General features: G+C 36.8%; 2 protein-coding genes across 2 annotated transcripts in view; one reads left to right on the plus strand and one right to left on the minus strand.

The window, feature by feature from the left end:
* The window catches only part of LOC131434884 (pyruvate dehydrogenase phosphatase regulatory subunit, mitochondrial), a 12,155-nt gene extending 8,601 nt beyond the window's left edge, over positions 1 to 3,554 (minus strand). Inside the window, exons 1-7 of the mRNA XM_058602122.1 lie at positions 2,902 to 3,554; positions 2,164 to 2,845; positions 2,009 to 2,102; positions 1,269 to 1,824; positions 1,008 to 1,215; positions 681 to 950; positions 421 to 621 (exon numbers count right to left, since the gene is read on the minus strand). Coding sequence (XP_058458105.1) covers positions 421 to 621; positions 681 to 950; positions 1,008 to 1,215; positions 1,269 to 1,824; positions 2,009 to 2,102; positions 2,164 to 2,845; positions 2,902 to 3,461 — 2,571 coding nt within the window. The 5' untranslated portion in view covers positions 3,462 to 3,554. The remainder of the gene's footprint in view (positions 1 to 420; positions 622 to 680; positions 951 to 1,007; positions 1,216 to 1,268; positions 1,825 to 2,008; positions 2,103 to 2,163; positions 2,846 to 2,901) is intronic.
* Positions 3,555 to 18,157: 14,603 nt separating this feature from the next.
* Positions 18,158 to 79,420, plus strand: LOC131434886 (zinc finger protein OZF-like). The gene is made up of 3 exons (XM_058602126.1): positions 18,158 to 18,761; positions 66,836 to 67,139; positions 77,853 to 79,420. Exons 1-3 carry the CDS (start codon positions 18,754 to 18,756, stop codon positions 79,125 to 79,127), a joined length of 1,587 nt encoding a protein of 528 aa, XP_058458109.1. The 5' UTR covers positions 18,158 to 18,753; the 3' UTR covers positions 79,128 to 79,420.
* Positions 79,421 to 125,255: the final 45,835 nt, after the last annotated feature.

Consider the following 125,255-nt stretch of genomic DNA (forward strand, 5'->3'; position numbering starts at 1 on the left):
TCTCTTATTTTTCTCTGAGCTCGTTTGTTGCTAAGTATACAGGCCTCGAAAAAATTTCAAAATTTTAGTTGCCACCCGTTATTCGTGTCTTTCACAAAGGGCAGTTTAATTAACAAAACGAAGTCCCCGGATAGGAGAAAGCTACGGGTTCGAATCCCGTCTTTGTGGCTGTGGTATTAGCCGGTCTTTTTTTAATGTTTTTCTCGTTGGATACTGATAAAAACCCAAAACAATCGCAAGGCGGTTCTATGTCTTAACAAGATTAAAACGAATAGTTGAAAAGTTGTTTTGCTCCACTTGAACAACACAACATACTAATTACGAAATTGCTTTTCTGGCGACTCCTCGTTCACGCATAGTAACCATTTCAAGGGGTTATTTGTCTAACAAACGTATGTTCTTGACTATTAAACGACTAACCTGTTTCTTAAACGTGAACCCATAGGCTGTGGTTGTTGTTTGTCCACAATAGGCGCCGTTCCTGTATATCGGTTCACCGCCCCAACTCCACAGATCTATATCTGGATCGTGATCGTTGATTAACAGCTGTATATACATTCGACGAACCCCTTCGTCCCGTTGTCTTAGCAATGCATCTCTACCAATAAAATGGACGGGTTTCTAGAAACACGAAAAATTGATAATTCTATCATCAAACATCAATAATCATTTTAATTTACATCGAATTTTACACGCCACATTCGGCCGCACTCCAAGGGAGTAGTAAACGTATCCAGATCTTGTCCCCAGAACGCAAAGAACTTTTCAACACGCAATGTTCGCATCGCATAGTATCCACAATGCTTGATTCCGTACTTTTGGCCGGCTTCCATCAGTTTGGTGTACACGTGCAAGGCAAATTCGTTTGGTATATACAAAACATAACCCAACTCACCAGTGTGTGTCAAATTCAGTGCCCGGATACCATTGGCAAGACCCACGTCAAGTTCCTATATTAGAAATATGATGAATTTTCCCGATCGTTGCAAATATCACAAAAAACTCACTTTGCATGTAAAGAAAGGGAAATTCTTTGGCGACAGATCAGTGTCGGTCAATTCCGATAGCATTATTCGAGTGAAAGGACCCATAACGCAGATGGCAGTATACATTGATGTCACATCCGATACACTTACTCTACCCCCTGGAGGTAAATGGCGCTCAATCCAAGCTTTACAACGTGCCTGCTGAACCGTCGGTGCAATCATCATGTAACTAAAAATGGTTCAATAGATAAATAAATGCATTTAGACATGTTTTAGACTTACTGATTTTCAGACAGTCTCGCAAGTGAGCAATCGTTCTCGTAACCGCCATGTCGATTGTGCATCCCGGTATGCACAATAGACCCGACCGGTTGATCAATATCATTTGAGCACAACTCTTGGAGCAAATCTACTACTTCCCGCCTTTTCGACCACATATCAATCTTCGTGAAGGTGCTATAATCACTCAATCCTATTTTCTCTCGACATGCGTCATACTCACTTTGAACATTGTCGAACCAATGTGGCTTACCAAATCCTTTGGTGGTTGCAATTCTAAACTTCGGTATTCCCTTCTCATCCACAGAATCATTTTTATCGAACCAGGCTGGTCGTTCGTAACCCATTACCTGACTAAACACAGCACCGGCTTCTTTCAGAGCAGGAAAAATTGGTGACATACGCAAATTTCGACCCGTACGGAACTCGTGAAATGGATAGTTCAGATCATAATGCAGACCAGGGACCTCGCGTACTCGATCTCGCAGGAATTTTCGATTATTGTGCAAACCAAGAAACCGTGAAATATCCAGCTCGTGTAGATCCACTGTTGAATAGCCTGCAATTTCATATTAAAATCGTTGTTATATCATGGGATTCTCGAAATTCGATTAATGAATTATATTTTTTACACACAGGAAATGTTTCCAATTAGGATTTGTATAATTTGTATTTGTAATGTATACTAACACACCAAACAAGTACAAACACAAAATATTGGTTTGTGGCGTAACACATTTTACCTTGCGTGATTATGTCAGCGATTGCTCTGCCAACTCCAGCAGCAGCAGACATTCCAATAGTTTTCATTCCTGCAGCGACTAAATAATTTTGAATCTAAAACATTATAGCAAAACAATATGATGACAAATGAAAGGCACTCGTACCAACGTCTCACCTCAGGAGCCTCTCCAATAATCCATTTGCAATCCGGCGAAAAAGCTTCGGGACAGTTGGACAACCGTTCAAGCGTCGCGTCCTTCAAGCAGGGAATTCTGTGTAGCAACTCGTCCAACAATGGATGAAAGTGATCCCAGTCGGAAGGAAGCTCTCGTTCAGTCATAGAAACTGGGACATCACCATCTTCATACGCTGGTTTAGCAGTATTTTCGAATCCACCAGCAAGTAAACAGCCGTTATTCTCCCGAAAATATATGTGACCATCAAGATCTCGAACTACCGGAATGCTGGAGTTAAGTTCGTAAATCGGTTTCGTGTGCAAGTAATAATGTTCGGCAGCATGTAGAGGTACTTTCACGTATGGTTCGGACAACTGACCAACTTGACGGGCCCAAAAACCCGCGCAGTTAACAAAATAGACGCACTCAACCGTTCCATTAGTTGTTTCGACTGCCTTCACTCTCCAGTCTTCTTGAACAATTTTTGTGACAGAACATTGTTCCACCACGGTGACACCTTTATTTATTGATTCCTTCACAAGACTTTGGCAAAATGCATTAGGATTACCAATGCCATCATTCGGAATCCAAAGCCCCCCAATCAAATCTTCAGTTTCTATTATCGGACAGAGCTCTTTGCATCGTTCTGGTGAAACAAGCTCACATGGCACATTCCATGCCCTGAAATATCCAGAGCTAGAAAAAGGCAACAGTTTTAAACAGATGTTTTTACTTACACACTCTGTGATTTCATTCGTCTAAACATCGTCATACGATCTCGAGTTCTTGCTAGGTTTAGTGAGCCAGTTTGCTTCCAACCAGTAGGAAGACCTTTCCTATTAAACTCCTTAATTAATTCCAGCGAAGTTTGAGCCAACAGCACTTGTGAATATGATGGTTTAAGCTCACCCAGCAATCCACTGTAATGCCATGGATTACCTTCGCCAATCCGTCCTTTTTCGATCAGCACCGTATGTGGGCCCCATCCGCGATCCGCCAACTGATAAGCTACAGCGGCACCCATTATTCCACCACCGCAAATCACCACCCGAGCATTTTTTGGCGGTGTACTACTGAGGGAATCGAATTTCAGTCCATACTGTTGGCATTCTTCGCCCCAGAGTTCTCCACAGGTTGACTGTTTAGTAGTAGAACACAGCAAACGCGCAATTACATTCTGTCGTCGCTGAATCAGCAGCTCATCACCGTATATTGCACCATTCAGCAAACAAATACCTTTTTTTCGTAAAGTCACATAATAGCTTCGAAAACGAGATTTTTTAATAATTGGAAACATTTTAATTATTTTTCAAAACAAACATTCATTCAATGTTCGTATAATTCGTACCGAATGCAGTCTGAAATTACCGATCAGCTGCAATCTGTCAAACACCGTGCGAAAAAGAGAAACCATACATAAATGAAAAATTTCTAAGGTACACTCGTCAAATACCGCCTATCTCTTCAACATTACAAATTACCCAATAGATTGAACTGTGCAATCAATGAAAATCAAACTAGGTGCCTCTGAACTAATATTCCCAAGACTCACTGCACAAAAAATCTCCAATAGAGAAAGCCGCATAGGTATTTTTTGCTCAATAGATGGCGAAAATAAGTATGTGGTGAATATATACATGATTCAGTGGTGAATATATTCATCGATCAAAAATATGTATTGTTTGGGCATATACTCAGAGCAAATTCAGCGGCTGCAAGATTCATATGGGTGGTTCATAATGTAAATGAAACTGAAACAAACGTATCCCCAGCAATCCGTTTTGGTTTTATTTATTCGACCAGTTCTACTGTCAAATTTAAAACTGGTATACACTGCCGTTCTATTTTTTCTATATTTGAAACACAGATAAAACGCTGCTGGGGCTGCCAGTTTATTTTGTTTTAATTTCTAGATTAAAATTTAAAAACTGACATAAATTGTGCATCTAGAACTAGAACACTCCTGAATATGCCCTCAGGGGAGTGTTCTATTTCTAGATGTATAATTTATAAATAAAAATAAATAAGTAATAAAAAATAGCTGGTTATTCCATCCGCGTGGAGAATGAAATGGAACGACAGCGTATACCAGTAGAAAAGCAGAACTGTTGGAAAAATATAAATCGGCTGGCTAGGGATGTGTTTGTTTCAGTTTCAATTCTATTGCAAATCTCCCATATGAAACTACCAACCGCTGATTTGCGCTGAGTTAAGATAGAGAAATGGAAAAGCATTTAATATAGCACAAATACTTGAACAAAAGAAGTAGAATACTAATTTGTTCAAAAACACTCGAAATATGCAATAAATATACATACATGGTGTATAACCTTAAGTTGTGATTCTTTTAAGGGTGGATAGAGAAGGCGAAAACATGAAAAATATCAAACTAACATGGAGTCGGAACATAACGGTAGTATGGCGCTTGCCTGTATTCAATAAATGGTGAATATCTTTTGACTCCAGACAACCTACAAACATGATCTTGGTGGTAAATAAAAAGTTATAAAATACGAAGCCATTGATGTAATTTGCCTTTGTTTCTCTATTTGGATTAATAGTTTTAAATTTTCAGAAATAGCACGTTAACCAAGGATTTTTTACCGATTTTGAAAAGTTTAAATTTTTAATAGAATTGCTGGAGAGACCAATCTTTGATCGTTTGGCTGTTACATCCGGTTCCGGAGATATATTGGTATAAGTGACGTAGCCGAAAAAAACCTTTTTTAATCCACTTAGTGGTGTAACGATGCCTTTTTCATATCTCTCATATTCTCATATATAAATGTGTGGTATTCTTCGAAATAATTTTCATTAAATTAGAAAAAAACAAAGCAGTTTATCCATAAACTAATATAACCTACTGAGTGAAACAGTACTCAGGTCGGTTAGGCCAGGAAAGCCTAAATTAATTTATTGAACGTTCACTGACAATGTCTACCGATTGAAATAGTTTTGAGGAAAGTTTAAAAAATATTTTACGTTTTTTACTTCGCCGTTTGTAGTGACGTTATAAATATTTAAACAATCTTCACACTGGACCAAAAGACCTATTATTTGTTTATGAAAATCGGTCAAGCCATCGCTGAGTCGGTCAAGCCAAGTGAGTGAGATTCGTTTTAGAATATATGATCACTATTTCCGGTGTTTCCGGAATCGAAGATCGGGAACCAGGATAGTCGAAATCAGCTTGTTTGGTTGTCTATTGATAATGGCTACCGATTGTAGTAGTTTCGATGCAAATTTAGATTTTTTTACGTGTTTTATTTCGTCGCTTTTAGTAAGGGTATCAATTTTTTCACACACGGAACCGCAAGTTGGATTTGGATGAAATTTGGAAGTTTTGTATGGGACCATGAGACCTTTCATTTGAACTTAAGTCAGTTGAAATTGGTCACACAATCTCTGAGAAAAGTGAGGAAGTAATTTGAAATAGGAATTTTTAGATTAACCACTAGCAAATCGTGTCCCAAACGTGCTGAGTTCACAAAAATTCGACAACAGGCGTCCCGTAAACAATTAACGCGCAAGAATGTTCCACAGAAGGATGAAATTAATTTCCCACGGCTCCCATCGAAGAGGGATATTCCAAATTTGCCGCCACTTCCTCGCAGCAATCCAAAAGATTCAGCCGCTGGATCACAAAAAGAATCTTCCTCAAAAATCCCTCCTGGATGGGGCAATAATAAACCACAAGCAAAGGATGACTCTGGTGACTTATTCTCTGCTGAACAACTGATCGTCATTTTTGAAACAATGACAACAAAACTACGAAACAAAACTGAAAATCAACGCCTTAGGCAAATTCATCATCGAATATGCAATATAATGAGTTGGTTGTAGTAAATTGGAATGCTTTCTCACTCAGGAGCAAAACTGCTGAGTTATCCGACTTTCTTCAAGAGAAGAATACCGATATTGCTATTTTAACTGAAACTCATCTTAAACCTGAAATTTATATTTTTATTTCCAATTACAAGATTCACAGGCTCGACAGGACAACTACCAGAGGAGGGGGAGTTGCCATTGCCATTAAACGATCCATTCAGCACAGACTTCTGTCAGCCTTTAAATTGCAACTCATAGAAGCCATCGGAATTGAGATTACAACGACGATGGGACCCATCATCATCATTGCAGCGTACTGCCCCAAACAAACCAATCTTCGAGATGGTACGTGTGCATCATTGAAGCGAGATCTGGCTATGCTCACTCGACGACAGAACAAATTCATCATTGCTGGGGACCTGAACGCACAGCATGAGCTGTGGGGAAACAAATACAGAATCTTCGGTGTTGCTCTCCCGTATGTCTTGCTTCGACAACCATTGCACAGAAAATAATGGGAATTTTTTTTTCATAAATATTTGTTTATTAATCTTATTTTTGTGTATTACATTAACATTTTACAGTACAAGTGTTTTGACCCTTTGGCCTTTCATCTCTGTTGTTCATACGATTCGTTATAAATAATAGGTGTTTTAGTTACTCTTGTTTTACATACTAATGTTTAATCAAAATATTTATTTTAATTATTTATAAAATATCTACCTACTTATAACTATCCCTAACCTAATACGTACAAATTTTGAATTATTTGTATTTCAGAGATTGAAGCAGCAATTCTTCAAATTTCGTGCAGTATTGTTCGAATTTTTGTTCTAGTATATCCAGGGAGGCCATCTCATGTACTTCACTAGTCCTTGTCCAAGGGGGTAGATTTAGAATCATCTTTAAGATCTTACTTTGAATGCGCTGAAGCCTAAGTTTGTGCGTTCGTGCACAGCCCCGCCAAACAGGGACTGCGTATTCAATTGCGGGGTAGATGATTTGTTTATAGACAGCCATCTGATTCTTCAGGCACAGTTTAGATGTTCTACAAATCAGCGGCTACAGAGACCTAATGGGTATGCTGCATTTTTGAACGATTTTATCAACATGTGACCTGAATATCAGATTTCTATCAAAGGTGAGTCCTAGATAGATAACTTTATCGGACCATTGAATGACCTCATCACCGAATCGTATTCGGCATTCGTCTGATGGAACAAGTTTTGGAGATCTTGAATGTGGAAACAAGATGACCAGAGTTTTTGCTGCATTGATCACAATTTTCCAGCTTGTAAAATATTCCGTTAAAGCGTCCAGACCTGTCTGCAGTTTATTCTTCAGAGCATTAATGACACGACCTTTGTAAAGAATGGCAGTATCATCAGCAAATTGTGACAGAACACCACCACCCGGAAGAGGTGGGATGTCTGATTTAAAAATGTTGTATAGGATGGGACCTAGGATACTTCCTTGGGGTACAGTAGCAGGAATAGTAAATCTTTCTGAAAGTGCATTATTCAGAGAAACCTGAAATGCTCTATCTGAAAGATAATTTTTGATCATTTTAATAAGATACATGGGAAAATTATACCGATGCAGTTTAAACACCAGGTCATCGTGCCACACATTATCGAATGCGAATTTAAAGGCTGACAGAAGCCTGTGCTGAATGGATCGTTCAATGGCAATGGCAACTCCCCCTCCTCTGGTAGTTGTCCTGTCGAGCCTGTGAATCCTGTAATTGGATATTGGATAAATTGTATTGAACAATAACATATATATATATATCTATATATATATATATATATATATATATATATATATATATATATATATATATATATATATATATATATATATATATATATATATATATATATATATATATATATATATATATATATATATATATATATATATATATATATATATATATATATATATATATATATATATATATATATATATATATATATATATATATATATATATATAAATCGATGGATATGAATAAATAAATAAATACTCTTGAATACAATATATAATTTAATAATGAATATGTAGTAAATAAATGTAAAAAAATAAATAGAATAAATAATTAAACAAAACCCTACTTTTGACACCAACCTAGGCTATTGAGCAGAACTTAAACGTGACTCAAACATGTAAACACGGAGTAGGAACGCGATTGACGTTTAAATTCTACTCAGACATTTACTGACAATGAAAATAAACAAAAATATACAATATTCGAAGAATATATACAAGCTGGACTCAGTGATCAAAGGAAGTATATTGTGACCAAAGAATAACAGGTCACAACAAAGAGTGATATTCTAATACAGGGTGATTTTTTAAGAGCTTGAGAACTTTTTTAAACAATAAAACGCATAAAATTTGCAAAATCTCATCGGTTCTTTATTTTAAACGTTAGATTGGTACATGACATTTACTTTTTGAAGATAATTTCATTTAAATGTTGACCGCGGCTGCGTCTTAGGTGGTCCATTCGGAAAGTCCAATTTTGGGCAACTTTTTCGAGCATTTCGGCCGGAATAGCCCGAATTTCTTCGGAAATGTTGTCTTCCAAAGCTGGAATAGTTACTGGCTTATTTCTGTAGACTTTAGACTTGACGTAGCCCCACAAAAAATAGTCTAAAGGCGTCAAATCGCATGATCTTGGTGGCCAACTTACCGGTCCATTTCTTGAGATGAATTGTTCTCCGAAGTTTTCCCTCAAAATGGCCATAGAATCGCGAGCTGTGTGGCATGTAGCGCCATCTTGTTGAAACCACATGTCAACCAAGTTCAGTTCTTCCATTTTTGGCAACAAAAAGTTTGTTAGCATCGAACGATAGCGATCGCCATTCACTGTAACGTTGCGTCCAACAGCATCTTTGAAAAAATACGGTCCAGTGATTCCACCAGCGTACAAACCACACCAAACAGTGCATTTTTCGGGATGCATGGGCAGTTCTTGAACGGCTTCTGGTTGCTCTTCACTCCAAATGCGGCAATTTTGCTTATTTACGTAGCCATTCAACCAGAAATGAGCCTCATCGCTGAACAAAATTTGTCGATAAAAAAGCGGACTTTCCGAATGGACCACCTAAGACGCAGCCGCGGTCAACATTTAAATGAAATTATCTTCAAAAAGTAAATGTCATGTACCAATCTAACGTTTAAAATAAAGAACCGATGAGATTTTGCAAATTTTATGCGTTTTATTGTTTAAAAAAGTTCTCAAGCTCTTAAAAAATCACCCTGTATAATCAGTCTTTTTCTAGACTAAGAAATTAATCAGTTTTTTAAGACTAGCCAACCAAAGAATTATTCTTCGAACTTCTTTATTAAGACTACCACAAAATCAGCCTTTATCAAGACTCAACCAAACTAGGAGTCTATTCCAAGACTAAGTTAATTTAATTTCAAATTTCATTCATTTCAAAAATGCCTGCGTTTAACCGGAAAGGCAACAAGCCTAAGGCTAGAAATAATTCAATACGGAATAAATCACAATCCGTTATTCAAAATTTTTCTAATAACATTCACGATCTTATAGAATCTAAATGTAAAAATAAAAGACAACGGACGGACTTCCCTTCCGTTGATTCTATGCCCTCTAACAATATTTACGAGATTCTTCCTGAATCCGATTATAGCGACATAGACGAAAATTCATCTAAAATTCCCAAAATGGACGCTTGTCGTTCTGGAAAAAAAAACAACAATCTATGCCTTTTAAATCGGAATGCTCGATCTTTAAAATCGAGTGAAGATGAATTTTATAATTTTCTCAAAGTTCACAAAATTCATATTGCCATTGTGACAGAAACTTTTCTAAAACCAAATGTCAAATTGAAAAGTAATCCACATTATGTGGTTCATCGATTTGACAGTTTTTTTTTGGAATGGGTGGTGGAGTTGCCATTTTTGCCCAACGGCAAATTAAACATCGAATATTACCTTCTTTCAATACTAAAGTTATTGAAAGCTTGGGAATCGAAGTTGAAACCATTCATGGAATTTATTTCATCGCTGGAGCATATTTGCCATTTCAATGCACCGGCGAGCAATTAAATTTCTTTAAAGGCGATTTGCAAAAACTTACAAGATATCGAAATTTTTCGTAATAGGGGACTTAAATGCTAAGCATGTCCAGTGGAATTGTAGGCAAAATAACAGTAATGGTAAAATACTTCATAATCAACTCTCAGCTGGTTACTTCACAGTTCTTCATCCCAGTAATCCGACTTGTTTCTCTTCCGTGAAAAACCCGTCTACAATTGATCTGGTTCTAACAAATCAAAGTCACATTTGTAGTGAACCAATTACACATGCTGACTTAGATTCAGATCATCTTCCTGTAACATTCAGACTTTCCAACGAAGCTTTAATTAATCCAATTAGGTCTATATTCAGCTATCATAGAGCTAATTGGTTGGATTACAGATCTCACATTGAAAATCCTGTGGATCATGAAACTATTTTAGAAAATTCTGCGGACATCGACACAGCAATAGGTAATTTTAATCATTTCATTATCGAAGCTAGAAGTCTTTCAGTTCCCAAAGCTCAAACTAAATTAAATCTCCTATCGTCGATGACAATCTTCAACTGCTAATTCGGTTGAAGAATGTTCTTCGACGACAATATCAACGTTCTCGTGATCCTGTTATGAAAAACATAGTTAAGGATTTACAAAAAGAAATTAAACATAGATTTACTATTTTGTGAAATGAAAAAAACAAATGCGAAAAAGCTCAAAAACTTGCTCAGCAGTTCGAGAGTGTCCACAATTTTAATTTGAACGTTGTGAGTCCTATTGACCAGTTGATGAATTGTGTTCAATGGTGTCAGATGGATAGTACTGGTCATTGCGGGCGCGATGAATCATTGAAAAATTTGTGCTGTAGAAGCGCTAAGATCAAACTAGGAGATTTTCCCTGCATTTTTCTTTTTACTGATTTAGGTAAAGCTAAGCACATAGAATAAGTGGTGATTAGATATCAATGTTCAAGATGATTACCATAATGAATTGAGGCTGCCATTTTATATTTCATATTCTGTGAAGAATGTTCAAACTGGTAAGATCAATATCAAATTAAAATTTAAGGGTCGTCTCTTCAGGCAATTAATAATTCCGCAGTTCCTGAAAATATCCGCTTTATTAGAAGTCTGAAGTACGCGTGGTACTTTTTGGCAACTTGAACGTACAGAACAAGTTCTGAGAAAAGTTTCTCGCTGCTTAGAAGCTGTATAAGTAACTGCTTCAAAGTTTGTTCAGTCGGGTGAAAATTTACGTATGAGTAATTCCTTAAATCGTACTGTTCAGAATGCAAATTTTTTTTTACGAAAAACTCTTCAACATTGTGTTAGGTTTAGCAGTATTTATGATGAGTTGGAGCCTCTTTGGGCCACTTTTACTGGAGAATTTTCGAAGTTTTTTCCACCTATTTTTTTTAACTAAAACCACATACTTGTACAATACTTCTACTTCACGTGTAATAACAACAAATTTTCTTTCTATATTAAGGTAACACCTAATTTTCACACTACTTTTGGAGGAGTAAAAACAACAACAAACCGTTCCAGCAAATTGAACGATTATTTCGTACAGTATGCCGTTCAACACACGATTATCGACCAACAAAATATAATTGCGTGTTGAGTGGGAATTCTTCTGTCTGAAAACATAAGTTCGAACAAAAAATTTTTTGGCGAGACGAAGTTCGACGGGTCAGCAAGTTATTAATAAAACCGTTTGGTGCCAAACGAGCTGAGTTGTGCAAAAATTTCACTGAGCCTATTTGATTCTCGTGTTTCTTAATTTCGAATCACTTGTTCAATTAAGTAAAGGCGCCAAATGAACAGCATACAGGTTTCCATTTTCCGATATATAACTTTCGGTTCAATACCGTGAAGTCAAATTATAAAACGACTATAAGAAAAGAAAGTGATTAACGTTTTTTTATGATTCGTTGTTTTCCTAATATTCCAGAAATGTGAATCTTGATAGATATAATTATTGCTTTCACAATGCACTGAGACAACAAAATCAGCACACCTCAGCTGCCAGTTCAAATTAAGACCGTTAACTCAAACACCAAAACTGTTCGGTTCTCTATTTTTTGGAACGATTCCATTCATATTAGAAGGATGTTTTCTGTTTTTTTTTCGGCTTAAACTGTTTTAAAGTGCGAAGTGTACGTGTGCACCTGAATTGAGGAAAAATGTTGAGATCGAATAAAAAACAATTGTCAGATGATTCATTGTTACAGAACATTCTACCATTCTACTTCACTAATCTCGAGCAATCATTAGGGTCGTTCGACCATTCTAATTTAAGAGTATTAGCAATAATTTCCATCCAAAGATAATTTTTGAGCTGTGAGAAGTTCACCGGGACAGCTCCAGGTGCAGAAAAAAGAGGAACAAGTGCAGAAGGTAAGTTCAGGAAAAAATAAAGAAGGTACAGGAAGAAGTGCAGAAAGTACAAAACCAAGTACAGAAATGAGGGAAACATGTACAGGAAGTACTGGCACAATTGCAGAGAGTGCAGAAAAAGATACAGAATGTGCAGATGATACAGATATAGGTAAGTGCAGAAGTTATAGGTATAGAATGTACAGGAACAAACACAGAAAGTACAGGAAAAAATACACAAATTACAGAAACAAGCGCACAAAGAACAAAATAAAGTGCAGACAATAGAGGAAGTACAGAAAAAAGTTAAAAGTTCAAAAGTTAGTCGCAAATGTTGTCGAGACAACAATTTTGAATGGCAAATTAGAAGAAAAAAAAAGTTTTCATTCCACGCATTCCAATGATGCTCACTGCTATGCCATTTCAGTTTGAACGTCATTTTCTCATCCGTTTAACTTTTCTATTACCGTCAATAATCGTTATGAGTCTGTAGCGTGAATTTAGAGTTTTTTATGGTAAAATGTACGCTGCCTGTTTGCGTTTCGGCAAACCATCGGTTTTATATATTTTGTCCTGTTGTTCGCGATATAACATAAAAAGGTTGGGGCCACTATCATAGAGCATTATAATGATATTTTTCTTCAATAATCATTAAAATTGATAAGTAGTTTTGATTTTCTACATCTAATCTTATATTAACTTGCGCTACGAAGTGTGCAGGGGTCCGTTAGTTTCTAATAATGCTCCTAATATTTCGCACTTTAGCGAATCTGAAAAATTCTCGAACTCCACTGTAAACTTGCTGGCTGCTTTGGACTCTGTTGAGGATTCCTCTCTGCCTTATTGGTTTGTTGACTGTCGAAAGCGAGTTCAATTTCATTTAGAAAAACCTGTTTTAATCCATGCATTTTTTATCCAAATTTTAAACACATCTCCCTCCGTTGTTCTAGATCCGGAAGTGAGATCAAGAAGGTCAAAAGATATTTCTATAAACGTTGACACAAACGTTGGTTTGTGAAAATCGACTCAACTGTTTATGGGAAAATGAAAAGAGTTCCGTTGTTGAGCTTCCGAACACTATTTCTGGTTCTTACGAAACCCCCAAACTCTCCCCCCTTGCACTCGGGCCTGCCCAAAATGAATGTATTTGGTCATCAACTAACCATACCTGCCTAATTGAAGAACTATACGGCTATTTGAATGTATTAGGCTTGATTTTCCCGTATCATGCATGAAAACAGGCGAGTGAAAATGAAATTTGTATACAGCCTGCAATTCCTGAACCGGAAATCGTATCCAAATGAAATTCAGTAGGGTTATTTAGGGTTGTGAGACCTTTCATTTGAACCCAAGGTGTTGTTAATTGGATGTGCGGTCTCTGAGAAAATCGAGTGCATTTTACCCCATAACTCCGGAAGTTAGATTAAGATTATATTCAATAGCAAGCTATGAAACTTTAAGGTCTTTAATTTAAATCTAAGTTTAAGAAAATCGATTGAGAGATTTCTGACAAAATCTCTTGCTCGTTTTCTTCATTTTTTGCACATTTTACCTCATTACTCCCGGACCGGAAGTTTGATTCGTGATAAAATTCTATGTACTATGTGAACACATATCACAGGGACCCCTAACCGGAAGTTCGATCTGAGTATAATTTAAATATAATTTAAAGAGACCCTTCGTTTGAATCTAAGTTTGTGAAAATCGGTCTAGCCATCTACGAGAAAAACGAGTGCACTTCTTTGATACATACACACACAGACATTTTACGTGCTCAACGAATTGTGTCGAATGGTCGGCAGGGGCGGCAAAGGCTTATCACGCCGCTTGCGCTTGGAGTACAACGGCATCAGGAAAATTTAATCTCGGCATTTATGGTGCCAGTATGTGCTGACTGCCAGCATTTAATAAGAACAGGAGCAGAGACCCTTCCTTCCCTTGCTTCCTTCGAAAATTGTCGAAACCCCCAACGCTGCATTTAATCCTATCTTGGAAGAATTGAGAGATGAAGTCAAATCAATGTCGTATATCGTCGCTAAAGACGTGAAAAACACTCAGTCTAAAACTCTAGCTGAAGAATTGGAAGCAAACAAATCACTAAAACCAATAGGAAAAAAGACACTTGCAACGCTAAACCTTCACCAGAAGAAAAAGCTGACTTGGAACTCACCTCAGGCTGGCGCTTCATCGGCAGCAAAAAAATATGGAAATGCGACTGGAGTGAGTATGACAAGAAACAGCGCATTCGACGGCTGCAAGAAAAGGCAAACCTCAGACGGAAACATCGGAAGCGGAAACAACAAAATAATACAAAATTCAATAACAACAACAACAACATACGAAGTAAAAACAACAACAACTACTACAACAGCAAACACGACAACAACAACAACAACGGGCACTCCAACAGCAATTTCAATACAAATAGTAACAATACCTGTCACAACAATAACAATAATATGTCATTACAATATACCTTACCCTTGGACAAAGACCTACTAGCAGCTGCACGGGTTCAATTCTCCGGGAATCCAGGTGCAGATATTGCCTCAAAATTCATAAATTTTCAAAAAGGTGAAACCATCAACCCTTACAAAGGAACAAGAAGTATTCAAAACAAGACTACTCCGGTCTTAGGAAGTAATGACATCAAAGCTGCACCATCCACTAACTATGTGAACACATATCACAGAACATAAATACATCTGCAATATCACAGGACATGAGTACAGACAGCCAACTCGAAACTGATCCAATGCGTCCTCCAATTGTACGTCTTACTTCACAATCTGCAAATGGCGACGAACGCTTCTTAAAAGCAAGGCTTCGTGACCCGAAAATAATGCACGTCGTCCGTCTGTATTTGTCATACATGGAAAATCAACAACCTACAGTATGCATTGAGGGTATAACACCAACTAGTATAAAAATGCTATTAGCATCAGAAGGCCTTCCAGCAACACCTCCTACGAATCTACGAATTTTCGGAAATAACGACGCCCTTTGACGAAGGAATAGACACAGAAATTTGTAATGTAAGTATTCCAGAATTCTCAAAAACTTCTTCGCTTCACAGACAAAATGTGACTGAAATTTTGGTCTATTTGCAAAATTTCAACCGCATGAAAAGCCCGGCCAAAATGAAAGAAATTCATCAAAATTTAATAACCTCCTCTTTCGACGTAATCCTTGGAACTGAAAGCAGCTGGGATGAAAGTGCTAGAAGCGAAGAAGTATTTGGAAATAATTTTAACGTATTCCGGCACGACCGAAATTTATCTCTCTGTCAGAAAAAATCTGGAGGTGGAGTCCTCATAGCCATAAACTCTTGCTTTACTTCTGAAGAAATTATTACTCCTAAATATAAAGAATTTGAGCATGTATGGGCCAAAGTCTCAATATTGGGAGAAGAACATATTTACTGCTCTGTCTACTTCCCACCCGAAAACGCGAACAAATTCTCTTTTGAATTATTCTTTCAATCTTTAGACACAATTATTTCTAATATGGAACTTTGAAGCAAAGCTTCATATTTTTGGCGACTTCAATCAATGTAATGCGGACTTCATTTCTGACATTGAAAATGAAACAATCTTACCAAATACAAATAATTTGTATTTGATCTTACTTCCAGTCGTAGGAGAAAACGAAACATTGCACTACTTTTTTGACAAAATTTCTAATTTTGGCCTACATCAAGTAAACGCCGTAAAAAATCTACAAAACGCATATTTAGACCTTCTTTTCACAAATTGCACAGAAGACTTTTGTGTGAATGCATCAAACCTGCCATTATGGAAAAATGAAGCATTTCACACCGCAATTGAATATTCATTATTTACACACAATGCATCCCTTCCCTACGACTTGGAATATGAAGAAGTGCCGGAATACAATAAAATTGACTTTGAAGAAGGCAAGTGTAGACTAAGTATAATAAATTGGCGGAACATACTAAGTACAGAAGGAAATGTCGACGTCGAAGTAAACAAATTCTATTACATTATAAACATTAGCCGAAACATTGCCTATGAAAAGAAGAAGAAAAAATCATAACAGCAAATTACCTGTATGGTTCAATTCACAACTAAAACATTTGAAAAATAGGAAACAAGAAGCACACAAAACTTACAAACAAGAAAAAGTATTTCTGTACGAATGGAATATTGCGTCATTTGAGAAGTTAAGTACACAGATAAAAATATTTTGTGAATTTACATCTATTTATATACACATATTTAGAGCAGGCAAATAAACACAAAGTTACTTAACAATTCTGTATGTTTCAATATAATAGAACCAAGCGTCAATTGAAGCATACAGTTCTATTAATTGAATAATCAATGCAATCCAGTTTATTTTTGCATCGTTATTGGTTTTCAATCAAACTTTCGATTCAACCCATGTCTATTCCATGTTACTATTGTTTTACGTGTCATGTAAATTTCCTTATTTCTTTCTGTGTAGTTATGAAATGTATCGTGTGTAGAATTATGTCACCTGTAAAATTCAAAAAAAAATTCGGTGTAGTTCAATTTTGAAGTAATCTGTAATTCGTTTAAAATTACATTAAATAATTTGTTGACTCTTGTTTAAGTTTGATAGTATGAAAATAACTAAGGAGCTGTCTGATATTAACTAGAAATTAATAATTTACTAAATGGTTTACAGCTTCATAAATCCTACCCTCTTGTTTGGATGTATGTGTTATTTGTTATTTGGATGTGGATTTGAATATAAAAATTATTGATTATTTATGTAAAAAAGTAAAACAATCAAGCGAGAAAGCAAAGCCACGATCCTTTTTCCGATACGGAATTTGACCATCTCTTTCAACAGATTAAACAGCCGATTAAGCAGCAGTGTACAGGATAATTGCATGGTTAGTTGAATAGTTTGAAAATTTGGATCGCTGATCAACTTTTTCAAAATTCCACAACTTCCAATTCAAAATTAAATTGACGTATTATGTGAAACTGTAACAACGAGGTAGTTAAATCACTGAATGTAAAAATATAAGACCAAAGCTCTACCTAATAGTTTTTAAACACCGTCATGCTCTCAACATCCTTCACAATGTTCGTGACGGTATGTAATGCATCAATTCAATAAAGCAGTGGAATGCAAATGACCTGTGCACCATCTTTCACTAACCAACGGAGAAGGGTCAGCATATTCAATCGTGAAAGTAAGTTTTTCCTCCCCTTCGTATTTACACAATTTTGATTGGCTGAAAAGCAACAAAACACGTTTACCAAAAAACGAACAGTTGATTGGCTCTTCTATATGTTCTTACTGCTATCGATGCTACAAACACTATCAAACCAATTCAACCTGTTGCGTATCATCTGGATGTTTGCTTTTCATACTGCTGTTCGGTTGAATTACCGTAATGAATAAGTGAGTATTTATTTTCAACTCAGATGCACAATTATCCAGAAAACATTCATCTTATCTAATTAATATCTTGCATGTAGATAAATTTATTGCCTACGTTAGTTTACATTTCCATTTGCAATGTTTTTTTGCAATGTTTTTTTCCGCTTGTCAGAATGCCGGTAGTTGAACGAAAACGTAAACAAAGCTCAAACACATGCGCAGTTTCTCCCCACCCATAAAGAAGGCACTGCCTTGAATCGCACACATTCACAGGAATCGGATATGGCACAGGCTCGCGTGTGCTGCATGGCCAATGAATGAGGATTGTACCTTTTTCATTCTTCCGTCGACCGTTGCGACACTAGCACGCGTTTTTCGGCGGGCTCAGTAAAAAAGTGAGTTTGTGAGAATAGTTATTGTGCTTCAATGAATCTATCGGTAGTTGCATAATTGAACCGTTTTAGACATACTATATCGGTGAATAATCAATTTCGTGCTAAGTCTACGCCAATTGTGGGTGTTATATACCAAAGAAAAAGCATAATCCCTACTCATTCATATTCAGCTCGCTGTGCGGACGACGTGATGGTATTACAAATTGGATGAAATGTCTATTATATAGGTGTGCAATATAAAAATAATATAAACGAGCAAGTGTATATACCGGGTCTGTTGGCCAAATTCATGATGGAAGCTCATACAGGGGCGTGATTTAATTCGAACTACCATTATCGTACCCTAGAAGACCGAACATAGCCGACTGTGGGCGGCAATAGGTTGAACAGCAAAAGATCCTCCCGGTTTAAAGGTCGAACAAGCAACAGACGGATTTTCAACAAAGCGCGGCCTCAGTAACCTGTGATCAACGATTTTCAGTTTAGGTCGTGCGTATCGGAAAAAAATATTGTATTGCCTGCAATCGTGCGAAGTCGTCGTTACTTTGAACGTGAACCATGAACACGTAAGTTTTTAATAATGTCCATCGATTGTTGGCGGATAGCGTTACCCGTGAAGGTGGTACCTGTGATACTGAGTTTTCCTAGTTAGTATCAAATGTGGATTAGTGCAACCTTATTTAGAAAACACGCTGAAGTATTTTTAAATGTAAAAATCGAAAAAAAACGACGGACACGGATTTTTTAATACAATTTTATTCCAAAACACCTTTATCGCAAAAGCCAGACGTTGATTGGAAAAATTTAAGCCGGTTATTTCGACAAACAAAAAACATTTTTATCTGGTTTTGAAATCAAATTTTTTGAGCCATCTGTCACTGCGGACCAAGCATGGTTTGCTTGTCTGTTTGTAACTTTGATTACATAAACCAGATGAAAGTCATTTGTTTCGGAAGAACCGAATAAGTTTCCATCCGGTTTTCGCATCCAAAGCTTTTATCCTGCTGTTGCAAATAAAAACCGTAAATGTAGTTGCACATTACTTAAATGTTAATGTACAAAAAGTACTGATCTTGGTAAATTAAATTATCATTTTTCAACTACGATTTTACGATTAGGAAAACATCAGGTCAAGAACTTGGTAAAACCAAAGGTAGGTGCGAATTGGGACCGACTATACTTCAATTACTCGAAGATGATTGCATCAATTTTCCCAAATTTGATTCATTGAAAAGGTTTATATGCATTGTTAGTTGGTGATCAATCAAACTCTTTTCGATTGAATAGTTCCCGTATACCGCTTCGAAGCGCCAAAAGTAACGATCAAAAGGTATCTAGGAGATCTATGGTCACATGAACTGTCATCAAATTTCATCTGCTTTCAATCTCCGAAATTACAGGGTAATTAGTGTTCACAACTAATAAACCGTCGTATGTGTGGCTTCGCCAAAAAGAAGCAAAATTTCCAGAACTGACCGAAAGTTTCCTCAACTTTGCAGGTTTTATTAGTTAATGACTAAACAATTTCCCTTCGGCTTTAATGGAATTTTTAGGTGAAACTATGCAAAATGTGTTAAATAAGTTGGTGTTCATCTTCGATGACAATAATTTTATAAATAGATTCTACAGCAGTTTGTTTTAGGCGGTTTTTTGCACAGGAATTTTTCGCACGGTTTTGTCTTTATCTATAGAAACGTAAAAGAATTGCTGAAAACCCAACTTTCGAACAGAGCCTCAGAGACTCATAGTGTTATATAGTATTCGACTCAGCTCGACGAAATCGGAAAATGTCTGTATGTGTATGCACCTTTCAACGATTTTTTCCGAGTCCAATTTTCTCGAAGATGGCAGAACCGATTTCAACAAATCTGTCTGACTGTAATTTCTGGTTCTGGATATATAATGGTATAAGTGGCCAACAAAACGCGCTTTTTCTCTACGCTCAATTTTCTCGGATATTGCTAATAAGTGACGTAAACGCAAAAACTCGTTACCACTGAATTTTTTTTTCAATATAAATCAACCAATTTCAATTTCTTTAGGCTCGCTTGAGAATAAAATTGGGCTGTTGGTCGATTTCGAAAATCATATAGCTGACACTTCAAATTTCGGAGATATAATCGTACAAATGACGTAATCGACACGTTATTTTGTTATCTATCTGTATAATTATTTCAGACCTACGATTACGTTCAAATGTTTCATTACTAATATGCTTGGTCGAATCAATCTTAATAAAAAGGCAAAATATATTTTAATGAGACTGTTTCGTTAAAAGAGAAAGGCATTATCGCACTACTAGGTAGATTAAGAATAGCTTTTTAAAGGAAAAATGGTCATGACCTCACCAAGCTATAATCACTAACGGATTTGTATGAAAATAAAAAAAACTTTACGATTGTTTTATTCGAAACAACACGAGTTTGTTCGCAAGAATTCTCGAAATAACACGGATTTATTTCTGCATCGTTTGTGACTTTAATTTGGCATGATTTATAGTCCATATGTAAAAACAGAGATGGGTGCACTGCCTAATCATATATAAGAATATAAAGAATGTTGAGACATCCCAGAGTTTGATCTCTTTCCGCTGTTGAAACTTGAGAATTGGAGAATTTTAAATGTTTTATTATACATAAAGTACTTAACGAAATTTATTATTGAAGCCTTTAAAATTCAATTGAAAAGGATCGAAGCAATTTAATATAGGGGCAAGAATATTCTAATTCGAAATGATAAAAAAGCGTATCATCTCACTGTTATGTTATGTCGATGTCGACTATTTCAATTTGTTTTGTTCAAAAGTCATTGAAAATATACCAGTGGCGATTGTTAACAATGTGGCATTTTGGTAATGGAAATACATGTTGAATGTGAATAATAGGTTCAAGCTATTTCAATCAAAATAGTTACCTTCGAGAGCTATGCATTTTTTCATCCCTCCACCAACTCACGAATACCACGTCGGGAGGACTACTCATGTTTTCAAGCTATTCAATCGTGAAGCCATTGTTCCACACCTTCATGACATATAATGTGTTTCTTAGCAAGTGCGTGAGATGTCGATGAAAGCAAATGATAGTCGGAAGGGGCCGAATCTGGAGAGCCTGGAGTGTGGGGCAAAAGTTCCCTTTAGAGTTACCGAAAGATGAGTTTGATCGATTTCGCTGTCTGAGTGTTTTTCGTGCAATGCTTAGTGAAGTTTCATCATCAGATTGTAAATTGGGATGAATTTTGAGATGCTCATGTTATAGCCAAAAACTACTAATTCATGTGTGCAATGACAACTCTTGATATAATAATTATCAACTCGCACACCTGCTATACTAAGTTAAAAATATTTTATCATGAAAACGCATAGAAATAAAATAAAGATGCGGAACTTGATCTTCTTTTCGAAGAGAATTCGTAGTCGATTCATCAGTATACCGTTACTAGCTCTACGATCCTAAGGATATCAGAAATCCTCGAACATACGACAAAACCTTCGAGCATATCACAACGCGACCAACTCCTAATACTCCGATCCATCCACCAGAGGCAAATCCGAACGAATACAATGCTCAAAATATGCCAGAACTCATGTAAAAAAATTTTTTTCTGTGTTATCTCATCAAACCAAAGACGAAACGTATATCACCAAATTCATCAGTCGTTCTTGAGATTGTACGAAAGGAAAAATGTTATTATTAGTTATCAAATTCAAAAAGATTAACAATTGCCGATTTATATTCTGATCTTCCTGGTCCGAATTTAGTATCTTATGATTACATAAAGCTTGCTTCATTTAGAATTGGAACAAACTTTTGCTCATATTGTGGCGCTCCTGGTGGACGGATTTGAAAGTTCTTGGCGTCCACGAGTCGGGAATTTTGTCAGCTTCACGTATGATTTTTGACATTCCGCAAATCGACTGTACTTTGTAAACAATCAACATGAAAGCCGAAAGAAGGGAAAAAATTGTGCACAGTTCTCTGAAGGACGATGAAACCTATGTCAAGGCTGACTTCGGGCAAATCCCAGGTCAAAAATTTTACTTGGGAACGGCTCGGGGGGAAAAAAAGAAAATTCATGATTTGACAAGGCATTTGCAGCTGTGCCAAAAAAACGAAAGTTTTCGTTACAAATAAGACAATGACATCGGAACTATACCAAAAAAAGTGTCTCCAAAAACGAATTTTGCCATTCATTCGATCCCACGACCATTCCGTAATGTTTTGGCCAGATTTTCCAAGCTGTCATTACAGCAAAGTCGTTCAAGAATGGTATGCATAGAAAGGGGTCCAGTTTGTTCCGAAAAACCTTAACCCACCCAACTACCCCCAGTTCCGTCCTATTGAGGAATACTGGGCAATCATGAAGAGGTGACTCAAGGCAAAGGGAAAGGTTGTCAAAGACATCAATCAGATGACGACCTGGTGGAATAAGATAGCTAAAACGATGGACGAAGAATGTGTGCGCCGCCTAATGAGCCGTGTTACAGGAAAAAAATCGAGAATTCTTTCGAAACCGTGACGAATAATTTTATCCGTATTTTCTCTTAAAAGTATGAAGACAACGCTACATTTGTATAAAAAAATGATCTTGAATTCAATAATAAATAACTGAAATACAGGCAATTGTCTTTGTTCCAATTCTATCTGAAGCAAGCTTTACGATTAGTCTGGCACAACATGAAAAATACTCTCGTATCTTCAAAGTTAAAAGTATTGCAAATGCACTAAAGAAACAAAATGGCAACTTCTGCACGACACAAGCTAGGAAAAATGGGTGTTCTTTGCGGTGATGGCTCAGTCAGTCAGCGTTAGTTCAATAATGTTTGTTTTGTTCAATCGTTTCGACTCAAAATGCACCACACACTGAACGGCCAACGGAGGTCTTTGTAGACCACTGATATTATTGATCGAAGTGTACTATCTGTATATATCAGACAAACTCAACGTATCGCATACAACTTCTGAAAACTACTTTTTTTTAATATGGGTGCATAATATGTTTCAATTTCTGTATTTCAATTGAATTATCTATATTTGAAGTAAATTGAAACTGGCAATAAAAAATGAATGGTTTAAAAAAAACATGAAGCCTAAATGATCGCAATATAGATGAATTGTTAAAAATCACATCAAAGACCGACAATCATCGAAGAAAGATAGAAAACATTACCTCGATGAAATTATAAAAGGTATCGCCGAACCAACATCTCGCAAATGAACTATCCTCAACTTACTAAATTAGACATAAAAACTTGAAGCAAGAATCCTACCCTGGTGATTTGCAAAGATGTTGTTTTCCCTAATGACAACGCTAAACCACACACATCTCATCAACAATTTGTAAATTTGGATTGAGAAATTATACCACATTCAACGTATGGAACCAACCTGGAAAGTTCATTTGGTTCGTCTTATTCAGGATTATTCCAACGGTAACGCGATTAATCCAGATGAAAGTTTTTAAAATTGCTTTAATAAGGATTTTTCCTATAAAAAGCATCAGCATTTATATTCGGCCGTTTGGCAAAAAACATTTGAGTATAGAACAAGTTTGAAGAAAATAAAAGCTTTAAGCAATAACTCTGAAAGATTTTAAAGCATGTAGATTAAATAGTTTTTTTATTGCGATCATTTTTATGAGTCTCATTTTATCGAATACAGAATCTAACATTCTGCCAAAGGGAGGGCGATTGTACCATCATAGATTATTAGATCATTATCATTCCTGCAACCTACCTGGGTTCAATTCCCAACTCTAAATTAATACGTTTAGCTCATTCAAACACACGTTGTGCCTGTTTACAGACACAGTGCAATTAAAATCTACGATATCTCTTCATTTAAAAAACCCACTATGTAGTGCTTAAAGAAAATTTTTTTTTCTTGAAGAGAGCATTCAAAATAGGTCATTTAAACCTTTGGTATTAAAATAATGCCAATTATTTTGATAAATTGCTCTGGAACAATACACTTTCGTACCTTGATCAAAACAGATGTGCGACTGGAAACAGTGCGGTGAAATTTCATTTTCAATCGAATCAGTATAAGATAAAAATGAAATTTACGGTCACTGACTGTCAGTAAATTCCTTTCTCACTATTTTCATTTTTGTTGCCATACTCAAGTGAAGTTCCAAGAATTCATAGTCAATTCAATAATCGTACCTAGTCATTTGAAGTTTTGCTTGCTCAGTTTCAAGTGCCAAATAGTCTAGCTTCTTCATTGTCTTCACTGTTGGTAGTGGGTAAGTTCGAATGAATAGTTATGAACATCAACTCAAAATTAGAAATTCTCTCCGGCCAGAATTAAAAATAGAGGGTGGCGGTTCACACCAGCAAGTTAAAATCGATAATTTTCAACTATTTGAAATGTAATGAGATGTGCTCCAAAGTATTAGAAATGAAAACTGAAAGAGGAAACAATTATCTTTTAAAATTTTGTAATTGATATGTTAGCTATCATGACCGGTTTGCTTTTTTATCTCACACTATTGAAAAAGATATTTTGTTACTTCAAGAGATCAACTGACGGTGGTTAAACTGAGCTTTGAATGGAAGAGAAACAAATGAAGAACTAAAAGCGGCCCGTTCGGCACGACAGCAAAGGTTGGGTGTTAGAGTGTAAAGTTTACTGCAGTATCGTCAGTCAAAGAACAAAAAATCACATGTCGCACGGCCATGATCAATTGATATTGACTTCAGAAAAAGCAGTAGGAAAAACCGGGGCGGAAATGGCTACTTTTGGTCTTGCGTAAAAAAGTAATGCGGAAATGATATTTTCACTCGGAATGTTTTATACAGTTCGAAGCCTACAGTTTTCAGTTACAAATCACTATACGGGCTCAATCTGGCTCGAAGTGCTCCAACCTCGAAATCGAAAATCTAAAAATGGGTGGGTGAAAATGACCAGTCACATTTTGACGCAGGAAACAATTAGACAATATCAATAATAATGTGTAAATGAAATTCTATTTACTGTTTTGTACATGAAAAATCTTATGCCGATGTCCCTGTCGTATTGTGGCGTGTTGTACGTGTCGCAAATTTGGCTGGACTACTATGCCGTGTTGAACGCTGTATTTTTGCTGACCTAACGGTTTTTTTTGGACACTCTGCCGGTGTTTTTGACCATCAGTATTTTTGCTTTTTTTCTGCTATATTTTTCTTATTCATTGCTAATGAAGATGTCCAAAATTCGGTACTAAGTTTCATTCAGCCACTGTTGAATGTTTTTCTCTCTGGTGCCTTTCAGCGAATTATTCGCAAAAAAACTCATAATAATTTGTACTCACATCGAATGTTCTTCAAAAACGTTTGGAAACGTATAATCGGTAATTTTACTTTAGAAGAAAAAATCGACACCTTCGCACTAACCGACTACTTAGGCTCAACTGAGTGGCAAGCATGTCAAATAAACATAAGCCAATTGTAGTTAATGCTTACCCGATGAGATGTAACATTTAGTGTTCGGATTATTGTGAGTGATCATTTTTGCCCCGATCTCCCCTATTCGAGCTTCAGTAAGCGAAATTTAAACCTGGCTAAAGGAAGAAAATGCACCTTGACATAAACATGCGTTGAGCATATCATACCCGTGTATTTCTTAGTGGCCCTTATTACCGGTGTCACTACACGGTGAAAACCAAGTGAAGTGACTGTGACCCTTATTATGGGTATCACTTCACGGTGGAAATCAAGTGAAGTGAATGTATGCCCTTATTACGAAAGTCGCTTCTGTGACAAAAGTAATTACTTGAATGAACTGGATGTCATTATGAACATCAAGCCTCCAACATTTTGTTGAAAAAATTAGTTTTTTCCACCACAGTGATCACTTCACTATGCTATGATACTGGTAATAGGTAAAATCAAGTGAAATGACATGTGAGTGAAGTGAATGTGAAAGTGGAGTGAGAACGGTAATAAGGGCCAGTATATTGATGTCAATTGTTGTGTTCATGAACTTTCCCCCGAGCCTTAGGACATAGCTTTTTTCCAAAACACGTGGTGCAGTTCGGTAAGGTTATTTCCATTATGATGGAAGTGTGGAGTAACATTTTCCCTGAAGTACGGAGTAGTTTTCAACAACTAAGTAAATAAGAACTGTCCAGATGCATACATACGTCTTTTCTTTTTGACTTAGTTTTTGAAAACGAAACAATCCAAATTCATTAAATTACTAATCGCATAAGAGAACCCCATGCCAATACTGCAAAACGTGTAACAACTGTTGTAGGTCTTGCGAGAAATCTGACAAAAGATCGCCTGCATTCAAGAATACAAGGATTTCTATATCTAAGCAACCCCAGCACATTTTAGACGACGGTAAAATACTTACGCTTCTACGACTAACCAGGACTTCAACAATCCTAAAAATATTCAAGATGAAAATAATACGGGAAATGTTATAACGAAGCTTCCAACTGCAAAAAACATCGAATTCAGCAACAGCCATGGTGAACTAATGGACGACGGCTCGATCGGTAAACCAATCCTATCAAAGAGACTTTATTCATAGAATAGATATGGATTGAACCCTCCCGACGAACAGCGCAAGGTTCAGTGTCTCCCTTTACAAGTGTGTAAAGTGCACCCAACTGTTTGTTCCAGATTTCAATGTTACAGCTTAGGCTCCATCATTTGCGACCGCTCTTGCTACTTCGGTATTGACTGGGATCAGCTGAAATGGCAAAAAGAATCGATAGACGATCGAATATATGATTTGCACTTCTACCTTCAAAGTAAAAAATCAGGTAATTATATCCTGTAAAAAGTTACCTAGGAATGTTAGTCCGACACTTCAAGTTACTAGAGGTCGCATATACTAATGTGGACTCAAGTGTAACTGGTAGAGGGTTGAGTGGATCGCACAAATGACACCAATATAACTTTTAGAATTAAATTGACTTCGGCAATAGAAATGACCATATATTATCGGTGAAAACTGTTTAAAATAAGTAAACGATTAGTAACCTGTAAAACCAATAAAGCGTACATTTAATACAAAATGTATTTGTTTTAAACTAGAGCCTGAGTGTTTTAAACAAACATTGGTTCCTTTAAAAAAATATATTGAATCAAACCAGAATTTTCATTGTTGTTATATCAAAAACAAAATTCTTTGGAATTATTATTATAGTTTGTCATGAAATGCGTGGATATCTTTTGAGCATCTATCGTCTTGCCATTCAGATATTCACTTCCCACGCCCTTTCCGGTCCAAATCCAACCGAACTTGTTCGTAAAACAAAAATTATATTGATTTGTCTTGATTAGGGGGATACGCAGTGAACAGCATTGACATACTGCAGCAGACGGTTGAAAATGCAACGCAGCCAGCGAATGCAGTGTAGAAGACCGGTCTTCATCACTCGAATCGAATGAGTATTCGAACTTGTCCATGCAGACCTTCTGCCGTGCCGCATTTGCCGCAGTTCCAACATCCGCATATGATGCGAAGAACAAAACCCATATGGGATGAACGGTTTGTTATTTTTGCAATGCGAATTAGAGGGTTCGAATCCAATAATAGTGACATAATGATTTCCGATGTCCAGAATGGTTTGATAGAGGTTGTAGCAACATTTCAAGAGTTGTTTTTTTAACAATCTCGTAGAATTTCCAATATCTTTTTTTAATTTAACGGTCTTTATTTATGGTCTAGCAACTTAACTGTACGTTGTTAACTGCACTGTACGTTTGATCTAATCGACTTCAAATATCAGTGCTCGTGTTTAATGTTTGTTAGGAGTGGCTAAATCCAATCACACTAATACCATTTACTTCTAGAGCCACTACTAAAAATCTGACGTAATCCTTCACTTCTGATACAGAATCCTCCACTCAGTTCTGAAAACACAAATCTTTTTTATTGCGACCACAACAAAGGGGTGGACTTCGGCTTCCACAATGCTCTCAGTCTCCCGAAAGTGACCATTTCTAAATCATGTGTACCAGATTAGGGCTCTACAAGCATATGTTTTCCCCGAGGGGAGGCATTTTAAGTTATTAAATTGCGGATTAAACTCATAAATAATTTTAAGCATGTATTTGCTGCCAAAAACCACGAGGGTGAAAGGGTGATGTATGTGGGATTACTTCGGTCGAACGCTTCCAATGTTGTGGATCTAGTTATGTTTGATAGCATGTGTGTTTTATGTCTGATCACTCTTGCCAGATTGGTGTCTACTAAGAAAATTTAGACATCCGATAAGCATTACGAAATAGTTGGGGCCATTTCATCTCAACTTTCAGGAAATTCCAGTTCGACCAAACAACTTTCAGCACTAAATCGCGAACCCCAATCAACCCATTTTCTTGTAAGTTGGACATGTGGTAATTTCAATTATCATCCGTTTAATTTCAATTGTTAATATATTCAGCAAGCTTCCAGACACAGTAGCCCGCGCAGGGCTCCAGCCACACCATCGCAGGCGGCGTCGGCGGCAAAAATACAATCATCAAATAAATCACCGCGGACCAGTTTTTGCGCTAACCGCGAAACCGCTGTCGTTTGCTCTTATCATGTTCCACCTTTTTGATCTGTATATTTTTTTTCTTCTCTGTTGTCGCTTCTTTCCTGCATCGGCTGATGGCTCCGTTTTTTTTTCATATCAATCACACATGCCGGTACTGGCGCAGCTTGCCGGGATCGGTATGGTAACACAAAAGTCTGCCAGCATCACCAACAGAACAGTTGGTTTACAGATTGCTTTACGGTACCTACTTCAGTGTTCCAGAGTGGAATTTGCCATAAGCGAGTGAAGCTGCCCAATTTCTTGCGGTCACAATGGCCATTCCATGTAATTTCATAATTATTTTGCACAAAAACCTGGCTCGCGTTCGTCAACGCTGGAATATTTCTCCTCACGAAATTATTCGCACACTGGGCTAGAATGATCAGTGTTTGTATTTGATCTATAACTGCCTGTGTCTAAAACAAAATATAAAATCATTCATTTTCAATATTTTTATATTTCGTCTTTGAATCATCAGTGCAGAACAGTTCAAATTGAACTGACCAATGCTAAACTCGGCAGTTCAATTTGAACCGCTAAGCAGACGTAAAATTTCTACTACATATTTGCAGAACACTTTGTTATTTTGCAACGGAGTGAAATGTTTTTACTGAAGTGCCGAAAGACAAAGGTGTTTTCGGTAATACCTATCCAACAAGCCATAGATTGTTAAAATCCGTCCATTTTTAACGGAGATATCGACATTTTTGTGTAAGCGACTTTTTTCCCAGTAGAAGTTTTGAGCGCTGTCTGGCAAAGAAAACACGATGTTTTATACTGTTACATACATTTGTTTTTAAGTACCCAAAAGACTGTGTACAGCATGATATTTCGCCTCGGAACGATTTTAGCACGGTTCGTTTTTGGCAACATAATCGTTCGAATATGCCATATGTAAACCAGATGATGGCAGAATTTTCGAGTTGAAAGCAATTCCATTATTATATTGATTTAAAATACATACAGCAATAAATGCTGGAAGAACATAACAGCCATATACCGTTCGAATCAGTTCGTCGAGATCAGCAAATGCGTGTGTGACAAATGATTTCACTCATTTTTTTCGGAGATGACTCAACCGTTTTCTACAAACTCAGATTTATATGAAAAGTCGTATACTCCCAAACAAGGTTCCTGAATTATGTCTGGTTCCGACCTCTAGTTCCGGAACTACAGGATGATATGTGAAACGAAATTAAAACTGTTTAACTCATTTTTCTCGTAGATGGCTGAACCGATCTACGATTCAAATTAAATCTAAGATTCAAATGAAAAGTTTTAAGATTCTATAAAACATCTTGTTTTTCAGTCAGATCCAACTTCCGGTTTCGGAGATACAGGGTGATTAGTGTAAAAATGTCTATTTCACATAAATTAATCAGGTTTATCGGGTTAGCAGATTTGGATAGCCGATGACCTAATAAACTTATTTCAGATTTAGTGATATTCTGTTTTCGTTTCGGAAGACACCCAAAAATTTAATTCGCACTTCGATTTCTCAAAAATGTCTACATTGATTTTCAAACATTTTGAAACAAATGTAAACTATACAGCTACTCAGGAGAATTTGTCTGACTTTTATCCAATTCTGACTTCCGATTCTGGAATTGTAGGATGATAAATTTTTAAAATTTAAAGCGATATAGAAGATGACAATTCCGAAAAGCTTTAAAGTTGGACTCAAAACTATTGCAATTTATTCGTCATATGGCCATACGAATCGGTTTGGGTTATGCTGGTTCCTGAATACCGGCTCTGGAAGTACCTTACATTACCTTAAACTCTAAAGTGGAAATTACTTCTACATACCATGGAATGTTTAATCGATTGTTACAATTTTAGATTCAAATTCGATCCGATTTGCACTTTCGACATTGCAAAGTAATGAGTGATTAAAATCTCAAGTTGGACTCAAAACGATTGCAAATTATACGTCATATTAATTTATGGTCATACGAATCGTTTTCGGTTATGCTCGTTCTTGAGTACTGGTTCTGATAGTACCGTGACTAACCGTAAGCTCTAAAATGGAATTTATTTCGACATGTCATGGAAGGTTCAATCGATTATTACACGTTTAGATTAAAATTCGATCCGATTTGCAGTTTCGACATCACAGGGTAATGAGTGAATAGAACTTTAAATTGCCGCTTGAATATCATTAAAATAATGTCATGCGAACTAAAACACCGAAGAATATTCATGCAAAAAACACATGTGGATGATAAAAAAAGGTATCATCTCACTGCTAGGTGGATTAAGCACGTTTTTTTTAATTTAAAAAGGCTATGACTGTGAAAATTTAATTTTGGAACCGAAGCCCGGAAGGCCTAGTTCGTCAAATTCTCAAAATGTCTGGATATGTGTATGTGTGTTTGTAACATTTTTGTGCACTCACTTTTCTCGGAGATGGCCAAACCGATTTTCACAAACTTGCACTTCAATGAAAGGTCTTGTAGTCCCATAGAATTCAATCCTGAATATCACTTGAATATGACTTCCGGCTCCGGAATTACAGAATTACTTATAAAACAAAAAAAAAACCTGGCGAACCTTCGAAGCTCCAGGCAATGACGACGCGGCAGCGGTTGAATAAGATGTTTAACTCGATTTTCCTTGCGAATCGCGACATGACGGTGGTGATGGACAACGATCTCACCCTGGACGGCAAACGACTGGCACGGCACTTCGTATTTTACTTCCCCCAGGAAGGAAGTGAGCTACGAGGTGAAGTTCATTTCACACACCAAGTTTCCCAAAAAGATGCTGCTGTGGCTGACAATCAACGAGGAGGAGATGTGAAAGCCGCTCTCATATCTGCCGGAAGTTGCGTCGTTCATCAATAAATACCATAAGGGTGAAGACGCGGTGTTTTGGACGACAAGTTTTTTTAATTAGGATCCAAACTATTCCAATTTCAAATTCTCCAAGTTTCGCCTTCGACTCATCAGTGCTTAAAGCAGTTCAAATTGAGCTGTCATCTCCGACTAGCAGTTCAATTTAAACCGCTAAGCAGGCGCACAGTTTACACTAATTATGTAACACTCTCAAAATATGGCAACAAAGTTCAATATTATTTCTGAAATCTCAGATGTAAACAAATGACCACCGACTACTGCGGTCACCACATAATGTGAACATTTAGTTTTTATTTATTGTCTCGATTATAGAGGTTCTAACCTTTAGATCATTCGTTTCTTTCCGACCAGAAAAACTTTCTGACCCTATGTGCGGGAATTGGTTGGGAATCGAGCCTAGGCGGGATGAGTGAAAGGCATCGACTTACCCATCACGCTATACCCGTACATTTTAGGTTTTTTAGTTTGTACAAAAAGCACTTATTTATTATCCATTTCTTTACGTTTGAATTGAACTACTAGGCGAAGATGTCAGTTCAATTTTAGCTGTCTTAAACACTGATGAGCCGAAGGCGAAACGTGGGGAAATAGAAATAAAATTTTGTAAAAACCAAAAATGTTTCAAATTGTAAGCCATAATCGTTGCTGGCCATACGAACCAACTTCGGCAAAACCGGCCCTCGGAGTACGGTTTCGGAAGTACCATAAATTAAGGTCACGGTTCTGAATATACCGGATCCCGGTTTTGGTGGTCAAAAACTAAAAAAAAAGGAACTAATTTCGATTTCTCATGGATTGGTGAACCGCAAACTTAGTACTGAATCAAATGTATCAAGGTCCTATATGTTTCTTTAGTTTTCTAACGCATCCGACTTCCGATTCCAGAATTATAATGTAAAGAATTTGAAAAACTTTAAGCCTTCATATTAATAAAGGATGTAAAATACCCAAAAATATGCTTTCATTCAAAATTATAGGATTGGCTATTTTGTGGCACTACTAAGATTCTTGTCTATTTAGATACTGGAAATAGAAGTCGAAAAAACTGCAATTGAGCGTCCATCAATTTCTAATTTTACCGGCAATGATACCGGTACCATTTCGTTACACTACTAGGAGGATTAGAACAGGTTTTCATTCTGTTGTTGTTCAAGGGGAGTTTCTTTTGTTAGACAGGATTTTTGCTCCCTAATTTCGAGCGTAGATTAAAAAAAACTATGGATTTCCTAATCTTGAAACTTTTTTATGTTAATGCTCTTTATTAGACACTGCTACAGTGTTTATTTTATATAAAGTATCGCATCACTCCTGAGATATGATTACTTAAAGTGGGACGTGTGTTTCAAAATTCAAAATTCAAAATTAAATAGTTAAGAATATGGGTGTTTGTGAATTCTATTGATAATTACCAGGAGTGGCAAATTCAATGAAATATTGGGGCACATATCAGGTGTACAACTTTGCTTCCGCCGTTTCTTTTTCCAAAATTCAAAGCTTCATTGCGAAAACGTGCTTACAGATGTATTATTCAAAGTATTGTCTGTCGCAAGCGACAACTTTCTCCCATCTTTCCGGCAATTTTCGGATCCGGCTCGAAAAAAGGAATCCTCTTTTGACGCTATCCATGAAGCAATCCATTTTTCCAACTCTTCGAAGGATTGAAAATATTGATCTGCTAGGCCGTGTGCCAGCGAACGGAATAGGTGGAAGTCAGAAGGGGCGATATCTGGGGAATACGTCGGGTGGGGCAAGACTTCTCATTTCAGCGTGTCCAGGTACTTTTTGACCACTTTTGCGACGTGAGGCCGAGCATTGTCGTGTTGAAGGATGACTTTGTCATGTCGCTCTTGATATTGTGGCCGCTTTTCTTTTAGCGCGCTAAGGCGCATCAGTTGCGTTCGGTAGCGATCTCCTGTGATGGTTTCACCCGGTTTAAAGAGCTCGTAGTAAATCACACCGAGCTGATTCCCCATGATTTTCTGCGTTTAGGATTATTGTATCGAACCACTGGTTACGAATCAATGTAAAAACCCCTTACGATTTTGTCTTTGAAGCAGTTGCTCACATACAAATAGACGGCGCTCGATGTCCCTCGGTTTCGACTCGTACGGCACCCAGTTTCCTTTTTTCTGAATCATACCCAGGGCCTTGAGACGTTTTGAAATGGCTTGCTGACTCACTCCCAACGATTCGGCAAGCTATTCTTGGGTTTGGCACGAATCTTCATCAAGCAATGCTTCTAGTTGTTCATCTTTGAAGGTTTTGTCTCTTCCACCACCATGTTTGTCTTAGACATCGAAATCACCATTTTCAAAACGTTGAAACCACTCCCGACACGTTCTTTTAATCAGAGCAGCATCACCGAAAGTTTCTGAGAGCATTCGATGCGCTTCAGCTGCATTTTTTCGAATTGTAACAGAAAAGTAAAACTTCCCGCAAATGGCGAGAATTGGGCACATAAACAGACATTTTCGAGCGTGAATAATACGAAAACAAGAACAACTATCACTGAAACGGCGATGACAATTCGTTAGGAACTGTACTCACTCACTTTAAAGGCATTATCATCTATGACCAGCCTCAGCCGGTACAGCCACCTATCGGAAAACGGCGGAAGCAAAGTTGTACACCGGATAGAATTATTACTACAAATCATTAAACTTTGCAATATATTAAACCTCTTTATAAAGGAAACGGAGAGGTTAGAGCAAATAAAAAGCAACCAAGTAAGCAAGATTAGTTTCTCTTCCGAATGTTTTGACACGATCACAAACATTTTCCTTACTATTCCAGTAATAACCAACATTAAGAAGTGGTAAAGTAAATTGTTTTAAAATTGTAGTAACTTAGCTAAGAAATATTACAGAGACGAACTACGAGTATAGCAGAAAAAATGTTATATCATAAGATATTTCTAGCAAATTTTCAAATAATTATTCCAGTTACCAAAATATTGGGAGGCTATGGCCACTCCAATAATTTTTTTAGAGGGGCAAAAAGTGCTTTGCCCCTCATAGTTACCGTGACTGATATAAATCTTTCAAATTTGCAGCAATAACATTATTTTCTAAAGAACCTTGTGTTGATTCATTTTTTTTCGCATTCTTGCTACAATAGAACTCTAATATAATAGAAACTATTATTTCATATAACATGTCTCGTCCTATCATGAAAGCGCCTACACGATTGAATTCGGTTTTCGGAAAAGACAGTTTTTCCAATATTCATAATCCACGCTACCAGTGCTTTTCAATGAAAAACACCAACACTAAGATCTAATAAGAAATGAAAGACGAGACAGGTATAAAAATTAATAAACTTTATCAATTATTGGTTGAAATATTAAACTACTAGGAAGATTATATCTCTGCTATCAATTTCCCAAAGGACTCCATAAAAAATAAGTTACCTTAAAATTTACTGATGAACGAAAATCGTAGGGAAAGTTTATCGGTAGGATGAATGAACTTAATCGAAAGCTTATCAAAAGTGCTTCAATGAATCGGAAACTTATCAAAAGTGCTTCAAAATTTGCTATCGAATTTAGAAACATTTCCTATAACATGATAAATCTTACAACAGTGTTTCTACACTGTGCCCTCCATCCACCGCTATCAACAGTGCTGCATCAGAAAAAGTTACGTAAAAAGAAACCTGCATTCATTTCACTAATTTATTTTTAAAATATAGTTTTTGTTGTCGTTTAATTTCCAATTCTGCACATTTTTCCTCCTTTCTTCCTTATTCCGTTGTGATTGTGTGATCAAGGGAATGCGAAATTCTTGCTCCTGTACTCTGGCCTCCGCAATGCGTATTTTACCAAAACATATTTTGTCCAAACCGGCTGTTCAGGTTGAACTGACATCATATCGATCTGTTAGTCCAGAGCGGTCGATCGATCGTTTGCGTCTTGTTGACTGATTTTATGAAATCAATTATATTGCACCGAACTGCTCTGACTGCGAATAATGTCCAAGAGAATGTTATACACGTCGAAACATGGTCACCTGTGACATATTCTGATGACAAAAGCAAACATTTTGCATGAAATTTAAAAAAACCAATGTAATAGAAAATTACATTTAGAATAGAAACGGACTCTGAATTTCATGGGCATGGCGTTCAAAAAGATTCACCACTCTTTTTTTATCAACCAAAAATAACTAAAAAAACGTCGATAGAAAAATGAACTTACGTTTACCCTCATCAGCTATTAGCACTGGTTCATAACAATAAAATTTAAATTTGCATGACCAAATTGCTCGCCATCGTTGTGTTCCAGATGTCGCAATGCAGACTAAAAAAGGACGATTCCGGAAAATTTCCCCTCGTCCTTTTTCCGGTTCATCGGGAAACTCAAAGGTGACTACAGTGTTTTCTAAATGTATTTCCAATAAATCTGCATTAGCGTCATTTCGAAGCAATAAGAAGGAATTTTCAAGCACTTGACTTTGGAAGGAAGCGTAGAAAAGAGTACGGCCGCTTAGTGCTTACAAGAAAGAAGGCAAAATACATTTTTCCATTCTCTGCCAATAAATTTAAATAGAAATTTACATAAAGCAATAAATGCGTTTGACTACTGACTGAAGAAAAATTCCTATGCAAACGATTCTTTTTTATTATTGAAGCTCTCGGCGGGTAAGTGGCTGTAAACGAAGTCAAGTGCGTGTATTCCAATATACAAAGCAAAGAGAGCTAGAGAGAGACAGAGAGCACTATGGGCGGAAATCCTATCTATCGAGTAGCATTCGGAGAACTTTATGCTTTGTGAGGCGATCCCCGGTTGGCCAAGCAGAATGGAGCTACTCCGTTGCTAGACGTCGATACGTGACAGCACGTTTTAACTAACATCAGCTCCAAAACATGAATTCTACATACACACATGAACAGGATCCAATACCCACCACAGTGTACATGATGAAAAAGAGAAAGCATGCGTATTCGTTTTTATGATTATTATGCTCCACCCGTCATCGAGCTGCCGCATTTACGCCCAGACCCACCCCATTTTTGACTGCGGCGGAGAAGATGAGTCGCGGCGAGCATGATGTGAATACCAAAGCAGTAACTGATCGATCGCGGTCGTCACGCTTCGGCTTTGTGTCCGCTAGATTGCTTTCTGCGATGTCTTCGTGAAGCTCTGTGGAATCGAAAAAAAACTTTGAATCAAAGTCAGGTGCTTAACTCATGTGGCGTCATGTGAATAGTGCTACTTGAATAAATATTTTTTTAAAATTGGTGTTGAGCGCACTGACGCCTTGTTGGTGTTCGTGAAAAAAAAAATATATCCGTCGAAGTGATATTAAATACAATTTAAACCTTTGCGGTAAAATTCTTAGAAACTTTAGTTTACTAGAATTGTAATTAATTATTATTTATGCTTTACCATTCTTTAGACTTTTAGTTAGCTTGACAAATGATGTTTATCCTTACTGTACTTTGTGAAAAAACTGTAAACCCTTATCTTTCTCATATTCAAAGTATTCGCATATAAGATAAAACATTACACGCATATAAACAATAACTGTGAATTTTATAGGGGACTCAATCCCACATACGATGCAATTCATAAAGACCTAACTTGTCAAATGACGGGAAAATGCATTTGTAATGTCTTTATATTACATTAGAATCAAATTTTACTGGTTCCAAATGTAATTTGCATTTGGCAAGCAACTGCGTCTGTAAGGATTTAAATGCACCATTTAGCAGCCAAGCAGATGTGAGCTTCTGTTGCTCAGTCTATTAAGGGCTGAGGGCAGCACCGTAAAGTGGTAGGTTTTTTGCTATTTTCCCGTTTCAAATTAAATTTTCTTGGAAACGGTGCAGAATATAGAAAACGCACCTGACAATATCTTCAAAATTTAGTTGAGAATATTCTGTGAAATTTTCAGAATGATTCATTGAGTTTAGCGGTCGAGGTGTATTTTTTTCTGACTGAAGAACTGCTGAAAATTGGAACACTCGGAAATGCATACCTCTACTTGTTCATCGAAAATCTCGGCTTTGAAGGCTTGTATCATAAATCTACCGTGACAAAGTCTAGATAATTCAACCTCGGGGTGTGGTTCGATTCCAAATGCACGTGGGGAGGACACATTAGGTATCTGATAACGAAATGCCAACAAAGAGTAAATTTTCTTCGAACAATAACAGGATCTTGGTGGGGTTCTCATCCGCAAGATCTAATAAAATTGTATCAAACAACGATACTTTCAGTGATGGAATATGGATGCGTTTGTTTTCGTTCCGCTGCAAACTCTCATTTTATCAAACTTGAGCGAATTCAGTACCGTTGTTTGCGAATTGCCTTAGGCTGCATGCACTCGACACATACAATGAGTCTTGAAGTTCTGGCGGGAGTTCTTCCATTAAAAGATCGATTTTGGGAGCTTTCATCACGCCTGCTAATAAGATGTGAGGTGCTGAATCCCATGGTAATTAATAATTTCGAACGACTAGTCGAGCTTCGATCTCAAACAAAATTTATGACAGTATATTTTAACCATATGTCACAGGAAATCAACCCTTCAAGATATATTCCTATCCGTGTCAGCCTCCTAAATTTTCCTGACTCAACTTTATTTTTCGACACATCCATGCAGCGTGAAGTGCGTGGAATCCCGGATCATCTACGCTCGACGGAAATCCCAAAAATATTTTCAAGTAAGTTCAGGCATATTGACTCTGAGAAAATGTTTTACACGGACGGATCGCGAATTGAAGAAGCGACAGGGTTTGGTATGTTCAACAATAATGTTTCGGCCTCATTTAGGCTTCAAGAACCTGCATCTGTTTATATAGCAGAGCTAGCAGCAGTTCATTATAGTTTGAGTGTAATCGTCACATTATCTCCAAACCATTATTTCCTCTTCACAGATAGTCTGAGTGCAATTGAAGCCATTCGCTCAATCGCTGCTGGCAAAAATGAACCGTTTTTCTTGGGTAAAATAAAACAGTGTCTGAACGACATATTGAATAATAATTATCTAATCACTATAGTCTGGGTCCCGGCTCATTGCTCCATTCCAGGCAATGAAAGAGCCGATAATTTAGCCAAACGTGATGCTATTGAGGGTGAAATTTATGAGCGACCGATTGCTTTCAACGAATTCTATAGTTCGTCTCGCAAAAGAACACTTGCCAGCTGGCAAGCATCTTGGGATAGAGATGATCTGGGTCGGTGGATGCACTCAATTATTCCGAAAATATCGACAAAGGCATGGTTCAGGGGACTGGATGTGAGTAGGGATTTCATTCGTGTGATGTCCAGACTCATGTCCAATCACTACACGTTAGATGCACATCTCCTTCGAATTGGGCTCTCCGAGACTAATCATTGTGCTTGCGGAGAAGGTTATCGGGATATTGATCATGTCGTTTGGACATGCGTGGAGTATCGTGATGTCAGATCTCAACTAATAAATTCTTTGCGTACCCAAGGTAAACTATCCAATATCCCAGTTCGAGACATTCTTGCTTGTCGTGACCTTTCATACATGAAACTTATTTATCATTTCATAAAGAAAATTGGAGTTTCAATTTAATAAAGGCCCCTTTTAAGACTTAGTTCTGATCCCAGCTGCGTCCATGAGTTCAACCAATAGCTAAATTAGAATAAAAATTATGTAATGATACAAACAAACTCGAAACAGTTTATAAAATTATCAACAAAATGTCTGAAAATAACAGCTTATTTTATAATTTATAGAAGTTAATCGTTTGGTTCAAATAATATCTCCGAGTAGATTTCATAATTAATGACGAGTTACCTAAGATGATATTTAAGCTATAAGAGAATATGTTTTAATAAATTCAAAACGTTGTGACTATGTTAGAATTAAATTAGGATAAGAATATTATGTAAAAGTGATGCTACGGCGAAGAAAAACTTATGTAAACTGCCTAAAGAAATAAACGTATTTATGGAAAAAAAAAGTCTAGATAATTTAGTTTAGATGCGATTAGTACATAAAAACATATATGTTATCGCGATCTTAATAAAGTCTTGTATTTTTCTATGAAACAAAGTCAGTTTCAATGCATCCGCCATTTTTTTTCGCTTTGGTTTCCTGATAGCATTCTGAAAAAGGAGAGAGAAATAAAATTGGCTCGACAAGGCTGCCAAACACACAGACATTCAATCTTTGTGAAAGTTGAATATTTTTTCATTGTTCATTGGAATCCATGTAATGTCCAACTCATACGATAGATTAATGTGATAAAACTTCTCATCAAAATAATAAAATGTATGCTGGCAACCCGGTACAGTTTGCTCATATACGAGAGAGTACAAGAGAAATACGATGCGCAAAGGGAATTGAGCGAGCCACGTTGTCGATTTAAAACTCAACACGTGACCCTCTGCCCTCAGACCTTAACGGACGTACTTTGTGATCGGCTCAAATCACATTTTTTAATGGTAGTGCTTGCCGATTTGCAGAAGAGATCACAAATTGCAGGTGAGTTGGGGATCCTTTTTCTTTGCTTAGTTCATCATCGTAGTGCCAGGAACTTTTTCGGTTTATTAAGAGACTACCCAGTATTCGCTGTTGAGATACGAATAGTATAAACTGAGATGCAGTGAAGGATATTTGATCAACTTTTTCAAACGGATCGCTTAAAGACTGTACCAGAATGTATGAACGCACTCCAGAGCCGCGTAATATATGATAACCAATCAATGTTTATCCTTGTGTCCGTTTGTTCACACTTTTTTTTTCGTCACTTGTGTAGCCGTTTATTTGTTTCCATCGCTTTGTTTCAAGATGCGTGTACTTTCAGCATTTCAGCAGAACAACGTCGAAGTATTGTGCGCAAATAGTACACATAGCCTGGACTGTCACTGAGAAAGATGAAAGGAGTAAGTGATAAATCTGTGCGAAGAGCGATCAGGAAGTCTGATGGAAATAACAGGATAAACCGAAAACAGGTCTGAAAATGATCCTGCTAACCCACGTTTGGCTCAATGTATCCTAACGGCATTCAAGCAGAGTTATTGATGCGGAATGTGGCCAAGTTCGGTCCTGATTTCAAAAGTAAAGGGTGATTGTTTAAGAGCTTGAGAACTTTTTTAAACAATAAAACGCATAAAATTTGCAAAATCTCATCGGTTCTTTATTTTAAACGTTAGATTGGTACATGACATTTACTTTTTGAAGATAATTTCATTTAAATGTTGACCGCGGCTGCGTCTTAGGTGGTCCATTCGGAAAATCCGCTTTTTTATCGACAAATTTTGTTCAGCGATGAGGCTCATTTCTGGTTGAATGGCTACGTAAATAAGCAAAATTGCCGCATTTGGAGTGAAGAGCAACCAGAAGCCGTTCAAGAACTGCCCATGCATCCCGAAAATTATCTTAAAAAGTAAATGTCATGTACCAATCTAACGTTCAAAATAAAGAACCGATGAGATTTTACAAATTTTATGCGTTTTATTGTTTAAAAAAGTTCTCAAGCTCTTAAAAAATCACCCTGTAGTACAATGTTATGCTTGCTGGGAATTCAAACTGTGTAATCAGGGTGCAATAAAGGCAAGTATTGAACCAGTTTGAGGCATCGATTAAAATCGAAAACTTTCACAAGAAAACTGTAGTATGACAAGCTATTTTTAGCCGCGGGCAGAATTCGCAACCCTTCATCACAACAGCTTCGATTCGCATCGGAATGTAGATCAACAAATGTTCACAAAAACGACTTCCAGCCATGACTCGATGCCACAAGGATCTTATGTACCCAGACCAGATCTTGCGTTTCGCCATAACGCGAAATGTTATCTTATTTGTTATTCATAAATACGTTTATTCCATAGGCAATATAAATAAGTTTTTCTTCGCCTTATCTAAACACTGTTTTTTATCAAGCGAGTTGCTATTATAAATTACATTAAATGAAATACATTTATTTTGTACATGATCTTATAACTATTTCAGGTTTGTTTGTATCAGTTCATCACTTGTATTTAATATAAGATAGCTGGCTATTGGTTGAACTCATTGAAGAGAAAACAGTCTAACATAAAATAAAATTTAAATTGGAACTCCAATGGACTTAATGAAATAATAAAAAAGTTTCAAGTAAGGAACGTCACGACAAGCAAGAATGTCGCGAACTGGGACATTGGATAGTCTACCTTGGGTACGCAAGGAATTTATTAGTTGAGATCTGACATCACGATACTCCACGCATGTCCAAACAACATGGTCAATATCGCGGTAACCTTCGCCGCAAGCACAATGATTAGTCTCGGAAAGTCCAATTCGAAGGAGATGTGCATCTAACGTGTAGTGATTGGACATGAGTCTGGACATCACACGAATGAAATCTCTACTCACATCCAGTCCCCTGAACCATGCCTTTGTCGATATTTTAGGAATAATTGAGTGCACCCACCGACCCAGATCATTTTTATCCCAAGAAGCTTGCCAGCTGGCAAGTGTTCTTTGGCGAGACGCGCAATAGAATTCGTTGAAAGCAATCGGTCTCTCATAAATTTCACCCTCAATAGCACCACGTTTGGCTGAAATATCGGCTCTTTCATTGCCTGGAATGGAGCAATGAGCCGGGACCGAAACTATTGTGATTTGATAATTATTATTCAAAATGACGTTCAGGCACTCTTTCATTTTGCCCAAGAAAAAAGGTTCATTTTTGCCAGCAGCGTTTGAGCGCATGGCTTCAATTGCACTCAGACTATCTGTGAAAAGAAAATAATGGTTTGGAGATGATGTGACGGTTACACTCAAACTATAATGAACTGCTGCTAACTCTGCTATATAAACAGATGCAGGTTCTTGAAGCCTAAATGAAACCGAAGCATTATTGTTGAATATGCTAAACCCAGTAGCCTCTTCAATTCGTGATCCGTCCGTGTAAAATATTTTCCCAGAGTCAATATGCCTGAACTTACTTGTAAATAGAATGTTGAACTTACTTGTAACGGTAGAATGTTATATCGCCAATAAAAGTTACTTCGACTTCAAAAGACTTGAGAGCACAAATGCGACCAATTAAAAAGTTTTGGTCGCATTTATTCCCTCCGAAACTTACTAAAATCAATCAAGTGTTTTTCGATATCTGGTTTCGATTCCAGAATCCAGAGAAAAAATTCTGTATTTGTCCGCCTAGTGGTGTAATGGTGCCTTTCTCATATCACTTATATTATCGGGTATACTATAAAATAAAAAAAAGTTTGTTTGCGCATCAAACAACATGACCTATAAACTGAACTGTATCTCTACAAATTCTTAAATCGGTTAAGTCATTTCTGAAAAATGAAATGAATTTTACTATCACATGTATTTCCGAAACCGGTATTCGGGGGCTTTATAATCGGTGAACATTTCATCACCATGTAATTCCGGAACCAAAATACGGAAAATTTGAAAGAGTTTTTTTTAGAACCATAAGGCCTTTATATTGCATTTGAATCTCAGTTTATGAGAGATCGGAGTGAGCTTCGGAATCGGAAAATGAGGACCATTATAGCCAAAATCGGTTCAGCTATTTACTAACCTGGCAAACGAATTGAAATAGTTTTTAGCGCAGCTCCAAATGACGGTTCGATATTTTCTACTTTCATTACCACCTAATCTTAGATCCAGATAATATTTAGTATTTAAAGTACTTCATGTGAATCTACGTTTCATTTGAATTTACGTTTGTGAAAACTGTACCATCTCTGAGAAATTTAATTGTGAGTAAGAATATATGGTCACCTGTTAGCAAGATCTGCAAACTAAATCAATGTATGAACAATTTAAAGGAAATTATAGCTTTTTACATGATTACCTATGAAAAAAAAACTGTTCATATCCAAGGATGGCTTTTATCGTATCAAAGAACGCTCACTAACAACTCTTCACACGATTCAATCAGTGCCATCAAAGAGAGACATATCATCGCAGCAACAAAAACCGGCATAGTTCATTTAACATAGAATAGACACTAGTGCGAGAGCGAATTTCTCTCGATGACCTGTCTGAGAATCGAAGGTTAGCTCGCTGCTGTAGGGATTCTCTCTGAAGCAACAAACGGTCGCTTATTCTCGTTTCGAGATCCGATTATGTATGGGCAGTGGATAATTGCGATGGAATCATTTTACTATTGCCGCTTATTCCAACTATGTGCATATATCCTTTGTATAAGTTGTGTCTATGAAAATGTATGTGAATGCTCCACACAAGAGTTTTGAAATAATGCAACCTAGTATGGGAATCATCAAGTCGAATCATCGATTCGATTTTCTGCGATAATTGTCAACTTGCGATTCTCTCTTGGTAAATTCCACACAGCACCAATCATTATCAGACTGTAAAAGGGCTGTGAAATACTCAAAGTATGAAGTGGAGAGAAGAAATGTAGAAAAATTCTCTCGCGGTTCATGAATTGAGAGACTCGAGTTCTTGTAGCATATTCTACCGGATTGAAAATGATGTGTACAATATAGAGAAATATCGAGCAGCTTCTGTCAAATTTTATCGGTGTAATTATGCCTTTCTCTTATTACTCATACATCTCAGGAATGCAGCTCAAATATATTACCAAGATATTCTTAAAAAACTCAATGAGAAACAGGAAAGATGATTCGGGTGTAAACTAGCATCATTTACAAATCAAAATAGTTTTGAGCCAAAATTAGACGTATTTCTCCGTTGTTTGCAGCAACGAGTTGAAAATTTAAACACACTTCACCATCTAGTTCCGAAATATCTTTTATCTGGGCCTAAACTTGTGGAAATCGGTTGTGCCATCGCAGAGAAAAAGAAATAGATTAGAATAGTTTTGAACCAAACTTAAAAGAATTTTTACCTTTTTTTTGTACCGTCGCTCTATGCGATGTCTTGATATTTCAAGATATTAAATTCGATGAAAACGGTTGAGCCAAGTCGAAGAAAAGTGAGTGGATTCTATTTTGAAGTTTTGGACAACTATTTCTAGTACTTCCGAAACCGGATTCCGTCGGATAGAGTTTGTGTGGTCATCAACTTGCTGGACCTGTAAATTGAAGTATTTTCTAATATTTTTGGAGAAATTAGCTCATATTCACTTAGTCTTCTATAAAAACGAACTATTGAATTTACAGTTTTTACCCGTCATCCTGTAATTTTGGAACCGGAAGTCAGATCTACATTAAACTAAAAATAACTCTATCGAGCAGGACTACTCTTCAGTAGATCTTGAATTTGATAAAATCAGTTCAGTCATCTCGATCAAAAGTGAGTGAGTATTATATGCAATTTTGAGCACATTTATTTTTGTAATTGCGAATCCGGTGGTTAGATCCATACGAAATTTAAAAACTTTCCCTGGATAAACACTGCCTTTTTTCTCTGAGAAAAAGTGCACAGAATGGTTATATACATACAAACACACAAACATACACATTAATAATGACTTTTTGCATTTTCGACGAACTAATTTGAATATTTGCGCCATAACATCAGTATTGCTGAGTTGTAGAACTATTTTTCTGCGGTATTGATTTTTAGAGCCGAAGCTAATATTTTCTATCAAATTATATCGCGAACTGTTGATTGAAAATCAAATAATAAGCAAAATAACATGGCGACTGTACTAATGAGAAGATTATTGGTACAATAACCATGCTAGTTTTGTTTTAGACGAATGTTCATTTTGGTGACTTGAGGCGACGTGTGTATTTTTACGCTCTCTACCATTTGTAATTTCAGAACCGGAAATCATATTCGGAATCTAAGTTTGCAAAAATCGGTCATATCTAACAAATTCACATGAGTTCCTTTTTAAAGCATTTGGATACTATTTCCGGTGCTTGTAAAACCTGTGAACAAATGGAATAATTCGAATATTTTTTGGTTACCCATGGTTTACGTCTTGCTAGAATATGAAAATATGGTTTATATGTATGATATAGGTGAAGTTCTGTTTTTCTGAGAGTCTTCTATTGAGGTGATATATTGTATTGTAACTTATTGTGAAATCGTATGAATCGTTTATAATTTGCAGTTTAAATTGAATTGATGTAATTTTCATAAATAGAGTTACTCAGTCATTTCTGGATACAGAAGTGATATAAATTTAGAAGGTATTTCGCTATGATAATCATAGGAGTTCATCGGACATTTTTTTCAATCAAATTTTATTCAATACATTGGAGTTTTGTCATTAAGCATTGAGTAATGACAACACCATGCACAGTGCAGCCCTCAGACAAAAGACTGTAACTGTAACACCCAATCGCATGTTTAAGCTTTCGAAATCCACCCACCACCAGCCTGAAGATTTTATTACAATTCCATCCGCACTCAAGGAGAGGGCAGCGGTCATTTCACCTACAGCGCTCAAATCTACACACATGGTCATTTCGGTTCGCACTATCGACGGATTATCATCTAATGAATTATTTATTTCACTTATTCCGACATAACGAACAAAAGGTCTCGATCAATTCCACACAATTTTCATCAAATCAATAGGCTTTTGGGAAAACATTTGTATTCAGCACAATTTCCTTGCAATCAGTTGAGCTCCGGTCTGCATTAATTCAGTTTTCAGTTCGATCCAAGTCACCCTTCTGGAGCTATTTCAAAAGTCCAGAATTCACCCGAGTAGACTTAGACCTTACAATTCACTGGGATTGAAATGTCTCCAGCCGGGGGCGACAAGCAGTCTGCAAGTCAGCTCGAAGCATAGTCCGAGCTTCGAGACACTCGAGATGCTATGCTCAACGCAGAAGAAGTGAAGACGTATATCAGAGAGATCACACAGCTGTAATCGGGACCGACATCATGGGGGAAGCGAAACACAAACTCGAAATGGTTTAACCCCTCTTGAACACTTGTCGAGCAGGATCTCGAGTGCGGCCTGTGTTTATTAGCACAACAGTTTATGATTTCCCCCAAAATGTTTTCTTCGTTTTTAGATGCAGGAAAAAAGTAACAAAACATGTTCTGAAGGGGTGATCGGAATGAAAACATCTTCTGCCGTCGGAAGTGGAGGGTAAAAAAAGAAATAGCGATAGTCCCAATCCCAACAATTTTTCATATACGATAAACATCTATATGTAAAATACGAAAGGCGTATGTCACACGTGCCTCCGGTTTGCTAAAGCCACAAAAGCACAAGTGTCCTAGTGGGTGTTTTACATATGAGCATATCGACAATCGAAATCCCAGACATTAGTTGCCGGCAGTAATAATAATAATGATAATAATAACAATAATAATGGAAAGGTGACGCTTGTTGAACATCCCTTAGGCTGAGCGGATCTCATATTTCGATTGTGCCATTCCTCTGCCGGTCTTTTGCATGTTCGATTGAATCGTGATGCCGATCAGTAAAAGCAATAATCGTCCACTCTGGGGTCAACCAGCGGAAACGGTAATCTATTTTTATCACTTCCAATCAACTTCAACATCACCGGTCGATTAACTCTCTAATGAGGGTCAATTGTTTCCAGGACAACCTATGCAACGGAATGTGTACAAATGGGGACGTTCCGGTAGTTGACCGATCCGTTTTGTAACAGAGTAAAGCGAAAGAATTTTAACCAACCTCTAGTGGAAATAATATTGCAAACTAGAATCGTATTGAATTTAGTTTTGAATATATTTTTTTTAATATGTTCATATTCATTAAAAACAAATCAATTAAAATTGTCAAATACTTGAGGGTTATCTAATATATAGAAAGTTTACCCGTTTTCCACCAGGCATGACAGGAGTTCGACTGAGCGTCTTTAGTTGAGTTGTTTTATTTTCAATTTTCATTGTAGGTTTTGTGGTCATTCATCTCTCGTATAGGAAAAACTTTAAGATTTACGTTGCAGAACAGGGAATCGAACCCAGATAAGGTTACTTAAAAGGGGATCATCTTACTCATCTCATCACACCTACCTTCTAGAGTTGGTATTCTGTACAGCAGACGGTAAGATGTATTTCGGAAGGATGAACAAGCACAAATCTTTGAAAGTGCGATGGCACGAAATTAGCATTTTGATTGAATTACCATTTCGAAAGGTTGGAGATATTTACCCTTCCTGAACTGAAAATTTGATGGTATGGTGATTCACCTATATAAGCTAGGTACAATACAAATTACCTTGAAAAGAGATTCAAAATTAACCCGTTCCAAGTATACGTGTGAACATCTTAGGATTAACGATGTTACAATCAGGAGTTTCAATAAAAAAATAGAGTGACACAGAAAAACATAAAAATAGTTTACACAACATGAAAATTAGTGGTTAAATCGAAAATTTAACTGAAATCTATCATCCATGTAAAGCCAAAGAAGAATGCAATGATATTACAATCTTTAAGACTGTAGATTTAAGTTATTGCTTAGTTATACTTTCCAAATATATTGAAATATGAAGAATTGTGAAGCAACTTGAAATTCTATTCCTTGCCCCAAATATGTGCATAAAAGAGATGTAAATTTACAAAACATTTTACCTAAGAAGACCTTTCCAAATTAAAATGTTCTCTTAAAATATTCTGAAGCTGCTTCTCATACTTTTCTACATACACTACTCTTGTTTTTCCATAAAAAAGAATGAAGGGATAGGGTAAAGGCTTGCTTTTGTGGAATTTGGCCTTTTTCGGAATCATTCAATGGCTAGTACAACGATTCTACTGGCACTAAGAATCCTTCCAGGTCGGGGCTCGAATATATGACTTATAAGGCCAGCGCCCTATACATTGAACCGCCAACCAGTGATGGCATTTCACCAGAGTAATACACGCTGGTGTAAGATTCTTGTCTACACAGGGGATGCAAGAAGCGAACTTCACACAAAAAGGAAAGCGCACTTCTTCTCATTGTCGAATAGACAGAATTTGAGTGTGCGCTTGTGATTAAAGCAGCTGGCGTGAGTGAAACACATTCTCTTCGCATGAATCACTCTCACCTAAATACACCCAAGTGACCACTGGTGCGTACTAGTGCGCGAACATTTCTGTGATTTAATTTTTAAAATTTATAAAAGATAGCGATGGCCTTGCTATGACAATGTTGCGCTTTTGCTGAATATCCGTGCCCCACGCTTCTCTTATGCGAACCGTACACCAGGCGTGCACATTTCGGAGAAAATATCTACATCCACCTCGGAGAATTTCAGAGCTCTTTTCTAGCAATTTGGTGTGATCCAGTGCTAGAGTTGAAAGAAAATGAACACTCGCTCTCATGATGCGTGCACACTTCATATAACAGAGGTGTATATGTGTGAAAGAGAAGAGCTCTCGTTGATGTTGTCAGTACGAGGGGAGAACTTATACTTGCTCTTCGTCACACAGAGGAGATGGACATGTCTGCCGCCAACCCGGGCGAATGAATAGGAACAAAAGTGAGGCGTTCGTGTATGTGTGTATAACCTATCCCGAGCTCCACTGTATGGCAGCAGAAAAAAGATGCTTCCATGTGTTTTGTTTATCCATGTCAATAACTTTAGTGGAGGCCTCAGAGGGATGTGAACTCCGAATTCCGATGATACCGAGCAAATAGTGTTCCGAGATCGCCGTTCCATCTATCAGCCCAGCCTCAGCGCAATGTTTGCTTTAAATGGATTCCAACATTACAGAAAGACATTCAATGCCTTGCAAATATCAAGCAATTGATGCGTGTTTAGTTTATACTCTTTAAGTTTGTATAAACAATTGATATTTTCCGATCTTACCAATGCTCTTATTTGCATCCAATATTTTATTTCTTATCAATCGTATCAAAACCTTCAACCTTTGGAACCAGCCAATTACACCATTTTGACATAGTATGACATTTCACATATATGAATATTTTTCCTGTAGGAATATTTTTGCAATAGGACGACAAACCGAAATAGTTGAGCTACATACAAACCTATTCGCACCCTCTCATTCTACTACTAACGCAGAAGGCGATAACACCCAGTCGACACTGTTCTATTGACCAAATGTCATCATAGACACAGGTAGTAGGCATGAGATAGAATATTTTTGAGCACTCATCTCATCTTTTGACGATCTGCAACATATCAAAATGTTTATCGGATTTTTTTTTAATTTTCTGGGAATAAGTAAACCCATATGCGCTTTTTTCAGTGTTCATTTATTCAACATTCTCTCCTGGGCTAAACGTTCTCAAATTGGACTTAACGCTACTTATCAAATCTTTCGCAGCACTTGCGCTATCTTTTTTTTACACATTTTCATCTTGCTAAAAATGCTTTTTTGACTAGTTTCTATTCTCAGATAAGAAAAACTAGCTTGCTGGAAAGCCAATTGAATCGAGTGACAAAGCTAAGGAGAAATTTTGATTTCTATGTCAAACTGGGGACTTTTTAACTGACGTTTTATTCGGCCGGTCGTTAGGTACGACTTGCCGAATTAGTCGCACCCACAGATAGCCTGGCACACCAAGTACTTCTTAGCTAATTTGTCGACCTTCTTCTTCCTACTACCAATCAGAAACATACAAGCGAAAATTATTAACATAAAAGTACGGGTGTGTAATGTCCGAGACATTACTGGATGTCGTGAATACGAATAAAACTGACACTCTTTCTTTATACAGGGTGATTTTTTAAGAGCTTGAGAACTTTTTTAAACAATAAAACGCATAAAATTTGCAAAATCTCATCGGTTCTTTATTTTAAACGTTAGATTGGTACATGACATTTACTTTTTGAAGATAATTTCATTTAAATGTTGACCGCGGCTGCGTCTTAGGTGGTCCATTCGGAAAATCCGCTTTTTTATCGACAAATTTTGTTCAGCGATGAGGCTCATTTCTGGTTGAATGGCTACGTAAATAAGCAAAATTGCCGCATTTGGAGTGAAGAGCAACCAGAAGCCGTTCAAGAACTGCCCATGCATCCCGAAAAATGCACTGTTTGGTGTGGTTTGTACGCTGGTGGAATCATTGGACCGTATTTTTTCAAAGATGCTGTTGGACGCAACGTTACAGTGAATGGCGATCGCTATCGTTCGATGCTAACAAACTTTTTGTTGCCAAAAATGGAAGAACTGAACTTGGTTGACATGTGGTTTCAACAAGATGGCGCTACATGCCACACAGCTCGCGATTCTATGGCCATTTTGAGGGAAAACTTCGGAGAACAATTCATCTCAAGAAATGGACCGGTAAGTTGGCCACCAAGATCATGCGATTTGACGCCTTTAGACTATTTTTTGTGGGGCTACGTCAAGTCTAAAGTCTACAGAAATAAGCCAGTAACTATTCCAGCTTTGGAAGACAACATTTCCGAAGAAATTCGGGCTATTCCGGCCGAAATGCTCGAAAAAGTTGCCCAAAATTGGACTTTCCGAATGGACCACCTAAGACGCAGCCGCGGTCAACATTTAAATGAAATTATCTTCAAAAAGTAAATGTCATGTACCAATCTAACGTTTAAAATAAAGAACCGATGAGATTTTGCAAATTTTATGCGTTTTATTGTTTAAAAAAGTTCTCAAGCTCTTAAAAAATCACCCTTTACTTCCGAGTAACTAGAATTTGAAACGATACACCTAAACTAAAGTTCAGATTAGTTACATTAAACATTCTAACATACAATTCAATATTACTAAATAACTAGTATAGTTCTTTATAAACGAAACAATCTTTATAGTTCTTTAAATAACATTTGAAGCCATTAGAACGGCTGATTTTGCATAATGTTCCCTATTTTTGTCCATTTTTCGTTGTATTTTGCTCCAATGCAAACGACCAGCAGCAGGATGATGCAATCTATCTTCTTTGAAGGGAAACTGGCTCTGCAACCTCAGCGCTTGAGGCTTTATACCATGCAAAAGGTTTGCACCGACTGCCTCTCCCGACGATCGAAGTCCAACCACGACCTGAGCGTTTCAAGCTTTATACTTGGTTTGTTTTTACTAATGTTGGTGGGTGAACCTTACCTCGACATCCAGTTCAGTCTGAAGCACTCAATCAAAGTTTACCTTTTATACTCGTCTAGTAGATAATCGGAACTGATATGTGCTTGACTACCTCAAAACCGTCGTCCGGGTGTGAAAAATGCAAGCAAGCATGATGAGTTGTCCTCATTATTACCACAAGTTTTAGAAAATTAGGTTTTACACTTATTTATGGTTATCTCACGCTGTTGAAACTTTTATCACAAATTCCTGATCATATTTCCGATAGCTTGCAGAAAAAATTATTTTGTTGGGTTAAGTAAATCAAGAGATATTCGCGATAAAGTTCGGCCCATTCTTGTACAGGATAAATTTTGAAAAGGCGCCTTATAGTAAAGTAAGTCGTATTCACGACAAAAAAGAACACCGGGGTTCTGCTCGGCGTCAATTTTAATGGCTCTCTTCATGGGCTGCTGTACGAACCTACGAATTGACTTATGACTTTTGGACACGTCTCGGATCGGATTGCACTTGAAATGATTCCTCACCTTCCATGCGTGTGATTGCATTTCATCGCTTTTCTGCCACTGCCAGATCGCTGCTGGGTCGTTTGGGTCTCCTTGAACAATTTTATCACTAACGAGTCACAGCCGAATTGTCGATTCACAACAAGTTTGTTGGCGGAAGCACTTCTTGCTTGAAAGCCATCTAAATAATTACTTGACAGATATTCATGAAATTTCTCGCATTCAAACATTACACTGTAAACTATTTGTACTCTTAATTTTAATATTTTTTTCGGCGAAAATTTTTAAAACTTGGTTATCAAGCAGAGAACCAGAAATAAAACAATTAGAGGAATAAGTAATTTTAATTTATATCCTTCATTTCTACCCTGCTTGAACCTAATTGTGGTTGTTCGCCGGGAAGGAACGAGTAATATTTTTAACAGTGTCTAAAATGTATTGATTTGATATTTATGAAGATAGACATAGGAGTTTAATTTTGTGTAAAATCAAAATTTAAGAATTAAAGTGTATAAAATATTTATATTACAATCATAGATGAGAAAGGTTTTGACGAGTTTTGTATTCAATTAGGTTTTTCGCTTCAAACGCTTCAAGGAGACTACGCCACGTCAGATAAGGAAATAACGCCACAATTTGTCGATAATCAGCTGTTGGAAAATTAAAAAAAAACAGAGCCTGAACATACGCAGTCGTCGTAATATTGAAATGAGGGCCTATAGGAGCGACCAAAAGAACGTTACTGGCCGCTGCAGAGGTTTGAACACTTTTGAGTGACACGTGAATTAGGAATCCTGTTTCTTTACACTGTTCGTTAACGTAGTACTACACACTTCGAAAACTACACTGTGATTTTACATTAGGTTAGGTCACCTGTAAAATTGTAAATCACCGACTTGTACGAAGGGCGCATGAACTATTTTAATTTTTTTACGTTTCAGCTTCATCTAATCAGCGCGTCATAGATCATTTTAAACTAGAAGTGCTCTTAGCAATTGAGCATGACCTGCTATCCAGACGTAAAAGTGGCTCAATTTCAACGAAGCGCTATGTCAGTTCCGACATCACGAACGAAACAGTACTATTTGTTACGAGAAATGACACTGATTTGTTGTTATAATGAGCATTTTAGATTGTTGCCGGGATGTATTACCTTGTTTTTTATTCTTCACAGAACTACGCTAGAGAAACAGTTTTTAATAGAATTGACTATTTCAAACAGATAAATGTGGATAGAATCAATGCTCATCACATGCTTGGCCATTATTTCATAATACTTATTTCCACATATATTTTGCAATTCGATTCACTTTACTATTAACCGCAAAAACCCTTCCACTTTTAAAGCGCCCCGACCAAATTGTACCATAATGGACATATGTTCCCTCGTGGCGAACCACAAAATCTCGCATTTTTAACAATTGTTCACCCCACGTCATTCTACACCGTATTCTCAACGAAGTGACACAATAATAAAATTAGAAACCCAAAACTTTTTAATCTTTCCACACTCGTAAAACGCTTCGCGCACAAATTTCACATCATATTTTCATCGGCTTTGTATTCCCCCTACAGGTCATACCGGCTCTGGCACAGACTCGGAGGGCGGTGGGGTGTGTAATTTGATGGCTGTCAATTTTCCCTGCTTCATTCTGGGAACGTTTATTTCGCTTCCTCCAGCCTGTCAGTGTGCGAAAAACTTATTTTCATAAATACCCTATTTGTGTAATACTACGGTTTAATTACGTAATTATAGCCAACATGACTTTTCGCTGTCGTCGCGCAAATTGAGCGCATAGTCGATGTACCATGGGCGGCTGGGGAGAATTGTTAGCAAAATAATTAAAAGGAGAGTTGTTGGAAGATTTACCGATCTAATTGGCTTGACACACTCGTCAATAACTTAGGAAATGTCTCGGATGATTATGTGAGGTAAATACAAATCGAGGATAGTTACATAAAATTTTCATACCTTAACAAAAATTCATTTTATATTGTAACCCAAGCTAGAGAAAATGACAGTTCCGATAAACGTACCCTTGATTGTAAAACCATATGGTACCTATTCAAATACCATAGAATATTAATATATGTGCAAAGTTATTCTATGCTTATCAAACCAGCAGTGCAAGGCCAACAAGTGCTATTTCCCCATCGGCAAACCGTGAAAAGAGACAATATCAAACGGGAATGGGCATGAAACTTATTCTTTCGTTGTGGCATACATAAACCTTTCCTCTCTCAATGTGGAGATGACGGAATTTTCTTGAAACAGAAATAATTGATGAGTTTTCCTACAGGCCAAAGCAAAAGTCAACCATATATTCCCGACAATATGTATCTGAAACGTGATTTGAATGAATTTTGCACGCCCGACTCGAGATAACCCGTAGTGATAAATGAAGTTTCATGTGCTATCGGTCAATTTCTCCCTTTTTTCGAAGCAGACTGCCTGGTGAGTTTATTTAGATTTGTTGTACCGAAAGTATTGACCATTTCTCTTCCGTCAATTTTCTATGTATTCAATTTCACGGTATGACTAGGCAATTCATAGTATTTTACAGTCATTTGATATCAAGCTTTCGATTATTGCAGTTCAAACTCGTTGAGTTGATTTTCAGGAGGCGATAAATAAAATCCGAAGCAAAACGCGAACACTGGTTTGTGTCAAAATGTGGACGTTTTTTATGGAATTATTATTTAAAAATTTATGATTTTTTGAATATAACATATGATTTCTGTATATTGCAATGATGGTCTGGTTAATGCTTTCAAATGATAATTTCATGCTGTATCCAGTGATTATTGTGTGACATTTCGATTAAGTGGAAAATAAAATTATTATTGCGTCTCCAAATAGAATTGTCTGTGCGGGGTTAAACCAGAAAAAAATGTGGTTCTCTACCGGACACAGAATTTTCTACTTGAAATTCCTAACGGATTCTTGAAATATACCTATATAATGAAATCTATATTTCCATTCATTATCTATACATCCATCACTTATTAAAACTAGATTTACTATAAATTTATCAACAGTTTGAGTTTTAGTCTTTGATAAGACGTAGAGCTGCCTTGAGCCAGTTTCAAATATGATCAGTATCTTACGAGGAAAACAGATTGGAGAATTGACATGCGAATGCAATTAAGTTATGAAAACCGCGAAAATGTTACCACAGTGATGGGACTCGAACCCGTAGTTAACTCCTAACCAGACAAATTGTTTTACCAATTAAACTACCCTGCATATGAAAACACATGGAAAGATAGTCTAATTGATTAGAACAACCATCTTGCTTTCTCGATTAGTAGAACTATCTTTCTATCTTGATTTATTTTTGATATTTTCTGCGGTTAATTTCTGGAAATACTCTGTTGAACATAGTAATAATGTCACTTATTTTTCTTAGAATTGCAGAACCAATTTTCTCATACGTAGATTAAAAAAGAAAGTCTTGTTATTTCACTGAATCCAGAAATCTATAGTATTGAATATACAAAACTTCATTCACAACTACGTGAACAACAAAACTAAAAAAAGTTTAAATTCAAAACTATAATCACAAAACCTCTTTCAAGCTAAAAGCCTGTTAGTAGGCAAAGGAGTTCAGTTCGAAAAAGTCGTTTACCGTTTCTCGATTCTGGAATCATCACTAGGAGTGATCAAAAGATTGAAATGGAACTCATATCGCGTTTAAAAAGATGGCTGAATCCACTTGAATTTTTGAAAATGAGGAAAAATGTTTTAGCTTTGTTTTTTGCATGCCGTCCACTTCCAGTTCTTACAATTTTATCTTATCCGAAAAGGTAACTAGGGTCCACTTCTCTGCGGCGTCGATGATATTCTTGTGCAAGCTCTTTTTTTTAAGAGTCGTCCACTGAATATTGGGGACATAAAATAGACCGAGGGAGCTAAATTCTGCGAATAAGATGGATAATGAAGTAATTGGAGTGACTGTTTAATAGTGTAAAAAAATTGATTTTGAGTTTCAACTGCTCTAATAGCTGTTGATGGGATTTCGTTTTTCAAGGTTCTTCACGGAAAGCATGCCATGAAATTCCCAAAAATCGACGCCTTTACAACCAATAGTGGATCCAGGATTCATCAACAGTTACCAATCGATGCTAAAACTCGACCCGATTCCGCATCCGAATAGCCAAACACGCATCCGAAGTACGTATGCATTCATAGTTTTTGGTGCGTAGTCAGCTTGCACGGCACCCAGTATAGTTTTTTTTCATCTGCAGAATTTTGAGGCGCATGCAATCAGTACTAATACTAGCTCACGCATGTATTTTTTTATATTTGTCCAGCGTAATCGCATCGAAGAGCTTACCACTGTCGGAAAATTCTCGAAACCGATATTTCTCAGTGTTTCCAGGTGGTAAATCGTAATAATCGATTTCAGTGAGCAAAGATACAACAGATTGTTTGCTGTACTATAGTTATTTCTTTGTATAAATTTCATCATGTTTTAAATTAATTCAGTATACATAGGTACAAGTCGGTATGAAAAATCTATCCGTACTCCTACCCACTGAACTGAACTGAACTTGAACTGACTAAACTTGATTAGATAAGGTAAATTTTATCAAAAGTATTTATTTAAATAACTCATGATCTTCTCAAATCTATCGAATTCACAGTTTATTATGAACAACAAATTGCTGTAATTTCAACTAAATTGTTTATAAATAATTAATAAGTTTGCTTGTAAAGTGAAAGATGGCTTCGCGATTTTCACTGCTTATCTATTACCTCACATCCTGCTGTCATCGCTGATTTTCTGACAACTGACTACTGTAGAGCTAACATACGGTGTAATCTAAAAGCGCACAAGTCCCTTAATGTTTATTCCACTATTCTTTAGTTTCCTTAACCGATTTGCATCTTAAAACATAATGTTTTACGAAACAACGAAAACTAAAATTTTCAATCACATTCATTTTCACTCCACTTGTCAACCTAAGCTGATGACGGCAAAGTCTTTAAACACACATCGAATACAGTTACGGGTGCTCTCCTTCTCGCAGTCTGAAATTTAGAAAAGTATCATTTCAAAGTATCAGTATTGTAACATATTTTCTCAATTTCATCTGAATTTATTAGCAATAATTTTGAAGAAAAAAATACATCAAGACCTAATAATATGTTTTACATCTGAAAACATTCCTCCCCTCGTTTTTGTTATCCTACCCCACTTAAGAGCAGTATTGTACGCATTTTTGAACGGCTTTTAATAATGTCTCAACAGCAGAAGCGTGAAGGTGATAAAAATAAGATTTTTTTTTTCGTTTCATATCGGCTGATAATACTTCAGAAGGAGAAAAAATGCGCGTCTCTTGTACCACTTAACAGCCGCCGCCAACTGTTCCGATTTAGTCTTGCTTCGTTTTTCAATGCGGCTTCTATTGGTGTCGTCTCCCTTTTTGGGCTGCTGCCCGAAAACATAGAAACAGCGACCTTCTCGTACTTCACGCAACAGCAGTGACTGACGAATGCCCGGGAGGATAGGGAAAATCTGTCCACCCCTCAGCTACCACCACAAAACCAGGTCGATAGGTGCGGTGCAACAAGTCACATTAAATTGGATTTATTCTACTCGCACGTTGAACTCGGTCAGATTCCACGCCCGGCAGCAGTCGGAAACTCTATTGAATTTATTTTAAATATTTAATACCACCTTTGATCGGGTCCTGCGGGAAACGCGTGGGCCGCCGATGAGGAAATTCAACATATTGTACGGAGGGTGTGCATAGAAATTTCCTCACGCGCAAAACAGAGAGAAGTAAATTTTTCGTAAATATCTACAAATTCCCGCAGTTTGGTATCCGAACATCTGCAATATTATTTATGTACACTCGGGATTATTTTCTTGCTATACAGTTTTACAATCCGTTCGACGCTTCAAACCTCCCATCGAATACTAAAATTAGCTATGAAATACAAACTTTCACGTTTTGATGGTATATTGAAGGCTTTACAATTTACTATTTCTAATCTTATTTAATTTCCAGTTTTTTGTTTGAATATTTTTTGTCACTTTTGACAGGTTTAGCACCGTGTCCAACTGATTCACGCATTTCTCTAGATTTCCATGCCAAAAAAGCAATAAATCCATCATGCGGCAAACGATTGACGCCGTGATTGTTTGGATTTTTCATAAATTTGCCATTTTTCTGTCGTTTGATTCTCGGGAGAACCATTCATCTTCTCCTCCGCGCACAGCCAAATTCTGCGAACGCAAAAAAGAAGTGCTATACCCTGCTCGACAATTCGCAGACAATACCCATGGGGGAAACTCACCTCCTTAATGCTGCTTACCTTTGCAGCATCTTGAGCTCGAATAACAACAACAACAAAAAAATACTGAAAACGATAACCCCAACGAAATTCAAACCAAGGAAACCGACTGACTTTCGGAAACCTAATCCGGTGGTGTTGTTATTTTGTTGAAAGTGAGAAGTGTATCAGTGAGGGCACGTTTTACTTCCCTCATAATCGTCCTATAAAAAGATTACCGAGTAATGCCGTTTTATTGTGCGTCGGCCTTCAGTCGCATCATCGCACAGCTTCTAAATCTTGTATGAACATCAAAAGTTACTATCGTCTTTGGCTGGCATGAAAAGCATGGAAGGTGTTTTGGGTTATGGTTCATGTCGCGCCCGGGAGTGACATTTTGAGTGCTGGTAATGTGTCTTACCCTATTTTCCGAGCGTATCATTTCAATAAAAGGCATTTATTCTGTTTCTGTCTGACTGTGATCATCGATTGATTATTGGATTATCGATAGCGAGGGAAGAGACGATGAAAAAATGTTCTGTATGATCACTCAGGGTATCGTTTTTCATAATGACTGTTTCAAAAACTTTCTGGTAATCTGTTGAATGGTGATCCAATAAATTCTTGTCCAAGTAGCAACTAGTTCTAATACGACAAAGTCCAAGTTATGTTGCAACAATAGCACGAACATATTTTGTATGTTACACTGGTTACAGAAACGTTTTTCCATAACATAATTAGTAACGAAACAGTTTTTTAAGTTTCCAAGCACAACACCGTTTTGTCACATTGATCTAACTATTATGTATTAGTTATCGTTATCTAATTCAAGTATATATTTGATCATAGTAGCTATGCATTTAGCTACTAGTTGAAAACAAGTTGATTTGATGTTGCGAGACCATTATGAACACGTAGGCGAATGTAAAAATTTGTATTGTGAATTGATTTAGCGGTAACATAGATATAACTAGATTGTAACATTCAGTTTAACACCAATTATTGATTGCGGTAACGTAATGGTAACGAAATTGCAATACAAACACATTTTTGTTATAGTCCAGTGATGAAAAGATAGTTTGAATGTTGCAAAAGTGTAATGGCGTCGCAGGAAGTGTGCGGAACATAAATATAACAAGAATAAGCATGTTCTATGAAAAAAACGATAAGTTATAAAATATCCTTTTTACTTCGCTGCACTACCTTAAAACCGAAGAGATCATAAGTCATAAGCAAAGTCTTGGCATTACATTCCTTTTTTTGGAATTTGGCCTCTCTGTTTCAACAGACTTTGCAGCCGATTCTTAGTGTACAGAATCATTGCATGGCTAGTACTATGGATCCTACTGACACTAAGAACCCTTCCAGGTCGGGGCTCGAACATAGGACAACTGGCTTGTAAGACCAGCGTCCTATGCATTGAACCGCCAACCCGGGACAATCAATCATAAGTCATAACAGATGTTAATTTAGCCTGGATCAATAATTTTCTAGCATTCAGAAGGTTTGTTGATTTATTAAATTGTTTTTATTATCACTATAAACAAAGTTTATTTTAAGCGCGTTGAAAAACATTTGACTAGAATTGAAGTTCGCTCGACAGTTTGAAGTTTGTTGTAAAATTTGTGCATCGTATCAATTTGTAATTTCAAATAACACGCTTATTTCTATCTTGATTAGAAAAGAGTTTTGTTCAAAGGATAGTTCAAGGGAGGAAGACTGGAGAGGGGGGGGGGGATATATTAACCCCAAAATTCCCACCTGCACACATGCTAAAATAAGAAAAATCAACTATTTATTTTTTTCAAATTTGATATTTTTCCTTGATTGTCAAATAGTTACTTTATAGAATGCCGAGATTTGAGCCAAATTGATCAACGGGATCATATGTAACACATGTAACGGTCGATAAGTTTTGTTGTACAGTAACTGTTACAATCAATCAAAACCCGATTCTGTTATGGATATTCAAGAAACAGGTTAGTGGTTAGCTTCCTGCCAGTTGTTGGGTTCGTGTGTGTAGTTAAAGGTCCAAAAATGATGGCTAAGCTGTTTGTGGTGTTTGTGTCTACTTTTATGAAAAACATTATCTTCCGATAGAGTTTCAACTGACTTCCCAAAAAATTGCTGAAGTAATCAGGAAGGAAGTCTTTAGTAACAGTTTCATGTTAATATAGCTGCCAGATTTTGCCTATAAGCGCGCTAGGTTGAATATAGTGAGTGCATGTTTTTGTTGTATTGGTTTCTAAATTATTACAATTTTAGCTTATAGTTACGTTCTGGTAGATGGCAAGGTAACTTTTTGCTTTTGAAATATTTTGAATTTTTAGAGGATCTGGAAACTCGAATGATGGCAATACGGCTCGGAAACTTTTGTGGAATTCCAACATCGTTACGGAAGTTACTGTATTGAATAGAGAACTTATTGATAAGTGCCACGTAATACTTCAGTGTTTACGCGTCAGGTTATAATATTAGAAAAGATGCGTTCCAAATCTTTGCGATTAACACTGCCAGACTGCTAGTACAAGAGTATTCATGGTTTAATATGCCTCCAAGTTTTCACAAAACATTGGTTCATGGTTGAGATGTGATTGATAACGCTTTAATATCCGTTGGTGAATTATCTGAAGAGGCTGCTGAATCAAATAACAAAAACATTATAGATTTTAGACGGAGCTACACTAGAAAAAGTCGAAGAATAGCAACAAACACAGATTACCTTCATACACTATTACTGAATTCAGATCCTTTGATTAGCGACATTAGAAAAATTCCTCGCCAGAAAATATCATCTCTTCTAGACTCCGTTAAGTCTCTCCTTTATGTATAAACTTCAATTAAGTATCATTATCGAAAAAATAATCTATTTCAGTGATATAAATGTGTAACAACTTACAAACCATTAGTTTTTGTCAACGAAATCAAAAGGAAAAAAGCACTTTTTCACCTTTTTTTTTATTCATACTGACATATGTCCTTAATGGAGAAACAGTGAACAATTGCGAAAATCAAAGATATTTGATTATGCTTAACATAATACAAACCATTATCTTTAGTGGAAATAATTATTTATTGACAAAATCTATTTATGGCCGCCCTTCCATAGGGCCTGAACCACTGTGCAGTTGTTCTAAAGACTGTCCCAGAAAGTATGGACTCACTTTGATTTCTCTGTAAATAATTCACAAGTGTTAGATATTCAAATTTTATTCGATATACTTATAATATTAGACTACAACAACAGAATATTATTCTCAACATTTGCTACTTAGCCATTGTAGACTAACTGGCGCACCTTCTTGCGAACGTTCCTCATTAAATTCCGTACAGACTTCTTGGCGACAAGTTTTGACACTTTTTTCCAATCTTTTTCAAACTGTTGAATGGTTTCGGCTGCCGAGACATGTTTCCTAAGATGTGCCTTCGTTAATGCCCAAAATTCCTCAATTGGTCGAAGTTGTGGGCAATTTGGTGGATTTATGTCTTTTTGGACGAAAGTGACATTTTTGGTAGTATACCATTCTACCGTTGATTTCGAGTAGTGGCAAGAAGCAAGATCTGGCCAGAAGACAACAGGATCCTTGTGACTTCGAATCATGGATAAAAGTCGTTTTGTAAACATTCCTTGATGTATATTTCGCTGTTCATTGAAGCAGTGGTGATGAAGCGTTTCGAAATCTTACCGCAGCTACAAATTGCTTGCCAGACCAAATTTTTCGACTTCAATCGATGTCGCGGACTGGTTTAACACTTGCCCTTCTCGCACCGTAGAATATTGTGGTCCCGGCAAGGATTTGTAATCGAGTTTCTGCTTCTTATAGGTTCGAAGATTCAACTTCGAAGACTTCGAAGTGCTCACTTTTTTGCCACATCCCGAACTGAAACCTCCTTCTTTTGCTCGAACGCCTTCAGTATACGTTTATCCAACTGAGGGTTAGCAGGACCTTTTTTTCGACCCGTTTTCAGTTTATCCTCAAAGGTGTTTAGTCCTCACCGAACTTCCTGATTGCATTTCGCGCGGCTTTTTCACTTACTCCTTCTATTTTTGCTATATTTCACAGTAACAGTCCGCGTTCTGTGCACCATTTGTACACAATTTTTCGACGTTTTTCTGCTGAAAGTCCACGCATTTCGAAACAAACTAATGAAAACGAATAAACAACTGCACAAGTGGTTAGAGAAGAGGACAACAGGACGCAGCCATAAAAATTGACAGATTCTGGACCATTGCGAAATGGCAGCGGTTTTTGGTTGCGTCCATACTTTCTGGAACAGTCTTTAGTCTCAAATAAAATACAGATGAATAAACTGCATCAGAATCAGATAAGGGAAATACTTATAATATTATTCTATTCTGAATGCCAGAATATCAAATAACAGTAAAATTCGTCTTCCATAAACGTTTTATTCTTGCTTTGATATTACAATGACAGAATTGTGTATTTTGTTGATATTTTCTCATGCCGATTTTGTTATGACTTCTGATATTTAAAATATTATTTCAAACTAAATAATGTTAAGTTTTACCATTGAAATGTTTGGTTTTAATTACAAAATTTGCTATTGGCTTGCAAATTATTTCTACCCGGGTGACGATACTTATTCTTATATCAAGTTAATGTGTATGAGAAAATACAATTAACTCTTTGCTTAATTGCACTTAGTTTCAAACCATTTTTAGTGTCTTGCGGATCATAACACTATCATTTATGGCTCTTAGAGCTGTCGATTTGTATATGTATTATCTCCGTTGTGTTCATTCTTTGATGAATTTTCCGCACATGTTAGAAGCAAAGGCCGCACTGCGAACGGAGCGACCAAAGAACATAATAAATCAAAAGTTCGTAAGAGCGGTTCTAGCGGCTACAAAAATACTTACGTATAGAGGTTTTAAGGTTGGCTACTACATTTCAGATTATCATTTTTCATTTTTCGGGCTCATTTAATGTATTTTTTCTGGTACTCGCACGCAAACGACCAGCAGCGCAATAATGTAATCGCGGGATACATTCCAGGCTCTCAAAAAGTGGTATTTTCTACGAGATCGATATGCTGTACGCTGGCTTAATTTGCATTCGTTGGGTGCGAATTTCGGACAGCGCAAAGTGCACAACCTATCAAATTATACCAGATTTGAACTAAACTGATGATTTTTACCTTCGATTTTCAAGACAAGTAATATTAATTGTTCTTTGGATAACATTTACAGCCATTAGAACGGCCAGTTTTTTTGTAATGTTCTTCATCGTTGTCCACTTTTCGTTTTCTTTTTCTCCAATGCAAACGACCACCAGCAACATGACGCAATCGCATTTCGAATGAAACTGGCATTTCGAACGAACCGCAACACATCTACTCAGGTTGCGATCGATTTTAAACTGAACCAGTTTTGGTTAAGGGCTTTTTTTCTACGTGATTTCGTTTATAGCTTTTTCACAAACGGCCGGTCCCAACGGGCACAAAAATAGCAACAAATATATTTTTGTTCAGTTTTTGCAATGACTGAGCGGAAACATATATTGGAGAAGCCAAATGAATGAAAAACTAACAGAAAAGATGAATTTTTGAAAAAAGATACGCTCAGAGACAGGACTCGAACCTGCGTTCTTATGCATTCCGAATCTTGTTTTAATCACTCTAAAACGCCAAACAGACACAATAGCGCGTACATCGAACATGGTCTACATCCTGGCCGTCACCCGACCGATACCTTATATCCAAACATCTTCTCTGTCCATCAAACACTAGTCTTCTCGCTTTATACCTATTTCTCCGATCAAGCATTGAGTAGGAGAGTGTATTTATAATCGCTTGTCACCTTTTTTAATGGTGCCAGTCGCTGGCTGGACATCGATGACACCGAATTGATGGCACAGCAATTTAAGTTACATTGAAAGCTAGTTTTCATGTAATATCCAATGGACTTTCTTTTCACTGTACTACCAGCGAAGCCCTTGATGTGTTGCTACGTTGAGTCGCCAAAGTACGAATGAATTTTTTTTCTTTCTCGCGAATTTTCACCGCACTAACACGATACAACGTACTCACTCGTAGAGAGTTATATCGGAAGTGGTGAATGTACTTGAATTTAGTAAACTCTGCCATTATGGAAATCAATATTCTTAGCACATTTATGGCTCTAATGACTTTTTGTTCAATCAAGTTGGCCTGAATGTTATATCTACTTAGTCAGTGTTTTATTTACATTACTGGTACATAAATGTACAATCCATGTACATACTTCCAACAAACATCACAGCACTTTTCATACCTATTCGTTGTAAATATGACACACTAATATGGAAATTTGGCAAAGTCCTGAAAAATCTTCCAATACACTGGCAATGCAAGGGGAACAAAAAAAAAGGAAACGTCAGCTCCCGCATTCAAAATTGATTTAGCATGATTTGCATGTGAAAAATGGTTCCTCCCTTTCACCAATTGTGAAGGAGACATTTCACCCGTCGTTCTTCAAAGGGAAAGTCGAAAAACTCAACCGGGACCTGTTTTGCATCCCAAATTGCACCTCCGCGTACCAGATGGAAAATTTATGGGTACATCTTTTTCAAATAAAACAAGCAAAATTTATGCCATCATGTTGTACCGGGTGACTAAAGTGCGCAGTGCCTTTACCTACAAGATGATTACAGTGTTTATTATAATTGCTTGAGTTGTGTATTTTACAGTTTATCCTGTTGTGTCGCGAGGGAGCAATTTTTTCGCGTATTTGTACTTTGTTATTTATGAAGTGCTGGGGCTCCTTAAGTTAACCACGTTCTTACTAGTAATTCAGAAGCGCACTTTGGAAAATATCTTTGCAGTCATCCTAATGCATGAAACAAACAAAAGGGATAACAGTTTTCTTAAAACAAAACAGTAGAATTTTTATTGCCTTTGTTAAATCGAATTTACATTTTATGACCTTTACAGGAGAGAAGAAATTAAAAATCAAGAATTCCTCACACTGGTACTTCATGTTTCCTTAATTAATGGAAGGCTGGACTCTTAACACCAACCAAAGAAGAATGCCTTTAATTTAAAAAACAAATGGCACTGTGACAAGGAAAAAAAAAGTTCCGTAATTCTCTAATAAGAAGGCAGATCCAGCCTACGAAAACGACAAATTATTGGATTTGTACCCTCCGTTATATCACCAAATGCTGGCGAACGAGCAAGTGCAAAAAATCGCACCCTTTTACCCAAGGGATGTCTCGATACTCGGCAGAACAGTCGAAGAAAAAAAATTAAGATGAAAAATTCCTCCATAATTCAAGAGGCCAGCAAGTGAACATAGTGTTGTAACGTACCGCCAGGAATGTAATATCGACAGCAGTAAATTATGTATCATTCTTGTCCCATTTGCTCAATGCCACTAACCTCCCCTCGATGTCGAACCATAAATCATCATTCAGGAACGATGAGGGAATTTCCTCTAAACCGGCCGATCCTTGGGGTGGATTGATTCGATATCTATTTCGGGTGGCACAAATTTGGGATGTTAATTATGATGGCTGACAGAAGGCCAATTTGTACCAACAAAGTTATTGAGGTTGATTGTTGCTCCTCACCACAAACATTGAAAATTAGTCCAACAAATTTAAAGTTTTAGAACGTTTGAGAACCGCATTCGGCTAATAAATTTTGTGCTAGTATTTTTTGTTTTGTTTTTTTTTTTAAGATAACGAGAACTAATTCTATTTTCATTTAACGGGATCACATAAGATAATACAACATATGTTACTAAAAATCGCTTATTCAAAGTATCTCACGGTGAAAGACCATGATGGTTAAAATCGGGGTCAATACAAACTCTATAACATAACATAGTTCAAAGTGGGAAAAATAGGTTTTGAGAGGATCAACATTTTATTTCCGAATTTTTTGATTTATTGTGCTAGCTAATGCTAAAACATGGTATTATTACATGAAATATCGGTAATACACCTTTGCTATTTCAATATTTCAACAAATGTAATTATTGAAATTTGTACTGAATGGGATGGCATGCGGTTACTTTGCATATGGGACAGACATGAGTTGATATTTTTCACATTGTACTGATCAAACCCTCAAATTTGATTGCAATTTTTGAGAATATATTGGGGATAGATTTCATTTCTCGAGCTAACTTAAAATCGCCTATGACTGATATGCGAGTATGGACAGAGTAACTCTGGGGGATCTAGCCTTCTTTTTGTTTGTAATTTTCAAGTCCTGAACGATTGAATCGAAAGAACTTTCAGCAATAACAAAAAGTCTTCGGACTGGTGAAAATTGAGGGGAATGAAAAGTAAAATGTCTTCACAAATGCATTCGGTACGAACGCACCATTCTTAGTTCTACTACCCAATATCAAAGCGTGCAAAATTACTTTAATTTTCCCCTACCTAAACTTAGTAATAAAGCAATATTGCGTCCATGAGCCAAAATAAATGACAAAATTATACGATTATTCCTACCTCGGGAGAGTTACCGCCGGTCCACTGCTCAGTTAGCCAATGTCCTAAATCCGGAACCGAGTCTAAAGTCACCGAAATGATATTAAATGTATCCTTAAATGGTTTCTGATGGTCATTTATATGTGTCATATTTCATAATTTTTTCCTCCCTTTTCTCAAACAGCCTGTACCTCGTGTACGTGCCACATACGGTCGAGTATACACCTGCTGTCCAGTTTTCTACGCTCGAGTATGCCACGGTGGAAATCGTTAACGACATCCGCAGTTCTATGGGCGATGACGATCCTGTTGCGCCCGTCGATCCCATCGATGGGAATGCGGTCCAACAGCTGAAATTGGCGAAGAGAAGGCACCGAATGAATACTTGCTTGAGTAAACCGACACTTGCAGATTGTGGAGAAAGTCGTGTGGATTTGATGATGGCCCAGAACTGGCTTGTCAAAGATAGTTTCATCACCACTGTTGAGGTAAGCTATATTTAGATAAGTGATCAAAAATAATTACCATGAGATCTTTGGTTTTTCAAAAGCTCACTCTTATTTAATTATTATCAACGATTTACTCAGCTATGAAAAAATATTTTATCAAAATTTAATTTTGAAATATCTAGTTGAACGAGTTGACATTCAAAAATAAAAAATTGTTTTAATCCACTTAGAGGTGTAATCATGTCTTTCTCATATTAATCATTTTTTATAAATATTACTAAGGGATTCGAAAAGTAATTGAATCATGAATAAAAGAGAGCTAGGGCATAACCGTGCATAACTTTTATAAAATGTAATCTGTTATGAGCTAAATTTAGAAGGCGTATTCCATTATTTGCATCGCCACACCAAAAACTGGAAAAAGACGGTCATAAGTCTTTACTGACTTTCAATGATTTTTAAGAGCTAACATGTCTTCGAAGAAGTTTTACAAGATTATAAAACGCTTCTTTTGAAAGTGGCACCTTAATTTTGGTTAAGGGGATAGTACCAATTTCGAATATAAATATTTTTTTCCGCAAAAAAATTGTTTTTTTTTATTTCGTTTTGAAGAAAAAAACATTTGAAGTACTTTTGCTGAAGATATAAATAATGTAAATAAATTATTTTTTGAGATATATTCGCTTTATTTAAAAAAAACAGTTCTTTTGGATTTATCTACGTAGAATCTACCTAATTACCTAAGTATCTACTACAAAGTTTTAGATAACATTAAAATGAGTAGAAATATGAGAAAAAATACTTTTCACAACCTAATCAATCAATTAGGTAATCAATGTTACCTAATAAATCATTACAATAGGTCACTTAGTCGCATTGCATTCGATCAATCAGTATTAGTCACGCTATCGTTCGAGTTTTCTGAGTCGCTAATTTCTTGCTCTGTATTTTCTTATTCTGTTGTAAGTTCTATCATATCAATTGCTTCCAGTGACAATTCCTTTCCAGCTTTCAAATTAATATAGTGTTTAACAAGATAATAATGTATATAGATTTTTACTATACATGCTATGCATGTATGCAAATATATGAAAGATATTTCTATCCGATTTTCGAGGAGAAGTGAAACCAGCGACTACCAGTCTGGACACGCGTAAACACGCATAAACAAGATCATGCTTGCACGCGCAACTTAAGCAAATTGTTGCGATTTTTATTTTGTTTGCTTTTTGACAATTAACAATATCAGAAAAAATCTAAGTGGAACTTGATGCAATTTGTTTAGGTCTTTTCAAAGGTAGTTTTAATTATTGAAAATCCTAAAAATTATCAAAAGTTCAACATATTTATATAAGGGAAAATGTTTTCTAAACAAAATATGATAAAGTATTGTAAAAGCACAAACCTTTACGAAGAGATTCCATGTTTAAATGTGTAAATAGATTGAGTTATCGCGAAGCAACACAATTTTTCAGACGAGATGTTGATCGTGCGACGCTCACTGCAAAAGTGAGTTACAGAAATAGCAGACGCGTGACGCCCTCCGTTTATTAACCATTTATGGTTTCAGCACGAATAATACTTAAGATATTCTCATTGGAAAAACAATTGGATTAGGCCATAATTCAATAACTAAAACTAACTAAACTGAAAAAAAGTTTCATCGAGTTCCACTTAGATTTAGATTTAGATAATATTGGGCATATCTATTTTCTATAAATTTTGTAAAAATCAGCTGCATAAAGTTGCATATTTCGCTTCGGTGCAAGGTTTTATCACAGACTTACAGACAGGACACTAAAATTAGATTCTTCAATTATTTTAACGGTCATTTCGAATATTCCTTTAGTTGGGACAGTACATGCATATGTCATGATGTCGCCACGTTACGCTATCAAAAACATCCTGTCTGTCATCTAGACTGTGTTTATTTTTTTTTTCATTTACCAACAGAGTTGCCTTTTATACACAATTACCTGTAATGTATTGATTCGTATACGTCCATGCGAATTTCATGCAGGATACAGATTTAATACATATTGCCAAAACTATATACATAATTGTGCGAACCAGTTTTGTTACAATATTTACTTGCTTCTGGTCCACCGCCACTTAATTTCGGATGAAAATTACCAATACAATAAAAAATAATCTAGATGAGCAACGTTGAGAAAAATAAATGGTTACCTTCCAACATCACTAAAAAAGTTAAATATATTGTCAACGTAATTTTCAAATATTATGATGAAATCAGGCATCCCTGCTAGCAGCTGATCGGTGTTGACAAACGAGGGGAAACCAACTAGTAAAATAACTTTCACATAACACAAGGGGTGTACCGATAGTAAATAGTTCGCGCAGTACAATATAGGTGGAACTAGTGCACCACGAAAAATTATTTTTATAAAAATTTGCTCATACAGTCATGTCTGTTAGTCTGTGGTTTTATAATAGGTAGAAAAAAGGTTAAATGTTGTATAACTTTGCCAAAAAAGAACAAACCTATGCACTACCTTCAACAAAAATATGGAATTTTTTATTTTCTACAATTATTCCAAACAAAGTATGCATAACAAAATAACTCGAAACAAGTTATGAATAAAAAACTGATTTTAAGGGGGTAGACATAAAAACGCTTTGTATATCCGAAACGGTGCGACCTAGACTTTTGGTATACATATTTGACAAAGTAAATTATTTTTAACAGTTCTAAAATTTTGTAGAAGAAAAAAATTTTCTATCCCTTCAGAAATAAAAGTTTTGGTTATATTTTTTGTCAAAATAGCCCAAGAACTTCTTCGTTTGGTACCAGATGACAATGCAATTATTTATTTTGCACACAAAAGTGTTGATACTATTAGCGATGTATAGGTGAATTCGCCTCTAGTTGACAGAAAATTTATTTTATAATTTGATTATAAAACATGACATGCAAATCAAAAACTTGTGTGTAGCTATAAGCTATGGAATAATACAATGATATTAACACTTCAAATCTGTAATAGATCTGAGACTAGTGAAATTCCAGTGTCTTTTGACCATTATTTCCGATGATGCTAGTAATCGAGGATCAGTCGACGAGAGTTAGTTTGTGCATCAACTAGCAATTCATTTGAATTCGATCAATTTACTTCTAAGGTGTATGCTCATCTTTATATCGTTTCTTTTAAGACACATTATGTAATTCCTGACCCGAATGAAAATCCTGTTCGATTGAATCTAATTTTCTGAAAAAACTCAAATCAGTCTACTATAAGAAAACTGAGTGACATTATTTTCATATTGTAACACATATGAATCAACAATATTAGAAGATTTCTACGAATTGTATTTTGATCTGCTTGCCAAACCAATTCTGCGAATACTCATAACATCATATTCTACAATATAAAATAAAAATCAAAAACTCTTTTACAAAAGTTAAACTATTCTGGGTAAATGAGTTGAAAAAATAAAACACTTCTTAATTTCAAAAATTTAAATTCGCCGAAAAATTTATTCATGAATTAAAATTATCAAATTTCCGATTTTTTAAATACAAAACATACTTAATCCACCTACCAGTGAATGATACCTTTTTTATCGATCCACATGTTTTCTGCATCAGCAATAGATTGTCTCTCGAAAATTGTTACTAGAAAGACTTGTCATTCATTTGAATAAATGTACATATTTTCTTAAATATATATGAATGATATGAAATTTAGTTTTTCAGTGATTATAGTTACAATCTATTTAGTTAGAATCTAATTAGTTATAGAAATGCATTGGCTATCACTTTGAATTCGAAGCAAATTCCGAATTTCCCATTTTGGGATAATACGTCGCAGTCGAACAGTCGAATGTGATAAAAACAAATTGAGCTAAAATACTGTGGCAAAGAGTACTATACTCAAACTTTCAATCACTCAGAAACGATTGTATTGAAAATTGTGTCTATTTTTGGTTCCAAATGTAACCTCATCGACCTTCGTTCAAAATCCCAACTATTGGGATATGGCGAAAAATTTGACATCTCCTTGATTAGTTAACGGATTCTTACAATTTACGACTCGTTTGATTTATATCACGATAAAGTATCTAAATTTGGAATTTGAATTTTTTAGTCTTCAAGGTCAATTGTGACAGACATTGTCAAGCAACTACAATTTCTGATATAAAAGTTTGTATAATTCGGAAAGTAATCAGATCCAAAAACAAAATCAATAGCGTATATACTTTCTGGAAGACCTTCCATTTTCAACTAGTTTGGTCAAAATCGGTGCTCCTGCTCTGGTCTACAACTTCTTCGAAGACATGAATTTTCTATCACTTTAACCTCACTTTGAATTTTATCAAGAGAAAGGGACAATTCCAATCGAAAATTCTTCTGAAGGCATTTAGGCTCAAAAATCGACCTCTGAATCGCAAACAAAAAACCTGTTTTGGTGTAATTTGGACCACTGTGTACCGCACGGAGAACCCTTCGATCATAAAATTGCGATATCGCAGTTTTTGTTTTTGGCGATAGTTGATTTAACTAGTTTCTTTTTGATTCAACCAATATGGTTTTTGATTTGCATATATTCAAGTAGTTGAAAAATATGTTGTTTTGAATGCTGTCAAATGCCAAAGACAGTTGAAAGCAAAACAATAATTGCAATGCAAAATCAACAACTTTTTTAGTTGAAATCTGTTCGCGTCGCTTCAAAATGTCAATGAAAACAACATCGATGGTTACAGCGTTCGGTGAAATTGTGTTCATTCGATTTGAGAAATTTATGATAACAAGTGTTTATCTAACAGCGGTGTTGTGATAAAGTTAGCCTTGTTTAAGATGAAGAAGATTTGGTGACAAATTAGAAATTGTAATGAATGATCATCTCGTAATCTTTCAGGTATGCGCAAAAATTTTAAGCTTCAAATTCGATCATTGATTCACTTTCAGCAGACTGTTTTACTTCCAGCTGTTTGATACCGATGATGATGCTCATGCATTAGCAATAAAACGCTTTTTGACATGAATTTAATTTATGAAAGTAACAGGAGCGAAGGGTTTCAAACACACAGAACGCGCTGCGATTGAATGGCGCGTTTGAATTGCCGTCGCAAAATTCCAATTCCCAGCGGTTGATGCACCCAAGCTCATATAAATTGACTAAAATTTTCGCAAATCAATAACATTGTTCGAATGAATTCAACTATTTGCAATGTCTAAAACAAATAAAACCGATTTATTTTTCAACTAACAGAATTTTGTTTCAATAACAACACCAGTTATTTCAACTAAAATATTTGTTGAAATTGAAAGGTATGTGTCCTCACTAATTGACAGCATTTTTTTTTTCAAACAGTTAAATTAGTTGTTTCAACCATCGTTTCTGCTAATCGAAAAACAAAAATGACAGTTTAGTTGAAACAACAATCGATTAGTTGTACCAAATTTTAACCAATCGAATTCAGAAAATCAACTAATATTCTGGTTGAAATGGGATCGCGGGTGGTTCCGTGCGGAATAGGGGAAAAACTCGCTTGCACAAAAATATCGATATCTCCGTTAAACTTGGACGGATTTTAACAATCTACGGCTTGTTGGATAACTATTACCATGTAGAATTAAAGTTCCAAAACATATTTTGTTTCAAGGCCAATTGTGACAGATATTACTAAAAACTGTAATTTTACATAAAAGTTTGGATAACTCGGAAAGTAATCATAAAATCTTTTTTTTTTCCCTTTATAGGCTGCTCTGGCCGAGGGGGGTTGTTATAACGATCCACACTTTCCATACCAGACGAACTAGGCTATGGTGCCCAAATGAACACTAGTAACGAAGGAGGAAATCCTCCAGCATGTAACCCAAGCGACAGATTCCTTTTCGGTTATCAATTTGCAATGAAAGATACGAATATCTTCTATTGCAAGTTCACCAGAGAATTTGTCACTTGGGCAGGAAGTATGTGCTTCACCCTGTAACCAGTCAATCATTGAGTCGTGCGTCTGTATCGTATTGGTATTTTGTCATCCTACCAGCTGCTTCTGTGTCTTAAATGTCCTCGTCGATGAAGCTTTGCAAAATTTCGCACTGTATCCGCTTCGGTCTTAGCCCTGCTTTCCTATATAGTCTTTTATGTCTGAAGCGGTACAAACGATTATTACTTTAAAGTTCCTAAATCAATGTAGATATGTTTGGTCTACTAACACTATCCATTCTCATCTGCTCTGATTATTTCTATCTTTGTCGAAGTTACGTTACATTACCTTTTCCCATTGCATCGCTTTTTTGACTATGCTGACTATGAAACCTGTTAATATCTCAATGTGATAATTTATCAAGAATAAAGAAATAATAATAATTACTATAACAATAATAATTTCAATAAGAAATAATTTGGTGTACTATTGCAGCGAATATACAGTGATCATCTCCAGGTATTTTTTAATTAACATTACTCCTCATAATAATAATAATAATAATAATAATAATAATAATAATAATAATAAAAATGATTAAAAAAAAGTGTTGCACTCACCTTTCTCCTTCATCACACCACTACTTACCAAGAGTTAGGTTGTTACCTAACATATTCATCCTTCATCACTATCGTGGTACATTCTGGGGGTTTTCCTTCTCACATCTTCCTGGCCTTGAATCCTCGATGATAATCCTCTGCTTCATCAATCTCATTTAATTTATTTTTTCATGATGCACATAGAATAAAATAAAATCAGATGTTAGTGCTTTCGTTAAATTATAAAATGTAAGGGTGCGCATTTAACACTAGATTGCCCATGAAAGTCACAATATGTAAACAATGGAAGGATTGCTTAGAATTTTGTGATCTTTATTTAACTCTTAATTTAACGTTATAAGCAGTCAGGCACTCTGCACTAGCTTTTAGTTAGTCTGTCAGTGACTTTCTTTCTTTCAATCATTTTGACTGCTTTTGATCAATTTAGGTCTATACTAAGTTTTGGGCCTTCTAGTGTTGAGCACGCATCCAGGAAACAAAAACTACTACATGTATTTCGTGAAGAAATACTAGGTGTGACTGTATGAAATGGTCCACGTGAACCGTTCTCTTCCAGAAACACAGATCTCACACTCTTAGTCAGAAGGTGACATCTGTGTCCAAGTTGGAGAAATCTAAGTACATTCAAACCTTTTCCGATTTGAGAGTGTATTTACACCTGATCAATCAGTTTCGCCGTCATTGCAATTTGTAAACATTACCGATACCGAACCGGATCGGAAAGGTTTGAAAGTTCCTAAACGGTTCATAAGATGTCAATTTACTCCTATTCCTGATAACACTAGTCCTCCTTTTCGAATTAAATTCACCAAGTTCAGGACGAATATGATATATTAACATTAATCCCAACTGGATCAAGATAATTCAAATTGGTGACCAAATCCAGGCATAAGAATGCTCGAAACCACCTAATGACCTATTGTCAATTTCAAGCACTATTATTCCTGTCCACTCCGTGATCGATCCAGACAACATAATAATTTTCATTTTTTACATTTATAAGCGAACGATAGATCTCGGTATGGGCCGACTTTGTCAATACGCGAAGTGTAAATTGACTCCCACCCCCATCCGCCAAGCGGGGGTACGCACCCTGTAGCTCATCATCCAAAGCCCAGGGGAAAGTAATCATAAAATCTTGAAACAAAAACTATAGCATAAATTGGAACTTGAAAGACATTTTATTTGCAACTACTTTAGTCAAAATCGATCCAGTCAGCTCTGAAAAAACACGCCTGGTAATTACGCACACATATACAGACATATATACATACACACACATACATTTGCTCGTCGAGTTGTATCGATTGTTATTAAGATATCTATGTCCGGTGAAATATAAGCGACGAAAAATTCGGTGACCAATATAGTTCGTGATAAAAACAAAAAAAATGTAAGAGCGATTAACACGTGGCATCAGGCGACTATCACCGACATGGAACGGTTACGGAACAACAACATTAATTGTAAACAATTCATATGAAGGGACACTACGTCAAGTTCACGTAACATTTTAACGTCAGGTACGTGAGTAATATTCGGCTAAAAAGATTATTAAACTAATCTTGTCGACCGAAGTTGATTATTCGTCTGAATCGTGTTTAATGTAGGTGTTTCCTGATGAGAACAAAGCAATCTCATTTGTATCAAGATTTTATGATTACTTTCCGAGTTATCCAACATTTAATGTAAAATTACAGCTTTTAGTAATATCTGTCACAATTGGCCTTGAAACAAAATATGTTTTGGAACTTTAATTCTACATGGTAACAGTTATCCAACAAGCCGTAGATTGTTAAAATCCGTCCAATTTTAACGGAGATATCGATATTTTTGTGCGACTTTTTCACTATTCCGGTACACAGTGGTCCAAATTGTTTGCGATTCAGAGGATGATTTTTGAGCCTAAATGCCTTCAGAAGAATTTTCGATTGGAAGCAACTTTTTTATGCAACTCCAACACATGGACTTGAATGACTATACTGTATTGTTGTTTAATTCAACTAGGAGATTTAAACTAATAATAGAAAACAAAACGTAGAGCATTTCTTTCCGAAATATTAACATGTTTAACATATGTTTCCTGTTATTTAGATAATATAAGTCATTACGTTGCGTGAACCATTTTCTATTCAATTCACTGTTACTATCGATGCCATATTAGAAAATATTCGAAAAAATTCATTTTGAGATTTTTCAGGTTCAATGAAACATTAGTGTCATCAAAATCGTCTGTTATTTTCACTGAAATTGGTTCACACGTTAATTCAAAGGCGCTTGAAAATTTCGGGCATACGAACACATGTTTCACCATAAAAAAGCAGTTCGTTGCCGATTTTTCATTTACAATAACACAAAAGATCAACTCTACAATATGTAGTATTATAATTTTTCATGGGCAGATTATTCTACAAGATCCATGTTTGTGTTAAGAGCAGTTGTATTGAAAATCAAATGTGAAACTTATTCATAAGAAATTAAGATAGTAATGTTTTTGTAAACGTCATTCCATTTCTTGCTTACATTACGTAGTAGTTTTCACGAGTTTTGCAAATTTTTTCCGCTCATTTTATTACTGCCTGAATTTTTGTATCAGTAGCCTAATTGTTGTGAATAAATATAAACAACAGCTACTAGAGTAGTAATTTAAACAAACTTGATGAATTGCACAGCCAGAAGAAAAATACAGAACAGCAACTTAACATGCTACTTGGGTAATTAATGCACAAGCAATCCTTTGGTTTCTTTCAAAAATCGAAAAAAAACACTTATAATAATAATAGAATACCACGGGAGCGGGTCATATCGCCGAAAGCCATTTCGCCGAAAGTCGTTTCGCCGAATTCCATTTCGCCGAAAGTCGTTTCGCCGAAAGGATAATTTTGCCGAAAGGGTAATTTTGCCGTAAGGATAATTTTGCCGAAAGGGTAATTTTGCCGTAAGGGTCATATCTCCTGCATGTTATGTCTCCTGTATAACTGATGTGGCGCAGCCACATAACCGAAGCCAAGACGCCAGCTGAGTCGGCCGTCGACCCGCCGTCGGAAGCGGCGGCCTCTTGCATACAAACCTGTAACCGCCCCGTTTGCCCGGTCTACTAAAAGCTAGGTTTCTTTGCTTTAGTAAGGGTCCGAACGAGCGGTAGCGAGGTCGGACAGCACATGAACTAAAACGATGTGGCGTAGCCGCATTAGTTTTTTTTCATTTTCACTTAATAAACGGAAAATACCACTTACTTTTTCCTGGTAGATACACCTATGCAACTGCTTTGATGCTTACTAGCTAGTAGTCAAAAAGTTTTCTTGGTAACTACTTTCTGAGGTTCATGAATCAATCTTTATTCAAAAGTACAAGAATCAATCATTATTCAAGAAGTACAATGATAAGTTAACAAAACGGGCGTTAACGCTATCATCTTTCGTTTGTCTTTAATTTAAATCAATTCTAATTACGATTTCAAGACGATTTCAGTACTCGGCGAAATGACCCTTTCCGCGAAATGGCTTTCGGCGAAACGGCATTCGGCGAAATGGCATTCGGCGAAGTGACCCATTCGGCGAAATGTCATTCGGCGAAATAACCCTTTCGGCGAAAAAACCCTTTCGGCGAAATGACTTTCGGCGAAACGGCTTTCGGCGAAATGACCCTGATCCGAATACCACGGTGTTATATATATATATATATATATATATATATATATATATATATATATATATATATATATATATATATATATATATATATATATATATATATATATATATATATATATATATATATATATATATATATATATATATATATATATATATATATATATATATATATATATATATATATATATATATATATATATATATATATATATATATATATATATATATATATATATATATATATATATATATATATAGGTTTATCTAATCGTTGTCGCTCGGAAACTGCCAAGAAGTTGTAGGCAATCTATTGGGCACACTTAAAAAAATGTGCTCTGAATGCTGAATCAATTGTGAAAATTGTCAGGATACTAACCAATAAAAATGATTTAATGATTTAAAAGATTTGCTGAAAATATTCTTTCTTTATAAAAACATGTGATTATCATGCAATGAGAAACGTTGCATTTGATGTTCAACTCGTGAGTGGTTGAAAGTACACAAAGACTCAATTCGCACTTCGGTGTATTTCTAATTCTCTTGCATTTCAACTAATCCCATTTTTTGTTGTGTTTCGATTTCAGACGGCCGCTTCTCACCAGAACATAGAACTGCCACTACATAATTTATATCCACCGCTCGAGTCCTTCTGTTCGGAGCGCATGTCAAAAATCAACCCGGATACGATAATAGAAGACTCTATCTCGAGTATCGATGAAGGAATAGGACTCAGCGCAACGGATGATTCCGGCGACGATCAAAGTCTTCCCGATAACAACAACAACAACAAGAGTGACACTCACAATGACAATAGCGATTACCATGGCCACGTGGTAGTCGATTACAACGACAATGACGACGACGAGGAGGAGGAAGAAACGGGCACCGTTGGAAGGGACATTAATTCATCGCTTATCAAGAACAAGAAAAAGCGGAAGGCTAGCTGCCATAAATCATACAAATGCGAAATCTGTGAGGAGCTGTTTTCGAAGAAAAAACTGCTCCGGGAGCATCTCGTTCTGCAACATCCGGGGCAGAACTCGAACCGGTGTCACATCTGCGGTAAGACGTTCAAGCTCCGGTCCAATTTACGGCAGCATTCGAGAATCCACACTGGCGAGCGTCCGTTCCGATGCGACATCTGTGGGAAAACTTTCGTACAGGGAAGCGCGTTGACCGTACACAAAGAGCTCCACAAGGACAAAAAAGAGTACAAATGTGATGTGTGTAAAAAAGACTTCAAGTCAAAGTTTGCGTTCAAAAAGCACGAAAAAGTGCACAAAGGACTGAGGCCGTTTATCTGTGATGTATGTGGGAAATCGTTTACCCAATCGTGCAATCTTAAAGCTCACCTCCAACTCCACAGTGGAAATCATGCCTTCAAATGTTCCACCTGTTTCAAAACATTTCGTTTCAAATCGCACTACGAGGACCATTTAATGACTCACACTAAGGACAAACAGTATTCTTGTGCGAAATGCGGACGCAATTTTGCCTATAAAAACTCCTACCAGCGTCATATGCAACACATTCATCGAGACGAGGCTCAGCATCAGTGTAATATTTGTAGTAAAACTTTTGTTAAACTAAGCCACCTAACGTTCCACAAAAAGTCCCACCGCAAGGGTAGCTCGTTAATATGTGAAATTTGCGGTTTGTTGTTCGGGAAGGAAAGTGCTCTAGCAAATCACAACCAAACCGTGCATCGGAACGTGGAGTTGAGGCCCTTTAAATGTGTCATATGTAGCAAATCCTTCGAGGAGGAATACGAACTGACAACACACTTCAAACTGCACGAAGCCGACGACTGTCCCTTCCAGTGCGGGATGTGTGGAATTTTGAACCTTAGTCAGGCATAATTAGCAAAGGGATACAGTTTTACACGCGCCCTCGTACTTTATGCATTCCTAGATAAGCAAAAGGAAAAGTGTTGTGATATGTATAATAAATATATAGGACTCTTGTGTTATACACCATTTAGATTAGGATAAGATTAGTTTTAATTATGCGTTCCCGAAAAGATCCCCAAGCAGCGAATCTCTATTGAAAGGAAACACAAGACAAAGAGTTGGAAAATTCAGCTCTTGCGAGGCAATAATTTCATAAATTTAAATTACAATAAAAACCATATTAGTCATATCTGGAACCCGTACCTTTGCTCTGGTTTAGTTTAATTTAATAAAAGCCTGCTGCTTCCGAAATCCTCTTGTGAGATTAGAAATATCATGCTGTCCCTTTGCACTTTGTAACAGCCAGCCCGACAGCAGCGTCTGTGGCAAAGGGAGGGAAACAATGCTAAGAAAACTGGAAAACCGTCTATTGCCATTTCGGCCCATAGAAATGCTTTTTGTCGTCTTGGCAGCAACGACGGTTGGTACATTTGATCTTTACAGTTTCTCATATATGCGTGGAGAGCACGCGTCGTAAGTCATAAAATGGTAATGACGCTTCGTCCGTGTGGGTAAGTAGAACGCAGGGGGCGAACAATGCGTCGGGTCTTTAATGACCTAAACCTTACCTTCTTGCGGAGCCTAATAGAATAATTGCCGAATATGGGTATCAAGGGAATACCAGGCCGACCTGTTTACTGAGTAAGACATTCGTGCAAAGAAAATGACAAAAATGACCAAATGTCTGGGAAATGAGATACCGTGTCATCGTTAATTATTTCCAATGCGACAGGTTGGACCAGAAAATGACAAACGTTTCCCATGATATTAGACTTAGTAATTTCTTTCTGAACATAATTTATGTACATACTGCCTATGATCCATAACTTCCTAATGATTCTGTAGCTTCCTCATATTCTGAGCAACGCACTCACAATTGTAAAAAGTATACATTTAGCGAATCTGTAACTGTGATACAACGGTATATGTAATATCAGATATTTCTCAGCGTACGTAGTACCATATCCAAATTGCTGAAGTGACCTTGTAGTAACTTATAGTTAGGTTTTATAGATTAAGAGTTAACCATGAATGCTTACAACTTACTTATTTCGTTAGAATAAATATGAAACCGATTTCTTATAGACGAAGAATAGCCACCAGGTCTAGTTGTGAATTGAAAATGATTTTCACTAAAGCTTAGCATATGACTTGGTAAAAGTATAATAGCGAAGCATTTAAGAAAAGCCGGGTTTAATTCACCTAAATTTGTATTGATACCTTTCTTTTATCACGTTTGTTCGCATGTGTAACACAATGGTATTCTTCAAAATACTTTGACTCTTGAAAGAAAACGGAAAATGTGTGATCATCACTAGCATAACCTATGAATTGAAACGAATTGAAAATTTAAACACAATTTCCTGTCATTTCGAATATGAATGTTATGTCGGATGCGGATAAAATTCAACTGCAGCCTCTGAAACCTTAAAAGCTTCTGCTATCTCCAAGGCTGCCGAGAAGGGGGGGGAAGGTTCAGGAGGGAATACAAGGAGGATTTATTTTCATGTATAGGAACCTGTCATAAAGCAACTCCCGGGCCCGTATTTTCATCGGTTACACTATTTCTAAACAAAATGAAAGAGTTCTATTTTGGAGTGTTTGACCTCTATTTTCGGCGCTTCCGTAAACAGAATCCGGGGACCGGGATAACCGGAGTCGGTTCTGTGACTAGCTACTAACATAACCAACGACTTGAAAAAAAATCTTGCTCGATTTTTGAAAAATTGTACGTTTTTGCATCGCCGCTCCAAGCAACGGTTTGAAATTTAAAACACTTATCATCTTGTAATTCCAGAACCGGTAGTCGCATTCGGACAAAATTTAGGCAATATGCATGAGATATCCTTTCAATTGAGCGCCTAAGTTTGAGAAAGTCGGTTAAGCCATCTCCGAGAAAAGCGACTGAGTTTCATTTTGGAGTTCTGATTAATATTTCCAGTACCTCCGCAACTGGAATCCAGTTACCGGTATTACCAAAGTCGGCTTCTTTGACCATCAACTAATATGATCAATAAATTAGAGCTGTTTTGAGCCCAATTTAGAAGATTTCTTACGGTTTTACATCTTAGTCTTCAACGACTGGTCAACATTATTGGACACCCTTCAAGCATTTGGTATGGAATCATAAAACCTTTCACTTTAATCGAAATTTGTGAAAATTGGTTCACACTTTTTCGAAAAAATTAGGTGAATTCCTTGTAGTGGATTTTTACCTTTACTTCCGGTACTTTCTACACCGGAATCCGAAGACCGGTACATCCGTCGTGAGATTTTGTGGTCATCAACTTACAATACCATTGAAATAGAGGCATTTATTACATATTTTTGAGCAATTATATCATCTTTAAATCTTCTTATATTGAAGAAAACTATGGGATTTGTAGTTTCATTCACTCGTAACCCTGATTTTCCGCAACCAAATGTCAGATCGATGTACAGGGTGATTTTTTAAGAGCTTGAGAACTTTTTTAAACAATAAAACGCATAAAATTTGCAAAATCTCATCGGTTCTTTATTTTAAACGTTAGATTGGTACATGACATTTACTTTTTGAAGATAATTTCATTTAAATGTTGACCGCGGCTGCGTCTTAGGTGGTCCATTCGGAAAATCCGCTTTTTTATCGACAAATTTTGTTCAGCGATGAGGCTCATTTCTGGTTGAATGGCTACGTAAATAAGCAAAATTGCCGCATTTGGAGTGAAGAGCAACCAGAAGCCATTCAAGAACTGCCCATGCATCCCGAAAAATGCACTGTTTGGTGTGGTTTGTACGCTGGTGGAATCATTGGACCGTATTTTTTCAAAGATGCTGTTGGACGCAACGTTACAGTGAATGGCGATCGCTATCGTTCGATGCTAACAAACTTTTTGTTGCCAAAAATGGAAGAACTGAACTTGGTTGACATGTGGTTTCAACAAGATGGCGCTACATGCCACACAGCTCGCGATTCTATGGCCATTTTGAGGGAAAACTTCGGAGAACAATTCATCTCAAAAAATGGACCGGTAAGTTGGCCACCAAGATCATGCGATTTGACGCCTTTAGACTATTTTTTGTGGGGCTACGTCAAGTCTAAAGTCTACAGAAATAAGCCAGTAACTATTCCAGCTTTGGAAGACAACATTTCCGAAGAAATTCGGGCTATTCCGGCCGAAATGCTCGAAAAAGTTGCCCAAAATTGGACTTTCCGAATGGACCACCTAAGACGCAGCCGCGGTCAACATTTAAATGAAATTATCTTCAAAAAGTAAATGTCATGTACCAATCTAACGTTTAAAATAAAGAACCGATGAGATTTTGCAAATTTTATGCGTTTTATTGTTTAAAAAAGTTCTCAAGCTCTTAAAAAATCACCCTATATAATTCAAAGTACTTTTATGGACCAACAGTTAAACAAAGTTTGTGAACATAGATTCAGCCATTTCCTAGAAAAGTAGATGGATATATTTTCCATTTCTTCGCGTTTCGCCTTCGGCTCGGCAGTGCTTAAAGCAATTCAAACTGAACTGCCATCTCGTGCCTAGCAGTTCAATTTAAACCGCTAAGCAGACGCAAAGTTTGCACTATTTATGCAACCTTCAAACAATATTGCACAAGTGCTATATTATTTCTGACGTCTCAGGCGTAAACGAGTGACGACTTATTACTGGCCGTCGCAGAATGTGAACATTTAGGGGTTTTGTTGGTTTGTGCAAAAAGCACATATTTTGTTTCTATTTCTTCGCATTTCGCCTTCGGCTCGTCAGTGCTTAAAGAAATTCAAATTATATATTTTGCAAATTTTGAGCATTTTTAATTGCAATTCCGGAACCGGAAGTCAAATAAAAAATATGGAACAATTAGGTCTTTCTTGAGATCAAGTTTGTGAAAATCGGTAAAACTATCTCGGAGAAAAGTGAGGGCATAGTTTTGTCATATCATACGATGTACTGATTCGAATGGTATATAAAATTCGACATTACGGGCTTCGTTTCAAAAGCCGGCTTCCCCAGTGATTGTATAGTATAGTAGTTCGAGTTTAGTCTCCAAGACGTTTTTTTTGCCAATTTTACTTAGAATATGGTAATTATTTACCTTTCCCGAATCAGTTTTTCGTTGGGTGAAGCGGAGCTGATGCTACTTTCCGGACATAAAAAAATTGAAACATATCTGGCAAGTTTGGCTAAGTTTTAAATTTTTTTTTAATTAATAATGAGACTACGAGAACTTTAAACACAAACCTCTCACTGTCGTAGTTGCTTAGACACCAAATTTGATAAGCAATTAATTGCGAAATACTTCACAAGAGCGCTTTGAAAAGTGTTCGAAATAACTCAATTGCCTAAAAATCCAACATTCTCTATCATCAGGTTTAAGGGATCATCATGGAGCATTATTTCGATATTTAAAATATTTATTCAAGCACATTAACACTATCTGACAGATTCACTAAGCAAAGACTTGGCATTACATTCCTTTTGTGGAATTTGGCTTTTCTGTTTCAACAGACTTCTCAGCCGATTCTTATGTCGTTTTTCATTGATTCCACTCTCTCGGTGCCAGTGTTTTGCCCTGACAGCCGATCAATGAAACGGTTTTGTAAAGTTTGGTTTGCACGCTTGCTGCTCGGAAAAGAAAAAGGGGTTCAAAATAGTTGCCCCGAAAGTGCACTTTTTTCGTGCGGTGCAAATCAATGAAACACAGTGCACCTATTTTGATTGCCCGACTGCACGAAAAGTGTACGAATCGAGCAAAACACTTCACGAGTGTTCTCAATGAAAAACGACATTAGTGAACAAAATCATTGCATGGCTAGTACTATGGATCCTACTGACACTTAGAATCCTTACAGGTAGGGACTCGAACATACACATTGTAAGACCAGCACCCTTTGCATTGAACCGCCCACCCGGGACAATTGACTAGCAATACAATTTTCACTACTTCATCATTTTTGAGTTCCGCATTATTTAAATGCAAAGATTTTCTAGACTCTCAATGTTTAAACCATTTTATCTATTGTAAGCAAATTAATCAGTTTACAAAGCGCCCCTGGTGAAGCAGCTTCCTAACTGTATTTCAAATGGCCCTCAATAGTGGTACTAAGCTACCTAAACAAATAGTGGTACTAAGCTATCTAACACCTAAACAAACCCTGTTAATTAGTACCTATACAAGTTTACTGGAGATTGTATGATGTCATTCAACTCATGAAATTTTTTAAATAAAAGTCTACTTTTGTTTTTTTTTATTCAATAATATAATATAATAATATAATTTTAAGGCACACTGCTTGAGCTCTAAGATGCCAAGGGTATTTTCTAATCTTAATCAACGACTAATTTAAAACTAGAATAATATCATAAGGTAATATCGTATCGGGGTCACGGATTCTCGAAAGTCTCTCTCTCAGCTGGTGATCGGCACTGGCCGGTGAATTGAATATAGCATGAGAGTCTTCCACACGGAGAACCCGCAGATCACAAAATTACAATATTGCAATTGTTGTTTCACGCCCTGGTTGATTCAACTAAAATTATGTTGATTTAACTAACATATCTGTTGATTTTGTCATAACCATTCAAGTAACCGAAATTGTTGTATTCAAATGCTGTCACTTGGCGGAGAACGAAGACAGCAAAACGCAGAACAAAAAACCTCTTCATTTCACCAGAAGCGTTTCATATTGAAAATTTTCAATGGTAAATGAACGTCATTTATGTTAGTTACGTAGTGGTCGTTATATGTAAGTAAATACATAATAAGTGAAATGTGAAAACTTTCTAATGCTGTTAGAGTGATGAAGTAAAATTCTTATTTGCGAACAATCCATGATAAGTATCAAGTAATCATTTACAGTCCCAAGTGAAAGGTTCGAGATAAGAAGCTAGTTCGTCATGGGTTCGAATCCAAACAAAATTAATAATTTATTAAGATTGGATCGATGAAAATAAACAATATAAACCTATTTTAATCCACCTAGTAATGTAATGATACCTTTCTCAAATCAATTAAACTCTCATATATAATATTGTGGTACTCTTCAAAATAATTTTCTTCGATTCCTGAGGGGTAGCCGGAATCGGTTGATATGTCCGTTTAATGATAATGACAACCGATTGAAGTAGTTTTGAGGCCACTTTAGAAATTTTATTACGTCTTTTGTTTTCACTGCTTTAAGTGACGTTATACCAGTTTTAACACACTTCACCCTACCGGAAGTCGGATCCGGATGAAATTCAGGAATTCCGTGACCTTTCATTTGACCTTTCAAGTTCTGTTCCGATTGATTTAAAAACTTCAAAAACCTGTTCTAATTCACCTACTGGTGCTGTAATGGCTTTCTCATATAACTCATGTTTTCATTAACATTACTAAGGGATTCATCAAAGAAACTTTTCTTTGAATATTGAATAAGAAAAAAAGTTATTTTGCGCATATTTTTCGAATACTATTTTCGGTACTTCCGAAACCAGGAGTTGGGTACCGGCATAGATGGAATCGGTTCGTTTGGTCAGCAACTAGCATTTTTACATTGTTTGCATTATCGCTCTATATGTCAGGTTGCAATTCCATACACACTAAGGAGTGTATCGAAAATAAGCTACGCACAAATTTTTCTTTCAAATTATGATAAAAACGATATTTTATTCAAACTAAAAATTGATCCTTTATTGTACGAGGTTAAACTTGAGCATAAAGAAAACCAGATGAAATTTAAGTTATTCCTTCACGAGTTTTCGAACTTTTGATCGAACGCTTTTCATCAAGTTCCGGACAAGTATTGCATCTTTTTTGGACGATTGAGCCCAAATTTTTGTGAACTCCTGCATGTTCCCAGTTGCCTTATTAGTCTTCTTGAAGATGGCCCAGTAACGTTCGATGGGTCGAAGATGAGGGCAATTTGGTGGGTTGATATTTTTTTCAACGAAATTTATACTGTTTTCCGCAAGCCAATTGAGAGTGGTTTTGGCATAGTGAGCCGACGCCAAATCCAGCCAAAACAGTGGAGGTGTACTATGCTTCTTATATAAAGACAGCAATCTCTTCTGGAGACACTCAGATCGATAGATTTCTGCATTTATAGTTCTTGTAGTGTAAAAAATGGTTGACTTTAAACCACAGGAACATAATGCTTGCCATACCAGTACCTTTCGACCGAGTTTCTCCACTTGAATCGACCTGTCCGCATCGCTCACATCCTCCCCAATGACGACAGTAAAGTATTGTGGACCTGGAAGGGTTTTTGAGTCCTCTTTTAAATAAGTCTCATCGTCCATTAAAACGCATGCATCCGGACTCTGCAGAAGACAGAGATTTTTTGCTTCTTGTAGGTCATTAGGTGATTTCGCTTCTTGATACGGTGGACCATTCCGAAACTCGTTCCTGCTGTTTTGGCAAAATCACGTATTGACAGTGATTTGTTCTTCATGATTAGAGATACAACTTTCTGGTCCAGTTTCGGGTTGGAAGAACCGGGTTTTCTGCCTCTTTCTGGTAGCTCATCCTAAGAATAATGTTCCCCAAAATTATTAATTATGTTTTTAACACTGGCATGATGAATTCCAAAGCGCTTCGCCAATTTTCGCATAGTAATACCCTTCTCACTTAGCCATGTGTCCAGAACTTTAATTTCCACTTCCTTTTCAATACGCGACATTTTGAAAACGCAGAATTTCAACCGCACAAACAAGTAAAGAACCGAAAGCTGACAGCCAAAAGCACAGCATGCTGCGATCTGAGCATAAAAAACCATCACAAATACATGCGTACAACACAAATGTATGTGGATAGCTTATTTTCGATACACTCTTTACGCTTTATTTCTGGAACCGGGAGCCGGATCTGGATAAAATTGTACATCAATTTATGGGAACATAATACTTTTCGTTTAAATCTGAGTTTGTGAAGATCGGTTTAGCCGTTTCTGAGAAATTGGAGTGATATCCGATTAAGAGCACAAGAGCACTTTTCCAATACTTCCAGAATCAGGAAAGACCATACCTGCATAATTGAAGAATTATACGGCTATCCACGCTCCTGAAAATAAAATGTTTATACTTATCAAGTGGTAGTGTTATATGGAGTTGTAAGACCTTTCATTTGATCTTAAGTTTGGGAAAATCGGTTCAACCATCTCCAAGAAAATCGAGTGCACATTTGTGTTACATACACACATACATGCACACACATACACACACAGTGATTGCATAGCCTTTTTATTTAAGAAAGGCAAAAATATATTTTTTCGAATATATTAGACCCTGTGCTTCCCCTAGTAAAACAGATTGTTTCGTTCGATTTTATAGACAATAAACTTTAAATACGTTTTTGACTTTCTAATATAAAAAGGTTATGCAATCACTGTGAAAACCGACATTTTAACCGAGGCCCGGAGGGCCGAATGTCATATACCATTCGACTCAGCTCGACGAACTGAGCAAATGTCTGTGTGTGTTTGTGTGTGTCTGTATGTGTTGATTCAAATGAAAGGTCTCTTGGTCCCATAGGATGCTACTGAATTTTTCCCGGATCGGACTTCCGGTTCGGGAGTAACGGGGTGAAATATGCAGAAATATGAATAAAAAGTGCACTCGATTTTCTCAGAGACCTCTCAACCGATTTTATTCAACTAAGATTTAAATGAAAGGCCTTGTAGTTTCATAGGTTGCTATTGAATTTCATCTGGATCCGACTCCCGGTTCGGGAGTTATGAGGTAAAATGTGCAAAATGAACTAAAAGCGTGCAATAAACTCAAATGAAAGGTCTTACAACCCCATATATACCTTCCAAATCCGACTTCCGGTTCCGGAGTTATAGGGCAAAGTGTATTAAATATTGTACACCGTCACTTAAACCGGCGAAACAAAATGCGAAAAAAAAATTGGAATTGAACTAAAAACTACACAAATTGATAGCCATTATCAGTAGGCAGCTAAACAAACCGATTCTGGCTATCCAGGTTCCCGGTTTTCGATTAATGACCGGAGATAATTGGCATATGCTCAAAAATGGATCTCACTCACTTTTCTCACAGTTGCAAAACCGATATTTCCAATCTTAGGGTCAAACGAAAGGTCTTGTGGCCCTACCAAAAATTACTGTATATTTTCGGATTCAATAAAAATTGTTTAGAGAACTATGGCAAAATTGTATGAAAATTTCAAAATTTGAATAAAAACTAGTAGAGTTTGTACGTCATGTTAGCTGGTGGCCGTACGAACCGACTTAAATTATACCGATTCTAGGGTTCCGGTGCTGGAAGTACATATAATAGTGGCCCCATTTCATTTTCTTTAATTTTATTCTAGTTAATGCACAAACAATTCCTTGTTTTTTTTTTTTCAAAATTCGAAGAGAAACATTTTGAATAATATACAGCTACAAAATGACGTTTGACTTCTGATAATCTTGCGCTGAGATACAGTGGACACCGCAAATCATGATTTCGTCATAGAATATACTTCTTCACTGACTTATATCTCAATATTTTTCCACGAAAAATCACAATAATGTTCGAATGATGCTTTGTATTATGCAAAACCTTTGAACTAAATTGGTATCCTTCAATTAACGCTAAGTTTTGCAATTAAATTATATTGAAACGTACAGAATTGTAACGTAACTTCAAGTTTGATTGCGTGTTCCAAATATGTGCACGAAAATAAATGTAAATTCAATAAATATTTTGAATTGTTAAAAGAAAATGTTTGATTTATATATGAACTCTTTAATGTGATGCGCATATCATATCGAATATCAAATAACATCAGTGCTAAAATGGACATGGTATTACGGATGTGACCATTTCTAGATGAATAAAAGTATTTTGTAAGTTTCCTTGTTGTTTTTCATACTGGAGCAGGAATTTAAATATAAAGCAGTAGTTTATTTTTCAATACACTTTAATTTTGCTTCTAACAACAAAAATAGCGTCAAACAAAAACACAGTCTTAATCATTAAAAATCTATGCGTAGCGAATTAATTTTACATCGTATTCAAATTTAGATTCAACTAATGTCTTATATCACTATTGATTTACGTGTTGGGTAAATTTCATAATATTTTTTTCTGTACATTGCTTCAAAAAAGCGAACATACAATTCTAGTCCATTTTCGTAAGAAGGAGAAAGTACAAAAAGTCTGAAAACAAAAGCTACAGTCTATGAATGAGTCATTCATAAAAACAAAGTCTAACAGAGTAGATTTAATTCGGCTTCTCATTATTTATGCACAATAAAGGAAACCAGCACACTTTTCAAAATATACGACCGTTTCGTGACAGTGTCATCGCTTCTCCGAATTACACGGTACCTTATCTCGATGAGTATCAGTTTCCCGGTATAACACCAGGTATCCACCGTTAAGCCAAACCAGAGGGCATATCTTGATCTCTAGACCGCTATAACAGTGCTTCGCCAGTGAGACCGAAATTGGTTTAGCTACTGGAAAAATGATTATTGTACCACTAGGTTAAAATTAATGATTAAATCATAAACAATTGAGAACAAAACATGGCAGAAAAATCAACTAAACAAGTTTATTACTCTCGAGCAATTTGTCATACCTGTCTTCAGTTTGCCCATATAAGATACTTCATAAATAAAACTGAAAAAGAATGGAACAAAGTGAAGCAAAAAAAATACAGGAAACCAGCTTTCTACCGAAATCCCAACCAAATCATAAAAATGTCAAAATATGATGAAAATGTAATGATAGCAAGGCACGAGAGAGAACATCGGCATAAAAAACGCCAGAAGTCAGTAATTCATTGCGCACTGGATTTGTTTTATTGTCACTCGCAGTGGATGGCCTACTGCACCGCAATGGAAGCGGGATTTAGAGACGATTTATTGTGTTCTCTCGTGTGTAATCAAGCAATCATAAAGATTTCCCGAAACATTTGATATGTGGAAAAAAAACTTACAAGGATTAATTGAAATGCAGTAGGATGCCGATTTAATTGCGATGAAAGATCGATTACGCAGATTTTATTAATTAAAGAATGATTATAGAATCTTCCGCTACTTAGTAAAAACGTTCTGCAACAACTTGCGGGCATCGATTGGAATTGTATTGCTAATTTTATACAAATATATGAGAGATACTTCTGAAGAATCCTGGTTCAACCTTCAAAGCTCTGTCTGAAGCTCTTACGCGGTTAACGCTTTTGAAATAATTATATTTATCGAATAATTATTGAAACGATCAATTATCTTCATTGATACCGTTTTCGTTTTCGAACCTAGACGCGGGCTACTCTGACTCCGAGTAAAACGAACACGTGGTACGCGCCCTAAACAACAACTCATGAAAAAAAAAAGAAAAAATAAACGAACTTGCATGGATGCGTGGTGCGACCCGAGAAAAATTTCAGAGCGAAACTACGCGATTGGAGTCCGATCTAGAGCGACCTCAGGTTGCTAAAACAAACATATCAAACGTTGTTTGGGCGACTCTGGGTCAGCTTTCGGGCTGCTCTGATCAATAAACGAAAACGGTATGAGTTTACATCTAGTGTCACTTAAAGGAATAATATAAAATAAAATCAGCATTATTGTTGCTATCATGTGAACGTTGAGTAGATGCATGAAAAGAAATTCCAAATCGCTAATTGTTGATGGTAACCTGATTGTTATTCTGTATAACCTCCGAGATAGCTCAATTAGCTAGTGATACATTTATATTTGTTCGTAAACTCAGCAAATTAATCATTGCATGAAGTAAAGTAATTATTATTCCAGTAGATTCACTGTGAACCCGTCCTTTCAAACAAAAAGGGGAAATGCTTCAACCGTGCAAGAGGGTAACTCTCATCGTTGTGACAAACAGCAGCTCAAAATGGGAGTGATGAAAAATGTCACCGCTATTAGCTCTTTGTTCACCAACTTGCGTGATGACAGCTCTTTGTAAACCAAATTAAATTTAATTCACACAAATTTTCACCCAGAAAATCTAATTTAGGCTAGGCCTATGAACGAAGAGGGTCGAAAGCCGAGAAGTAAAACTTACCGAGACAATCAAATTCAAATTGGTTATACGATACCGGATGCGTTTGAATATGTTAAGTAAGCGTGAGTTTGCTTGTTCAATGATAATCCAATCAATATATTTTGGAACTAATAAAACTGTTCCATGTTCAAATGCTTCCTGCTAAGCAAATGCTACCCATTTTTTGTAGTTTTGAAGATGTGGTCACTTTTGGTCATAACAAAATTCGGGTATTATTGCTTCATCCACTCAGGTTCATCTGCTCTTCCACTTTCACGCTTCTCTACAATGTCATAAAGATTATCGATTCCATTCGTTTCGATAGCTTTTCTTTTGGCCGATCTGCAGAACGAGCTGGCAAACCCCGCACACTGTAGTTCGCTAGCACTTCTGCTCCATTTCGATACATCATACCCGGTATCAGCATTTATGGGTCGTTTTATTTACCTTTGGGAATTTTCTCTGGGCTCATATTAATCCCAAAGTTATTCCAACCGGATGACCAGCACCGTCTTCGGGGCCAGTTGCCAAATCCCCAGCGTTGCAGAATAGGGCAATAGCTAACCGAGGGCCATGCAGTAAGCGAACAAGGGGAAATATTTTCCTTTTTCCTCACTTATATCTCACATCAACTCAAACGTCAACCCGGCGAAACCATCCGCCAAACACAACGTACTCCGTCGGTTTCACGGACCGACGGAGAAGTGGCTGAATTAGAGCATGGTCAATTTATTTGTTTACCATTCAACCGTATGCCGAATTACCTACCGAATACTGATGTTGATTCTTGAGCCTCTCCTGCCGTTTTTATTGTTATTACTATTGTTGCACGTTTTTAGTTCGGGGAAAAAAAACAAGATAGTGATTCATTCGTCTAGTAGGGCTTCGGGGATTTTGTTCTATTCATGGATTGTAAACTTTGATAAATTAAACCTTTAAATTCATGCAAAACAGTGGTTAATCCTAATTTACCAAAATACACTCAAGTATTTTTATTACACACCAAATAAAAAAAACGTATAAAACCCGCATATCTAGAAAAATTCGCATAAAACACCGCATAACTTTGTAAATTCGCAAAAAGTACCTAAAAAATAAGGAAAAAAGTTTTTTTGTCAAATACCTTAAAAATACATGAATCTGGTAATATCTCAAACACCACATTTTTTTAAATTTCGAGAAATTTTTTAACTTCCGGAATTGATTTTTATGCTAAATGTTTCAGAAATACATGAAAAGTCGAGATCTAGGGTTATCTCGAAAAAATCAAGAAATTTTACAGTATTTGTTTAGCATCAAAATTAGTTATTATGTCTTATTTCGTTATTGAAGATTTGTTCCAATTTCATTAAGGAGCAAGACTCTTTGCAAGCGTACGAGTAATGTCAGCAATGTGTGCGTAAAAACAAATTCCGGAGCTTCTTTTCCTGATTTTGATCAATAAAGCTTCCATATGGTTGAAAAATAAACCAATCGGATAATTTTGCTTAAGATTGCAATTCAAGAAAAGCGAAAATCTTTGTCTAAAACTCTTCCGCTTCTCTTAAAACTGCTCGAGAAAATTTTTTTTCTGTTTCAGCTTACTACCACTAACACATTTGATTAGCAACAAACACATTCCTATATAAATTTCCTATTGCAGCAATTATTGCGATATAAAGATTTACGTACCTTCTATTCTGAATCAATAAGTCCCGAGACTAAAGCAGAGATGGCGCTCGTAGTAAACCAATAACCACGTCTTTCTAGAGTACTAACCTTTGCTTGAAACGGGTCAAAATTTTAAGTCGATCCGACCAGAAACAGCAGAGTTATCGAGGTTGGAGTAAAGTCGTTTTGTAGTTTGTTTAAAAAATGGAAAAAACCGAGTTTCGTGTTTTGATAAAACATTGTTTTTTAATGGGTAAAAACACCGTGCAAGCGAAACAATGGATTGAAAAATATTATCCGGACTCTTGTCCATCAAAAGCAACGATTTGTCGGTGGTTCGCCGAGTTTAAACGTGGTCGTACCGACACAAATGACGCGGAACGCTCGGGTAGACCTGTGGAAGCCGTTACACCGGAAAATGTGAGTGGAGTGACAAAAATTATAATGAAAGATCGTAAAGTGAAGCCCCGTGAGATTGCTGAAATGACACAGATATCATATGGAAGTGTATTTACTATCCTTCATGAAAAATTGAGCATGAAAAAGGTTTTTTCCAAGTGGGTGCCGCGATTGCTTTCGATGGAACAAAAACAGCAACGAGTCGATGATTCAGAAAGCAGTTTATCGAAGAAAAAAAGAAAAAAAACGTTGGAACCATTGTAAAGATTACCATTGTAAAGACGCTTTCGAATTGTTTTCAGAACTACCGTTCAAATAAATAAATTTAAATGTTTTGCATAATACAAAGCATAATTCGAACAACATTTTCAGCAGTTCGTAGAAAAATGTTGAGAAATAAGTCGGTAAAGAAGTATTTTCGAGGACGCGTTTTAAAAATCATGATTTGCGGTGTCCACTGTACCTCATCGCACAAATTTCAGAAGACAAAAAACAAAGCTACATTGTTGTAGTTTATGTTTATCTAGACCCCTACTTTTTATTGGACAATTTTTTTTTTTTATTTTCTCTATTCTATGGCAAGTTCATTGGATTCCCCAACGGTACGTTCCATAATGTCTAGCTAAAACAGCGTTTCTGCTCTCATTCAATTATGTAGCACCTCAAAATGTAATGCGATCTTTGGAATACTGAAACGTCAGATTCTTTGGGATACTGTAACGTCGAATCTTTGGATTACTAAAACTTCGAACGTCGGTGATTAATTGATTCTCATAAGAAATCTACTCTTCATCGGATTTAGCCTTCCACGTAATATTACTGAACATAACAACCAATGGAATATGAACCACTAACGTTATCGAACCTACAACAAGCTCTCCAAAGAAACCCAATTGTTTTGAGCGAGAATACAAATTACAAGAGTACTGAATTACTGGATTAGGGCACACCCGATTCATTTGAAATCTCGTAAGATATTCTGGTATATTATTTTGCGCATAGCTTATGACTTTTTTCCAGGCCTTCCGAATGCTCATGCGTGCACAAATGCGACAGCGAGAGCGCACCGAAAATGTGTGTGTCGCATATATATCCTGTGAGCGTGAGCGCCGACTAAAAGAGCAAACCAAAAGCGTGTACGAGACGCGTAGCGAGCACATAGAAACTGCTGCTTGAAATTTCAGAGCACGCATTTTCTTCTGCGCGCGACTCGTGCGCTTTGGTCTCACGAGACAGCACACAAGATTTTTTATGAGCGCAGCTTGTGTTCGTGCGACTTGTGTCCTATCCTGAAGGAAGAGATGAAGAGGATGAAAATAACTTACAAGCCGCTCGTAGATCGCATGAAACGAGCGCGCCGCGCTATCTCATGCGACGAGAGCGCTTGAGCCTCGTTCTTGGCAGAATGCGATGAGACTATACAACGAAGCGTGCATCAGTTTCTGGAGCGGTACGTAAATGTGCCAAAGAGTTCTCTTGAGAGCGGCAAAAGTACATCGCATGCGCGTGGTTGTCTTATGAGAATGAGAATAAATTTGTCTCAGCGCAAAATTAAGAGCGCGCGTGCATAAGGCCTGTTTTTTTCTATAGAAAGGTATTAGAATTGCTGGAAACCCCGACTATCGAACAGAGCCTCGGAGACCCATAGTGTTATATACCAATCGACTCAGATCGGAAAATGTCTGTGTGGGTATGCATGTGTATGTATCTTTTTTTACAAGGAAAAATGCAATTTACGCACGGAGTGTGGGGCTCTCCACAGGACTACCCAACTGTTAATTGGAACTACCCACTAAAACACCGTGGATCTCCAACCCTACCTCCCCGGCACCACCGTTAGGTATTACTTCAGGGTGGAAGGCTATTGGTGCTCACAGCACCCTCCCCAGATTTATGCAGAATGGGAATCAGCATCCTGCTCTCGGGGGATCGACCAGTTGGATGACGAGGTCGGTCCAGTGATGCCGGTTGGAGGGTAAATCCAATGATTTCGGTTGGAGCGTGACTTCCGGTTCACTGGCACTCAGACGATCCTAACGGTACCACACGGCGATCTACTCATCTAATCCTCGACAAAGGATCTAGACTACTCCGACGAAGAGTTTTTCCGACACCGAATCCTCTGTTACACCACACGGGACACCCGAAGGAGTGCCGAGGTCGGTCCGGCGATTCCGGTTGGAGCATGGCTTCCAGTTCGCTGGCGCCTCGACGACTCGAATCGGTGTTGTGGCGACTACTCGACTAGCCCCCGCCGAAGCATCTAGCCTACACCGACGGAGAGTTCCCCGACGAAGGAGGCTCTCCCGAAACCGACGCTTTCGATGCCCGTCAACGCCCGACCGAGAGGATGCCTGGATCGATCCAGTGATTCCGGTTGGAGGATAGCTTCCGGTTCACTGGCGCCCCGACGATCCTAACAGTTTTACTTATTACTCGTCTAGTCCCCGACGAAGGATCTAGACTACTCCGACGAAGAGCTCCCCGGCGAAGGAGGTTCTCCCGGACCGACGTTTATTCGCTGATCCCTTTTGAGCGTACTACGGTTGCACGCGACCAGCGGTCGCGGCTGCCTGTTGTTGCTCCGCACCCCATTTCCGCTGCAATATGCCCGCAATTTGGGATGCCGCGGTCTACACTGCGTTCCAGTTCTCTACGCAGTGGCACATTCTCTGAATCAGGTTCTCCGGTGTGGTGTCAACGCCACATGCCTCCAGTAGCTTACTCCTTTGAGCCGCGAAACGGGAACATGCGAACAAGACGTGTTCTGCCGTCTCGATCTCGTCTGGGCAGCCAGGACATACAGGGTATTTGGAGGTACCATCTGAAGCACCCGTGGCCTGTGAAGAATTGCATCAGGCCGAAGTTCACTTCTCCGTGAGGTCTATCTAACCAACTCGAAACTCTAGGTATGAGCCGATGTGTCCACCTACCCTTGGTTGAGCTGTCCCACTCTCGTTGCCATCTGCGTAGAGAAGCGGCTTTGGAGGCCCTACGGGCGTTCCTGTCTCCTCGCATGCTGTAGTACTCCGCGTCTTCATTCACTAACAGACCGATAGGCATCATACTTGTAACAACGCAGACCGCATCCCTCGATACAGTGCGGTATGCACTGATCACGCGAAGACCCATCAGTCCATGCGTACTCTCCAGCATCTGTGCGTTGCGTTCCACATTAAGTGCCGACGCCCATACCGGGCTGCCGTACCTGAGGATCGAAACTGCCACTCCTCCCAGTAACCTACGTTTACTGAACGCACAGGCGAGCTGTTGGCCATCATTCGTGAGAGCTCCGCGATCGCTATTGATGCGACGTGTTTAACGTGCTTACTGAAGCTGATTTGTCGTCAAGCATCACACCCAATTGCTTCAGTGATCTCTTGGAGGGAATCACACAATCTCCGGCATGTACCAACGTGTGTATGATATGGGTAGAGTGCTGCCCGGCGGTTAATGTTTGAAAATTTTCGGTCTTGAAATATCACCATAGGGGTGATCTAAAGTATCATCTGAAAATTTTTGCCTTTCTCATATAGAAAGGTTATGCAATCACTGTGAAAACCGACTTTTTAACCGAGGCCCAGAAATCCGAGTGTCATATACCATTTGACTTAGTTGTGTGTGTACAGGGTCCGCCATCTAACTTTTTTTTTTGAACTAGCGGTTTTTTCGACATCGGTAACCTTAATGTCACTTCGGATTTGACAGAAACTTAGTTTTATCCTTCCGCTGAACGAAAATGGTTGTGTATACGCTTGAGGAACGCGTAAAAATAGTGCAGTTTTACTTTGATGAAGACGCCGATTTTTGCCAAAAAATCATTTTCTCGGATGAGGCACATTTTCATCCTGGTGGGTATGTTAATAAGCAAAATTGTCGCATCTGGGGGACGAAAAACCCGCACGTTATCATAGAAAAGCCGATACATCCTCAGAGAGTGACGGTTTGGTGCGAATTTTGGTCTGGCGATTCGTATGGCCATAAATTAATAAGACTAAAAAATTGCGTCTTTGCTTCGCTATCGGATTCTATGACTATTCCCATAAAACAAAAAAATCAAAAAGCTGTACTTTGAAAAAAAAAAAACGCTTTTCTTTTAATGCCAAAGTGTGACTTTTTATTATCCTCAACGTAAGCGAAAATTCATTTAACTTTTATTTGGCACCTCTGCATCTTTAGTCGTAAGTAAAATACGCTGGGTCATTGGACATAGGGCGGACAGTCTGAGAGATCATAAAACCAGCAGAGAGCATCACGTGACTATCCCTCCGCGTAATGTTGCAAAACCCGCAGCATAGACGCTGATTTGGATAGACCGGTCATTGGGTTTCATTATTGGATCTGGATTGATTCCATTTTTATTGTTTTTCCGAGCAAAGTTTTTCCATTACAACTTTGAAATTATCCCGTTGTTAATCATTACTTCAAAGATACTCGCAGTGCGTGATATAATTTATTCATTACAGGTAATTTATTCGATTATTCAGTGGTTTTCGACATCTCATTTGGCAATGTAAGGTGTTTTATGGCTACGAACGTTGAATAGCGGAACATAAACGGGGATTTGAAAAGTTTAAAAAAACTTTTAACGCATGGATACTTCTGTATTTTTTTCTGTTAGCGCCGTACTTCATTCGGTTCGTTTAATGAAAACAAAAACATCCTTCGAAAAAACTACCATTCTTTGCTTTACTCGTCTGATTGAAATCTCCGATTTTTATCTTCAAGCATTCACGCATGCATTATTAATAAAGAAATTTATGTTTACTTTCTTTTTTTATGTGAAACGGTAGACGGCAATTGATATACAGCTTGACAAGAAGTTTATAAGATAAGCATCAGCAGTTTTAGTTTTCCTGTTTCTTACTACCTGTATGAGGTTTCTTGTTCGCTACATACTCACCATCAGATTATTTGTCTCATATTGTTGTATTTCGATCTGAAATGTGTTTATTTTGCTGCCCCTGTCCTTTTGAGTTTTTCTCGCCTTCGCCCTTATCACTGTTAGGTCAGTTTACTGTAAGGCGTTGATGTTGATGGCTTAGGAAAGAAGGAAAAGGTGACGGAAGTTGATTTTACCGTTTGTTTCCAGGCACAAGTCGAGAAAAACTTTGATCAAATCAATTCAATCTTGAGAGGCGATGAAATTATTGGTCTCCAAGGAATACACTCTATTGAAAGGTACAATGCCATATTCTATTTGTCGTTGCTGGTCAGTAAAAACTTGCTATTGGTTATTTATACTGAAAGGAAGAACAATTCAATCTTGAATCAGGTACGAATGAGAATTTCTTCAATTTAAGCATTAATTCTTAGCATTATGGTATCAAATTCCATTCATACGCGTGTTTCAGTTGATTTAAGAAATCATTCTAATGAAATATGCGTGACATGAAGCTTTCGCGGCATTTCGCTGAATTACCCTTTTCAGGATTCGCAACAGCACTGTACAGTGAATCAACCGTTTTATGGGGTTTTTGTTTCACCGGTTTAAGTGACGGTGTGCAATATTGAACACACTTTACTCTATAACTCCGGAACCAGAAGTCGGATCCATATGAAATTCAATAGCAACCTATGAGACTACAAGGCCTTCAATTTAAATCTTATCCGAAGAAAATCAATTTTCATCCGGCAATCGAGTGCACTTTTTCTTTATTTATTTGCACATTTTACCCCGTTACACACACAAAGGCAAAACGTTAAAATAATAGTCTTGATAACCTTGATAATTATTTTTTTGATTGTATAATTTTTCTTGCTAATTGATATTTCTAAAATAAATCTGCTAAGTGACATAGCTGTTTAATATGAACAGTTACGCACTCCTCAGTCGAAGACGAAAATTTCATAATAGTCGTTCACGTTAATTATAAACATCCTTAAAGGTATATTTACATTTCACCAAAAAAATTATTCTTAATACTGACACTATTTAAAAAATAACTGAGCGTTTGTGGTTTCTATGATATTTTTTTCATTGTTGAATGAAACCGTGTGAGTAAAATTCATTTTAATATCGAAACAGAAAAGTTAAATTCGATGCTACTGCTACTGTTACGGCACGTACCGAAGGAAAAACCTAACAATTTCAACCTGTCCCAATACGAAACGGTTCCTACACTTACCCGACTTGACTGCATGATTGCGATTCCTCGACGATTGGTTAGTACGTGATGCGTCTGGTTGCATATCCCACATCATTCCATTGGATACGATTGTAAAAAGATCCGCCTAGTGGCACAAATACTACGAAAAAAAGTTTTTTGCACGCTGTTGTAACGGTCCAGTTTCAACACCTACCAGGATTGTGGCCTTTCATTCACACAAACACCCACACAAACTGATTCCTTACCAAATCATAGTGTCTTTCTGAAAACTCCCCGACTCAGGCCGAGAGAAGCCATACGTACGTGCCGTCATATTTCGTATTTCTACGTGATTTGGATGAGTAAAAATTTACCCGAAACTACGCTTGAATTCAAACGATCCAGAACAATGCGAAAATGTGGAATGGCAAAACGACGTATTGATTTTTTAGCACAGATGTTCGATTCGTAAATAGAAAATTCCATTGAATAATTCTGTTTCACTAACGAAAACTAAAAAAGAAAAAGCTTTCAATATTTCATTTAACTGTCGTAACCTATACTTTTCATATCTGAACATAATAATATAAAAAGCTACTGAAATAAGAAAGTAAGATTGAAGTCACCGACTCTATAATCAAATTGAGCTTTTGTGGTGTCCTGTGTCTTCTCAGCTCCGTTGTAGGCAAAACAGGCAAGATTTGTTTGAATATGAAGAATGTTTTAAAACAGATTCCATATTTTCTAAACAAAATTTTAATATATATATATATATATATATATATATATATATATATATATATATATATATATATATATATATATATATATATATATATATATATATATATATATATATATATATATATATATATATATATATATATATATACATATATATATATATATATATATATATATATATATATATATATATATATATATATATATATATATATATATATATATATATATATATATATATATATATATATATATATATATATATATATAATTCGGAGTTTCTAGCGTGGATGTGAAACTTGCCATATTGCACTGATTGTCATCAATAAGTTATCGTTATTCGATTCATCAAACATACAGTTGATCGAAGCTATACTTTTTAGCTACAAGTTGAAAATAAGTTTATTTTGAGTAAAAAATCACTGCGTACATTTAGACGTATATGCAAATCGATTACTAAAATTAGATTGGATCTTCAAGTAAGTTTCAATGTATTTACCAAAATAATGATTTCATTAGAGATGGTTGCTTGTGACGGTTAGTTTCCGGTTGCTCAGCTCAAACGTATTTATTGCCAACGGTCAAATTCTCTTGTGATTTTTTCGGTGCAGTTTTCTTGTTGTTTTAAAGTAAAACCACGTCTATCTTCACTATACTGATCTGATGCATTTCCAAAAAATTTACAATGCGAAAGTTTTCGATAATTGTTTTGCTAATTAAAGCAAATCGGTGTAAGTTTGTTTTCAAAATTACATTTATTACTTGGACATTCTTTGAATAGTGAACAAAGTGGATTAAAGTCAAAAATCTACCGAATCTATCAATACACTCCCTCACATCGACATCGGGTCACAGCGACTTTTTATAGTTGTGTCCATCGTCATTAAAAAATTACTTCACCAAATGTTTTCAAATTTGGTACACACATTCTACTTATCAAATACTCAACCCAAACATTTTTTTTTTTGCTACTTTGGGAAGGTTTTACAGCTATAAAATACACAATCACAAAAAAATTCTAAAATATAAAAATGTAAATAAAAGTGTAGGGTTCTGAGAAAAAACTTTTCTAAAATGGTTGGTAAGAACGAGGTCAAATTCAGTGCCAAAATAAGACGCGCAAAGTTCCAGTTGCATGAATTGATCGAACCATCGCACAAAGCATATCGTGCAAAACTGACACATAGAAATACGGAATATTTTCAGTGGTTGAGTGCAGTGGGCTTACGACATGTTTTGTTCGCTAGTAAAACAGACGTCTACTATGTATGCTTATAAACCATGAGTATTTTTAATTGATAAATATGAGGGAGACACATTTGTGCATGTTGTTCAAGACGGTTAAATTAGGCATTCAATTTATGACCAAAATGCTCTTATAATAGATTTTCTCACCGATTGAGAAATTATGCATTCTTTGTTACAGATCAAAACCTTTGGCATGATGACAATACTTCATCTACCTGATTTCAACTATGTATTATTTAAAAAAATAACTTAATAATAGTTATGAATAATTTTTGTCCACGTTTGGCGAGTGGATATTAATCATTTATATTTTGTTAAATTCGGTTTGTGAATATTCATTCAAATCGCTATACAATTTGTATTTTCGAGACTAGTGTGACTATTATGTTATTGTCATATTGATTCCCAACTTAGATTTAGTAATCCTAGATGACTAAAACGTTATAATGATGCAAGTGACGAATGAACTAGTACGTGCGATTATCGATTCGGATATGTGGAAAAAACCTGCCAGTTTTATTCGTATTCACGTCATTCAGTTATGTTTTACCCTTGGGGCAAAGCGGCGTAGAGAGTGTAATCAGTGCAGTTAAATTTCATTTTCGAATAAAATTACTTGATGAAAAATAAATTTTTGGCCGTTCACTATCAGTATATTTCAAATCAATTCAATAATAAAAACAATTATATAAATATATTGACTTTTGTTGTCAAACTCAAATGATTTTTTTGTGTTCGAAAGGTGACGTTTATGCGGAGGTTTTAGGCTATATTAAATAAGAAAAATCCTTCGGGAAAGTAGAGAAAAACTAGAAAATTGGTTCGTTTGGAATTGGAAATTTTCGGAAATTTTCCACTCAATGCATGCTAGATCTCCGATGATTGTTTGGCGTGTATGGAGTTTTGGAATGCTAGCTATGCACAGTGAATCGACAAAAACGTGAACTTAATTCTCTAGCTGCTAAACCGTTGATCCGATATACATAGTTCCTTTGGAGAACTCATTCACAAAAATATACCTCGTGATTTGATCACAATAAAAAATGTGCAAAGCCTACTACGATAAAAGTTCATTTCAACAACTTTTTTCTCTTAAGAGATAGAAAATTGAGGTCTTCTACAAAGTTTTAGAACTTCTAACGAGAAAAAACTTTGCCGAAGAAGCTATAGGTCTAACGCAAAAAGTTTCGGATATATGAAGCAATTTTGTTTGAAATCACTTAAAATCAATTTTTTGTGCATAACTTTTTTCACAATTATTTTCAGTGTCTACTATGTTCGAGACAATTACTAAAACCGTAAAATTACACATTTTTGTTGAAGAATGTGTACGGTTTGGCCTTTTCTTTAAAAAGTTATTTAACATTTAAACTTTTATATGCACTAACTTTAACTATCAATAGTTAGCAGGGTCGCAGTCCAAAAGGCACATACATATACTTTTTGGAAAGCCTAAATCAAGTCATATAAAGTTACGAAGTGTGTAGCGTGGCCCTTTTAAATTGTATGAATGAGACAACAAAATATAGAGTGCGTTTTTGACTATTTTCTTAGCAAAAACATTTGCTAAAACGACTATTTTTGGTTTATTAAAAGGAGCTTCGTAGGAAATGTTCAAAAATTGGAATCGGTCGTTAGTGTAGCTTTGGTGCAATGGTGTAATGATTGAATATAATTTCATGATGCATTCTTGTATGCAATTGAACAAACTAAAGAAGCATGTTAACGTGCTCATTAAATTTCGAAAAGTTTTACTTATTCTTTTAATAGAATATTCCTTATCCGTTCTTTTAATTCCAATTCAATTCATTTCAAGGATGATATCTCACACCATTACCAGTACGCCTAAAAAAATACGTTCTAATGAATTAAAACATACACTGAAAAAAATAATGAAATTCACACGATTTCTAAATAAATAGTACTATAAAATGAACATCAGTTGAATAAAAAATTCGATTCAAAACCATCCTCGATGTAAAACTAAATTGGAATACATTAATTTCAATGAATATGACCGTTTATTTATATTGACGATTGGTTTTACTTTTAAAGTATATTGAAAAATGAAGCACATTGAAATAACTTTATATTAAATTACCTGCTCCAAATATGCACTGTTGGTGTTGGTGAGAGCAGCGCTGAATATTATTTTTAAGATCACAAAAGAGTTAGTTAATAATACAAATGCTGGAGCATTTGGTCGATGATAATATTAACACATGGATGTTTTTGCCTATAGGTAACTTATCGGTCGATACCACAAATAACACGTGATATGAAGATAAACAATTTCATTAATGTACGTTTTTCCTAAGAAAATGGTCAAAAAAGCGCTCTATATTTTGTTGTCTCATTCACACAATTTAAAAGGGCCACGCTACACACTTCGTAACTTTATATTACTTGATTTAAGCATTCCAAAAAGTATATGTATGTGCCTTTTGGTCTGCGACCCTGCTTCCTATTGGTAGTTAAAGTTAGTGCATATAAAAGTTTAAATGTTAAATAACTTTTTAAGGAAAAGGCCAAACCGTGCCCAGTCTTCAACAAAAATGTGTAATTTTACGTTTTTAGTAATTGTCTCGAACATAGTAGACACTAAAATAATTGTGAAAAAAGTTATGCACAAAAAATTGATTTTAAGTGATTTCAAACAAAATTGCTTCATATATCCGAAACTTTTTGCGTTAGACCTATAGCTTCTTCGGCAAAGTTTTTTCTCGTTAGAGGTTCTAAAACTTTGTAGAAGACATCAATTTTCTATCTCTTAAGGGAAAAAAGTTGTTGAAATGAACTTTTATCGTAGTAGGCTTTGTACATTTTTTATTGTAATCAAATCACGAGGTATATTTTTGTGAATGAGTTCTCCAAAGAAACTATGTATATCGGATCAACGGTTTAGCAGCTAGAGAATTAAGTTCACGGTTTTGTCGATTCAAACCACTGTGCTATGTAACTGTAAAACAAAATATCAATACTAGATTATTTATAAAATCGTTTGGCGCCAAACGAGCTGCAGAAATTTCACTGAGCCTACTTGATTCACGTGTTTCTTTATTTCGAATCACATGTTCAATTAAGTAAGGGCGCCAAATGAACAGCATACAGGTTTCCATTTTCCGATGAACTCAATGCCGTGAAGTCAAATTATAGAACGACTATAAGCAAAGAAATTGATTAACGTTTTTTTATGATTCATTGTTTCCTAATATTCCAGAAATGTGAATCTTGATAGATATAATTATTGCTTTAACAATGCACTGAGACAACAGGATCAGCACACCTCAGCTGCCACTTCAACTTAAGACCGTTAATTCAAACACCAAAACTGTTCGGATCTCTACTTTTTGGAACAATTCCATTCGAATTAGAAAGACGTTTTCTGTTTTTTTCGGCCTAAATTTTTCATAAGCATTTCCCATGCTATACCTTTGAAGGATTTTTTGGACGAGATATTGTGTAAATGTTTTTCGAAACGACCATCAAATTTCGTCAATTGCAAGTTTGAGTCCAAACGTCTTCAATTGGCCCAAACGCGATTCGAATTATGTCAACCCAGGGTAATTCGAAATTGTAAATTATTTGCAACCCGTTTGCATCATATTATTAAATTACATCGATGGAACCGAGATTTGGGAGCTTTGTTTTACCTATTCGAATGATTCATTCTCTTGCTCATAAACTGTCAAACTGATTTTGGTTGTATTTTGCTTAGATCATTTGGGACTTTTAAGAGCAGAAAAAACTGCTTTAAAGTGCGAGATCGAATAAAAAACAATTGTCAGATGATTCATTTTTACAGAACACTCTACCATTCTACTTCACTAATCTCGAGCAATCATGAGGGTCGTTCGATCATTCTAATTTAAGGGTATTAGCAATAATTTCCATCCAAAAATAATTTTTGAGTTGTGAGAAGTTCAACGGGACAGCTCCAGGTGCAGAAATAAGAGGAACTAGTACAGAAGGAAAAAATAAAGCAGGTACAAGAACAAGTGCAGAAAGTACAAAACCAAGTACAGAAATGAGGGAAACATGTACAGGAAGTACAGGCACAATTGCAGAGAGTGCAGAAAAAGATACAGAATGTGCAGATGATACAGATATAGGTAAGTGCAGAAGTTACAGGTATAGAATGTACAGGAACAAATTCTGAAACAAGCACAGAAAGTACAGGAAAAAAACACAAATTATAGAAACAAGCACACAAAGTACAAAATAAAGTGCGGACAATGTAGGAACAAGTACAAGAAAAAGTTTAAAGTTCAAAAGTTAATCGCAAATGCTGTCGAGGCAACAATTTTGAATGGCAAATTAGAATAAGAAAAAGTTTTCATTCCACGCATTCCAATGATGCCCACTGATATGACATTTCAATTTGAACGTCATTTTCGCATCCGTTTAATTTTTCCGTTACCGTCAATAATCATTAGGGTTTTTAGCGTGGGCAGTCGTTATGAATCTGTAGCGTGAATTTAGAGTTTTTTTAGATGGTAAATTGTACGCTGCCTGTTCACGTTTCGGCAAACCATCGATTTTATATATTTTGTCCTGTTGTCCACGATATAAAAATGTTGGGGCCACTCTCATAGAGCATTATAATGATATTTTTTTCAATAATGATGAAAATTGATCAGTAGTTTGATTTTCCACATCTAATCTATTATTATTGCGCTACGAAGTGTGCAAGAGTCCGCTAGTATCCATATAATAAATGAATTATATGACTATGTATTGAAACAATAAATTATCCAAAATTAAATTTTTACACTATTTTAATACTTACTTACTTTTACTCTTTCAGTCGTAGATCACGCGGGTCTTTGCTGTATACAGGAGGCGTCTCCATTTAACTCGATTCATGGCTGTTCACCGCCAGCCTCGGTAGCTGCAAAGGGTCCGCAGGTCGTACTCAATTTGATCGATCCATCTTGCCCGCTGCGCGCCTCTTCTTCTTATTCCGGTCGGATCACTATCAAGGATTATTTTAACCAGTTTGTTCTCCGACATTCTAACAACATGCCTGGCCCCGTAACCGCCCGACCTTGGCTTTTTGGACGAGGGTTGGTCCTCCCAGCAACTCGTGCAGTTCATGGTTCATTCGCCTTCTCCACGTACCGTCTTCCATCCGCACTCCACCAAATATAGTTCGCAACACCTTCCGTTCAAAAACACCCAGTGCGCGTTGATCCTCCACAAGCATTGTCCAGGACTCGTGCCCGTAAAGGATAACCGGTCTAATAAGCGTTTTATAGATAGTTAACTTCGTGCGACGTCAAATTTTGCTCGATCGAAGCATCCTGCGCAGTCCAAAGTAAGCACGATTTCCTCTGAATTTCTCTGCTGGTGTCATTATCGGCAGTCACCAGTAAGCCCAAGTACACGAACTCGTCGACCATTTCGATTTCATCACCGCCAATCAGAACTCGTTATGGGTGGCTGACATTATCTTCTCTCGAACCCCTGCCTTTCATGTACTACAAAACTATTTTAACATTAATTATAAATTCGCATATGCTCAAAATCAATAAATAGAACCTGCCCATATGGTAGCCATTTGTAGTTTTTTTACCCTAAACAAACTCGTATGCCATCCAAAGTATCAAGTTCTCAGAGCCTGTTTAAAAATATCGCGAAAATGTTTTTTAATGACTATCTAATGCAAATCTCTTTTTGACTTTAATGGTTCTTACAAATCTTTTAATGCAACCGACATTTCAAATTGCTCTCTGTGCAAAAGGTAGAAAGCGTTCAAAAAATAATTCTTCCTGGAAGCAATAAGCGGCAAACCATTAAACTTGTCCCGTCGCCGCATCGATTGTTTGTCGTTTCTCTAGCGGGTGAAGGTACAAAGGTGAGACACGCGCTGAGGCTTATTTTGAATAGATTAAACAATTTGGGTATTTGTAATCAGATTATCTAGACTCCTTGACGGTGGCACCCAAACGAAAGACACTTCTTGTAATAATGAACTTGTGCTCAAATCTTATTATCTTTGCTATTCATCTTGTTTTCCCCTCCTGGATTCTGCATGTTGTTGGAAAAACACCTCCCATTCCACTGGAAAATCGGAAATGAGTATGCAAATTTTAAATTTCCTTCCTTATGGCAAGGATTTTCTTTCGATTTTTGATCAAGCTAAGGATTTATGAATACATTTCCATCGATTTCGGCATCTTCGCATTTAGGTTTCGGTTGTTTTACTTAGCTTATGTTCCTTTACATCGCATCTTTGGGAAAATGTCATATCGTATGTGATTGTGAAATGCTCGTGCTGATTAAGTTTTTCCGAAAAGTCACTACAGAAGATCAAGTCCTCCAGCATTTAAATTTGCATTTATGTTCAAGATAATCCAAACAATGTTCAGCTCCATTTTCGCGAATGACACTCATCTATACATTATCATTGACGTGAGCGTACGTATCCTTATGGCTCCGCAGTAAATGATTGAATCTACTTCGGTTGGTTGGATGTAATACCGTGACGGAGAAAGAAAACAAAATTTAAATATTTGATCAGAGCCATGCGACCTTCGACATGAAGACTTTTAAGATGATTAGGGGGTTTTGACTTCCAGTGCAGTGTTCATGTAGGTTTACTCTCCCTAGTGATTCCCCCTTTTCTACCATCACATTGTCGTCAATGCTCTGGTGGTGGCACTTTTAATAAGCATCTATTTATGGACGCTACCAGTTATTGTGAACCCCTAATTTGGGATTCTGAGCTGATTTCGATTTCTAATCATCTGTTATTGTTGAGTTCTGTTACTGTTTCCGGACACGGTTCACCGACTATTCCGTGCTATCAGTGCGGGATTCTGCTATATTCGAACCATGATGTTGACATTTCAATCAAAGTTTGGCTTGCGTACCGTGTCATTACCAATCAGGAAAACTTTATCGAATGATTGATCCTCGTCTGTTGGGGAAGATGATTACGGTTGCACATTGGTTCTACTAGTTGATGATATTCTATGAATGTAATTAGTTGAAGTTGCTATTTCTTTACGTTTCGCCTTAGACCAGTCAGTGCAGAGCAGTTCAATTTGAATTGCTTGAGCTTGAGCGACCACCACTGGTTGCTACTCCGTTACTGATCGGGATTAGCTGAAATTGTACAGGGAGTGTCTAGATGATCCGACCTGGGACTGGTAAATCATCCTTCAATGTACATCTTCTGGTAATCCCAGAATGCATTGATCAGTACCGGCGCCGGCCAGGCCTACGTTCGGATCGTCTATGGAATGAGAAGGGATGTTTGTCCAACACTTGTTGTTACTAGAGGCCGTATATACTACTGCGCACTCGACAAGTGTCACGGGAGAAGGATATTTGTTAGTAAAAATTTCAGTATAGGGATTATTCGCGAGCGACTCAGTATGTTCCGGTTTCAAGATGCTCGGATGCAACACTAAACTCACTGATTTTCCGAGTGAACATTTCAACAATATCCTATATTGAAGTCCCGGGAAGTCACAGGTGATTCACAGCTCTTATTCGAGGAAACTGAAGAAAAATTTTCAATACTATCGCGTAAAGAATAAAACTTTATAAATGAAATTACGTGATACAAAATAAACGAGTGAATAGGATTTAGACAAAATAGTTGATTCATTGCATTGACATATTCTAAACAGTTTTTATAAAATCATTTCAAATCACCACATAAAGGTCAACAGATTTCACGCGCGTCTTGATTCTTTATTGTTTCCGCTTTATTATTTTAATTATTTATTACAAGTTGTAATTAGTTATATTGGTTGGTCTGGGCAGCCGGCTACCAAAAAAAGTATTAATTTATTGTTTGAAATATTAATAAAAAGTATTTTTTACTATGTATTCAATATACCGATATATGTTATCTTTGTTATTAACTTTGTAATATCAACGGATTTGTGCAATAGTTGATTTTTATTATTCCAAATAAAACTTTTCTCCGAAGCTAGGCGAAAATTGATAGGTTGAATGAAGAGATAATTTAGTAAAATAGAGTAATCAGAAGTGAAACGTTGAAAATATCGGATAACTGAAAGGAAAAAGAAACTTCTGCAATTGTCGCCTTTTACAATATGGAGGCAGGAACACAGTGGATCTAATCTTGGTTCATTTTTTTCGCCGGATTCCACACGGTATCTAGGCTGGTACTGTCCGGAGAGAGGTACTATAAATTTCCTAGTGGACCCCAGCCCCTATTGTAAACTTATTTGTAATGTGTAATAATCCAAAAGAAACTTATATACTAACTTGCTAACTAATACAAAAAGCGAAACGATTCGACTGGAGATTGCATCGATTTTTGTCGAAAATCGCTTATAATACTATGTCACAATACATCCAATGGTTTTATTTGTTATTCTGTGCAACTCAATTGTACTAAACCAGGAAAGACGCTTCAAGATCAATTCCAGAATTTTATTCTGAATACTTAGGAATGTTTTCTTCTTGGAGGAACAACAACTTGACCAAATAGGTACTATATAAAGCTATTGTTGGTCTGAATATTTGTTAATAAATCAAAAATTTGTTCTTTAGACAAAGCTTAGAATTTCTGTATAAAACAGACTATAAATATTCAACATATTTTACTTTTTTGTTGTATTACTTCCATGGGAAAAATGCTTGAAACTGAGATTTTTATCATACGTTAAACCTGAAAATTTTAATCGGACAGACCATGTCATTTCCAAGTCATTCAATTTGATAACATTACGATTATTTGGGCTACGGGGGGTATCGAAAATAAGCTTTCCACATACATTCGTGTTTTATGCTTGTATTTATGATGTTTTTTTATGTTCATATCACAGCATGCTGTGTGTTTGGCTGTTAACTTTCGTATGTTTATTTGTTTGTGCGGTTGAAATTCCGCGTTTTCAAAATGTCGCGTATTGAAAAGTAAATGAAAATTAAGGTTCTGGACACATAGTAAAGTGAGAAGGGTATTACTATGCGAAAATTGGCAAAGCGGTTTGGAATTCATCATGCCAGTGGTAAAACCATCATTAATAAGTTTGGAGAACACTATTCGTTGGATGAGCTACCAGGAAGAGGCAGAAAACCCGGTTTTTCCAACACGAAACTAGTCCAGAAAGTGGTATCTCTAGTCTTGAAGAAAAAATCAATGTCAATACGTGATTTGACCAAAAAAACAGGAACTAGTGTCGGAATGATCCAGCATATCAAGAGGCGAAATCACCTGAAGACCTACAAGAAGCAGAAAATCGCGAAACAAAGTGTAGAACAGAAGAAGCAAGCAGCAACAAGGACCCGGAAATTGTATTCGCGCCTTTTTCAGTGTCCGGATGCATGCGTTTTGATGGACGATGGGACTTATGTAAAGGAGGACTCAAAAATCCTTTCAGGTCCACAATGCTTAACTGTCGTTGTTGGGGAGGATGTGAGCGATGCGGACAGGTCTATTCAAGCAGAGAAACTCGGTCGAAAGATACTGGTATGGCAAGCAATATGTTCCTGTGGTTTGAAGTCAACCATTTTTTACACTACCGGAGCTATAAATGCAGAAATCTATCGATCTGAGTGTCTCCAGGAGAGATTGCTGCCTTTATATAAGAAGCATAGTACACCTCCACTGTTTTGGCAGGATTTAGCGTCGGTTCACTATGCCAAAACCACTCTCAATTGGCTTGCGGAAAAGGGTATAAATTTCGTTGAAGAAAATATCAATCCACCAAATTGCCCTCAGCATCGACCCATCGAACGTTACTGGGCAATCGTGAAGAGGGTCTTTAAGAAGACTGGTAAGGCAGCTGGGAACATGCAGGAGTTCAAACAAATTTTGTCTCAAGCGTCCAAAAAATGCGATGCAACACTTGTCCGGAACTTGATGAAGAGCGTTCGATCAAAAGTTCGAAAATTCTTGAAGGAATAACTTAAATTTCATTCGGTTTTCATTACACTCAAGTTTAACCTCGTACAATAACGAATCAATTTTTAGTTTGAATAAAATATCGTTTTTTTATAATTTGAAAGAAAAATTTGTGGATAGCTTATTTTGATACACTTCGTAAAAAAGAGACTGTGGGTTGATTAGGAGAGATAATTAATTGTAATTTCGCGATCCGATTCTGTATGGGCAGTGGATAATTGCGATAGAATCATCATCATTCGTCATCTAACACTCGATGTGGATAGACGAATAACCTACTACGACTAATTTCGATTTTGTTTTATTTTTTATTCGCAGTTGTCTACCTACCCAAGCTATGGGTAAAAACCGCCATAGATCCGAGAAGGATCCAAAGGATGCTAAGCGTCTGAAGCCAAGTGATGTACAGGTAAACGACCGTTTGCTGAGTAAAAACCAATATGCTGATCTGCCAGTAGATGTCGAAGAGGAACTGCAGAAGAAGGAAAAAATGCCGCCTTTCTACCTGAAGGGCTTCCCACCAACTCTACGCTCGGATTTCAACACACTGATCAGCAAAGGACTACAGGCAACAATCCGTTTATGTACTGAAGGCTACAAAATAACTGTTCCGGCTTTGAACCACTACAAAGGAGTGGAATGCTATCTGAAGCAGACAAAAGCGGAATACTTCACACACGATATTGCCGCCAACAAACCTATGAAGGTTGTAATTCGAGGACTACCCGACATGATGGAAGCCGAACTAAAGCAGGCACTGTCGGAGGCTGGACTAAAGCCTTTGATGGTATTTAAAATGAAGCGCCATAATACGGACAAAAAGTTTAGAGATCAACTGTACCTGATTCATCTGGAGAAGGGCTCCATCACCATGAGTCAACTGAAAACGATTAAATCGTTATTTCACATAATCATCGAATGGCAAAAGTATAAACCGGTACATCGGGATGTCACACAGTGTACGAACTGTTTGAACTACGGCCATGGAGCGAGGAATTGCCACATGAAAAGTCGGTGCGGGAAATGTGCCGAACCACACAATACCAACGATTGCCTACTAGATGACATCGCTGTAAAATGTGTGAACTGTGATGGCGACCATCCATCTACTAGCAAATCGTGTCCCAAACGTGCTGAGTTCACAAAAATTCGACAACAGGCATCCCGTAAACAATCAACGCACAAGAATGTTCCACAGAAGGATGAAATTAATTTCCCACGGCTCCCACCGAAGAGGGATATTCCGAATTTGCCGCCACTTCCTCGCAGCAATCCAAAGACTTCAGCCTCTGGATCCCAAAAAGAATCTTCCTCAAGAATCCCTCCTGGATGGGGCAATAATCAACCACAAGCAAAGGATGACTCTGGTGATTTATTCTCTGCTGAACAACTGATCGTCATTTTTGAAACAATGACAACAAAACTACGAAACTGCAGAACGCGGTTAGATCAAATCAACGCCTTAGGCAAATTCATCATCGAATATGCAATATAATGAGTTGGTTATAGTAAATTGGAATGCTTGCTCACTCAGGAGCAAAACTGCTGAATTGTCCGACTTTCTTCAAGAGAAGAATGCCGATATTGCTATTTTAACTGAAACTCATCTTAAACCTGAAATTTCTATTTTTATTTCCAATTACAGGATTCACAGGCTCGACAGGACAACTACCAGAGGAGGGGGAGTTGCCATTGCCGTTAAACGATCCATTCAGCACAGGCTTCTGTCAGCCTTTAAATTGCAACTCATAGAAGCCATCGGAATTGAGATTACAACGACGATGGGACCCATCATCATCATTGCAGCGTACTGCCCCAAACAAACCAATCTTCGAGATGGTACGTGTGCATCATTGAAGCGAGATCTGGCTATGCTCACTCGACGACAGAACAAATTCATCATTGCTGGGGACCTGAACGCACGGCATGAGCTGTGGGGAAACAGAAGACAGAATCGAAACGGATTCGTACTTGCCGAAGATTACGAAGCTGGACAATACAACATCTTCGCTCCGGATCAACCAACGCGACTTTCCAGATCGGGAGTTCATTCCATTTTGGATATATTCATCAGCAACATCGCCATAGACAGCTCTCCGGTTGTCTTCAACGAGCTCTCTTCCGACCACTTTCCAGTAATATTGACGTTGGGATCTTCACCAGAAACAGTGCCTATTCAACCTCGGAGGAACTATTATCGCACCGATTGGGTCCAATTTCAACATATCGCCGACCAACTTATTAATATCGATTTGCCACTTGATTCCCCGACGGAAATCGATGCAGCCCTATCTTCCTTCCAGCATTCAATCACAGTCGCTTGTGATAGGACGGTTCCAGTACAATATATGCCGAGTTCCTCTCTTCAAATTGACAGTGTCACCAAGAAACTCATCCGACTTCGGAATATCAACCGGAGGCAGTATCAACGAACTGGCATTCTAGATAGGAAGACTACTTATAACAACTTAACTAGGATAATCCAGGAAAGGATATCTGAGCTTCGCAACAGGAACTTCCAGCAAAAGCTTCGAGAAATTCTCCCACATTCAAAGCCCTTCTGGTTCTTAACGAAGGTGCTTAAGAAAAAACCGAAGCCTATTCCTCCTCTGATGTCACCCCAGGACGCAGCTGAAGGAATACCTTTAATCACACCAGTAGAGAAGGCAAATGCGCTAGGCCAGCAGTTTGTGTGTTCTCACAATTTAGGACTTAACATTGTTAGTCCATATGAAAGAGCCGTTGCTGATAGCGTAGCTGAGGTTGACCAATCAGACAGCTTGGTTCCTGAGAAAAGTAGAGTCACTGCGAATGAGCTGATGGCTTTTGTGAAAAAATCCAAAAATATGAAGGCCCCCGGTTTCGACAACACATTCAACATTGAGCTGAAACATTTGAGTATTCGCTCATTTGTCTTCTTAGCTAAAATTTTTAACAGGTGCTGGGAGCTTGGTTACTTCCCTTCAATGTGGAAGTTAGCTAAAGTTATCCCAGTTTTGAAACCGGGGAAAGATCCTTCCTTTTCCAAGAGCTATCGGCCCATCAGCTTACTCTCTGCCCTATCCAAGCTGTTTGAAAAGTCAATACAAAGGTGAATTCTTGCGTTTGCAGATGAACAGGATATATTTCTGGAAGAACAGTTTGGATTCCGGAAAGGAAGATCCACCATTCACCAGCTCACAAGGGTTAACAACGTCATCCAGCAAAACAAATCAGTGTCCAAAACGACTGCCATGGCAATATTGGATATTGAAAAGGCATTCGATAATGTGTGGCACGATGGCCTGGTGTTTAAACTGCATCGGTATAATTTTCCCATGTATCTTATTAAAATTATCAAAAATTATCTTGCAGATAGAGCATTCCAGGTTTCTCTGAATAATGCACTTTCAGAAAGATTTACTATTCCTGCTGGTGTACCCCAGGGAAGTATCCTAGGTCCCATTCTATACAACATTTTCACATCAGACATCTCACCTCTTCCGGGTGGTGGTGTTCTGTCACAATTTGCGGATGATACTGCCATTCTTTACAAAGGTCGTGTCATTAATGCTCTGAAGAATAAACTACAGACAGGTCTGGACGCTTTAACGGAATATTTTACAAGCTGGAAAATTGTAATCAATGCAGCAAAAACTCAGGTCATCTTGTTTCCACATTCAAGATCTCCAAAACTTGTTCCATCAGACGAATGCAGAATACGATTCGGTGATGAGGTCATTCAATGGTCCGATGAAGTTATCTATCTAGGACTCACCTTTGACAGACATCTGATATTCAGGTCACATGTTGACAAAATCGTTCAAAAATGCAGCATACTCATTAGGTCTCTGTATCCGCTGATTTGTAGAACATCTAAACTATGCCTGAAGAATCAGATGGCTGTCTATAAACAAATCATCTACCCCGCAATTGAATACGCAATCCCTGTTTGGCGGGGCTGTGCACGAACACACAAACTTAGGCTTCAGCGCATTCAAAGTAAGATCTTAAAGATGATTCTAAATCTACCCCCTTGGACAAGAACTAGTGAAGTACATGAGATGGCCTCACTGGATATACTAGAACAAAAATTCGAACAATACTGCACGAAATTTGAAGAGAAGTGCTCAATCTCTGAAATACAAATAATTCAAAATTTGTACGTATTAGGTTAAGGATAGTTATAAGTAGGTAGACATTTTATAAATAATTAAAATAAATATTATGATTAAACATTAGTATGTTAAACAAAAGTAACTAAAACACCTAATATTAATAACGAATCGTATGAACAACAAAGATGAAAGGCCAAAGGGTCAAAACACTTGTACTGTAAAATGTTGATGTAATACACAAAAATAATATTAATAAACAGATATTTATGCAAAAAAAAAAAAAAAAAAAAAATGCGATAGAATCATTTTACTATTGCCTCTTTTTCTAACTATGTGCATATAACCTTTGTATGAGTTGTGTCTATGAAATTAATGTATGTGATTGCTTCACACAAGGGTTTTGAAAACTTGCAACCCAGTATGAGAGTCATCAAGTCGAATCATCGATTCGATATTCTGAGATAATTGTCAACTTGCGATTCTCTCTTGGTAAATTTCACACAGCACCAATCTTTATCAGACTGTAATTTTTTTTAAGGGCCGTGAAATACTCAGAGTATGAAGTGGAGCAACGAAATGTAGAAAAATTCTCTCGCGGTTTATGCATTGAGAGACTCGAGTTCTTGTAGCATCTTCTACCGGATTGAAAACGTTGTATACAATATAGATAAAAATCGAGCAGCTTCTGTCAAATTTTCGGCAACCACCAACACTGTCGTTAATTATAAAACGGAGAGGTATTTTTAACTTTCATCACCCTGTACTTTTGGACCTGGAAGTCAGATTCAAATAAAAGTTAACCACATTCAATGAGACAATAAGATATTTATTTGAATCGAAGCTCCATCGGTTCAGCCGAACTGAGTTTGTGATGTGATGTGAAATGTACCCACCATCAGTTCAAGGACTTGCCAGTGGATGCGGTTACACTTACAGTAGCCCCGATATGATTCACCAATTTTTTTTTTTAACGATGGCTGTCACCGAAGAGCGAACAAAATGGTTTGAGTAGAGCTGTAAGCAGCGACACTTACACGCAGTCCGCGATCAAAAGAAGGTCTTTCAATCATAATATCCAGTGCATGGTCGAAGCATCTCACTTTACATGCATGAACCTACCTGATTGTTTATTTTAAAAAAAGCGCTTCAGATTAGTGTCAAATCTTCAGAAGGAAACACCTGGGTTGACTATTCACAATCCCTCGTCCAGTCATCAACTCGTCTGATACTCTAATTAATGGTTAGGCACTCAAAAATTTTAGATATGTATTTTTTTAGTTCAATACGATACGTGCAATTTTCGAGAAATGATTTTTTGAAGTTCCGCGTTCACAAAAAAGAGTTTGACTTACTATATCTCAGCTAATTTTCCACCGATTTCAAAAGTTTTATCACCAATAGAAAGGAAAATTTATATAGAATAAAATAAACTAATAGAGTTGTTTACCTAAAGTTATCAGAAAATGTGCAAACAAAAGCCAATTGAAAAAAGCAGAAACGCTTACTTTGATTGATCTCAGCCGTTAGTAGTTCGATTTTCAAAACTGTATGATCATTGAAAGATGATTATAAACTAAATCAAAAGATCACTCGTAAGGAATGGAAAACTTCGTATTTGAGGCATCTTTAAATTCAAAGTGGTGACATATATATAAAGGGTGATTTTTTAAGAGCTTGAGAACTTTTTTAAACAATAAAACGCATAAAATTTGCAAAATCTCATCGGTTCTTTATTTTAAACGTTAGATTGGTACATGACATTTACTTTTTGAAGATAATTTCATTTAAATGTTGACCGCGGCTGCGTCTTAGGTGGTCCATTCGGAAAATCCGCTTTTTTATCGACAAATTTTGTTCAGCGATGAGGCTCATTTCTGGTTGAATGGCTACGTAAATAAGCAAAATTGCCGCATTTGGAGTGAAGAGCAACCAGAAGCCGTTCAAGAACTGCCCATGCATCCCGAAAAATGCACTGTTTGGTGTGGTTTGTACGCTGGTGGAATCATTGGACCGTATTTTTTCAAAGATGCTGTTGGACGCAACGTTACAGTGAATGGCGATCGCTATCGTTCGATGCTAACAAACTTTTTGTTGCCAAAAATGGAAGAACTGAACTTGGTTGACATGTGGTTTCAACAAGATGGCGCTACATGCCACACAGCTCGCGATTCTATGGCCATTTTGAGGGAAAACTTCGGAGAACAATTCATCTCAAGAAATGGACCGGTAAGTTGGCCACCAAGATCATGCGATTTGACGCCTTTAGACTATTTTTTGTGGGGCTACGTCAAGTCTAAAGTCTACAGAAATAAGCCAGTAACTATTCCAGCTTTGGAAGACAACATTTCCGAAGAAATTCGGGCTATTCCGGCCGAAATGCTCGAAAAAGTTGCCCAAAATTGGACTTTCCGAATGGACCACCTAAGACGCAGCCGCGGTCAACATTTAAATGAAATTATCTTCAAAAAGTAAATGTCATGTACCAATCTAACGTTTAAAATAAAGAACCGATGAGATTTTGCAAATTTTATGCGTTTTATTGTTTAAAAAAGTTCTCAAGCTCTTAAAAAATCACCCTTTATATTTTAATCGACCAATCGATTGCATTTCAAAACATCTCACAAAACTTGATTTTTGCTCAGATATTTAGAATAATGGAATTACTCGGCGCTTTCAAAGCTACTGAAAAAATTCAGAAAATCTAGACGGCAATATTGAAATATTAAATGTTTTACACTCTACCAGGAACTCAAAGTGACCAACTAAGCAGTTTTGTTCACCAATCGATTAAATAATGCTTTAGCTAAAATATGAGAAGGAAAACCCAAAGTTTCATAGAATTCATTGAGTAATGCTGATTCACCAAACTAAAAAATGTTCACGCGACGGATAATAGATATAATGGCATAAGTGACGTAACCGACTAACTGCGCTTTTCCTATTGACTCAAACTTTTCGACAATAATCAAAAAATTTTGATGAACTTAGGTTAATTTAAAAACTGCAATGTGGTCTCTGATCAAGTTTGGAAAATAATTTCGAATTTCGAGATGTAATCTAATATATGACACTGACAAAACGTTGTGCTCCAAAATTTCTCGACGATTCCTGAATCGAAATCGAAAGCGTTAGACACGTTTGAAAGTTACTATTAGGTTATTCGATAAGCTTACAACACGGCTGTTTTACACATATCTGATCCATATTTTACGGGATTTCCTGTGTAGATATGGGAACTCATAAATATAGTTATGAGACAAATAGACAAATGGCAAGTGAATGGTATTAACACACCGCTAGGTGGATTAAGAAAGGTTCTTTTTAAAAAAAAGTTCGAACGGACGCGTTAAGCTTACTAGCAAATGAACAAAATAAAAACATACAGGGTCCGGCACTCGAAGTGTAACCAATTAAAAAGGCCATAAATTCAGTTTGGAAAATTACTTTTACTTAATTCAAAGTACAAAATGTGTAAAAATAATACAAAATTCAAATTCAATTCACTTTTGCTCGATATGACCACCTTTTGCCTTGACTATGGCCTTGAGACGGTCAAAAAACGAATCGCAAGCTGCCCGAATGTGACTTGCAGGTATTTTGGCCCACTCGCGGACTATAACTTTTTTCAGCGCCTCGAGACTGGTGTAACTTTTAGTTCGGACTTTGCTCTCCAAAATGGCCCAAAGAGAATAATCCATTGGATTCGCATCTGGTGAATTCGAGAGCCATTGTGTGGATGTGATGAAGTTCGGAACGTTGTTTTTCAGCCATTCTTGGTTCACTCGAGCTTTGTGAGACGGTGCCGAGTACTGCTGAAACGTCCATGGTCTGCCACCGAAATGTTTGTCTGCCCACGGCTTCAAAGCAACCTCCAGAATACTTTCCCGATAATATGTCGCATTTACCTTGACGCCAGGCTCGATGAAAACGATTGGAGAGCGCCCATCTGCGGTTACAGCGGCCCAAACCATTATCTGTTGCGGGTGCTGCCTCCTGGTGGCCAATCGATGACTCAAATTCTCGTATGAACGGTCGGTCAAGTAAACCCTATCGTTTTGAGAGTTTACGAATTGCTCAATTGGAAAAATTTTCTCGTCAGAAAATACAATGTTCGGAAATTGACCGCTTTCGGCCAAACGAAGCAACTCCTTCGCTCTCAAGTCTAACTTGTTGCTGCTTCGGTGTGAGATCATGCGCCTTTTGGATCTTGTAAGGCTTGACCTTCAGATAATTTTTCAGTATGCGGCGGATGCTACGGTCGGATATTTTCAGTTCTTTTTTTTTTTCTTCACTTTTTGAACCATCTCACGTGACGTTGCAGTCTTTTGATGACCACCTCCATGACGTTTTGCGATGCTTTCGAACGAATGCGAACAAGCCATTCTTGTACGCGTACGCGATTCCAGTGCAAAAGAAGGATCGGTAGCGCAGGTAGTTTTTTAAGGAAGATTGCAAGCATCAAGGAAGTGACGAATGCTACATAATAAATAAATATCGTACTCAGGACCAATTTTATTCAAGTCGGTAAATAAAATTTTCAAATTAAACTTCGTGCAAAGTAAAAAAAAGCATTTGAAATAGCAGTCCGAACAGTAGTATCTGCGAAAAATATGTTGCGTTTTTCTTGCAATTTTGTCATGTTTTCAATAGCCTACATATTTATTTCATTGGTAAAATCATGCATTTAATATAAAATAAAGCATGTTTACCCATGGCGTATTTTCCATAAAGTACTTAATAGATGCAAAATTGATGCGTAAAAACTTTGAACCTCGCATATATTCAAAGGCTCCCCAGAAAAAAAACAGCATTTTACTATGACTGCTATGCTTTCTAAATGTTCTATGCAAAACACAAATTTATGATTTGATTAAAAATCACCTTTAGATTCGAAAATAATTTTGTTAGAGATCGGTTAAACTTTTTTCAATATGTTCGAACGGTTGATTCGCAACATTAAACTGACGAATCGAAACCACGGCATTTCGTCTATTCGTTCGTAAACGGGAATGGGACATTTCGTTCGTACGAATGATGTTCGAATACACGTTTCGTTTGAAACTAAAATGGCATACATTCTAGCGTTTCGCATATGGTTAATCACATGAATTGGACTGATTACATCAAGGCTTAGCATTTATTTTAAAAAGTTTACTGATATTTGAATATTTTGTGGCAAACGAGTCGCGTTCGAATTCATTCGAGTGAAAACAAGAATGGCTTATTCGTATTCGTTCGAAAGTACCCGTTCGTCGTATTGCGGATACGGACGTAAACAAGAATGAGGGTGATAAAGCAATCACACTATTACGTTTTAAATCCATCACTGATTTTTTTCGCGCTCATTTTTGGCAAAATGCTTTCTTGCGCTTGTAAACAATACAACTCCGAACTGTCATTTAGCAAATTTCTAGAGAGGTGATGCCCGTGCGTCAGCTGCGCGAGCGGTCTGAAGTTGGTTACATTTCGAGTGCCGGACCCTGTATTTAATGAAAAATAAGATTTCATGACGGCTAGTTCCAACAATTCAAAAATAGATAGAACTGTTATTCGATGACAAAATTGTAATGTACAGGATATGTGCACTAGAAGTATGCATCGAATCTCTCGGATTCTTCCTTTCTAGTTGGAGTAATCTTAATGGAGATTACGCCACTTCATGACACAGTTGCGTTGTCGTATATTTTTCGTTTTTATTCCAATATGCATTAAATTCACTGAACTACCAAATAGTCTCACAGTGTCGCAATAACGCGCACCTACAGAACGGATGAAAGTTCTTTCTTTCTCGCAAAAGACTCTCACTTCATCACTAAACGACGGGCTCTCACGTTGAGAGCTTCACCGGAAAGCGGCTCTAACCTTTGAAATATTATCACTATTTGTTGTGAACTCTGTATAGACTCAGTCATCAACTAGAACGACTGATTGCAATTGTCGGATAGCTCTGAAAACCCGGCTAAGTATATTTGAATGCTAAGAGTCGGGTAGAAACATCGAATGCAAAAAACGGACTAAGATTTTGCAATATTTCAATATTTTGATGGCAAGAACCGGACAGAAATTCAAAAACTAAATACAAACTTATTCCGGAACAAATGCAAATAAAAACAGCAACGAAACGAAAGAAAGCATCAATATTTACTATGTTTGTATGGTACAACATATACAAAGACTAGATCAGCCTAATCCCTTTCGACCTTAGAATTGAGATTTGTTTAGAGAGAGCTCCCATTTGAGAAAGGAGAAAACTGTAGAACACTTTAAACCATTTAACAAAGTTTTTCGGACCACATTTAAAGTGATCAGAAATTGTTTTCCCTTATACATTGACATTCTACTACTAATATGATCACGAAGGGGGGGGGGGATTTATTCAGTTATTCGAACTCACCATGCGTCGCTTCGGGTCATTTCCCAGTGGACAGCTTTTCGTTTTAAATCGAGCAGTTGAATGTCCCTGCTTTTCAGACATTTCAGTACAGATTCAGGGAGTTGTTTCGGTGAGCAACAGGCTCATATTTCTTTTCACTTTGATTGAATTAAAAAATTATTGCTATTTCATTACCAACGAATGCTGGAGGCGAAATACGTCCTTGTTTTTTTCCTGTAAAAAGATGGCAAATGCAGGATAGATTTGGGACAACATAAAACAAGAGGGTAACTTTTTCACACCTCCATATATATACTCCCTTTTGCATAGCCTTTGGGCATTCCAAGCGTTTTTTTTTTTTGTTTTGTTAAGAAGAGTGCTATGGGCTAGCACATTCCACGGAGAATAGAGTTCGTGACTTTGAGGGGTGCTGACGAAATCGTCGATTTACGGCATATTGTTATGGGTCGGGTCCTAAATTTTCTGTATAATTCATTTCACTTCGGCGTCTTGCAAATTTGCAATCTAGAACATTACTTGATAAATTGAGCGAATAATATATTCCGCAAAAGCTCTACTGATGCTCTGCGATGCTATAAACAGAACGATTTATTTTCGTTGGTAATGGTTTAACATTTTATCAGCCCCCGCATTACACGCTGTTCACTTTTGATTTGAATTGATGATGAAATATTTATCACCCTTCAATTGATGCATGGTACAAAATCTGGTTTTTGCATAGGTCAACAACATTCGCAAAAATAATCGATTTGGCAAACCCTTTGTAAATTGGCTTACCGCCATTGACAAACGGATCGGCACCCTATTTTTAATGCTCGTGCATTAGGTTTGCTTGTAGTAACACGGAATTTGTAAAAAATGATAATATCGGATCGTTCTGACTTGATTGCATATGCGATGATTAGGTTTTTAACATCACATACGAAAAGGAGCAAAAGAAGTAAATAAAATGCTATGATAAGCTCTTTGGTAGTCGACAATTGTCTTAAATCAAATCAATCTACATCGCCTTTCGAACTAAGAATGGGTCAGAAGCGGTGTTTAGTCGAATGTGCTAAAGCTCTAGCTATTCAACCGTTTAATATGTACTGGTCAAAATCAGTTGTGAATTGGTTATAACTTCAGACGTATTTCTGCTACAAAGGTGTAAAATTTGAGGCGTTACATCCTAAAATATGAAGAGATTACAGATATGTATGATTAACTTCATGTTATGTTGTACTTTAACTTCCATCTTTCAAATGCTTTGCTTTTGGATAGTAAAAGAATGAATAGCTAATAACGAATTTATTCTAAATTTATTTAAAAGATATTTTTATTCAGACCAATTTGCGAACAAGCTTTACGTAGCCGATTGAGCCGATTTTTTAAATAAATTTTTTTTTGAGTTGAATCTCGTTGTCACCCTTTTTCTAGGGGGAGAGGAGCTTCCATTTCCCTCCTGCGAGGATTGAGGGGCACTTCGTTCGTGGTTCGTCTCGTCATCCATTGCCACGTCGGTGGTATTGTTGTTGATTTCGTTGCTAGTTGCTGGAGATGCGCTCTGTTGTACATTGTTTGCAGTTGCTGGTTGGTTGGGTGGTAAGTTGTTAACTGCAGCTGGTGTACTTTGGATGGTTTCGTTGAAGGGGATGCTTCACTGTTGTTGGTGACTGTCATAGGTGTACTGGGGTTGCTTAGGGTTGGTGTGAAGGAAGCACCGTTGTCCTTTGGTGTGGTTGTGTCCTTGTCCAGTTTGTCACATGGCTTACCGTAGTGAACAGCTTTTTGGCAATATTGACATGTGGCCATCTGATTGTCATAGGTAACAAGTAATTTGCATGGAATTCTTGTATCTTGACCGAAAATCACATAAGAAGGTATAGGCCTCTTCAAGCGCATGCGTAACAAATGTACGCCATTTAGAATACCGGGAAAAAAGTTTTTCCACTTTTCTTTTTCGATAGAGAGAATCTCTCCGTAGTGGGACATAGTTTTGCGAATATAAGGATCGATGACGCTTGAGGGAAGATCATGCACACGCACTTCTATAGCACTATCTTCCATATATACTGGAATGTTGTACTTAATGTTCTCGTGCTCCACATAGTGCACATTGTTATTGTCTTTTGTGAATTGAATTGCATCCAACTCTTTATAAAACTGGATGTAAACAACATTATTTGTCTTATTGCATTGAAGTAAATGCACACGTTTAATGTCAAGATGCATTTGCTCCTTAGGCAAACCTTCAAGTACTCGTATCGAAGGTCGAATTTTGCACTGCCTGAAGTCAACAACAATTGTTTTCTTTCGTGTCGGAGGTAGCTTTTGTTCGTTTGGTTCACTCATTTCGAGGTCGTTCTATTGTTCACTACACAATACTGTACTTGGTTTTTTTCGTCTCGAACGTAAGCGGTTTTGTGTTCAATCGACTGACTTGGATGAGATGTGAAAGCGAACTGAATTTATTTTGAAGATCAGTTTGAATTCATATAAACTGAATCATTATCATTTATAATTAAAATATGACCTGTTTCTAGATAATTTGGCGTTCCGAGTTTGATTTCTTATTTGAGAACTCACTCAAACGAACTGCTTGACGAAAAACGTATGAGATCTCATTACAACAAATATTATATCGAAATCTTACCAATTATAGTATGTATATTTGATAAAGCAATAAACATATATGGGAATAGAAAATATTCAGCTGAAATAATACAGCCTGTGTTGTCATGTGTATAGAACAAATTGAACAATATCTGAACATTTCGAGTAGTGCTTGTATTCTCATGTCTATTTTGCCTTTGCATTAATCTGTTATAAAAAGCAACACACTATTACTTGATTCAAAAGGTGCAAAGCGCCTGAAAAAATAGTTTCGAAGGAAAAACATTTCGCAAGTAACATGTTTTTGGACCATAATTTATTTTCATGCGAAAAAAGCTATTGCTTAAGAGTCGGACCCTTTTGAAAAAAAATATTTCAATCATGACAACGGTAACGGATTTGTTTACGTTTATTAAAGTTACACAATAACACTATAGTGTTGGGTCCTTATAAAAAATGGCGTTTTTTCAGAAAAACTACCTTTGAGTTTTTTTAAACATTGAAAACGAGCTAATTTTGTTCTGATTATTGGGCGAACAAATTGTTACATCATGCATCATTCTTTCAATGCGTGATTCAAATTGAGATTCGCAACGCTATGAATATTTTCTGATTTTTCGAAGTTGTTGTGAAACAAACAGCATATTTGAAATAATAAGAGTATACCATCTTTAAAGGTAAAAAATGTCAGTAAAGTAATCTACAATTTATATGATTATTCTTGGTAGAGCCTTCGGATGAATATTTGACATCTGTGCCAAGTGTCACGTCAAAAGTATTAAAAGTGTAATCGGCGATTTTCACCATAAGTGAAATTATTTAACCAAGAAGTTCCATTAAACTTTGTGAGCGGAATCGAATTGCTGGTGACGAAACGTTCAGAATGTTCCAAATGGTGATAATTGTACGTTGTGAGAAAGTACAAGTTGTTCAAAGAGGGTCGAGAACGCGTTGACGA

Source organism: Malaya genurostris, chromosome 3 (assembly GCF_030247185.1).
Source record: "Malaya genurostris strain Urasoe2022 chromosome 3, Malgen_1.1, whole genome shotgun sequence".
NCBI classification, from domain to species: Eukaryota; Metazoa; Arthropoda; class Insecta; order Diptera; family Culicidae; genus Malaya; species Malaya genurostris.

Excerpts from the sequence above, each read along its gene's own strand:
- LOC131434886 (XM_058602126.1), top strand. Across the intron at positions 67,140-77,852 it reads GTTTCATCACCACTGTTGAG|ACGGCCGCTTCTCACCAGAA; the intron begins GTAAGCTATATT and ends TTTCGATTTCAG.